Consider the following 123280-nt stretch of genomic DNA (forward strand, 5'->3'; position numbering starts at 1 on the left):
TCTATGAAGCACAAGGCCGTGTCATTTGGGGTTTGTGCCCCGAGCAGGCGCAGGCGAGCACTGGCTGACTCTTCCCGCACAGAGCTGACTTCCATCTGCGGCTGCAGAGGGGCGTGGCTGTGTGCGCCCGGCAAGAAGCCAGAGGGCCGAATTCAGCGAAACAGGGAGCGGGACACCAGGCTGGTGGAGCAGGAGAGGCTCCGGGAGAGCCCAGTACATCGGGGGGCATCCTGGACTCAGCGTGGGTGTGCCCATCCCATCATGCTTTGCTACTGGAAGAAAATGGGCCTTTGAACGAGGCAGAGTTTGTTCCATATCTGGTCCCTTGCCGGGAGATTAGGCTGCCTGATCTCTTGGTGCGCACACGGGGAGTCGCAAGGGGACTCAGTGCTGGCCGGTCAGTGCACCCAGGAGCGGGTCTGGGCCCCCGAAGACGCGCCTGCAGAAGCAGACGTGGCGGGGCTGGAGTGCGCACTGCTGCGGTGCGGTGCGAGTCCCCTGCCCTGCGCTGCGCTGCGCTGCGGGGACTGTGTGTGGTGCCGGGGCTGGAGTGCGCACTGCTGCGGGGCGGGGCGGTGCGAGTCCCCTGCCCTGCGCTGCGCTGCGCTGCGGGGACTGTGTGTGGTGCCGGGGCTGGAGTGCGCACTGCTGCGGGGCGGGGCGGTGCGAGTCCCCTGCCCTGCGCTGCGCTGCGGGGACTGTGTGTGGTGGCGGGGCTGGAGTGCGCACTGCTGCGGGGCGGGGCGGTGCGAGCCCCCTGCCCTGCGCTGCGCTGCGGGGACTGTGTGTGGTGCCGGGGCTGGAGTGCGCGCTGCTGCGGGGCGGTGCGAGCCCCCTGCCCTGCGCTGCGCTGCGGGGACTGTGTGTGGTGCCGGGGCTGGAGTGCGCGCTGCTGCGGGGCGGTGCGAGCCCCCTGCCCTGCGCTGCGCTGCGGGGCCTGTGTGTGGTGCCGGGGCTGGAGTGCGCGCTGCTGCGGGGCGGTGCGGTGCGAGCCCCCTGCCCTGCGCTGCGCTGCGGGGCCTGTGTGTGGTGCCGGGGCTGGAGTGCGCACTGCTGCGGTGCGGTGCGGTGCGAGCCCCCTGCCCTGCGCTGCGCTGCGGGGACTGTGTGTGGTGGCGGGGCTGGAGTGCGCACTGCTGCGGTGCGGTGCGGGGCGAGCCCCCTGCCCTGCGCTGCGCTGCGGGGACTGTGTGTGGTGGCGGGGCTGGAGTGCGCACTGCTGCGGGGCGGGGCGAGTCCCCTGCCCTGCGCTGCGCTGCGGGGACTGTGTGTGGTGGCGGGGCTGGAGTGCGCACTGCTGCGGTGCGGTGCGGGGCGAGCCCCCTGCCCTGCGCTGCGCTGCGGGGACTGTGTGTGGTGGCGGGGCTGGAGTGCGCACTGCTGCGGGGCGGTGCGAGCCCCCTGCCCTGCGCTGCGCTGCGGGGACTGTGTGTGGTGGCGGGGCTGGAGTGCGCACTGCTGCGGTGCGGTGCGAGTCCCCTGCCCTGCGCTGCGCTGCGGGGACTGTGTGTGGTGGCGGGGCTGGAGTGCGCACTGCTGCGGTGCGGTGCGAGTCCCCTGCCCTGCGCTGCGCTGCGGGGACTGTGTGTGGTGCCGGGGCTGGAGCGCGCACTGCTGCGGTGCGGGGCGGTGCGAGCCCCCTGCCCTGCGCTGCGCTGCGGGGACTGTGTGTGGTGGCGGGGCTGGAGTGCGCACTGCTGCGGGGCGGGGCGGTGCGAGTCCCCTGCCCTGCGCTGCGGGGACTGTGTGTGGTGGCGGGGCTGGAGTGCGCACTGCTGCGGTGCGGGGCGAGCCCCCTGCCCTGCGCTGCGCTGCGGGGACTGTGTGTGGTGGCGGGGCTGGAGTGCGCACTGCTGCGGTGCGGTGCGAGTCCCCTGCCCTGCGCTGCGCTGCGGGGACTGTGTGTGGTGGCGGGGCTGGAGCGCGCACTGCTGCGGTGCGGGGCGGGGCGAGCCCCCTGCCCTGCGCTGCGCTGCGGGGACTGTGTGTGGTGGCGGGGCTGGAGTGCGCGCTGCTGCGGTGCGGTGCGGGGCGAGCCCCCTGCCCTGCGCTGCGCTGCGGGGACTGTGTGTGGTGGCGGGGCTGGAGCGCGCACTGCTGCGGGGCGGTGCGAGCCCCCTGCCCTGCGCTGCGCTGCGGGGACTGTGTGTGGTGGCGGGGCTGGAGTGCGCACTGCTGCGGTGCGGTGCGGGGCGAGTCCCCTGCCCTGCGCTGCGCTGCGGGGACTGTGTGTGGTGCCGGGGCTGGAGCGCGCACTGCTGCGGTGCGGGGCGGTGCGAGCCCCCTGCCCTGCGCTGCGCTGCGGGGACTGTGTGTGGTGCCGGGGCTGGAGTGCGCACTGCTGCGGGGCGGTGCGAGCCCCCTGCCCTGCGCTGCGCTGCGGGGACTGTGTGTGGTGGCGGGGCTGGAGTGCGCACTGCTGCGGGGCGGGGCGAGCCCCCTGCCCTGCGCTGCGCTGCGGGGACTGTGTGTGGTGCCGGGGACTGGCTTTCCGGAGAGGCCCAGGCCGGCCCGGCCTTAGGGCGAGATGCAAGCAGCGACAGTCAGATCACGGCTGGGCTGGGCAGCAGGACGGGGGGGCGCCCGGCTCGGGGAGAAGGGACTCGAGCCCGGCCCCTCGTTCCCGGGTGGGCGCACGCGCTGCTCCTGGCCCGGAGCCAACAGCCCGGGGGGAGGGGGAAGGGGGCGGGGCCCGGCCTCACCACGCCCCGCAGGCAGCGCCGCGAGCCGGAGCCCGAGGGGCGGGTCCCGCGGTGGCTCCCGCCCAGCGCAGCAGTGACCCCGCCCAGCGAGCGCCCGTCCGTACCGCATGCCGGAGGAAGGACTGGGGCAGACGCGCACGCGCCGAGTGCTCGCAATGGGCCTGGCGCTGGCCACGCGCAGGGGGCCGGACTGCCTGGAGCCCCTGGCACCTGCCCCCCCCTCACCTCCCACACCCTGTAGGGGCCCGGCCTGGGGGCGGGGCTACGAGCGCGCGGCCGGTTACTCGGCCTGGGGGCGGGGCTCGGAGCGCGCGGCAGGGGGCTCGGTCTGGGGGCGGGGCTCGGAGCGCGCGGCCGGTTACTCAGTCTGGGGGCGGGGCTCGGAGCGCGCGGCAGGGGGCTCGGCCTGGGGGCGGGGCGCGGGTGGCGGTTGGCGGTTGGCGCCTAGCGCTGAGCACCGCCCTGAGGTGAGGAGGGTTGAGGCGCCGCCCGACACGGCGCTGGGAGGGGCCCGGAGCCCGCGCGGCTCGGGCCGGGGGTGGCGCAGGGCTGGCTGCCGAGGCCCCGGGGAGCGCGGCCCGCCTGGGGACAGCCCGCCCCCACAGCCTCCCGGGGCCTGTCGACAGGCGGGCGCGCTGCGTGTGGCTCGAGCTGCGCGGGGGGCTGTCGCTTAGGAGTCAGAGCCCTGGACACTTACCCAGCCTGCTCTTCGGTGTCTCCACAGCCGGCCCCCCAGGGGCAGTGTATCCCGGTGTTTGGCCCCCCCCCCCAGGGGCAGTGTATCCCGGTGTTTGGCCCCCCCCAGGGGCAGTGTATCCCGGTGTTTGGCCCCCCCCCCAGGGGCAGTGTATCCCGGTGTTTGGCCCCCCCCAGGGGCAGTGTATCCCGGTGTTTGGCCCCCCAGGGGCAGTGTATCCCGGTGTTTGGCCCCCCAGGGGCAGTGTATCCCGGTGTTTGGCCCCCCCCCCAGGGGCAGTGTATCCCGGTGTTTGGCCCCCCCCCCAGGGGCAGTGTATCCCGGTGTTTGGCCCCCCAGGGGCAGTGTATCCCGGTGTTTGGCCCCCCCCAGGGGCAGTGTATCCCGGTGTTTGGCCCCCCAGGGGCAGTGTATCCCGGTGTTTGGCCCCCCCCCCAGGGGCAGTGTATCCCGGTGTTTGGCCCCCCCCTGGGGCAGTGTATCCCGGTGTTTGGCCCCCCCCTGGGGCAGTGTATCCCGGTGTTTGGCCCCCCCAGGGGCAGTGTATCCCGGTGTTTGGCGCCCCCCAGGGGCAGTGTATCCCGGTGTTTGGCCCCCCCCAGGGGCAGTGTATCCCGGTGTTTGGCCCCCCCTGGGGCAGTGTATCCCGGTGTTTGGCCCCCCCAGGGGCAGTGTATCCCGGTGTTTGGCGCCCCCCAGGGGCAGTGTATCCTGGTGTTTGGCCCCCCCCCCCAGGGGCAGTGTATCCGGGTGTTTGGCCCCCCCCAGGGGCAGGGTATCCCGGTGTTTGGCGCCCCCCAGGGGCAGTGTATCCCGGTGTTTGGCCCCCCCCCAGGGGCAGTGTATCCCGGTGTTTGGCCCCCCCCCTGGGGCAGTGTATCCCGGTGTTTGGCCCCCCCCCCCAGGGGCAGTGTATCCCGGTGTTTGCCCCCCCCCCCAGGGGCAGTGTATCCCGGTGTTTGCCCCCCCCCCCGGGGCAGTGTATCCCGGTGTTTGGCCCCCCCCCCCAGGGGCAGTGTATCCCGGTGTTTGGCCCCCCCCCCCAGGGGCAGTGTATCCCGGTGTTTGGCCCCCCCCCCCAGGGGCAGTGTATCCCGGTGTTTGGCCCCCCCCCCAGGGGCAGTGTATCCCGGTGTTTGGCCCCCCCCCCAGGGGCAGTGTATCCCGGTGTTTGGCCCCCCCCTGGGGCAGTGTATCCCGGTGTTTGGCCCCCCCCCCCAGGGGCAGTGTATCCCGGTGTTTGGCCCCCCCCCCCAGGGGCAGTGTATCCCGGTGTTTGGCCCCCCCCCAGGGGCAGTGTATCCCGGTGTTTGGCCCCCCCCCCCCAGGGGCAGTGTATCCCGGTGTTTGGCCCCCCCCAGGGGCAGTGTATCCCGGTGTTTGGCCTCCCCAGGGGCAGTGTATCCCGGTGTTTGGGCCCCCCCCCCAGGGGCAGTGTATCCGGGTGATTGGCCCCCCCCAGGGGCAGTGTATCCCGGTGTTTGGCCCCCCCCAGGAGCAGTGTATCCGGGTGTTTGGCCCCCCCAGGGGCAGTGTATCCCGGTGTTTGGCCCCCCCCAGGGGCAGTGTATCCCGGTGTTTGGCCTCCCCAGGGGCAGTGTATCCGGGTGTTTGGCCCCCCCAGGGGCAGTGTATCCCGGTGTTTGGCCCCCCCCAGGGGCAGTGTATCCCGGTGTTTGGCCCCCCCCCCAGGGGCAGTGTATCCGGGTGTTTGGCCCCCCCCCAGGGGCAGTGTATCCCGGTGTTTGGCCCCCCCCCCAGGGGCAGTGTATCCCGGTGTTTGGCCCCCCCCCCCAGGGGCAGTGTATCCAGCTGAGGCCTAACCAGCGCAGAGCAGAGCGGCAGAAGGACTCCTCCTGTCTTGCTCACCTCACGCCTGTTCATGCAGCTCAGAATCCTGTTTGCTTTCTTTGCAACAGCATCACACTGCTGACTCATATTCAACTTGAGTTCCACTATGACCCCTAGATCCCTTTCTACCATACTCCTTCCTAGTGAGTCACTTCCCATTCTGTATGTGTGAGACTGATTGTTCCTTCCTAAGTGGAGCACTTTACATTTGTCTTTATTAAACTTAATCCTGTTTATCTCAGACCATTTCTCCAATTTGTCCAGGTCATTTTGAATCATGACCCTATCCTCCAGAGCAGTCACAACCCCTCCCAGCTTAGTATCATCTGCAAACTTTATAAGCGTACTTTCTATGCCAATATCTAAATCGTTGATGAAGATATTGAACAGAGCTAGTTTCAAAAACCGACCCCTGCGGAACCCCACTTGTTAAAGCTTTCCAGCAGGATTGTGAACTGTTAATAACTACTCTCTGGCTACGTCTAGACTGGCATGATTTTCCGGAAATGCTTTGAACAGAAAAGTTTTCTGTTTAAAGCATTTTCGGAACAGAGCGTCTAGATTGGCATGGACGCTTTTCCGCAAAAGCACTTTTTGCGGAAAAGCATCCATGCCAATCTAGACGCGCTTTTCCGCAAAAAATCCCCGATCACCATTTTCGCGATTGGGGCTTTTTTGTGGAAAACAAAGCTGAGCTGTCTACACTGGCCCTTTTGCGCAAAAGGACTTTTGCCCGAATGGGAGCAGCATAGTATTTCCGCAAAAACACTGACAATCTTACATGAGATCGTCAGTGCTTTTGCGGAAATTCAAGCGGCCAGTGTAGACAGCTGGCAAGTTTTTCCGGAAAAGTGGCTGATTTTCCGGAAAAACTGGCCAGTCTAGAGACAGCCTCTGAGTACGGTTATCCAGCCAGTTATGCACTCACCTTATAATAGCCCCATCTAAGTTGTATTTGCCTAGTTTATTGATAAGAATATCATGCGAGACTGAATCAAACACTTTACTAAAGTCTAGGTATACCACATCCACCACTTCTCCTTTATCCACAAGACTCGTTATCTTATCAAAGAAAGCTATCAGATTGGTTTGACATGATTTATTCTTTACAAATCCATGCTGGCTGTTCCCTATTACCTTGCCACTTTACAAGTATTTACAGAAGATTTCCTTAATTACTTGCTCCATTATCTTCCCTGGCACAGAAGTTAAACTAACTGATCTGTAGTTTCTTGGGTTATTCTTATTTCCTTTTTTATAAATGGGCACTATATTTGCCCTTTTCCAGTCTTCTAGAATCTCTCCTGTCTCCTATGATTTTCCAAAGATGATAGCTAGAGGCTCAGATACCTCCTCTATCAGCTCCTTGAGTATTCTAGGATTCATTTAATCAGGCTCTGGGGACTTGCAGGCATCTAACTTTTCTAGGAGATTTTTAACTTGTTTTTTAACATGGACCCAGGCAGCTGCTGGAGTAGATCTTGATGGAGGAGAAACCAACAGGAGAAAGGATTTTTGATATATAAAGTATGTATGTGAGTGACAGAGAGCCAATGCAGGGGTTCATCTGACCCTGAAATATACCAAGGTCTTTTATTGCCTTAACATTGATAAAAGCTCTTTCCAGATTACAATATTGGTAACCACAGGAATTCAAAAATAATGAGTCAGGTCCTTAATTAAAATAATAAATAACGATATTAACTTAAAAATCATGAGTTTTTAAATGATATTCCCTAAGCTCATCGTTTACTTTCTGTTTTGGAACCTTATAGGGTGCCCATAAGTTACATTTCAAAGTTTCCTTTGCAAACAAGAGGCCTAGAAATTTGGGTGGGTGAGTCATGCCAACAATAAGAGGGCTATAAACAAACAATTGAACAAAGGCTTGGTATTGTCATATTTTAATAAACTCATGCTTTTTTTAACATCTGACACCTTAGATTTAAGAACACATCTGTGCAGCCATTCAATTCAAATGAATAATCTAAATCTGAGTAATACAGTTATATATAGCTGTGTTTTAACTGATAAGAATGTTCATCCTTTGTTGATATGCATATGTATACAATTCCCATAGACTCCCCAGTGATTTTCATTTCTTGATGAGTTTATTCCTAGGCTCTCTCTGGCAGTTTCTCTGCCTTTTTAGCTCATTAAGTTATTCCCAAAGGACTGCATAATCAGTATTTTCTTAATGCATATTGTGATGGAGTGTGTACTCCACACTGGCCATGAATGAGTTCACATAGGCCTGAGAGTCCACTTAGTGTAATTATTATGCTATGTGGATGCAACTGGAGGATGGACCAGACTTAAGTAAACATCAATCCCAGCTGGAGAATGAGGTGCTTGGGTGCTATAAACAGGAAGTGCAGATGAAAGGAGCAGAGGGAAGCTTGAGTGGCACTTGAATTATACTGGAGATGGACTATGTAATGGAGAATACTGACATCAGACTAGAAAATGGTAAACTTGCCGCTGAAGGTCGCAGATTAGGAAAAATAGTAGATAAACATGCAAGAGTTAGAAGAAGAAACAGGCAGAAAACAGAAATGAGGAAAAGTACAATCAAGTTGTTGTAATTTTGAATTCAACTGTCTTCAACACCAGTTGAAGTGTGTGGATGTAAACAATCTGAAAGTGGCAGAGTGGATTTTCACAAGTGCTGGAGCTATAGAAAGAGCAAGAATGCTGAGAGGAGACCTGTTCATTGAATGTAAAAGCAAGGAATGAGCGGGGAAACAAAGATTACAATGTCAGAAGAAGTGAAAAAAAGCTATTAACTGCGTAAGCTGTTCCTGGAGATAAGAGGAAATTATATGTGAGGTGCCAATTAAAATGTCTGAGGCTGAAGTAAAGCAAAGCATAAGGATAAAAAAACTGTATCTTAAGCAGCTGATTAGCAAGAATAGGGAAAGAAAATTATGAACAACTGTGCTAGTTGCATTTAAAGGAAAAACTCTTTCAGCTAGGCTGTTTGGTTTTGTCAAGAAATCTTGCATGGCGCTAGAGATGCGGTGTAGCAAATACATGTAAAGGGAAAATTAAGATAACGTGCAAAGTTGGTTCAGGAGGGGAAGGAATACAGCTGATTGTCTAGTAAGAGCAGAGACAGAAGCACAAAACTATATGAGAAATAGAGTGATAGTAGCTGCCTAGATATTGTGAAAGCTTGGTATGTTATGGAGAGCGAGCTTATTATATAAAATAGAAACAAGCTTAAAAGGAAGAACAAAAAGACTTTGCAAGTAAAAGAATTATGTAGGCCACAGTAGGGAAAGCCTACTTTAGCATAAATACATTCTCAAATGGAACCCCGGGGGAATGTCATCTGTTATAGCATAATGGCTAACTATCACTGAAAAGGATAAGTGCAAGAATAGCTATTTCCTTGCTTACAGATGACTCTGCCATCTGAGCTAAAAACAGAAACCAGAACATAGCTGAGATGAAAATTAATGAAGCATATAGGGAAATGTGGATTTTCAAATGTTCTGTACTTAAGGAATGATATTCACATAGTAAGCAGTCAATGTGTATAGCAAGTAGGTGTAGATTCCTGACATTTGCTAGCAAGGTAACATGGAAGAATCACGTTGCTTTCATCTTTATACTTATTTTCAGTATTTCTTAAAATATTCTGGTGCAGATAAAAAAGCAATGGTAATAATTATTAGAGCATTAATAAAACCAGTCATTGAATATAGATGCCAAGCATTTAATTCAGTATCAAAAACAAATCTGGTGCTAATGGGATATGTTACCTAGACAGCAGCTAGAAAGTGATAGGGCAAATCACAACATTTCCAGTAAGTTCTTGGAATGTATTGAAGACAATTCTTTGGTCCAGAAAGTGGAGAACCTAACCAAGATGCAGCTATTTTTGACTTGATTGTGACTAACAGGGAGGAATTGGTAGCAAATCTCAAGGTGCAAAGCACTTTGGGTGAACATGATTATGAAATTATAAATTTCACTATTGTAAAGAAAGAAAGGCGTGAGAGCAGTAAAATAAAGATAATGGACTTTAAAAAGCCGATTTTAACAAACTCAGAGAACCGGTGGATAAGTTCCAAAGGGAAGAAAATCTTAAGAGAAAAAGGAGTTTCAGGAGAGCTAGCTGTCTTTCCAGGACACAGTATTAAAGGCACAACTACAAACTGTCCCAATGCAAAGGCAAGGCTATTTTTCCTATAAGAGGCCCGTGTGGCTCCATCAGGAACTCTTGAATGAGCTAAAAATAAAAAAGGAGTCCTATAGAAAATGGACAAATAGCCGAGGAGGCTATTTTATTTTATCCCTAATAGCATAAGCATATAGGGATAAAATCAGAAAGTCTAAGGCACAGAATGAATTACTCTAACTAGGGACATACATAGCAAAAAGAAGAGGTTCGTTATATACATTGGGGCTGTGTCTACACTGCACCCCTTTTCCGGAAAAGGGATGCAGATGAGACAAGTTGGAATTGCAAATGAAGCGGGGGATTTAAATATCTCCCGCTTCATTTGTATAAACATGGCTGCCGCTTTTTTCCGGCTCGGGACTTTGCCGGAGAAAAGCACCAGTCTAGACGGGATCTTTCGGAAAATAAACCCTTTTCCGAAAGATCCCTTATTCCTCTTAAAATCCTTTGGGATGGCACTGGGTACAGGAGTCTGGAAAATTTGAGAACAGCTGTTTTAAGGGTTATTACAAACAGTAGGGTGTATGGGCAGTGGTTGAACCTTGGGCTGGGGGAAACAAGCCCTCAGCTCCGTCCCTGTGCCTGAGGTCCCACCATCCTGCAGGAGCCAGGCACCCCCCTACCACAGGGGCAGGACTCCAGCCCTCCTTCCACGTAAGCTTCCCCAGCTTAGTAGCATGGGGAGAACAGTCAGTGGGCATCCCTAGCCTTCACTGCCCCAAAGCATGGGGCATGTAGGCATCCCCAATCGCCTGTCCTGAACACAGCCTCAGCATGGCAGATGCCCGGGGCAGCCCGGGAGTCTCACTGAAGCATGGGATGGAGTGTGCATGAGTCCAGCCTGACAATTTAGGAAGGCAATGCCTTCCCCAGCCTCTTATACCCACCACCCATGGTAGGGTGGTCAGTTCTCCATGTCCATGGAAGGTAGAACAAAAAGTGATGGGCTTATTTACAGCAAGAGAGATTTAGGTTAAATATTAAGGAAAACTTTCCAACTATAAGGATACTTAAGTACTAGAACAGGCTTCCATGGGAGGTAGTGGAATCTCCGTGACTGGACATTTTTAAGAACAGATTGGATAAACACCTGCTAGAGATGGTCTAGATTTATATTGTCTTGCAACAGTGCAGGGAACTGGACTTGATGACTTTCTGAGGTCTCTTCCAGTCCTAGGGTATGTCTACACAACAAAGTTACATCGGGATACTTCTGGTATCCCGAAATAGCTACCCCACGTCTTTTGAATGCGTCCATTATTTTGAAATATAGCAGATGCACTATTTCGCCATCCCTGTAAACCTCATTCTACGAGGAGTAAGGGATGGCTCAAAATAGCTCTTTATTTCAGAATTTGGCACTTTGTAGACAGCTCCAAATGACAAAATAAGCTATTTTGACACAGATTCAAAATAAGCTACGCAAATTGCATATCTTATTTCAAGTTTCAGGTGCTGTGTAAATGCACCTCTACAGTTCAGTGTTTCTATGAAATTAGCATATACAACCATGCAAGATGCATTATAGAAAGAAAATCACGACGCAAATATAAATGTTGAACCACATAATGCAATTAAAAGGAAAGCTAAATGTAAAAAATTGCAGAAAAATTGATGTATCTGTGATAAATGGAGTGAACGTTGCCAAATATTTACAGACTAGTCTCAAGATGAGAACCTGGAGAGGGGGACAGCTTTCTGTATTCCATCACTTGGAATAAAGAAATCCACTAGAGTATCACATCTTGTAGTTTTTATGATAGTTGAACTAGCAGAGATAATGTTGGTGTTATACTAGATACAAGATGTGTTAACTATATTCATTATCATCTTATCATTCACTATCAAGGTACTGGCAATCAAAAATGAGAATTCAGATTGTCTAAATGTTATACTTAATGAAATATTGTTATTAATAACAGAATTGGCACAGATGGGCGTAATCCTTGAAATAGCATAGATCTCCGTGCATATTAGGATAGCAGGAAACAAGATGGTGGACAAATTAGCAAGACATTTTGAGAGAAAAATGACATTTAAATCCTTCTAAATACATAGGAGTTTGAAAACCTTATTAAAATCAACTGAAAGCCAAGAAGCAGGAAGTACGTACAACAGAAACAAGGGGGAAAGCGATTCCATGAAGTATGCCTTGAAACTGAAAATGCTCACACCTGTGGGAACATGCTGGAGAGAGTAAGGTAGCTTTACTTGAAATGCTGACTAGATACTTTCTCTTAAACAGTAACTTGGTCAAAGAAACAGTTGGTTACTTTCTCTGGTGGGAATGTAAAGAGTGTAACACCAATAGGGAAATTTGTATGACAAACTCAAGACACCTAAAAGTGACGGTATTTACCCAGTAAAATATCTAGAAAAAGTATCTAAAAAATGAGAGTGCATTAAGAAAGCAACAATAGTTGAAAAATATTGAGCATAGAGATAGACAGTAAGTATAAATCATGAAATCCAATAGCTGGCGGATAGAGACTCTCATTCCAAGTCTGCTGTGCCATAAAATACCAGAAGAAGGGGAAAAGGGAAGGGGGAGTGACGGAGAAATTTTATAGTTAATCTCTGGGAAGGGGAGTAGAGAGCAGTGACACAGGAGTGTCAAGGAGCAGAACCAGAGAAGAGAAGGTGGGAAGAGTCCTCTCTCTGGGAAACAGCTGAAAAAAAGGATGAAAGGAAGGAAAGACTAGACAGTCTTCTCCAGGAGCAAGCTGAAAGTCTGATTGAGATGGAGGATGGGGGGGAGGGTTAGGGTTGCCAGATGGTTTCTACCAAAATACCGGACACACTTGACATTACATCACAATCTACATTACATCTTATTTAGAAAATACCGGACAGTTCTATTTTCTCATTTATATTTTCTCAATTTGTTTCCCAAACAGAAAGCTCAAATACTGGACTGTCCAGTTCAAAACCGGACACCAGGCAACCGTAGGGAGGCTTGATGAGCTGGACCTGCTGTAAACCCCACAGTAAGCCCCTGGATTGAGGGATTGATTGAAACAAGGAGCCACAACTGTGGGGTGACTGCTTGCTGGGCCCAGTTGGGCCAAGGTTTAATTTGCGTATCTATATATTTTTGTTGGACTTTGGTAAGGACTCTGTCTCCCTTGAAGTGGCTGGTGATGTAGAGCGGTCTATCTGGAAGGCTGTGACATTCCTATAGTTGAAGTAGACCAAAAGAAGATAGGGGAAACTGAGGGAAAAGTGGCTGCAGTGCCACAGCCAGGAGTAGAGGTGTTGTGGCAACTTTACCACAATATTCTTAACAAGATTTTAGAATGATATTGTGCCTTCTAGGGATGTTGGCAATATTCTTCTCTTTCCCATTGGAAGCATGGTAAAAGAGAGATGTAGAAGAGAATGCTAGGTTGAGTGATTTTGCTTTAATTGACCTTGCAAATTAATCAAACATGCGCCAGAATTTTGGCATTCACTGTAATGAGGCATGATCTAGTAAAGTGATGCAAATAATGTAGAATTCAATACTACTCCTAGTACATTTTTGTAACTAATATAGTCATTCATGAATGCCAGAGGAGAAATTATAGTCTTTTTCAATCCATGTAATCTACAAGTGCAAAGCCGATTTTAAATTGGGTAGCTGAAAACCTAGCTTTATTATTCCTGTAAATTCCATGAGAAGGTCAATGTCTCGAGTAAAACCGAACAGATAATTTGTAGTAGCAATTTATTCAATGAAACTGTCCTATTGTTTTATTTGTGAATTGCATGCAGCCAGCTCTTCAAATGTATTTGTTATTTAAAATTATTCTCTGAATATTCTGTAAACTGTAAGCAGCTTTTCCCCCCAGATACTCCATGTCTGAGATGGAGATTAGTTTTGATTGGACATCGAATCAGGTGTCTGTTAGAGTGCTGGCTGAAATTTTTCTTTCAGAACATTTTTTCAGTGCAAAATAACTTTCTGACAATGAAAATTGCAGTGAGAAAAAATACTTTATAATTTTGGTTTTGTCAAAAAAGCAATACACTTGGGCTGCTGGAAAACAAAGCAATTTAGGACTTGGGGATTTCAATTAAAATGTACCAGTATAGAAGAAAACAATATTTTGCTTTTGTGAAACTTTTGAGGAGGGGGAACATTTCCTAATCAGTGCAACCTTTTTAAAAACTAAAACAAGCATTCTGTAAATATTCTTTTAATAAACTAATAGAAGATCACATTCAGTAATCTACTGTCTGTTTGAGAGAGTTTGTCGTTTGTCTGTCTGTTCAAGAACTCTTCCTAAACGGTAAGAGCTAGGACCACCAAATTCAGCATAGAGTTCTCTTGCGTATGAAAGAACTAAGTGTGTGCCAGCTGTGCAATCTTCCCTTTTGTATTCACTTTTTGTGAACATTCTAAGGAATGAGTCACTAGCTGGAATGCTCAAAAATATGCTCTAAAATGCTCAGGTTTTGAAAATATTAAGAACTAGAAGATTTACCCAACGATGCTCAGGTCCTTAACTCAATTAATTTTGTTGTAAATAAAATGAAAATGGAAAATGAAAATAAAATTAAAATGTACATGCAATGTCCCTATACGAATATGGAAGGAGGGAGTTTCAGCCTGCCTCAAAGGCAATTAAAAAGGAATAGAGAATAAGACAGAGAATATCTTATTGCCTCTATATGAATCCATGGTACGCCCACATCTTGAATACTGCATACAGATGTGGTCACCTCATCTCAAAAAGGATATCTTGGCATTGGAAAAAGTTCAGAAAAGGATAACAGAAATGATTAGGGGTTTAGAATGGCTGCCATATGAGGAAAGATTAATAAAACTGGGACTTTTTAGCTTAGAAAAGAGGAAACTAAGGGAGAGAATATGCTAGAGATCTATACAGTCACTACCGATGTGGAGAAAGTAGATAAGGAAAAACTATGTACTTGCTCCCATAACACAAGAACTAGGGGTCACCAAATAAAATTAATAGGTAGCAGGTTTAAAACAATAAAAGGAAGCTTTTCTTCACGCAGCACTGTCAACCTGTGGAACTCCTTGCCAGAGGATGCTGTGAAGACCAGGACTTTAACAGGGTTCAAAAAGAACCAGATAAATTCATAGCAGATAGGCCCATCAGTGGCTATTAGCCAGGATGGGCTGGAATGGTATCTCTAGCTTCTGTTTGTCAGACATTGGAAATGGGTGATAGGAGAGGTATCACTTGATGATTCCCTGTTCTGTTCATTCCCTATGGGACTTCTGGCATTGGCCATTGTCAGAAGACAGCACACTGGGCTAGATGAACTTTTGGTCTGACCCAGTAGCGTCATTCTTACATCTTTCTATTCTTGTCATAACTTAAAGCAAAGTAAGGGTTTGGTTGTGTTAGGAAAATGTGATGTGGCTAGAATGGGATTCCTTCTCATAAACCCATACAGAAAAGAGACAGAATCACCAGGCATGTAGAAGGTGCTGGCTGGGTGCATCCCCCATCCAGGAGTGCCCTAACCTGGAGCCTCCCACCCCTCCCGGGTGCCTTTGAGGCAGGCTGAAACTCCCCCCTCCATATTCGTATGGGAACATTGCATGTATATTTTAATTTTATTTTCATTTTCCATTTTCATTTTATTTACAACAAAATTAATTGAGTTAAGGACCTGAGCATCATTGGGTAAATCTTCTAGTTCTTAATATTTTCAAAACCTGAGAATTTTTAGAGCACATTTTTGAGCATTCTAGCTAGTGACTCATTCCTTAGAATGTTCACAAAAAGTGAATACAAAAGGGAAGATTGCACAGCTTACACACACTTAGTTCTTTCATTTGGGCAGATAGATATATTTATAGTTTGAAGTAGCTAACTAGCTTGGTAATTTGTGCAATTCAAATGCACCTGCCAGTTATATTTACTCCTGTATGTATTGGACTTTACAAATGTAGGTGGTGTTAGTGGCAAAGTCTTTATACATAACATTCCTCGGATCTCAAAAACTTGTGTTTTAATCCAAATGAAAGGTGCCTGTATATTATAAATTCAGCTGTCATGCACACTGGTAAAAACACAGCTGTCTGATAGCCTGGATATAAATTAATAGTCAGGAAATTGCATTTTGAAAATGTACTGTCTCTTTAAAGTCTCTCTCTCTCTCTCTCTCTCTCTCTCTCTCACACACACACACACACACACACACACACACACACACACACACACACACACACACACACACACACACCCCATGTTAAGACTTCCCCCCCCCCCCCATGTTAAGATCTCTACTGCCTGATGTAAATACAATATATAACGTGGGATTCTTACACAAGGAGAAGGAGAAAAATAATGCCTTCCCTATGCAGCCTGCACTGGTTCTCCAGTGAGTGCTAGAGCTGCATCATGGTTCTGGGGTTAATTAAAAATAAAATAGGGCCACACTATCTCAAATATTGCCTGGCTCATAGTAACCAACACAAACAGAAAGCACATGACATTTAGCAAAGCTAGATACAGATTCAGTGCAGCAGCCCCAGGCAGAGTCCTCTGAGAAGACCCCCTAACCAGAGCATTTCCCAGGTGAGCAGAAGACCCAAAATAACAGCCCATAAGTAATCCAGAGGCAAGATGAAGAACTAGTTTTGTGCCAGGAATTTGGCTTGTGATAATACTGAGTAGTATGGAAAACGAGCAGCATGGTCTTTGGATCTTCTTGGTTCTCTGCAGTGCATTCATATTGTAGTGACAGAAGTGTTGATAGATTCTGTGGCTTTTGAAGTGTTTATAAATATTTGAAGAAAAAGTGATGTAGTCCAAATGGCAGGAGAGGAAGATTATTTGTGGTGTTCTGAATTAGGGATGTAAACAGATAACTGGTTCACCGGTTATCTGGTAAGCATCACCCTTACTGCTTAACGTATCCAGGAGCAGACCTGTGAAGGTCAAGAGCTGGCTACCCGGGGAGGGGTGTGTGTGTGACTGGGAGCTGTTCCACCAGGGTTGAAGCTATTTCCACTGGGATTCCATTTAATTAGGATTTTAATCCCTATTCTGAATACAGTGGTGGGAACAGGTAGACAGACAGGAGGAGGGGGAAGGCAGGAGAGGAACAAAGCATTGACAAGCATAGCCAGGGGATTGAACTAAATACCTATTTTTAAAGATGTTGCAGAGAGAATTGACAGGATTTGGTGATGTGATATAGATGCGAGAGGAGAGCAGAGAGCTGACTGAGATGTAGGTTGCAAGCCTGGATAACCATGAGGGTGGTTACCTACAGTGGTGAATATTGTGAGAAGGGGAGTTAAAATAAATTCATGTAAGATAAAGCTCAATAAAATGATGGTTCATATTGGGATTAGAATGGATTGGAAAATAGGGTTTCTTCACCTTCACTTCCAGAGGTGACAAGTTTGGCTGCTTAGCGCAATGCGCTTGTTATCTGCACAGGACTCAGTACTGCATGTAACTGGTGTGGGGCCTTTTGACATACGGAAGTCATCTGCAGAGAGGCTCGGTTTGAAATACAGTAAAACTCCAGTGGTCCGGCATCCAATGGTCCAGCACTCCTGATGGTCCAGCACTATCTGGACCCAGAAGTGCTCCGGGCAGCTGGACAATTGGAGCTGCTCTGCCCCCAGCTTCCCCAATTCAGCTGCTGCTGCTGAAACTGACCAGCGGCTGACTCCGGAAAGCCTGGGGCAGAGCAGCTGGGGTGCTGCCAGGTTGGTCCTGCAGCACCGAGGGGCACATCCCCCCCCCACTCCATCCCAGACCCCTCATAGCCCCTCCTTCCTATAGTCTGGGATATCTGATAATCCGGCACCCCCTGGGTCCTAAAGGTGCCGGATTATCGGAAGTTTACTGTACTCCTGTGACGTAGTGGGGGTACTTGCTGGGCTGTGGTGACCCCTGCTGTCTGGAGCAAGACCCAGCAGGGAAAGCCTCACTATGCAAAGGTAATGCCAAACTTGTTGAACCAGTGGCCAGACACCCCCCATGGAGAGGAACAAAGGGAGGTGGAATGCTGCCCTGGCTGGGGGGCAGGGCTGGAAGAGGGTTAATTAGTGCCTGGCTGGAAGGCAGGGAATAAGGAGCTGGGGAGGGGGCTGGGACTCCCCTATCTCAAGGGGGGGCACTGAGGCCTCTTAGCCCCAGTTCCTGTAACCAGATTACATCTGTGCTGCGCTGTGCTGGAGGAGCAATAAACCACCCTCAATTCCACTGGCTGGTGCAGTCTGTTTGTGCCATTCCAGGGTGCAGGAGACGGGGAACCCCCAACGCGCCGTCACAACTCCTATGGCTTGTTAGCTTCCAGGAAAATCTGAGGGCTTCTTAGCTTACACAGTGCTCCATGTATGGCAAAAAGCAAGTAAGCTGAGGTTCCCAGAACCCCTTCTGAAGCTGCAGCTCTACAATCAGAATTCTGCTTTGAACCATTCTTTAACATAACCAACAAGTTGGTTGAGTTTGAAAGTTTTACATCAGGTGAATATAAACTTTGCTTCAGGGAGAACGTATGTTCACCCACAGCAGTTAGCCCTGGCACCTAATTGCTTAAGCCCTGGAATGTCTGTCATTACAAATTAAGCACTGCTGGATACTTTTATTGCATGCGAGCAGAGTAAAGCCTGAACAAATAAAATATGTATTTGGGGCCCTTGGAGAGCCTGTTTTTACAATGCTGAAAGCAATTAGGAGCCAAGACAGCTCGGAGAAAGAACTTGGACAAATACATGAATGATAATTGAGAATCATTTAAGAATATTTTACTAGAGGCCCAAACATCTACAGGCAAGAAAGGCTCTGATGGTTTTAAAACACTGTCTTAGAAGGAAGGTTTTACTGTAATACTTTAATGCCAAAACTGAAAAAACAAGGAATGGTGTAACAGCACCTGTAATGCCAGTGTGACAGAGATATAGCTGTTAGAATGTGTGTTCTCTGGATACAGCAAACATGTGCAGGTTAGGGGAACAAAGCTAACTGATGACAATCCTAATGTATTCTCCTTCATTTTAACAGATAAGGATAAAAATGAATTTTAATGTCTGGACTATCAAAGAAATGTTCAGTACTCCCATAGCCACAAGGTAAGTGGTTTTGGTTTTGTTGTTATGTTTATAAATGTTCAAGTAATCAGGATAGTCTACTGGCAGTATTTAGCTAATGTACTGAGTAGCTGCTCCCATTAATTTGCAGTAAAAGTAATTTAAACTGCGGTTTGCAGAACTAAGTCAAATACATTGGAAACATTGTCTGCTGACTTCTTAATGTTCCTGATGTGTTTATTCCAGAGGGCATTAGCAGGTCTCCAGTTAAGGAGTTGATATGACTGCTGTCTAGTATGATGCATCTGTATAACTTACATTTCAGCTACTGAATTTGAGGGTATATGAAAAGCAAAGTCTAAAATAGCTGTGCATACAGTAGCACTGATCTGATACTGTGTTTTAATTTTACTTGAGAAAAGATTAAAACACATCCTATGTTTTACTGCCAAATAAAATTATTAGAGGCTTTGTGTGTGTGTGTATGTTATCTGTGATTTCCTCTCTATTATTTACACTATGGAGCCTCTTAAATACAAAGGCCCCTGTAATTAATGAAGACTAAGAAAAAGCCTACGTATAAAGGACATGAAACCTACTGCACATCACTAAGATTAATGTCACAGCACTAAAATACCCTTGGAATTTCTAAAATGTATAACTGACAATTTTAACACAAAAAGTGTTACATCCAACACAGATTTGACAGATGAAGAGGAATTGATCATAGAACTGATGATGGGTGATCACTCGTTGCTGAGTATGATCATCTTCCATGGGAATTATGGACCCTCAGGTGGCTGATAAGGTCGATCCTTGAACTAAGGATGTTAAATTGCAGTTAATTGATCAGTTGAGTAGTCTATGGAATTTCCATCGACTACTTGACTAGTCGATAGGCACTTCTGCATTCCTCTTTTGAAATGTACAAGAGTCCCTACTGGGGCTCTTGTATACATTTCAAAGGAGGAATGCAAAACTCCGCATCCAGCCAGGGTCAGCGAGAAGTCCCACTGACTCCAGGCTCCGTGCAGGTGCCTGCTTTGAAATGTACAAGAGTCCCTCACTGACCCTGCTCCATGCTGCGTTGCCACTTTGAAATGTACAAGAGTCCCTGCTGGAGACTCTTATACATTTCAAAGCTGGCACCTGTGTGCAACCCGTGTGGGCTCTTGTGCATTACAAAGCCATGGAGCCCGGGGTCAGTTGGGGAGTCAGCTGACCTTGGGTTCTGGAGAAATGTTGCGCGGAACCCGAGACCCTAGACTCCACAGCGCTGCCCCTTTGAAACACCGAGGCAGCGTTTCAAAGGGGCTGCACTGCACTGCTGAGCCATGGATCAGCTGTTCAGCGGCTGCCCCTTTGAAACGTTGCCTTGGGGTTTCAAAGCAGCAGCACCACCACAGAGCTGATCCCCAGCTAGACTGTGTGGTGCTGCGACTTTGAAGTACCCTTTTCTCCCCCACTTTGCTGCCTCTATCTTATAGAGGCAGCAAGGGAGGGGGGGAATCGACTAGTCGACAGACTTATCTGATAAGCAAATGCTTATCAGATAGTTGACTAGTCTTTAATATCCTTACCTTGAACCACAAGTTCTATTACAGTGAGGATGGATGTTTCCAGGTACAGCAGGAGGCTGTTGGCCATGACTAGAAACCAGTCTTCCTTTCCTCCTGTGCCTCTTCTCCACCTCAGCAAGTTCAAAATGCAGGGAGCTGTCACTTAGGACTGGTCTCCATTTTGAGCAATCCTGGGCGAGTGTCTTCCAAGTTTCAGCGTCAACATTGCACTTCTTTAAGTTATCCTTTAGCAAGTCCTTAGAACCCTTCTGTTGTCCTTGCACATTATGGTATCCTTCTTTCAGCTGAGAAAACGGGAGCTGTTTTGGGAGGCAATGGTCTGGCATCTGAACAACATGACCAGTCCAGAGAAGTTGCTGATGGATGATTATTGTCTCAGTACTGGTGCTCTTTGCCTCTTCCAGAACACTCATGCTAGTGTGCCTATCTTTCCATTTGATTTTCAAGATCTTGCAGATGCAGCTTTGGTGATGCCTCTCAAGGACTTTCAAGTGATGTCTGTAGGTTCTTTTTTGAGTGGTCCCAGTAGGTGCTCCACTTTAGGTGTTGGGCCCCATCCCAGCGCCGCAGTCCAGAGATTTTGAACAGCCGGAGTCAGCTGGATCGCCCATGTGCATTGCGAACTTGCCACATTCGCACCTTTTGTCTTGTGTGCAATCCAGCTCCCGCCAATTCCTCTTCAACCGCCTCGGATCGCAGACGGAGCTTCCCTCATCTCTGCTTCTCGCTTCCTCAGAAAACTAAAATAGTTGTTAGATAATGTTAGGATTGTTGTTCTGTTTAGTTAGTAGTGGTAGTCATAGTCTACTTCTAGTTTAAAAAAAATTTATTCGTTATATATTATTCATAGTTATCATTAAACAGTTTTTAAAAAAATAGAGAGAAGACAAGAGAAAAGAATGCCGGGGTCACCCGGATTAAAAAATGCAATCTCTGTTGAGACGCAATGCTGGCCTCAGATGGGCATTCATCTTGTATCAGGTGCCTGGGTAGAGCCATGTCCCTCAAAAGTGCACTCATTGCACTAAACTTACAGCCAGAGCGCGGCGCGATAGGGAGATGCGCCTGCATATGCTTTTGTTTGACAAGGCGCTTCAACCTGCAGAGGCAGTGTCTCCCTTGCCACCTCCTCAGAAGTGGAGGGCGTCCTCCCCTGGGGCAGCCCCCATGTGGAAGAAAACAGTGTCTCTGTCACATTCACTGCCGCCGACCCCAAGTAGCAAGATAAGCTCAGGAGCCAAACCTGGCACCTCCAGCTCCCGTTCAGGAGCATTTTCTAAACAGAAAAAGATGGTGGACGTGGAACCACTGGCACTGGGCACTATATCGGTGTCAAGCATGATGGCACCAGAGACTGCAGTATCTCTGCGCAAGCTGCCGGCTCTGAGATCGTCTGCACCAGCAACCTTGGCACCAAAGCCTCACACAGTACTGAGACCTTCCGATCCAGCAGCCCTGGCACTGATGCTGTCTGCACCGACACCCCCGGCACCTAAGCTGTCCACACTGCAAACACCAGCACTGGAGCCGAATTAGTTGGTGCTGCAGCCTGACCCAGCACCTACAATTGTACATAGGAAGGCTTTGGCCAAATTGAACAAACCCAGAAGCTTTACCTTGATGTCACCTTCTCCAACATTTTCCCTGGCCTCCAGCACCAAGGTCACCAGAGCCGCAGCGCTACTATATGCACCGCAAGCGGTATGGACAGAGTGAGCGAGGCAGGTCACCATATAGATCAGCACCATACACGGAGTACTGCCATCACTCTAGACAAGTATCGGTGTCTCCTTCCCATTCTTCAAGGAGTTCACGGTACTATTCTCAGTCACCGGAATATGACAGACATTATAGTTGCTCCTACAAGCACTCTCCACCACATCGATATTATTAGTATCACAGGGACCATATGGCTCACTATCGCCATTCTAGGAGAGCCTCTCCCTGTTATTGCAGAGCATCCAGTCAGGCTTCAGTCCCATGTTCTGACAGAGATGAGCAGATAGCCTCCCTACCAACATCAAATTCTCCTCCTCAGCCACAACAACAATCAGAGCCTGAAGAAGGTCAGTTGTCAGATGTGGAGGAGCAACATCCTGACCAGTCACTAGAGGACAGATCATCTTCCTCACCTGATGAAGCTGTCATACCAGGGGATATTTCTGCACCGGATGACATCAAACAGTTTCAGAACCTCTTCAAGAGGGTGGCTTTAACACAGGAGGTCCAGTTGGTAGAAGTTCAGGAAAAGAGGAACCGTTTCCTGAAAAATCTCCAGCGCACACAGAAAGCCAGAGTGGCTCTTCCAATTGATGAGGCTATCATGGAAGCAGCAGAAGATCTGGCAAATGCCAACATCTAAACCCCCAACAAACAAAAGGGTGGACAAAAAGTATTTTGTTCCATCAATGGGCTTGGACTTTCTCTTTAATGATTCTCAGACAAGTCACTGGTGGTAGACGCGATACATCATAGAGCAAAGACACCCCCTCCCCAGTACAGAGCGACTGCTTTGGACAAGGACAATAAGAGGCTTGACCTCTTTGGAAGGAAGGCCTATTCTTCAGCAACTCTGTTATTGAGAATTGCAAATTGTGCGGCGTTGTTATCAAACCATCATTTCGACAACTATTCGAAATTAACCTCATTGATGGACCACCTTCTGGACACAAAGAAACCGATACTGAAGGCAATAGTCTAAAAGGGCTATGCGTCAGCTTGAACAGGGCTCCAGATGTGGCAGACACGTCTGCTCAAGCGGTAGCCACTGCCATAGCTATGAGGAGATCCTCATGGTTATATTCCACAGAAGTCCCCAAGGAATTACACACCAAAGTGGAGGACCTCTCGTTTGACAAACTCAAGGGCTGTTCCTGCGCAAAAACTTGCAGAGCATCTACACTGCACGCGCATTCTTGTTCAAGTAAATTTACAGTAAAGCATTGGAAAACAGGGTTTCTTGTGCAAGAGTTTTTCCTCTCCCCACAAGGAATAAGCCCTCTTGTGCAAGAGCTCTTCCACAAGAAGGCAGTGTAGACAAGCAACAGGGGTTTCTTGCGCAAGAAAGCCCTTTGGCTAAAATGGCTAGCAGAGCTTTCTTGCACAAGAGAGCGTCCACACTGCCATGGATGCTCTTGCGCAAAATCACATCTCTTCCACAAAAGCACATGGCAGCGAGAATGCACTCTTGTGGAAGACCTTTTGCACAAGAACTCTTGCACAAAACAGTTCTTGTGCAAGAAGCCTGCAGTGTAGATGTAGCCAAGCTGTTTGCTGAAAAAACTGATGACATTCTCCACTCCGGAAAAGACACACGTACTACCCTCAGAACCTTGGGTATGTACACCCTTTCATACCACAGAAGGTGGTATCAACTGTTCCAAAGATGGCATGATACCTACCGCTACAGACAGCAGCAACAGTGGGGGCTTGACCAATCCCGGGCCAGACAGCACCTGCAGAGAAGGAGAACCCAGAACAATCTAGCGCCTGCTGCGTCTGCAAACAAGCAGCAAGTTTGACTTCATTGTTGAGGGCTCCGAACTGCTCTCCACAGTCACCGAGAAACATCACTCTTTCATTATTGTCTCAGGCCATTCTCTCATCAATGGGCCGTGATTACTTCTGACCGTTGGGTTTTAGAGATCATCTCCTCTGGACTCGCCATCCTTTTCATGTCCATGCCCCCCACAACCTCACCCACCCTGTTCCTCTTCAGGAACCCCTCTCACGAGCCTCTCCTCAAACAAGAGCTCAGTCAGCTTCTATCTATTGGAGCAGTAGAGAGAATACCAAGTGAGTTTCGAGGAAGAGGGTTTTATTCCTGTTATTTCCTCACACAGAAAAAGATGGGGGATGGAGATCCATACTCAACCTTCGGAAGCTAAATCAATACTTAAGGAAGCAGCATTTCAGGATGGTGACCCTTGCTTCTATAATTCCATCATTGGACAGTGGAGATTGGTTCACAGCCCTCGACCTCCAAGATGCCTATTTTCATATTACAATCCATCTGGCTCACAGGCATTTTCTCAGATTTATAGTAGGGAAGGAGCATTTCCAGTATTGGGTGCTACCCTTCGGTCTGTTGGTGGCCCCCAGAGTGTTTTCAAAGACTTTGGCAGTGGTAGCAGCACATTTGTGATGGCAGGGAGTCATAATTTTTCCTTATTTAGATGACTGCCTAACAAAAGGACGTTCCCATGTGGAAGCTCAACACATGACAGAGCAGGCAAGACAAACCTGCCACGCACTAGGCCTAATGATAAACGAGCAGAAGTTCACAACTACCCTGTTGCAAACTCTGGATTTCATAGGCACATACATCAATTCAGTGTCAACATGCACATATTTGCCAACATAAAGGTTCCAGGCGATTCAGGATCTCATAACCATATTCGATACCAGCCCTACCGTTATGGTACTTATCTGTCTCCAGTTAATGGGACACATGGCTTCCACGACCTATATGGTACATCATGCCAGGTTACATCTTCGTTGCCTTCAACACTGGCTGGCATCAGTATACATCCCCACGAAGCATCAGATCAACACCCTGGTTTTTCCTACTCCCAGGGTGCGAGCTTCCCTCCACTGGTGGACCAATCCATGCAGCCTTTTGGCTGGAGTTCCCTTCCACCAACCTCCCCCCCACCATCCACCTCACTACAGATGCATCTTTGATCGGTTGGGGGACACATCTCAGCGACATGCGTGTGCAGGGCAAGTGGACATGAGCGGAAGCATCCCTCCACATCAACTTGTTAGAGTTCAGAGCAATTTTCAATGCCTGTAAACATATTCAACAGCATATCCATGGCAAGACTGTGAGCATACTTACTGACAACATCGCCACCATGTACTATGTCAATTGCCAAGGCGGAGCACGCTCTCTGTCTCTTTGTACAGAAGCTGTCTATCTTTGGAATTGGTGCACTCAAAATAACATAACCTTAATAGCATCATACTTACCTGGCACGAACAACCTCACAGCAGACTCCCTCAGCAGATATTTCACGCCCGACAACGAGTGGGAGATTTGTACAGATGCATTGCACCATATATTCCGCCATTGGGGGTTCCCATATATAGATCTATTCGCCATGAGTGAGAATGCATCCGCTTTTGCTCCAGAGCAGGTATAGGTTGGAGATCCTCCGGCATTGGGGAGGCCCCCTTCTTTACGCATTTCCTTCAATTGTCCTTATTCCAAGGGTGTTGACAAAAATCAGGATGGACGAAGCCACAGTGATTCTTTTAGCCCCTGCCTGGGCGAGGCAGTTGTGGTTCCCATTCCTGCACAGAATGCCTCTCTGAAACAAATATACCTTACCAAATCTGCCAGACCTGTTGACGCAGGACCAAGGGCGGCTCATCCACCTGCAGCCACGCACCCTGCATCTGACTTCTTGGCTCATAACTGGTTCAGTCCATCTGAACAGGCTTGTTCAGACCACGTGAAGAACGTCCTCCTGCACAGCAGGAGAGGCACCACTCGCACGGCCTACTAGTTTAAGTGGTGCAGGTTCAAGTCATGGTGTTCTATTAATGGACTCACCCCGGGGACTGCATCTATCCAGTACATACTTGACTATATTTTATTCCTCAGCCATGGGGGTCTTTCCATTCCATCCCTCAAAGTTCATTTTGCTGCAGTTAGCGCTTTCCTTCACTCTGTGGATGGTACATCGGTGTTCTCGCACCCAACTACAAGAAGGTTCCTTAAGGGCTTTACTAACTCAAACCTACCACGTAAGACCCCACCACCAACGTGGAATCATAGAACCATAGAACTGGAAGAGACCTCAGAAGGTCATCAAGTCCAGCCCCCTGCTCTAGGCAGGACCAATTCCAACTAAATCAACCCGACAAGGGCTTTGTCAAGCCGAGACTTAAATACCTCTAGGGATGGAGACTCCACTACTTCCGTAGGTAACCCATTCCAGTGCTTCACCACCCGCCTAGTGAAATAGTTTTTCCTAATATCCAACCTGGACCTCTCCCACCACAACTTGAGACCATTGCTCCTTGTTCTGCCATCTGTCACTACTGAGAATAGTCTTTCTCCATCCTCTTTGGAACCTCCCTTCAGGAAGTTGAAGGCTGCTATCAAATTCCCCCTCACTCTTCGCTTCTGCAGACTAAACAGACCCAAGTCCCTCAGCCTCTCCTCATAAGTCATATGCTCCAGCCCCCTAATCATTTTGGTTGCCCTCCGCTGGACCCTCTCCAATGCGTCCACATCCTTTTTGTAGTGGGGAGCCCAGAACTGGACACAATACTCCAGACGTGGCCTCACCAAAGCCGAATAAAGGGGAATAATGACATCTCTGGCTCTGCTGGCAATGCTTCTCTTAATGCAACCTAATATGCCATTAGCCTTCTTGACTACAAGGGCACACTGTTGACTTATATCCAGCTTCTCATCCACGGTAACCCCCAGGTCCTTTTCTGCAGAACTACTACTTAACTGGTTGGTCCCCAGCTTGTAACTATGCTTGGGATTCTTCCGTCCCAAGTGCAGGACTCTATACTTGTCCTTGGTGAATCTCATCAGATTTCTTGTGGCCCAATCCTCCAATTTGTCTAAGTCACTCTGGACCCTATCTCTGCCCTAAAGCGTATCTACCTCTCCCCCTAGCTTAGTGTCATCCGCAAACTTGCTGAAGGTGCAATCCATCCCCTCATCCAGGTAATTAATAAAGATATTGAACAAAACCGGTCCTAGAACTGAACCTTGGGGCACTCCACTAGAAACCAACCGCCATCCTGACATCGAGCTGTTGATCACTACCCGCTGGGCCCGGCCTTCTAGCCATCTTTCTATCCATCTTACCATCCATTTATCCAATCCACATTCCCTTAACTTGCTGGCAAGAATATTGTGGAAGACCGTATCAAAAGCCTTGCTAAAGTCAAGGTATATAACATCCACTGACTATCCCATGTCCACCGAGCCAGTTACCCCATCATAGAAGCTAATCAGATTGGTCAGGCACGACTTGCCCTTTGTGAATCCATGCTGACTATTCCTAATCACTTTCCTCTCATCCAAGTGCCTCAAAATGGATTCCTTAAGGATCCCTTCCATGATTTTTCCAGGAACCGAGGTAAGACTGACAGGCCTATAGTTCTCTGGATCGTCCTTCTTTCCTTTTTTGAAGATGGGCACTACATTTGCTTTTTTCCAATCATCCGGGATTTCTCCCGATCTCCACGATTTTTCAAAGATAATAGCCAAAGGCTCCTCAAGGACATTTGCCAACTCCCTCAGTACCCTCGTATGCATTAAGTCTGGACCCATGGATTTGTGTACGTTTAGCTTTTCTAAATAGTTCCTAACCTGGTCTTTACCCACCATGGGCTGTCCATCTTCATCCCATCTTGCATCACCAGGAGCCGACCTTGTCCGTGAATAGAGAGGCAAAGAAAGCATTGAGTACGTCAGCTTTCCCCACATCATCTGTCACTAGGTTACCTCCTTCATCCATTAGGGGCCGCACACCCTCTCTGATCACCTTCTTCTTGTTAACATGCCTATAGAAACCTTTCTTGTTATCCTTTACATCCTTAGCCAGTCGCAATTCCATTTGCGCTTTCGCCTTCCTGATAACCGCCCGGCATTCTTGAGCTATACATTTAAACTCCTCTCTGGTCATTTGTCCAAGTTTCCACTTTTTGTAAGCTTCCTTTTTGTGCTTAAATTCACCAAGGATTTCCCCTGTAAGCCAATCCAGTCTCCTACCATGTTTGTCTCTCTTGCTACGCGTCAGGATGGTTTCTTTCTGTGCCTTCAATAAGGCTTCTTTAAAATACTGCCAGCTGTCCTGGACTCCTTTCCCCTTCATGTTAGCATCCCAGGGGATTCTGCTCATCAGATCTCTGAGGGAATCAAAATCTGCTTTTTTGAAGTCCAAGGTGTGTATTTTACTACTCTCTTTTCTTCCTTTGGTCAGGATCCTGAAATCTACCATCTCATGATCACTGCTTCCCAGGTTGTCACCCACCTCCACTTCCCCTATTAGTTCCTCCTGTTTGTGAGCAGAAGGTCAAGCTGCGCATGGCCCCTAGTCAGATCCTTCAGCACTTGTGTCTAGAAGTTATCCCCAACATTCTCCAAAAACTTCCTGGATTGCCTGTGTACTGCCGTATTGGTTTCCCAACAGATGTCAGGGTGTTTAAAGTCCCCCATGAGAACCAGGGCATAGAACTTAGAAGTAGTTTTCGATACCCTTATCCAGCCTCCATTTGAACCTCTGGCCACCACGTCCCTTTAGTTGCTGACACTCAAAGTTGTTTTTCTCTTCGCTATTACCTCCACCCAGAGAGTAAGTGAAATTGTGGGACTGATGTCAACACCACCATTCACCGTTTTTACCAAGGATCAAGTCATACAGGCCTCATTCTGCCTTTATTCCGAAAGTATGTTCCGCATTCCACCTTAATGAGCCAGTTGTATTCTCTTGGTTCTACCCAGTTCTCCATGCTTCATCATGGGAAGCCCGATTACACAGGTTGGATGTTCGATGTGCGCTCGCTCGCCTTTTATATAGATAGAACCAAAGGCTGGAGGAAAACAAACTGTTTATTGCTTTCTATAGTGGACCGCACTAAGGGGGAAGCGCTGTCCTCCCAACGTGTGGCACAAGTTCATAACAATCTGTATTACCACATGTTACTCGATCTGCAACAAGCCTCTTCCAGTACATCCTAGGGCTCATTTTATAAGGGCCGTAGCCATGACTATGGCTTTTCTTAGGGGAGTCCCTCTACAAGACATACGTCAAGTGGCCACGTGGTCTTCCAATGCCACTTTCATGAGACACTATGCAATTTTACATGAATCAACAAAGAACTCCTTGGTGGCTACAGCAGTACTGTCAGCTGCACATCAACCCTGATTACGGAGTGCGTACTTGAATTTGTATGACTGCTGCTCTGCAGTCACCTACAGTGGAGCACCCACGGGGACCACTCGAAGAAGAAGAAGTTATTCACCTTCATGCAGTAACGATGGTTCTTTGAGATGTGTCCCCGTGGGTGCTCCACTACCCGCCTGCCTCCCCTCTCCGTAATCTGCTCTTTCTAGTTCTTTTTCTAGATGGAGTGGTCAAGAGGAACTGGTAGGAGCCTAATCGCTCGTGAAACAAAAGGTGCGAATGCGGTGAGATAGCAAAACACGCATTTGCGATCCGGCTGACTATGGCTGTTCAAAATCTCTGGACTGCGGCGCTGAGACAGGGCCCGACACCTTCAGTGGAGCATCCATGGGGACACATCTCGAAGAACCATCATTATTGCACCAAGGTGAGTAACTTCTTTTTGTCCTGGTTTCAGACCTGTACAATAGCATTGGGACAATGACAGCTTGACAGACGAGAAGCTTGGTGTCTGTTTGAATGTCATGATCTTCAAAAAACCTGTGCATAAATGAGCAAAGGCTGCACTGGCACAGCTCAGATGATGATGGATTTCTACATCAATATCTTCCTTGGATGAAAGATAACTTCCAAGGCAGAGAAAATTATTGACATTCTCCAGTGCTTCTCCATTGATTTTATAGATGGGGCTCATGGTACCTCATTTGGAGAGGGTAATGGAGCACTTTAGTTTTCTCGATGTTGAAGGTGAGACCAAGACGTGTAGCAGACACATTCAAGATACCTGAAGATCTCAGAGTGGGCAAAAACTGCATTGTCATCAGCTGACTGAAGTTCCACGCTAGATGTGGTGGAAATCTTACTCTTAGCTTTCAGCCTGCTAAGCCTAAATAGCTTTCCATCTATTCTGTAGATGAGTTCAGTGCCAGCTGGGAGCTTTCCAGCAATTAGATTGAAAATGACAGCAATAAAGACCACAAACATGGTTGGGAGTGAGGGAGGCATAATGGAGCGGTTGACAAAGGCTTCCATTGTTGACCGCGGAGCATTCAGACTGCCCCGCTGTGCCGCCAAACAGCTGATCAGCACAGCGTGGTGGCCATTTTGATGTAAATGAAGTGGCGATTATTTAAATTACCGCTTCATTTTTCTATGTCTAGTAAACTCATCTACATGGCTCCGTCGACAGAGCCATGTAGTCTAGACATACCCTAACTGATCAGAGCGATATACAGCTATCATTGCTCGTGAATTGAATCGATATTGCTGCCTTATCCGAAACTAGAAGAGCTGCTGAAGGACAGGTGAGGGAGGAGACAGGAGGATACACCTACTTCTGGAAGGGAAAAACTTTAGATGAACCTCGATTGTATGGAGTGGCGTTGAGAGGGTGCCCTATCTCAGGAGGTCCCTTGGGTCTAATCCCCCATTAGCAGGGCTCGACAAATTCTGGAAAACCCTACTTGCCAGACAAAAAAGGGACTCGCCACCCTCCCCCCCAAAAAGTGTTTTTTATAGCATAAATTCCTAATAAGAAGAACAGTAATTACTAATAAGTTATTAATAAATATCACCCAAGTTATCAATAAATATCTTGTAAACCTCTACCTTTTCCCTCTGCTGCCCTGTCTCCTCCCCTTGCTCCATCAGCTCCCCGGTGCCTGCTGCCCCCCAACCCCTCGCACTTCCCTGCTGTCCTGACTCCTGCCCTTCTCACTGTCCTCAGCCTTCCTGAGTCCTGTTCTCCTCCACCAGCCCTTCTCTCCCCCCTGTGCCCACTCCTCCAGTAGCCCTACTCTGATCTGATCCTCATCCCCTCGCCTAACACCTCTCTCCACTGGTGCTGGTCCCTCTCCTGAAGGTGTCTGCCCTTCTGCTTCACCCCCAGAATCCCCTGGCACCTGCACCCTCCTGGTGCCTCCCCCTTCCCTCACTGCCCCTCCCCCCTTTGCTCTCTTTTTCCCTGATACCCACCCCCTCACCACCCTCTGCCCCCGTTCCCCTCATACTCCTGTGCCCTCACACATGACTTGCTCCATCTCTGCCTTCCGCATGCCTACCCCTTCTTTCTAGCCTTCTCCCAGCACCTCCCCCTCTAGCCCCCAATGCCATTACTCTCTCCTCTCCCAGCATCACCCTGTCTCCCCTCCCACTGATACCTCCCCTCCTGCCCTTTACCTCGTTGTCTGCACTTGGCCCCCGGCATTTGTCTCTCCTGCACCCCTGTCCCTTGGTGCCTTCCCCTTTCTTCTTCTCCTGACCTCCTCCCCTCCCCTCTCCTCCGCTCCTCTCCTCACAAGCCCCTTCCCCATATTTTTCCCCTTCCCTACCCACAGTCCAGTCCAGCCCAGCCCAGCCCCTTCCCCTCCCTCAGGGCTAGCTCTAGGTTTTTTGCTGTCCCAAGCAAAACTTTTTTGCCACCCCCCCCCCTTTTTGTTGTCTTTTACACATGTTTGCATTTTGCAATGGGGTTTTTTCTGTTTGTTTTCATTTTTGTCCTGGCATTTTAGCCCTAGAAATAGCAAATAGCATTTTCATTTGTTTTTTTCCATAAAGGCAAAGGCGCTTCAAGTGAACTCCCCCTTTCACTCCCTGCTGGGTCATAGCAGCCTTTTCCCTGCCCTGTCCAGCCCCTCCCTATGGACAAGCACCCCTCACTCCCGACCCACAGGGGAAACAGGGTGCAGGGACAGCACAGAGCCAGAGCGGTGCAGGGATCAGTGGAGGGGGAGGGGGGAATGGGAGGCACAGAGCCAGAGGGACGCGGGGTGCGGTGGAGGCACAGGGAATGGGACGCGGGAAACGGGAGGAGCAGAGGGATCGGGGTCTAGGGGCAGTGCAGGGAACGGGCAGCACAGAGCTGGGGGCAGGGATCGGAGGGGAGCAGGGTGCAAGGGCGGCGCAGAGCCAGAGAGTCGCAGGGAAGAGGGAGAACAGGAGGTCCGGGGTACAGGGGAGCAGAGTGCAGGGGAGCAGGGGTGGCGTGGGGAATGGGTGGCGCGGAGACAAAGCAGCACGGGGCGGGTGCAGTCAACCGAGTGGTTGGCCGGGAGCGGTCTCTCACCGGTGAGGGGGTTGGGGCCATGGCAGCACTGGAGCCAGAGGGGCAGGGCCTGGCTGCGCTGCAGCCAGCTCCCGGGGCCACGCAGCTGGAGCCGAGCTGCTGCAGCCCTTTAGAATCAGCGGGACCATGTCACGCCAGCATCCTGGCTTCTGCCGCCATCCCGCCTCTGGCCCCGCCTCCTCGTGCTGGAGCTGCACACAGGCAGCCTGGCACTGAGAATCACTGTGCTTCCTCCTTCCCGGTGGCGCTCCACTCCTCTGCCTGGCCAGCGGATCAGATGGGGCCCTGCCAGCCGTAGTGCGGGCTTTGGCGAGCCTGTCACAACCGCCCACTGGGCCAGTCCGCCCCTGCATGCACCAGCTGATAAAATCTACTCGCCGCGGGCGAGTGCATTTGTCAAGCCCTACCCATTAGGGTGGGACTTGGTCCTCCCGCGAGCCTGTCCACCAGGCCCCACGTTCAGCTCCACCTATGTCTCTGATCCCTTACTCCTGGTAGATCGGTTTTGGGCTCAGGTCCACGCGCCATATCCCTCTCGGCAGGGTAACACGGCCTAGTGGTCAGCATATATCAGCAAGTCCCCTTTGCTAGGGATAATACGGTCCAGGGGCCTAGTCCATAGGCAAGTCCCCTTAACTAGGGATAATACGGCCCAGGGGCCTAGTCCATAGGCAAGTCCCCTTAACTAGGGATAATACGGCCCAGGGGCCTAGTCCATAGGCAAGTCCCCTTAACTAGGGGTAATCCACAGGCAAGTCCCCTTAACTAGGGATAATACGGCCCAGGGGCCTAATCCACAGGCAAGTCCCCTTAACTAGGGGTAATACGGCCCATGGGTCTAGTCTATAGGAAAGTCCCTTTTGCTAGGGGTAATACGGCCCAGGGGCCTAATCCACAGGCAAGTCCCCTTAACTAGGGGTAATACGGCCCATGGGTCTAGTCTATAGGAAAGTCCCTTTTGCTAGGGGTAATACGGCCCAGGGGCCTAGTCCACAGGCAAGTCCCCTTAACTAGGGATAATACGGCCCAGAGGCCTGGCCCAGAAGCCTATAAGAAAACTTCCCTCCACACAGGCTAGCTACGGGGGAGGTAGGAGGACCTGGGTCCTCCTGTTCCATTGGGTCCCAGCCCAGGGCCCTGTTGGCGGTGGCATGATCCAATGCCTGCCCAGTGGGGAATCCTGCCACAATACGCTGAGCTCCTGGAGAGCAATTCCCCACCCTGGGCTACTTCCTACCGTTCCAGGTCTGTGGCTCTTCCCCATCGTGTTCTGCTGGGGTTGTGGCTCCTAGGGTCGCCTCTCTTACCCTGGCGGTGGCTGTGGGCTCTGGCTAGGGTGGTAATCGGTGGTCAGCTGTGGCCAGGGCTGCCGCCACTGGTGTTGGTGCTGTGGCGGCAGGGCTTGGTTCTGTCAAGAGTTCTTTCCTTTTCCATAGTCCACCCAGGCTGGGCTGCGTTGGAGGCTTTTATTCTGTCTTTACTGGGAGCATGTCCAGCAGAGCTGTGGGGGTGGGGCTCTTTCAGCCAGCTGGGCAAAAGCAACTCTCTCAGCTTCGGAGCATCGTTGATACTCCCCATCACAAGTAGGCTTTGCTCTTAAGAACAAGCTGGCAAGGTGCCTCTCGTAGCTGCCAGTTGGCATCAATGAGCGGCTTATGACACTCCGATTGAGGCTCACCAAAAACCAACCGGTGACTATTGTGAGCACCTGTGTGCCGCAATGGACACCGATGAGGATGTAAAGGAAGATTTCTACTCTCAGATGGAAACCATTTTATCAGAAACCCCTAAGGAAGATCAGATCATTCTTTTGGGGGATTTCAGTACACGCCTTGGACAAGACTCAGACCTGTGGAAAGGAACAATCAAGAAAGAAGGAGTTGGCAAAAGCAGCTCAGATGGAATCCTGCTCCTGACCGAGTGTGCTGAACATGAACTTAGCATCACGGAGAACCTTTTTCGACAAAAGAACAAGTTCAAAACATCTTGGAGACACCCATGTTCCAAGCACTGGCATCATCTCAGCTAGGTTCTAGTTCATGCTCAAGATTGCAGTGACGTATTTCTCATGAGAGCAGTGACAAGTGCTGATGACTGCTGGACTGATCATCGCCTCAGTCAATCCACAACAAACATTAAGATGGCCCCCAATGGAGGCTGCAGAAGAAGCAGGTCAGCCACAAGCTGAAGGTTCAAGATCTGAAAGACCCCAGTAAGTGTGACCACTTCCAAATATGTCTTAGAAGAAAAGTTTCCATCAGAGTTTCTGGAAGAAATTGAGGCACACTGGAGCCAGCTGAAAGTGGCAATCATCAATCCCTGTGGGGAAACCACTGGCTACCCCCACCAGACAGCATCAGGACTGATTTGATGAGGACAATGTTGAAATCAAGCAGCTCGTCGATGAGAAGAGAATGGCATTTAGCGCTTGGCGGAATTTATAGAAATTGCAGTGCAAAGAGAGAAGCCCATGGTAAGGTGAAGGTAGAAGTCCAATGTAAAACCAAGAACTCAAGAACAAATGGTGGACTGAGAAAGTGCAAGAACTCCAACATTCTGTGAATACCCATAATACATGTGGTTTCTTTAGTGCTATTAAGGCTGTTTATGGGCCAGCTTGTCTTGGCATGAACTCCCTTCACTCAAAGGATGGAACCGCATTTTTGAAGGAAAATGAAGCCATTAATTTTCACTGGAGAGAACATTTTGAAGATCTTTGTAATCGTAATTCCTTGGTTGCAGATGAAGTTCTTGAGCAAATCCCCCCAACGACCTTCTAGGGATGAGCTTGGAGACCCTCCCGATTTGTATGAGGTGTACAGTGCCATCAAGCAGATGAAGAACAACAAGGCAGCAGGTCCCGATGGGATCCCCACTGAAATCTTGACAGTGGACCAGAGTTAATTTGGCAGCTCAGCCTGCTTATCCTTAAAATCTGGAGAAAGGAGGAGATCCCCAGTGAAACGAGGGATACCTTGATTGTTTAACAAAGGGGATAAAGCGGACTGGAAACTATCGTGGGATCTCTCTCTTTGCAGTTGCAGGCAAAGTTCTGGCCCGGGTCCTTGCAACCTGTCTTCTTCCACTATCAGAAGAAATTTTACCAGAGTCACAGAGTAGCTTCACAGAACAATTCCATCTAGTGCAGTGTTTCCCAATTTTATTTGGCCGAGGAACCCTTTTCAGCTTTTCAGAATTTCAAGGAACCCCTAAGCTTATCAAGCAAAAAAAAGGTGGGGGGTGGGGGAGGAGAGAAGGACCCACCAATTCATGAAAATCACATTCCTTCCCCAAGCCCCCCCCCATATCCCTTCTGTGAGGCCTCATCCACTCTGTTCCCCTCCTCTCCATCACTTGCTATCCCCAGCCCTTATACCTGTCTCAACCTAGTAAGAGTGAGGTGTGGAGTGGGAATGAGGGATTTGGGTGTGGGAAAGGGGTGAGAAGTACAAGCTCTGGGAGGGAATTTGGATGCAGGAGAAGAGGCTGTTGACTCAGGGAGGGGGCTCTAGGCTGGGGAGTGGTGGGTTCAGGTGGAAGGTTGGGGTGCTGAGCAAGCCAGAGCTTGTGGATGTGAGGGTGCAGGAGTTTGGGCTGGATATGTGAGAGACTCAGGGCAAGAAGGTTGTGAGTATGATGGGCTCAGGACACAGATTTGTGATGTGTGGATGGTGGAGGAATGTTGTGGCAGAAGACTGAGGATGTGGGGATGCAGGAGTGTGGGGATGTAAGAGACTCAGGTCGGAGGGTCCAGTGTATGATAGGCTCAGATTTGGGATCAGGTGGTGCAGGAGTGTTATGATGCTGCAGTGAAATAGGGGTTTGGTCCCAATTGGGGGCTTGTTGGCCTGGCTTCATTTTAAAATAAAATATTATGTCAGACTCAAAAGGTTTTAGCATTGTCTTTATATATGAGAGGGGTGAGGAACCTGTTTTGAGTCAAAGGTCACTGACCCACAGAAAAGTCAGTTGGGGCCACACAAGTGAGATGCAAACCAAAAAAAAAGCTCCTCCCAAAACCCCCAAGCCTCACTAATTTGGTCCCAAATGTGCTGGTGGGGGTAGGGGACAGAGTGCTAGCTGGGGCTGGGGAGAGGGTGCTGCTGGGTGGAAGGATGCTGGCTCAGGTGGCAGGGTGCTGGGGCAAGGTGCTGGGACAGGCAGGTGGCAGACTGCTGGGGTCAGGGACATGGTCCTGCTGGGCACTAAGGTGACTGGCAGGGTGCTGGGACAAGGAACAGGGTGCTAGCGTGGATGGCAGGGTGCTGGGGCCAGGGCCAGGGTGGTGCTGAGTCCTGGGGTGTGAGGCAAGGTGCTGGGGCCAGAGCAGTGCTAGGGTGGATGGCAGGGCTGCCAAGAAGCAGGATAGGGATGGGGTGCAGGATCTGGGAGGGAGCTGGGGGGCGGAAGGGGACAAGGTCTGGGTGGTAGGGTGCAGAAGCAGGTTGGATGTAGGGTGTCTGGCTACAAGGGAGGGTGCGAGGAGGGGACTTGGGTAGGAGTTGGACCTCCCTGATCTGGCACCCTCTAGACCTGACTGGTCCCAGATGAGGAATTTTTGGACCAGGGGAGGACATTTCAGGGCTCCTGGTTTTCCCCCCCCTTCCCCACTAGGCTTCTTTGCACCTCTATCCCCTGCAAACGAACTAAGCTGCCCACCCCTGCTGGTTCCCTGCACTTCCCCCAAAACCATCCCCCGCAATCCAAGGGAGTGCAGCACCAGTTCCCTGCAGCCCCTCCCAGCCCAGCTGAGCTACCCCTTTGTTCTGTATGCCCTCCTACATCCACCTCAGCCCAGCTGAGCCCTGCACTGGTTCCCTGCATGCTTCCCCCACAGCACAGCTGAGCCCAGTTTCCCTGCACCTCCTCCAGGCCCCACAAAACTGCTGAGCCAAGAGCCAATTCCCTGTCCCTCCCTCCCCTAGAGTCTAGCCCTGGTTCCCGGCACCTCCCTCCTCCTGCAGTCAAACTGAGCTCTGAGCTCCCCCTCCCCACACACACACACCCCAGCCCTGCCTTCCTTCCTCCCCTTGGCTGTGTCTACACTGGCACGATCTTGCGCCAAAGCGGACAGTCTTGCGCAAAAATTTGCTGCCTGTTTACATTGGCCGTGTGTTCTTGTGCAAGTACACTAACGTTCTCATGTATGAAATCAGGGCGGCTTCCACAAGAACTATGATGCTCCCACTCAGGAGTAAGCCCTTTTGAGCAACTATTCTTGCGCAAGAGGCCAGTGTAGATAGGCAACATGAATTTCTTGAGCAAGAAAGCCCGATGGCTAAAATGGCCATCGGCACTTTCTTGGGCAAGAGAGTGTCCACACTGCCATAGATGCTCTTGTGCAAAAGCACAGTTCGCACATGGAAGAGTGGATGTGTTCTTGCACAAGAACACTTGCACAAGATGTTCTTGTGCAAGAAACAACCAGTGTAGACATAGCCTAAGAGTTTCCTCACATGAGCAAAATGAATTTTGTGTTGTGCACCAGTATTGAGTTCATGTGGCTTGTTTGGATGTGCAACCCAAGTTATTAATAAATATTTTTAAACCTCTACCTTTTCCCTCTGCTGCCATGTCAGCTCCCCTGGGGCCTGCTGCCCCCCCACTCCTCACCCTCCTCTGCTGTCCTGATGCCTGCTCTTCTCCCTGTCCTCAGCCCTCCTGCAACCTGCCCCCCTCCACCAGCCCTTCTCTCCTCCCTGTGCCCACTTCTCCAGTAGCCCCACTCTGATCATGTGAGCTACCCCTCCTCATCCCCTCTTCTAGCACCTCCCTCTGCAAACCTGCCCTGCCTCTCTCCTCTGATGGTGGTCCCTCCACTGCAGGTGTCTGCCCTTCTGCTTCACCCCCAGAATCCCTTGGCACCTGCACCTTCTCTTACCCCTGCACCCTCCTGGTGCCTCCACCTTCCCCTGCCCCCTTTGCTCCATTTTTCCCTGATGCCCACCCCTCACCACCCTCTGCCCCCATTCCCCTCATGCCCCTGTGCCCTCTCACATGACTTGCTCCATCCCAGCCTTCCTCATGCCCACCCTTTCTTTCAAGCCTTCTCCCAGCACCTCCCCTCACTCCTCTAGCCCCCAATGTCCTTACCTTCTCCCCTCCCAGCATCACCCTGTCCCGCCTCCCACTGACACCTCTCCCCTCCTGCCCTTTTCCTCATTGTCTGTGCTTGGCCCCCTGCCATTTGTCTCTCCTCCACCCCTGTCCCTTTGGTGCCTTCCCCTTCGCCTCCTCACAGGCACCTTCCTCTCCCAGTCCTTCCCCTTTCCCTCTGCACAAGGCCCTTCCCTTCCCTCCCTCTCTCTTTCCCTCTCCCTCTACCGTACCTTCTGCCTTCCACTTTGTGGGACTGGAGTCTGTGCTCTGTCCCCAGACTCTGAACCCGCAACTCAGCCATGCGGCGCATCACAGCGCCCAGCAAGTTTAAAATCCCGGGCTGTGATGTTATGTCACGTCCGGGCGTCTCCCCACACACTGGTTTGAGCGTGCTGTGCAGGGCAGCAGCAGCCAGTGAGGGGGAGCTCAGGGAAGGTTGCACACGGCAGGGACGGGAATGGGGGAGAGACGCTCTGGGACCGGGGTGGGAGGACGCACTCCTGCTCCAGCTCCAAATATTGCTGGAGTGTGGGCACCACGAGCCCACACAACTCGCCGCCCATGCCTCTGCTGGCTAGCCGTCTCTCTCTCTCTCTCTCTTTTTCAGAGGGGGCGGGGGAGCGCCGGCTCCTCGCGGAACCCCTCGTTTTGCTCTGCGGAACCCCAGGGTTCCGCAGAGCACCAATTGGAAAACACTGATCTAGTGATTTATGATGAATCATAGAATTATAGAATCCTAGGACTGGAAGGAACCTCGAGAGGTCATCGAGTCCAGCCCACTGCCCTCATGGCAGGACCAAATACTGTCTAGACCATCCCTGATAGACATTTATCTAACCTACTCTTAAATATCTCCAGAGATGGAGATTCCACATCCTCCCTGGGCAATTTATCCCAGTGTTTGACCACCCTGACAGTTAGGAAGTTTTTCCTAATGTCCAACCTAAATCTCCCTTGCTGCAGTTTAAGCCCATTGCTGCTTGTTCTATTCTCAAAGGCCAAGATGAACAAGTTTTCTCCCTCCTCTTTGACACCCTTTTAGATATCTGAAAACTGCTATCATGTCCCCCCTCAATCTTCTCTTTTCTAAACTAAACAAACCCAATTCTTTCAGCCTTCCTTCATAGGTCATGTTCTCTAGACCTTTAACCATTCTTGTTGCTCTTCTCTGGACCCTCTCCAATTTCTCCACATCTTTCTTGAAACGAGGTGCCCAGAACTGGACACAAAACTCCAACTGAGGCCTAACCAGCGCAGAGTAGAGTGGAAGAATGACTTCTCGTGTCTTGCTCACAACACACCTGTTAATGCATCCCAGAATCATGTTTGCTTTTTTTGCAACAGCATCACACTGCTGACTCATATTCAGCTTCTGGTTCACTATAATCCCTAGATCCCTTTCTGCAGTACAGCTTCCTAGACAGTTGCTTCCCATTCTGTATGTGTGAAACTGATTGTTCCTTCCTAAGTGGAGCATTTTGCATTTGTCTTTATTAAACTTCATCCTGTTTACCTCAGACCATTCGTTCAATTTGTCCAGGTCATTTTGAATTATGACCCTATCCTCCAGAGCAGTCACAACCCCTCCCAGAGCAGTCGCAACCCCTCCCATGAAAATGATTATGACTTGTTATCAGTGCTTAATTTTTGGCACCTCTAGGCTTGGCAGTTCATAGCCCTGGCACCTCTGAGCTTGCTTCGTAAGTAATGAAAGTAAAAAAAATTATTGAGCCATTGCACCTGCTTGTTTGAGTCTTGGAACCTTTTTCATTCCTGATAAAACAGTGCGTGATATCTTTATTTTATGCAAGCAGAGTAAATCAAAGATGTACTTGGTGCTCTTGAAGAGCCAGTTTTACAAAACTGAAAGCAATTATAAGCCAGGGCAACTGAGAAAGAGAACGTAGACAGAAAAATGTGAATGATAATTGGAAACCATTTCAGACTATTTTACTAGATGTCTAAATATTCAAAGTCAAGGAGGGCTATGTGGGTTTAAAAAATATGACGAAGTGGGATTTTATTCATCTTATGATGTTGCATGTGAGTTCTGTTGTCCTATAGTAATCGTGTGTCCGTGCCTCAGTTTCCCAGAGCACTGCACCAGTACCTAGATGGTGATCGGAATTTCAGGTATGACTCCCACTGAGGGAGGCTGCCCCAAGCACATGTATGGAATTGCTGATGCCTTGAGCCCATGAAGGGGTGCGACCAGGTGATATTTTTTGCCTGGGAAGCAGAACAAAGGATGGAGGAGGGGCTGGCTGGGGTTGGGATCAGGCTGCGGGAAATGGGTCAGTCTGGCTGGCTTGGGGTATCGGGACGGGGGTCAGGAGCCTTGGCTCTGGGGCCCCCCTCTTCCCAAGATGGATTGTACTGCTTGGTCCTGGTTAGTGCTATCAAGTCTGTTCTATGCTGTGTCCTTGGGGACTAATAAACCTTCTGGCCAAGAGTCACATGTGGCTGCGGATGGGGGTGCAGGGCCTGGCGACTCCCCACTCCTCGGTGACATTGGGTACATTCATATAAAAACCCAACTTGGCTTAGAGGGAAAGTGAAAACAGCTCGTGTGCGCACAGAAGTGGAAGACAAGGGACGTTGGTAGAATGGGAAGCTCTGAATTGTGTCCTTTTGCTTCCCTTCTCAACTTCTCTCTTGAAGCAACTCGTCCACAGAAACTCAAACCCTTTCTGTGACATCCACCCATCTGGTTTTGTGTTTTCCAACCTTTCCCCTCTGTTTCTAATGATAGACGCACATATAGGAGCTGCTCCAGGGCTGGAGCACTCATGGGAAAAAATGAATGGATTCTTTGTACCCTCCAGCAGCCAAGCTCCTCTCCTCCTCCCCCGATACCTCCTGCTCACCCATGGCCCTGCCAGTTATACTCCCTCTCTCTCCCAGCGCCTCCCACAGGTAGCGGAGCAGCTGTTCCGGGGTGTGCAGGGAGTGCTGGGATGAAGGAGAAGGAGGGGAAAGGGAAGGGCCATGCGTAAGGGAGGGGGTGGAATAGAGTGTGAAGCTAGAACCTGTGACCGTAACACCCAGTTTCCTATATCTTCTGCCAATCTCCTTTTACATGCCCCGATCATCCAAGCCAGTATTCCCTCACCTTTTCTGTAATTGGTGCCACTCTAATACTTCCCTTCATTCTTTTGTTCCCAACATGCTTATAGCTCTAAGCATGAGTCTTAGCACGAGCAGGAATAGGATCTGCTCCTGTCTCTTCCTTGGTGCCCAGTATTCAAAGCATGCAGAATTGTAATCCTATTTATCTTGAGGTTGATAGGAGAATGCCTGTTGCGGATCACACCACTCACTTCTCTCCATCCTGTTCCATCTGTAGCTGAGTCCTTTAGTTCACCAGTGTCCTGCTGTGTTGCTCCTAGGTGCTGAACTGCTGTACTTTTGGTAGTGCCTGGCCCCCCAGGCTCAGTCTCTTTGCCTTCCTGCATGGTGTGATTTGAATCTGTGGTTTGATTTGATTGATTACATGCCATTTCTTTCAAGTATCCATATTCTTTCACTTCCTCTTTGCTGTCCCCGTGAGCACTGTGGCAGCTGCGAAAGCATGCACCAGGCTGTCACTCCTTGTATGTTTTCTGTAACAACCAATAGTTGGGTAGCATTTTACAGACTAACAAAGCCTGTAGATTAGTAATAGAGATGTAGCCGTGTTAGTCTGGTCTTGCTGAAAGAAAAGACAGGACTATGCAGCACTTTAAAGACTAACAAGATGGTTTATTAGGTGATGAGATTTCGTGGGCCAGACCCACTTCCTCAGATCAAATTGTGGAAGAAAATTGGCACAACCATATATACCAAAGAGATACAATCAAAAAAAGTGAACACATAAAAAATAGACAAATCAGATTTTAGAACAGAGGTTTGCGTTCATACATGCTTTGGGGTTGGGTCATCACATCAGCTGGGCAAAATACGTCTGCCATATCATAAGCACACCGCATACCCACAGAGTTACACATCGAACCTTCAGGAGAATACAGTCTCTCTTGTTCTTTTAGTCTCTTAAGCTGGAGGTCAAGTCTAGCATTTTCCTCCTTGGCTAGGGCCATCTTCTTTGCATGCTCTACCTCTTCTCTCCGCTGTCTCTCAGCATATTCTGCCTTTTTCTCCTCAAGTTTCCAATCCATCTCCTTCTGTCTCTTAGCAATTTCTTCATCTGCCTTCTGCCTTCTTTCAGCAGCTTCCTTGGCTCGCTTCTGATCCCTTTCATCCACATCTCTGGTTAGTAACAACACTACCAGATCTAGTTTAGAGGCCCTTTTCCTAAAGGCAATGCCTCTCCCCAAGCACAAATCCTTCAGAGCACTTTTGCTCAGACTCTCATATAATTCCGGGATCATCACAGCGGCTCTTTAATCAACCAAACTCTCAACACCAAAAATCAAATTTAGACAGCGTGGGGTCCTGATCCCAAAGCTCAATTGACCAAGATCTGTGGATCCTGCCGACTGCGCCACTGTGATGGACCGGGCCATGTCTGGGCACAGCTGAGGGCGTCCGCTCAGGGCGAATTGCTCAAATCCGGGGCTCCTTACAGCCCCCCCAGACTGGTGACCTCTCCAAATAGGCCACAAACCAGTCCCACAGAGCGCTTCAGCAGCCTGCCTGAAGCCTCCCGAGCAAAACCCCTCCGACACCCCAGCAATATCCGTGCCCCAGATGGCCCCGGGCCTATACACAGGTGGGAGGTCCTAGCATCCAATCCCACCTACCCCGAACAAATCCTGTCCGGTTCCAAGAAACCAGCCACAGATCCCTGGTCAATTTACCCTCTTACCCACAAATCACGCTGGGCCAATCCTTTAGAATCTATATCTAAAGGTTTATTATTACAAGAAAGAAAAGCATGAGAGTAAGGTTATTAAAGTACAGTACGTTACATGCACCGAATCTCCCAGTTCTCGATGCAGGCTCTAGCAGAGATGTTGCAGCTGCTGGTTTAAAAGTTCTTATTGCACATCCTACGATCAGGATGGGTTCACAGGTCTTCCGGGCTCTTCAATCCCTGCAGTGCTGCCTCTGGGATGAAGTGCTGAGCTGAGAACAAAATGGCATCGACCACATGGCCTCTTTATACCCCCTCCCTGGCCTCTTCTGGTATGCAGCAGGTCACCTGGTCCTCAGCCTCTCTCTGCTGGCAGCTCTTGGGTCTCCGCCCTCCTGCTTTAGGTGTGTCTTTGGGCCATTGTTCCACAGGGCTTCACTACTCAGCCTGTCCATAGCAATGCTCAACCACATTCACAGAAATATTCCGCTTCCACACAGATTACAGATTCCTACCTACACACATAGACATTATACACTCACATAAATAGCGTACATAAGATCAACAAACAATAATCTCCCATTCAGTACCCCACATGGCTCCCCCCATACCAATTTCTGGGGCCAACACCCCCACCTAGGGGTGCAGCAGCGACCTGGCTGCTTCCTTCCAATTCAGCAACGTGACAGGGTGGTGGTTAATATCTATGAGATAATGATATTAGAGGTGATAATTGGGGAAGCTATCTTTGTAATGGATAAGATAATTAGCATCTTTGTTAAGGCCCATTTGTAAAGTGTCAAATTTAAGCATGAATGACAGTTCAGAGGCTTCTCTTTGAAGTCTTGTGTTAAAGTCTCTTTGAAGCAGGATGCAGGCAGTCAGGTCGTTGAGACAATGCCCAGTCTGGTTGAAATGGCAAGAAACTGTTTTTTCTTCGTGAAACTGTCTGATGCCTGTTTTGTGTGCATTGATTCTTTGGCGAAGTGTCTGAGAAGTTTGTCCATTATACATAGCAGACGGACACTGTTGGCACACGATGGCATAAATTATATTTCTGGATGAGCAGGAATATGTGTTCTTGATCTGGGATCAGAGGAGAGAGGTCTGTAAAATGTGGTGTTGGAGAGTTGTCTGGTTGCCTCCTGGTCATAGTCGGACTTATTCATAATGACCACAGCACCCCCTTTGTCAGCTGGTTTGATTATAATGTTCGGGTTGTTTTTGGGACTCTAGATAGCATAGTGTTCAGTGCGGCTGAGATTGTATGTCGCTTGTTGTCGTTTGTGAATAATGTCAGTCTGTGCATTGTTGTGGAAGCTTTGTATATAGAAATCCAGATTGTAATTCCACCCGTCAGGGGGAGTCCATATAGAATTATTTTTCTTTTGCTGTTGATAGGGGGGATCTGGTTGGTTAGATTGATGTTCATTGGTAGTTTGGAAATATTCTCGTAGGTGGAGGCGGCGAAAGAAAGCCTCAAGGTCACCACAAAATTGAATCCAGTTCGTGGGGGACAGGACTTAGAATAACGTTTCCTCAGATCCCGTCCCCTTTTGCCCCTTCTCTACTTACGCTACATCTATGACATCTTTATGATCTGGACCCATGGCCAAGAAACACTGGATGCATTCCACAGAGACTTTAACAACCTACACCCCACCATCGATCTCAGCCTGGACCATTCTACACGAGAGATCCATTTCCTGGACACCACAGTACAAATCACCAATGGTAAATTAGATAGCACTCTCTACAGAAAACCAGTGACTTATACAGTTACCTACATGCCTCCAGCTCCCATCCAGAACACACCATACGATCCATCGTCTATAGCCAAGCCCTTCAATACAACCGCATCTGCTCTAATCCCACTGACAGAGACCAGAAACTTCAGGGTCTCTACCAAGCATTTATAAACCTCAATTGCCCACCCGGAGAAATAAAAAAACAAATTGAAAGAGCCAGACAAATACCCAGAAACCATCTACTTCAAGACAGACCCAAGAAAACCAACAATAGAACACCACTTGTCATCACCTATAGCCCCCAACTTAAACCCATCCAACACATTATCAATAAACTACAACCTATACTGGAACAGGATACTACACTCCGAAAGGCTCTGGGAGACAGACCCATAATCTCCTATAGACAACCACCTAACCTCAGGATGATTCTTACTGATGTAAGGAGGGGCTGAATTGCTGCTTGCTATCAGCCAGCTAAAAGGAGGGGTGGGTGTGCCCACTACAGTTGTTTAGCTCTGCAAGGTAATTAACTGTTAACTGTTGACATGTAAATACTGCTCAGGAGAGAATCCGAGGTGTGGCTATGTAAAAATCCCATTCAGCCAGGGCTGATGGAAGGTCAGTGTTGGAATGGAATGTGGAGAATTGTATATAATTTGGGACTGTTGTGGGGGTAACTAATCATGCTACCCCTAAATGTGGGAACTCTAAAACCTGCCACCAGTGCTTGCAGGAGAGACACCACCATCATGGTAAGAAGTCTCGGAAGAACAAGCTTCCCCCCTTCCAGAGTTGAGTGAATGGAGCTGCAGGAAAGGGTTAAAGGGCTTGAGTCAGCCTGCTTCACACCTGCCAGGTGTGAGCTATAAGACTGGCCCAGCCTGCACCTTTTCCCCCTTTGTTTTAAGGACAGACCTAAAGCAGATTCCCTGAGGAGTCTTTTCTTTTGCTAGTCCAGTGAAAGCTGGATTCATTTGGCAGTCCAGCTGGTGGCTAAAGAGTTGAAATCACTGAGAGCTGAAATCACTGGTTTGGCTGAGAGCCAGACTTATTGCAGCCAGTGAAGTGGTGGTGACCAGCAGTGTGGCGTGGCGTGGCGTGGAGCGGCGGCAGGCAAGAAGCGGCCATCAGCAGCGTGATGTGGAGCAGCGGCAGGCAAGGAGCAGCCATCAGCGGCGTGGTGTGTAGCGGCGGCAGGCGAGGAGTGGCGACCAGTGGTGGCAGCAGACGAGGAGCGGCGGCAGGTGCCCAGCGGAGCGTCCAGAGGCGTGGGATGAGACAGCTGGTGGAGCGTGGCGGAGTTTCATATAAGGTGCCCCCTATCTATCGCCCCACCCCCATTTCTACCCAGGTTGGGAGGTGAAACCCTGCGGGTGTACTTTGGGACTCTGGGTGGCACAGACCAGGGACAGAGACTTTTGGGGTATCGGACTCTTTGGACTTTGGGCGATTCTTGGCTGGGGTAGGGGCTTGGCTCATGTTTGGGTTATGAACTCTATTTGTGGTGTTTTCCCCAAGATAATGCCGTATGAATTCTCTCTCTGTTTCATTAAATGTTTCTTTCTCACACTCAGACTCAGTGCTTGCGAGTGGGGAAGCATTGCCTCTCAGAGGGGCCCAGGGGTGCGTGAATTTCCCAGATTACTGGGTGGGGGCTCGAGCCGGTTCTTTGTGAGATTGACTCCAAGATATTGAACCCAGCCCTGGTTACTGCCAGGCCTACCCGGCAGAAGGATTACACCAACAACCACAGGACATACCACACTAATACCAACCCTGGAATTTTCCCTTGCAACAAACCCCATTGCCAGCTTTGTCCACATATTTACTCTGCTGACACCATCATTGGACTTAACCATTTCAGTTATAAGATCAAGAACACATATTCCTGCACATCCAGAAATATAATTTATGCCGTTGTGTGCCAGCAGTGTCCATCTGCTATGTATATTGGGCAAACTTCTCAGACACTTCGCCGAAAAATCAACGCACACAAAACAGGCATCAGACAGTTTCACAAAGAAAAAACAGTTACTTATCATTTCAACCAGACTGGGCATTGTCTCAACGACCTGACTACCTGCATCCTGCTTCAAAGAGACTTTAACACAAGACTTCAAAGAGAAGCCTCTGAACTGTCAATCATGCTTAAATATGACATTTTACGAATGGGCCTTAACAAAGATGCTAATTATCTTATCCATTACAAAGATAGCTTCCCCAATTATCACCCCTAATACCATTATCTCATAGACATTAACCACCCCCCCCTCTGTTCTAAAATCTGATTTGTCTATTTTTTATGTGTTCACTTTTTTTGATTGTATCCCTTTGGTATATGTGGTCATGCCAATTTTCTTCCACCATTTGATCTGAGGAAGTGGGTCTGGCCCATGAAAGCTCATCACCTAATAAATCATCTTGTTAGTCTTTAAAGTGCTGCATAGTCCTGTCTTTTGTTTCAGCAAAACCTGTAGATGGTATCATGAGCTTTCGTGGGCACAACATACTTCTTCAGATGACAAATATAGAGGAAGAGGCACAGAGGTTGAATTATAAAGCAGAAAAAGAGGGGAGAGAGAGAGGAGAAAAGAAAAACTGTCAATCAAAGTGTCCATGCTAAATGAGGCGAATAGAGTGGGCTGTAAGTGCCCGATACATAGATTTTTATGTCATTTGGGTGTTGAATATAACTGCCCATCCAATTCATGTCTTTGTTCAGGCAGTGTGAGATAGTATCAGATTTGCGTATGAAGGACTGTTCCCCAAAGTGTGTCTCTCTGAAATTGTTTTGGAAGAGGACAGCCACCTTTAGAGTGCCTGGGCAAGTTACAGTGTTCCCCAACAGGTTTCTGTGTGTTGCCTTTTCAGATAGCTGATTTATGCCCATTAATCCTTTGTTATAGACTATGTCTGCACTGCAGAGTATCCCAGAAAAACTCTGCTGCATCAAGGGAATGTGCCTGCTCTTCCGAAATGTTTTTCAGAAGAGCAGACGTGCTTTTTTGGCATCCCTGTAAATCCTTTTTTACAAGGAAGAAGGGATGTTCTGAAAGGATTTTTTTTCTGACATTTGGCCCAGCGTAGGTGGGCCAAATGTCAGAAAAGCCTATTCCGAAAAAAGAAGCGGAAAATGCTACACAAATTGCGGTTTGCAATTTGCGTAGCTTTTTCCAGAAGTACAGTGCAGCGTAGACATAGCCATAGAGATGGTCCAGTTTGGCCAATAACCATGGCAAACTGGACATGTAAAAAGTGCCAGCAGTGCCCCTCTGCCATATATATTGGCCATGTATATTCAACACCCAAACGACATCAAAAGCCAAGCATCAGGCATCTACAGCCCACTCTATTAGCCTCATTTAGCATGGACACTTTAATTGACAGGTTTTCTTTTTTCCTCCCCTTTTTTCTGTGCTTCCTTTTCTCTTAACCGTTGGTACTAATGTACTCTTTTTCCAGGTAGCGGGCTTGTTCTCAGTCCTGCTGATAAAATTAAACAGTTGGGTCAGCATATTCATGCCCCAGGCACTTCCAGTATGATGGCTAGTATGCCATCAAAGCCAAGAGTGTCCTTATTTTTCACGTTGCTCGATGCTTCTACTTTTAGAACTTTCAGAACTGTTGCCATTAGACTCTGGTTTTATTTTATCATACAGCATGGTTCTCTTGGATTCCTTTCATTCATAATTCTTTCAAAGCACTCTTCATCTTTCCTTAATCTGGATCTTATTAATTTACATATTTCCACATTAATCTTTAATGCCTTTGGCAAAATCAATGTTATTAGTTCTTCTCATCAAGGACCTTTGCTAGTCTATTTATTTATTTATCTTTCTTCATTTCAAGACAGTCACAAAAGCCTTCCATACCTTTAGCCTGGGCTTAAGTGACTACCAGTTCTAGTTTATTGGCTTTGTTTATAGTCCTGAAAATCCTGCTGCTGAACTATTGCTTGCCAAAGTTTGAAACACTTTTTCTTTTTCTTCACAGCCTGTTGTACTTCCTAATTTCACCACCTGATCTGACTGGGGGAAAAAGTCTCCATTTTATTCATGTGTTTACAAAGCAGGCTCATTGCATATTCTTGAATTTTGTTTGCGATATGATTCTGTCATTGATTTGTAACTTCTCTTAACCCTTCTGAAGAATTTTTCTTCAATGCTTCTGTTGCAAACTCCTAACTTCATTAAGCTTGGTTTTCTGTACTGCTTTGGACTGCTTTCTTCCTATGTACAAAACATATTCATAGTCAAGAACCAGCATTCTGTGTTGAAATGCATAGCTTTCTGCTGGGATGTCCTTTCAGTTTTTGATGTTCTTCAGCTCAGTTTGGTTTATCAGGAAGTAATCTGTCTGCATCCTTACCCTGCCACTCTTCTACTTAGTCAGCTGTTTTCTTTATAGTGACAAAAATATTCTTCTTAAACTCTTGTACTCTGCATGGAGCATAGGTCATCTACAAGTCTCCTCCACTTCACTCTGTCTTGAGACAAAACTTCTAGCTGACTCCAGGAGTACCCCAGTTGTTGTCCTTCATTTCAGTCAATCTTCTCCACGTTGTTCGAGGTCGTCTTCTTTTTCGTTTTTCTTGCGAGTTTCATGTGAGAGCTTGACAGACTATGCTGGATAATGGATTTCTGAGAGTGTGGCCTAGCCATCCCCACTTTCTTCTCTTGATTTGAACATCAAGTGGTTCTTGTCCTGCTCTATTCCAAAGCTCCTCATTTGTGACAAAGTCATGCCATTTGATGTGAAGGATGTACCTCAGGCATTTGTTTATGAACAGCTGCATTCAAGACTCTTCGTCCCATATGGAGTTCACATAATATCTGCGAAGACGAAACTGCGAATCTTCAACACAAATGTGAAAAGTGTGCTCTTGTATGGATGCGAAACCTGGCATACTAAAAAATCTTTCAGTCACAAGCTACAGACATTCATAAACAGAAAAATGTATTAACTGCCACCAAATCATGTCTGGGTATCCTGGAAGATAGCTGTCCTTCCCTGTCCCCATGTCCATACCCATGGCTGCCATGGTACTGTTACCCGGGGTTCTTTCAACCCAAAACTCTCGGTAACTTTTACTCTCTGCAAGGTGGTGTCAGGAAATAATTCAGGGGAGATATGGTCGTCTGGCCGATAGATGGATGGCACAAACAGGACAACACAAGAGTGCTTCTTCATCGAGTTGTGTCCCCGAGGGTGCTCCACTCGAGGTGCTGGGCTCATCCCGGCGCTGCAAACAGAGAAACTTTCTTAGCAGTAGCCCTGCTGGCCCGCACATGCGCTCCTGCTGTCTCGCACCATTCAAGCTGTTACAGTTGAGCGCGGGCCAGCTCGTCAGTTTCCTTTCAACCATCTGTGGCCACAGACGGACCTAGGACGTGCTCCCTCTCCGGCCTGAGGAGAAAAAGGGATTTTTACTTTAGAGACTTTAATTGCCACTTGGCAGTTTGTAGTTAGTGTAGTTGTTAATAGTTAGTCTAGTTAGTTTTCAAAATCTTTGTTTTCCCATCCTAATCTTATAGTTTGTGTTCAGTAGCCTTAACAAAAAAAAAAGCTGTTTTCTTGTTATTTGCAACTTGCAAAGACCATGCCAGGCTTCAAGAAATGTTCAGTGTCAGGATGCCATGCCCGCATCCGACGGGCACTCACGCTGTGTTAAATGTCTGGGGGATGGGTACATCCCGATGAAATGCTCGCATTGTATGAAACTGACAGCACGCGCCAGGCGCAATCATGAAATGCAACTGAGAGTAATTTTATATAATAAAGCCCTCCAGACTGATGCGAGCGAGCCGTCCTCCAGTTGCCTCCGGGACTCATGTAGCTCGTTCACCCACAAAGGAGCTCCACCACAGCAAAGGAGCGTGGGGGACAAATCGGGCACCTCTGGCTTCATAAGCAATTTCAAGAGCTCTTTACGAGGGTTGCTCAATCTCAGGGCATTCAAACTACGGACGTGCAGCAAAAGCAACACTCCTTGCTAAAGAACTTACAGTCTTCACAAAAATCGAAACTGGCTTTCCCCTTTGATGAGGCTATCCTGGAGATCGCCAATGATATATGGCAGACTCCAGCTGCTTCCTTACCGACTAACAAGAGGTTGGATAAGAAATATTTTATAAACCAAAAGGGTATGGACTTTTTGTTCACGCACTCCTATCCCAATTTCCTCGTCATGGACGCTGCACAATAGAGATCCAAGATGGCTCAAACTAAAAATACTGCAAGTGACAAAGAGGCTAAGTGCCTGGACATTTTAGGCAGAAAAGTATATTCGTCTGCCACTTCAGTTCTCCGAATGTGTAACTACGCGGCTCCCCTCGCGAATCATGATTTTGACAATTATTCAAAATTAGTCCTTCTTCTAGAACACCTACCAGACTCTAAGCATCAAATCTTAAGGGCAGTAATACAGGAGGGCTACGCAATGGCTAAAACAGCACTGCAGATTGCCCTGGACACAGCTGATGCAGCAGCTAGAGCTACAGCTACTGCTGTAGTCATGAGTCGTGCATCCTGGTTACACCAAACAGCTGCCCCGAAAGAGCTGTTGAACAAGGTAGAAGACTTACCCTTTGATCGTCAGTCACTCTTTGCCCAATCCACTGATCAGGTGTTCCACTCAGGCAAAGACTGCCGTACGACACTGGGATATATACGCCTCCGTATAAGCATAAGAGGTATACGCCCTATAACAAACAGAGACCCTTCTCTTACGCCAAACCATATGATCAGCAGAGGCCAAGACAACGCCAACAGAAACGAAGACAACAGCCTAGCAAGGCATCCAGCCACCAGCAGGGGTGGCAGCAAGTTTGATGGGTCAATCGAGGGTCTGCACATTACCCTTTTGTCGGGAGCTTCAAACAATCATCTGCTGAGGCCTTATCAACATCGCTGGTCTCTGATTTCCACCGACCGATGGGTCAACGACATAGTTGTTTCAGGATATGCCATTCCTTTCAACTCAAACCCTCCCCATTCCCCACCCTCCCCATCCCTTTTCAGGGACCCCTCTCACAAGATTCTTCTACAGCAAGAGGTGTCTCGACTACTTACTATAGGAGCAGTGGAGAGGGTACCCATTCAGTTCCGGGGTAGAGGTTTCTATTCTCGGTACTTCCTCACCCAGAAGAAGTCAGGGGGTTGGAGGCCTATCTTGGACCTACGTCGACTCAATCGTCACCTGCGGAAACAGAAATTCAAGATGGTCACATTAGCCTCTATCATTCCGGCTCTCGACAAAGGGGATTGGTTCGCGTCCCTTGACTTGCAGGACGCCTATTTCCATATAGCAATTCATCCAGCCCACAGGCGATTCCTTCATTTTGTAGTGGGTTCAGATCATTACCAATACCGAGTGTTACCCCTCGGTCTGTCAGCAGCGCCACGAGTGTTTTCCAAAACTCTAGCGGTGGTAGCTGCTTACCTTCGATGCCTCAATATCACGATCTTCCCGTATCTCGATGATTGCCTATTGAAGGCCCCTACTTGCGAAGAGGCTACATGGGCAGTGACCACCACCACGACGGTGTTTGAGGCACTGAGCCTCATAATCAACTTCGGCAAATCGTCCCTGACACTGAGTCAGGACTTGGAATTGATCAGCGTGAGGCTCGATGCACTGAGTGCAAGAGAATACTTACCCACAGCAAGGTTCAAGTTCATTCGGGATTTGGTTCAGACTGTGTCAATTGCTCCCAGATCCCGCATACTTATGTGCCTACAGTTGCTCGGACATATGGCAGCCATCACATATGTGGTATCACATGCAAGACTTCACCTGCGCAGCCTCCTGCATTGGCTTTTCACTGTTTACACACCGGGGGTACACAGCACTGGCAAAACAGTATCTATTCCCAGACACGTCAGTACTTCACTAACATGGTGGGACAATCCCAAAAATTTGCTATCAGGGGTCCCCTTCCACGGACAAAGGCCCTCAGTGCAGATCACAATGGATGCTTCCTTGATTGGTTGGGAGGCCCATTTACAAGAACATCGAGTTTAGGGGCTCTGGATGCCACAGGAATCCCTTCAGCACATAAATTTCCTCGAGTTGTGAGCTGTATCCAACGCATGCAGGCACTTCCTCCACAGGATCTGAGGTCTTGCAGTCCACATTCTCACCAACAATATATGCACACTATAGTATATCAACAGGCAAGATGGTGTGCGTTCACGCCTCCTTTGCGTGGAGGCTATACGGCTGTGGAACTGGGCAATCCGTCACCATATAACCCTTACCGCATCGTACCTTCCCAGCAAGGACAATATCATTGCCGATGCCCTCAGCAGACACTTCCTTCCTCAGCACGAGTGGGAGTTACACAACGAAGTTGTTCGCGATCTTTTCCATCTCGGGGGGTTCCCGAGTATAGACCTCTTTGCCACTCGTCACAACAAAAAGTGTCATCGTTATTGTTCGCGAGCGGGTGTCGGCATGAATTCCTTGGGAAATGCTTTCCTACTCGATTGGGGTCGTCACCAGCTACTCTATGCGTTTCCTCCTCTTCCTCTCATTCTGAGGGCGCTGGAGAAGATAGCGATGGAGGGCGCGACAGTGATTTTCATAGCACCTTTTTGGCCCCGACAGACTTGGCTGATGTAATTGTCGAGAATGTTGGGTGCTCGATCACGACAACTGCTGATATGGTTCGACTTGCTGTCTCAACAGTACGGTACGATGGTGCATCCGGACATCGACCGCATGCACCTCATGGCGTGGCTCCTAACTGGCTCCAACCACCAGAAATGACCTGCTCTCGGGCAGTAAAACATGTACTGATAAACAGCAGATGCCATACCACTCGCAAAACCTACCTCTACAAATGGCATGGATTCCAAACGTGGTGTCTGGAGAGGAACTTTGACCCTCTCTCTTTGCTGGTGCAGCAAGCTTTGGATTACATCCTCCACCTAATGACAGAGAGGTTAGCAAATGCTTCGCTGAAAGTTCACTTGGCAGCAATCTCGGCCTTCCGTCCTCCCATCGACGGTCACTCGCTGTTCGCTCACCCGTTAGTTAAAAGATTCCTAAAGGGACTCGGGAATCTGTACCCGACCTACACAATTCCACCGGAGCCGTGAGACTTAGCCCTGATACTGGACACACTAACTTGTCCTCCCTTTGAGCCGTTAGCAACTTGTGAGTTGCACATGCTCATGATGAAAGTGTCATTCCTCCTGGCAATCACTTCAGCACGTCGAGTTAGTGAATTGGCAGCTCTTTCGGTCGACCCACCGTACACATTATTTTCTGAACGGGGGTACTGCTTCGTGTTCATCCCCCCTTCTTTCCAAAGGTAATCTCTCCCTTTCATATAAACGAGCCCATAAGCCTGCCAGCATTCTATCCAAAACCTCATTCTTTGCCAGAAGACTCGCGTTTACATACTCTCAATGTCAGACGGGCACTGGCCTTCGATCTGGATAGAATACGCGCTTTCAGGAAGTCTCGGCGTCTTTTTGTAGCTACGGCAGAGCGTTCGAAAGGCCAACAGCTCTCCACACAACGTATTTCCAACTTGATCACCTCTTGCATCACACATTGTTACGCCCTACGGCATGAACCTTTACCGGGATGGCCTCGCGCTCATTCCACCAGAGGCATGGCTGCATCCACTGCTTACCTTAGAGGGGTGCTCTTGCAGGACATATGCCGTGCACCAACTTGGTCATCTGCTCTTACCTTTACCAGGCACTATGCCCTTGCAAAAATATTGAAGAACGATTCAGCGGTGGCGCAAGCAGTCCTGGCCACAGCGCAGAGACCATAAGTCTGAAGCACACCAATAGCATTGGACCACTCCTGTGTACTCACCTCGAATGGAGCACCCTCAGGGACACTACTCGACGAAGAGAGAGTTACTTACCCTGTGCAGTAATGTCTGTTCTTCGAGCTGTGTCCCCCCGTGGGTGCTCCATCACCCACCCTCCTCCCTGCTTCAGAGCTTCTGTTTTATTTTTCACACGCTTCCGGTTGGGAGGAAACTGACAAGCTGGCCCGCACTCAGCTGTAACGGCTCGAACAGTGTGAGACAGCAGGAGCGCATGCACGGGCCAGCAGGGCTACTGCTATGGAAGTTTCTCCGTTTGTGGCGCCAGGACAAGCCCAGCACCTCGAGTGGAGCACCCACGGGGACACACATCTCGGAGAACAGACGTTACTGCACAGGGTGAGTAACTCTTTCACTTAAAGCTAAACTTTACTTAGTCTCAAGCACTTACACACGTCCGCAACAGGTTAGTAAAACACCTTCACTCTCGATAATTACCGAAGTTGAGTGTGACTTGAGTGACACCGGGCAGGCTTCCGTCTGCCGGTGGAGACGAAGATGCGTCCAGATGCGAAGAGTCCTCAAGGAGTCCCTCCAAGTGTTCCCCAAAATTGTCCCCCTAACTCAAACTTTCCTTCCCTATTTATCCATTAGGATTACAATAACATGTCACTCAAAAATGTGTTAGGCAAGCACTTTTTAAAGGTTAGGCAAGAGGTTTTCTTCTGATCATCACTTTCACCAGATGCATTTTTTCTTTTTTAGAGACTCCATGCTCGGGGGCCCTGACAGATATATGTCTTAGGGCATTTAGACAAACTTCCTGTTTTTCTTAATGTATAGCTCAGCGATTTCACTAGAGATTTGGGCCTCTGGAAGGTGCCCTCTCTGTCGCACCCAAACTCCCTTTTTTTTCCCCTGACTGTGGTCATGCGGAAGTTGCAGTCGAGGTCTAATTTGGGCCTGTTAGCTTGGTTACTAAAGAGTAAGCAGTAGTGGTTCAGGCACATTACTGGATTTGCCGAAATCTCCCCATACAGTACCTTTTGAGGCATTTACCATCTCCTCGGGTCAATATGAAGACTGGCTCCAATTATGACTTACTTTCTTTCGCTCTCTCTCGCACACATTCTGTACAACAGTGTCCATTCATCCCAGAAATCCTCTTTTTCTTGTTCATCACATCCCACTTGAGAGTCTGCACATATAACATTTAGGGGGTCATTTTCGCCAAAATTGCAGCTCCCTGGCAAAGGGCTTCTGTTGGCACTTCACTGGCAATGTTTCCCCATCCAACAGCTGCCTCAGAGATTCTCCTTAAAGGGGTAACCCCACTGTAAAACCAAGGAAAGGAGCTGTGGAAAAGTCTGTCTGTCCAGGTACGTGTATTTTGGCATCTGTGTCCACAGTGTGAGGCTGAATGAGGTTTTCTGGAGAATGTATGGGGTGATGGAATTCAGGACAATTGCAAAGAGTTATTGTTTGTCAACTTTTAACAGGAAACTGTGGTCTGTAAGCCCCTGACTGGTGATAGTCCTCAGGGTGTGCTTATTGACCAACAGTGCAAGACTGGGTGGTTGGTAGAGCAAGTGACATTGTGAGCAGCTGTTTCTCAAGTGGTCTGCAGAATGGAAGTGTTGGAGAGCTGTACAATACAGCGTTGTTATGCATGCTAAGCGCCTTTTACCATAGACTCTGCTTCCAATTTTATTCTTGCAGCATCCTTTATGAGGCAGAGAAATAATGTTACTTCCATTTTATAGATGAACCACAACCAAGGCTCATAGAGGCTAAATGACTCGTCCAGGGTCACAGAGGAAGTCTGTGGCAGAGAAGGAAATTGAACTTGGGTTTCTCTAATCTCATGCAAGTGCACTAACCACAGGATCTTCCTTCCTTCCTTTCTGTAACACAGTGTTTGATGGTTAACTGACTTACGGTATGCTCTAAAATGGTTTGCTGTTTCATTACTTAGTCATGATTTTTGCTTGAGGTTCATTCCCTTTCTGCTCTGCATTATTTCAGGACTAATAAATCATCCAGTCGGAGCAGTGCTCCTAGTGATTACTCCAGCCTCAGTGACTCTCAGTTCCTCTTTGGTTCCCAGTTCTGTCCAGAGAACTCTCAGTCAGCACCAGTGCCCCTGGAACTCAGTGTGCAGGCAAGACAACAGAAAAGCTCCCAGCAGAACTCTCAGGATGTGAGTTTGACTCTTGTGCTACCTGTGGGGAAGTATTAGCAATCCAAATCCATCCTGAAGGCTGCCAGCTCTGCAGGGGAGGGCGCAGTTCCCCCAAAGTGTTTGCATGTCGCTGTACATGTGCATTCCCCTTTTGGTGTGAACTCACACAGTTGCCCGACATTGTTCCCTCAGTGGTAGTTGTCAGGGCAGCTTGAGCATCCTTTGCTGCCATTCACCAGTGGGACCAGTAGAAAGGATTCTGCTGACCCCAGGCCTCCCCAGTTCCTCGCTGCCATGCATGGTGGTCCCTGGAATGGCTTGCGTTGCTTTGCAAGTGCTCTCAGCAGACTGGGTACTCAGGTGTTGTGGTGTGAATCGTTGGGCTCAGTAAGAACATAAGAATGGTCGCATGGGTCAGACCAGTGCCCTTTCTTCCAACAGAGGTCCATCCCAGATGCTTCAACGAGAATGAACCAAACAGGGCAATTAACAAGTGATTCATCCCCTGCCACCCAGTCCCAGCATCCGGAAGACGCTGAGACTGTTATTACAGGCATGGGTGTTCCAGTATAGTTACTCAGGCGTTAGCCCACTCGAGGATTTCAGTGGATTCCTAGTGCCAAGTGGCCCTGCATTTCCTGCACTAAGGCTATGCCCAGGAGTGACCCCCCCACTCAAGCTGCTTAAAGTGCAGTGGGGAAGCTCATCTAGGGGAGCATTGCCACATTTGCAGGGACATAGAAAGATTATGAAACCAGGCTAAACTTCCCACTCATAGAGAACGAGAACATCAGAACGGCCAGGCTGGGTCAGACCACGGTCCATCCAGCCCAGTGTCCTGCCTGCCCACAATGACCACTGCCAGGTGCCCCTGAGGAAGTGATCAGAACAGGGAATCATCCAGTGATCCCTCCCCTATAGCCTAGTCCCAGCTTCTGGCAAAAGCAGGACTTGAACCCCAGCTTGTACTGCTGTCAGGTTTGCAACAGCCTCATACCGCCAGTGACAGGATCTGAGCAGGGTGGTGAAACTGCTCCAAACCCTCCAGCTGCAGGCGTGCACCTCCAGCCTGAGTCCACCACCACTCACCGTGCAGCGCCTTGGAAGAGGCACAAGAAGCAGACTGCGAGAGGGGAAGAGCCCCAGCACCCAGGTCTGCTAGGCCTGGGTATCATAAGGCGTAGCACACCTCTGCTTTGGCACCATTGACAGTGGAACCTAGACTGGTGCCATTGAGTCTGGAGCACGAAAGGAGTCCCTTCCGGGTCTGCAGCACTGTACCATACTGACCCTGCTGGAGCCAGCCAGAAATCGCCAAACCCTGTGGGCGCTGGTGTGTCTGGCAGCCGAGTCAGCACTAGAAGTGCTGCCAGATGTGAGAGGACTCGCTGAGCCAGCCTCACGTACCACTGCTGGCTTGCCCTTTGGTGCTGCGATGCTCACTAATCTCATGCCTCCTCCTCCACCTGGGCACTGGGCATGAGAACCATGTGGAAACGCCCCTCTGTGGGCAGCAGGAAAGTCGTCTTCCTCCAAATCAGAAGTTAGGGCTGATGTCTCACATCATCCGAGACACTCACTGCTCCTCCTCAAGGCACTGCTTCCAACCACAGACCCCTCCCCAGGAGTGGCCAGGATGTCACTAGGGGCTATACCTGGCCATTAGCCTAATGGAATCTTTGGGGCTTTTCCCCAATTACATCTACGTTCCTATTTACAGGGCCATCCCTTGGCAGGTGCAGGGCTCAGAACATCCCCCTTTCCCCCTGCTGGGCTGGCTCAATCTTTGCTGCCAGGCCAAGCCCCCCAATAATTCCCCAGGCCACCCTGGGCCCATGAAGCTCCCTAGTGTGCAGGACCCAGGGCGGCCACTCCGAATCATCCACTGGCTTTGCCTGTTTGGTGGCCTGAGAAAGAAATGTGGCACCTCCCCACCATCCAGCCCTCCTTCCTGGCTCTTGCTGAGCAGGACCCTGCAGTTCCAGAACTGGAGGAAGAGCAATTCCAGCCAGTGCTGGCCTCCGCTTCCCCTGCCAAGGCAGTTTCAGAAGGAGGCATTTTGCAGTAAGGCTTGCTAGGAAGCAAAACCCTCCTCATGTTGCCTGATTGACAGTTTGACACAGCAGATCCTTCCAGATTGACCACCCCTCTCAATGGGGCCATTAAGGTCCTTGCTAAGGCACTATGGCAGACCCCTCGTCCCTTTCCCCCACTTCTAAAGGGGCAGAGTGCAGATGTTGTGTGCCCTGCTAGGGTGTGAGTTTCCATCCTAGCCACCCTGGTACCTGGTGGCTGCTGCCAATGAGAGTGAAAGATGGGGGCCTCAGAGCACAACCCCAAAATCAAAATTCTCCAAACAAAAGAACCCTGGGCCTATATGCTATCAAAGTTTCTTCCACTGTGGAGTTGCAACTCAGGCTCGGCAACCAGCTTTCCCTTTTGGGCAGATGTGGGAATCCAGGACAAAAGGCAGAGACCTGCTGCCAGAAGATGCTAGGCTGAAGTTCTTCCTGCCGGGCTAAGAGAAGATTGGTGGTGCAGGCATTGTGGCAAGTTGCTCTGAAAGCAGCTGGCTCAGCGGCCAGGTCCATGTGGAAGAGCTCCTGGATGCAATCCTCTGGGCTCCTGCAGAGGCCAGACCAAAGGCATGCCTGTTGCCTAAGGGATCGGCACTCTTTTTGGAGCAAACTGATGCTAAGCTCCATGGGTTATAGGACTCAAGGGTTCCAGGAAGCCCTTCAGACCTCCCCAGCCCCTCTGGTTTTCTGACCCGGTTTTCTGACCCAGCTATCTGACAAGAGCCACAGTGAAAGAAGAGTAGGGGTTGTAGACAAAAAGCACCTTCTCCTCTGGCTTTGCACCCAGGCCTGCCCCAACCCGGACATGCAGGGGCGCTAAGCAGGCATTCTGAGGGGCTGCCCAAGGACACCATGTCGGGTTCTAGGTCGCCAGACCCTATTTGTCCCATTCCCTCAGAGCCCGTTGAATGCTGGGCACTGTGGCAGTAGGAAACATGCCCCTCCTTCACATTGTTCCTCCCCAGTTCAGGATGTTCAATCTCCTCTTTCTCATGGGAGCCCTAGGAGAGGTTCTACAGAATGTAAGGGGGAAGAGCGTTTACATTCATTATTTGCTAATCCAAACGCCAAGGGAGGTCTTAGATCTATTTTAGACTTGCATTAGCTCAACAATTATCTCAGAAAGAGAGTTGTGCCTGGTTGCCCTGGCATCCATGAATTCCACACTAGATCCTGGAAACTGCTACCCGCCCTCAGTTGAAGAAATTTCATGTGTCAGTGTACTAAGACACAGAACGTTTCTGAGGTTCGTATGAAGCACTTACATTCTTAGCTCATCCAGTCTGCAGCTCCCCGGGTGTGGCTGTGGCTGTGGTAGCAGCATTCCCAGTAAGATCTAGGAGGGTAGCTCTGCCCTCCACTGGAGGACTGGTTAGTCCAGGGTTCTCCAGAGCTCTGGTTATATCCAGCACTCAACTCATCCAGTCAGCCCTCACAGCCCTGGGCCTATTGATAAGCATGGACAAGCCCTGAACAGAGGATAGCTTGTGGGGCTGCATTCCTTCCAGAGGCCGCATCCCAGTCTAGTCTGACACCCAGATTCATCCTATCACAGCACCTCACAGCTTATGAAACTTCTGGAGTACATGGAGTTGGGCTCACATGTGGTACAAAACACTACGCTCCAGGCAGGGCTGGCTTCAGCTTACTTGCCACGTCGCCATCTGGACACTGGCATGTTATCTTTGCAGGTTCTAATTTCATTGAATTGGTGAGCAGACCGGGCGGGCATTCCCTTCCTTCACCCTCAGCCTTCAACGGCTCTGGTCTCAGATACATCATTTCTAGGGGTGGAAGCTCACTCGGGGCCCCTCTGAACTCAGGGCCTGTTGTCCTTGAGGGACATGGACAGGAGCAAGCCCTTTCGGCGGTCCACCAGCTGTTCATGGCTGCTGCACACAGAATAAAAACTCTTCCAGTCTCCTTGCAAATAATTTCACCTTGAATAACACCCTGTATCCACGTTTAGCAGAGGAATGCCTGCATGCGCATGACAGACAAGCTGACTGCTTACTCCACAAGATTGCAAGCACCTCAGTGGTGTTCCTGGCTCAGATCCCAATCTAGGACATTTGCAAAGCAGCAAGCTGGCTTCCCATTATGCCACCCAATTTTCTAGAGATGATGCCAAATTTGGTCCAAGTGTACTAAGGTCTATCCCCATGAACTCCAATCTTTCTCAGTAGGGTAGCTGAGTTAGTCTGTATCTGCAAACACCATGAGTCCTGTGGCACCTTAAACACTGAGAGTATGTCTACACTGCCACCCTAGTTCAAACTGGGGTGGCTAATGTAGTCATTCGAACTTGCAAATGAAGTCCGGGATTAAAATATCCCAGGCTTTATTTGCATGTTCTCAGGCGCCGCCATTTTTAAATGCCCAGTAGTTTGAACTCCCTGGCCACGGCTACACGTGGCACAGGCTAGGTAGTTCGAACTAAAGACCCTAATTCGGATTACCATTACTCCTCCTACAATGAGGAGTAACGGTAGTTCGAATTAGGAGCTTTAATTTGAACTACCTAGCTCGTGCCAAGTGTAGCCGTGGGCAGGGAGTTCGAACTACCGGGCATTTAAAAATGGTGGCTCCTGGGAACATGCAAATAAAGCCCGGGATATTTTAATCTCAGGCTTCATTTGCAAGTTCGAATGACTACATTAGCCACCCTAGTTCGAACTAGGATGGCTAGTTTAGACATACCCTAACAGATGTATTAGGGCATAACCTTGCGTGTATAAAACCCATTTAATCACTAATGTAATATACGCCATCAAGTGCCAGCAGTGCCCTTCTGCCATGTATATTGGCCAAACCAGAGAGTCTCCATGCCAAAGGATAACTGGACACAAATCAGACATCAGGAATGGTAACACACAGAAATCTGTAAGGAAACATTTAACCTGGCAGTTTGGAGGTGGGCTGCAAGTGTGGTGTAGATTACTTTGGATTTTGCAGGTGATTGAAGTGCTAGCTAAGTGTCCGCTTCCCGGAGACTCGACCATGATGTTCCTTGGAGGATCCCTTCGGATCTGCAGCGGGCTTTACTTTGGGCTATTCTTGGATATTCAGCTATGGATTTGAAGGTAGCCGTCCTTCTCCAAAAGAATTTCAAAATCCAATTACAAAGGGAGACAGCAGAACTGGAATCAGTTTGCAAATTCAACACTTTCAGTTTAGGACTGAACAAGGATCTCAACTGGTTATTGCATTATGAAGGCCATTTCCCCTCTCTGAATATTCACATCTCCACACCACATGCTGTGAATGAGTCACTTCTACCCTGACTTAATTAGCTTAATTAACACAAGCAACTTCTCCCTTATGTATCTCCCTGCCTCTGTCACTTCCACTCCAATTCATCTGATCGGGTGGGTTTTATCCAGGTAAGCTTATACCCTAATAAATCTGTTTGTCTCTAAGGTGCCAGAGGACTGCTTGTTGTTTGTCCCATTCCTCTGTTGCTACTGCTTGGGAATCATCAAGAGTGAAATGTACCTGCACAGTCACTCAGAGAAAGGACAATTACTAGCCTTTCGTAGCTATTGTTCTGTGTGGTGTGATACATGTGTCTGTTCCATGACCTGCCGTCCTACCCTTCCATGGTGGAGTTTTCCAGAATCAAGGACCTGAGGGGGCTTAGGTTTGGATAGGCCCTTTACACTGGTATGACCAGCAGCCGGGGGGTCTCAAGTTTTCCTGACGGGTAGCACTGGGGGCAAATTGTCTGGTGGGTGTGTACACACCAAGTGTGGAACGGACTTTGCTGCACTTCCTCAGACCTGCTGAGGAACAAACCCAGACAATGAGGGGGCTGAGGGAGTATTGCTTTTGGGGTTGTTTATTGGTACAGATTCTTAAGAGTAAGGTCTCTCTCACTCACACGCACACACGCACACACACTCATACTCATGCTGGCAGTTTGGAGGCGGGCTGCAAGTGCGGTGTAGATTACTTTGGATTTCGCAGGTGGCTGAAGTGCTGGCCAAGTGTCCGCTTCCCGGAGACTCGACCATGATGTTCCTTGGAGGATCCCTTCGGATCTGCAGTGGGCTTTACTTTGGGCCAGTCCCAGGTTTCTGCTGTAATGTTACATCTTGTCAGAGAGAGAGAGATTGATTTTCTGGCTGCTTCTCAGTTAATTTATCTGCTTGCAGGGTCTTTACATTAAATGGCCAGCACTTTGAGAGGCTTACCAAATTGATCACACCTTCGGATCCTTACCCCTTCCTGCTTCTCCATGTGGGAACTAACGATACGGCCAAGAATGACCTTGAGCGGGTTACTGCAGATTATGTAGTGCTGGAAAGAAAGATCCAAGAATTCGGAGTGCAAGTAGTGTTCTTGTCCATCCTCCCTGTTGAAGGGAAAGGACTGGGCAGGGATCGTCGAATTGAGGAAATAAATGCGTGGTTGCGCAGGTGGTGTCGCAGAGAGGACTTTGGCTTCTTTGACCATGGGACTCTGTTCCGGGCACAAGGATTGTTAGGAAGAGATGGGATCCACCTAACGAAGAGAGGAAGGAGCATCTTCGCGGGCAGGCTTGCAAACCTAATGAGGAAGGCTTTAAACTAGGTTTGTCGGGGGACGGTAATCAAAACCCTGAGGGGAGTGGGAGAGTCGGATACCCAGGAAGAAATGCAAAGAGGAACAAGCAACAAAGGAAGACCCCTGATTCGAATGGACAAGATAGGGCGATCAACTGGTTATCTGAGGTGTTTGTACACTAATGCTAGAAGCCTGGGCAACAAACAAGAAGAACTGGAGGCCCTGTCCCAGTCCAAGAAATATGATTTAATTGGGATAACAGACTTGGTGGGATGACTCTCATGACTGGAGTGCTGTCATGGTTAGGATGTCAGGATGGTATAAGCTGTTCAGGAAGAACAGGCAGGGGAGAAAAGGAGGAGGAAATGCACTATATGTTAGAGAGCACTATGATTGCTCTGAACTCCAGTATAAAGAGGGAGAAAAACCTGTTGAGAATCTATGGGTTAAGTTTAAAGGAGCAAACAACAGCAGTGATGTTGTGGTTGGTGTCTGCTACAGGCCACCAAATCAGGTGGATGAGTTAGATGAGGCTTTCTTTGGACAACTAAGAGAAGCTTCCCCATCGCAGGCCCTGGTTCTCGTAGGGGACTTTAATCACCTTGACATCTGTTGGGAAACCAATACGGCAGTACACAGGCAATCCACGAAGTTTTTGGAGAATGTTGGGGATAACTTCTTGGTACAAGTGCTGAAGGATCTGACATGGGGCTGTGCGCAGCTTGACCTTCTGCTCACAAACAGGGAGGAACTAGTAGGGGAAGTAGAGGTGGGTGACAACCTGGGAAGCAGTGATCATGAGATGGTAGATTTCAGGATCCTGACCAAAGGAAGAAAAGAGAGTAGTAAAATACATACCTTGGACTTCAGAAAAGCAGATTTTGACTCCCTCAGAGATCTGATGGGCAGAATCCCCTGGAATGCTAATATGAAAGGGAAAGGAGTCCAGGACAGCTGGCAGTATTTTATAGAAGCCTTATTGAAGGCACAGAGAGAAACCATCCTGATGCATAGCAAGAGAGGCAAACACAGTAGGAGACCAGATTGGCTTACAGGGGAAATCCTTGGTGAATTTAAGCACAAAAAGGAAGCTTACAAAAAGTGGAAACTTGGACAAATGACCAGGGAGGGGTTTAAAGGTATAGCTTGAGAATGCCGGGGGGTTATCAGGAAGGCGAAAGCGCAAATGGAATTGCGACTGGCAAAGGATGTGAAGGATAACAAAAAAGGTTTCTACAGGCATGTTAACAAGAAGAAGGTGATCAGAGAGGGTGTGCGGCCCCTACTGGATGAAGGAGGTAACCTAATGACTGATGATGTGGGGATAGCTGAAGTACTCAATGCTTTCTTTGCCTCTCTATTCACGGACAAGGTGGGCTCCCGGACTAATGCGCTAAGTGACGCAAGATGGGATGAAGATGGACAGCCCTTGGTGGGTAAAGAACAGGTTAGGAACTATTTAGAAAAGCTAAATGTACACAAATCCATGGGTCCGGACTTAATGCATTCGAGGGTACTGAGGGAGTTGGCAAATGTCATTGAGGAGTCTTTGGCCATTATCTTTGAAGAGTCGTGGAGGTTGGGAGAAATCCCGAATGATTGGAAAAAGGCAAATGTAGTGCCCATCTTCAAAAAAGGGAAGAAGGACAATCCAGCGAACTATAGGCCTGTCAGTCTTACCTAAGTTCCTGGAAAAATCATGGAAGGGATCCTTAAGGAATCCATTTTGAGGCACTTGGAAGAGAGGAATGTGATTAGGAATAGTCAGCATGGATTCGCAAAGGGAAAGTTGTGCCCGACCAATCTGATTAGATTCTATGATGAGGTTACTGGCTCTCTGGATCTGGGAAAGTCAGTGGATGTGATATACCTTGACTTTAGCAAGGCTTTTGATACAGTCTCCCATAATATTCTTGCCAGCAAGTTAAGGGAATGTGGATTGGATAAATGGATAGAAAGATGGCTAGAAGGCTGGGCCCAGCGGGTAGTGATCAACGGCTCGATGTCAGGATGGTGGTCAGTTTCTAGCAGAGTGCCCCAAAGGTTCGGTTCTAGTTTAGTTCAGTATGTTCAGTATGTTTATTAATGACCTGGATGAGGGGATGGATTGCACCCTCAGCAAGTTTGTGGATGACACTAAGCTGGGGGAGAGATAGATACACTTGAGGGCAGAGATAGAGTCCAGAGTGACTTAGACAAATTGGAGGATTGGGCCACAAGAAATCTGATGAGGTTCAACAAGGACAAGTGCAGAGTCCTGTACTTGGGACGGAAGAATCCCAAGCGCTGTTACAGGCTGGGGACCAACCAGCTAAGTAGTAGTTCTGCAGAAAAGGTCCTGGGGGTTACAGTGGATGAGAAGCTGGATATGAGTCAACTGTGTGGCCTTGTAGCCAAGATGGCTAATGGCATATTAGGTTGCATTAAGAGGAACATTACCAGCAGATGCAGAGATGTCATTATTCCCCTTTATTCGGCTCTGGTGAGGCTGCATCTGGAGTATTGTGTCCAGTTCTGGGCCCCCCACTATAAAAAGGATGTGGATGCATTGGGGAGGGTCCAGCATTGGGCAACCAAAATGATTAGGGGGCTGGAGCATATGACCTATGAGGAGAGGCTGAGGGAGTTGGGTCTGTTTAGTCTGCAGAAGCGAAGAGTGAAGGGGGATTTGAGAGGAGCCTTCAACTTCCTGAAGGGAGGTGCCAAAGAGGATGGAGAAAGACTGTTCTCAGTAGTTACAGATGGCAGAACAAGGAGCAATGGTCTCAAGTTGTGGTGGGAAAGGTCCAGGTTGGATATTAGGAAAAACTATTTCACTAGGAGGGTAGTGAAGTACTGGAATGGGTTATCTAGGGAAGTAGTGGAGTCTCCATCCCTAGAGGTGTTTAAGTCTCGGCTTGACAAAGCCCTGGCCAGGTTGATTTAGTTGGGATTGGTCCTGCCTAGAGCAGGGGGCTGGACTTGATGACCTTCTGAGGTCTCTTCCAGCTCTATGGTTCTATGATTCTATGAAATGGTTACAGATCCTAAACTGCCTTTCTATTGGGTGTTTCTCATTCACACTTCACACACGTTCCATAATAGACCTATGCATATTCATAAGCAATATGGTTTCTAGGCAAAGTTGGGCCTCATGGCTTTGAGTAACAAGAACAAGTAGAAAGAGCTTAACATAAATTGTAACTAAGAGAGCCAGAGTCAGGGAAAAGGGAAAAGCAGAGGAGTATGTCCCATCAGCTAGACACCAGTGTAGTGGAGGGACGGAGGGAGGTTGTGTCCGTCTGGTTACAGACTTGTGCAACATGTCTTGAAGAACAACAATGAAAAAAGGGAAGTGACCAGTGTGTCTCCCTACAACACAAACAATGAAATAACAAGGAGGAGATGTGCAGAAAGTTGGGAAGTTGGTTTAGAATGAATAGAGATATGAGACAAGGAGATCCGGTATCGCCGAGTATCTTCACACACCTAGAGAGAGTGATGGACAAGATCAAGGACGAGGTGGAAGGGTATCGGTGCACGGGATGAGAATCAACAACTTGAGGTTTGCAGATGATATAGTTATCATCAAGGAAGATGAAGAGAAGCTAGCAAGAATGGTGCAGGTACTAAATGAGGAAGGAAAGTGGTATGGAGTGATTATGAATATTGATAAAACGAAGACAATGGTATTTGGAGATAAGGAAATAGGAAGAAAGATCAGTGTAGATGGGATTGAACTAGAGAACATAGAGAAGTTCACTTATTTGGGGAGCAACGTGACGTATGATATAGACTAAGAAGGAAATAGCGACTAGAATAGTGAAAGCAAGAGTGAGTTTGAAGGCGATGGATAAGATCTGGAAAAGTAAAGCGATTAGCTTAGGAACGAAGCTGAGCATCTTGAAAACGTGTATTTAGCAGCATGTTGTACAGATGAGAGACATGGGTGATAACGAAAGATTCGAAGAGAAGGATATTGGCGTTCAAGAGGAGTTGTTATAGAAAGATCTTGAGACTAGGATGAATGCAGAAGGTCACCAACGAGGAATTATATAGGAAGATACAGCCAAAAGAGAACCTACAGCAGAAGGTTATACAACGGAAGGTACAGCTATTCGGGCATATCTGCAGAATGAACAACGAGCGAAAAGTTAAGACCCTGGTATTCGGCAAAATGGATGGTGCAAATAGGAGAGGCAGACCCCACAGAGAATGGGGAGATGATCTAGTATATTGGTGTGGAGCTAGTCTACAGAAACTAAGGCACTCCGCACTGGACAGGGAAAGATGAAGGAAATAGTGAGGGAGGCATTGGACACCAACGGGCATTGAGCCCATGGTTGTTGTTGATGATGATGATTATGAGAGCACTCAGGAAAATGTTAGCTGCTGGTGAAAGAGAGATGCTTTTTATGTAGTAGGAAGAAATATATTTTTATCTCTAGCTGAAAGCTGTGGGCAGCAGGCAGCATCTTTGCCTAGCAGTTGGAGCCTACGCTTGCATTTACACCCAGTAGTTCACCTCTGGTGGCAGTCTTGCCTAGTGGCAGCTCCACCTAATGAGTACAGTTCTCAGTGGCAGCCTGCCAGGGGTCCAGTTCATGGGTAGCAGCTCTGCCTAACAAATGCACTTCTTGCTGGGCCAGTGAAACCAGCTCCCTCCCACTCCACTGGGTTCTAGTTCAGAGTAAGGATGTTAAATCTCGGTTAATTTACTAATTGAGTAGTCGATGGAATTTCCATCAACTACTCGACTAGTTGATAGGCACTTCTGCATTCCTCTTTGAAATGTACAAGAGTCCCCGCAGGGCCTACTGTACATTTCAAAGGAGGAATGCAGAACTCCACGTACAGCCTGGGGCTAGCAGGAAGTCCCGCTGACTCTCGGTTGCACGCGGATGCCAGCTTTGAAATGTACAAGAGTCCCCAGCGGGGCCCTTGTGCATTTCAAAGCAGAAGCACCTTCATGGAGTCTAGGGTCAATGGGGGACTCAGAGTCCCCCACTAACCCCAGGCTCCTTGCTGCGCTGCCGCTTAAAATGTCACACGGCGCCTAGAATCAGCTGGGAACAGCTGATCCCAGGCTCTGCGCGGCATTTCCTCGGAACCTGGGATCAGCTGACTCGGGGCTCCACGCGGCACTGTTGTTCAAAGGGGCAGCACCGCACAGCTGATCCCAGGCTCAGCTGTGCGACACTGCCCCTTTGAAATGCTGCCACGGTGTTTCAATGCGGTAGTATCGCACGGAGCCCCCATATGGGCTCCATGCGGCGCTGCTGCTTTGAAAAATCCCCTCTTCTTCTTCAAGTAGTGTCCTCTGTGGATGCCCCACTCTGGGTGGAATGGAGCACCCACGGGGACAGACATCTTGAAGAACCACCATTACTGCACAAGGTAACTCTTTCTTCTCCCCCCTTTACTCTCTCTATCTGATAGAGGCAGCAAGAGGGGCGGAATCGACTAGTCAGGTCGACTATCTGATAAGCATTTGCTTGTCGGATAGTTGACTAGTCCTTAACATCCTTAGTCCAGAGCCGTGGAAGGCTTGTTCAGCTTAACTCACCCCACAGTGTCTTGTTTCAGCCTGAGGTCAACTTCCCTTGGTCACTTCCTTCCTTCCTCTGCATCCCAGCCAGCCACCAGCCATCTCTGGGAAGCACTTTCTTCTGGGCTTCCTTCCCCAGTCCCCGGCTCTGGTGCAGCAGCTCCAGAGTATTCCCAGTGACTACAATCATATGCAGGTATTCCAAGCATGAATGCAACCAGTTACTCCTTCTGTGGATAATGTTTCTGTTCAGGAGGCTTCCTGGAAGAGAAAGGGATTCACGAAGGCTGAGGTGTCCAGTGTACTTATTTACTTCCATAGACTGAAAATGCATTTACTCCGGTGCTGTCCATTGTATTATAGCAGACACGTCATTGATTTTCAGAGTGAGCAAGCCTTCATACTCGTCTAGACACATCTCACTTGCTTTTCTAATAGAGTATCATCTGCACTAGTATCCACACTCAAATAGCACTTCCACTTCGGACATGCCTGAGGGTCAAAATAAAGATTTGTCAGTAGACATAGGCGAAGAGGCCCTTTCTGACCCCTCTTCACTTTGCTAAAGGTCTCCCTTCATGGACTGCAGTAGCTTTTCCAACATGGAAGAGGCAGTTTACTCTCAGGAGGAAAGAGGACTGTGTGGGGTGATTTGCATTCATATTAAATTAAAATGTAAGGGACAGTTGATTTTACTTTGCTCAGCACAGTGGCTGAAAAGTTTGGAGGAGGAGAGGGAGGCTTTTGCAGTTTCAGTATTAAACATTAACATTCCTGTTTTCAGACGCATATTGAAGCCTATGAAAACTGGCTTATAACACGTGATGTTGGACCCTTATGGCGATGTTTACTTGCCAACAAAACATTAGTTAGTAGGAAACTTGGCATTGGCTATTTAAGTTAAAGAATTTGCAGCAGTGCATCTCACCATGCAAACTTTACCTCTTTCCCTGCTTTCCCCCTGGACTTGCTGTGCTTTCAGCATCGTTTCAAGCACAGCATATTGGGTTTTTTTGGCTGTATCTGGGGTATTTAGCAATGGCAACCAGTACAGCGCACTACACAGAACGATGTGGGGGAGCCCTTCTTTTTAAACTGTGCTATCTAAGTACAGTTGCTCCTGGTTCAGTCTGATGGGAATACAGCCAGCCTTCCTTCCCTTCTCAGGGATGTCGATGTAGCTACTTCAGATGAACCAAATCTCATGAAATTCTTAATCTGTCTGTTCAATGCAACTTGTCACACCTGTTCACTGTGGCCTTCAGTACTGAGAGTGCCCCACACTCCTCAGAGAACCTGGGGCATGAATGTTTTGTCTATTGAATGTTCTGAGTGTTTTGTACCTTAAATATTGTCATGTTTTTCTTTTTCCCTAACAGAGCGAGCCCAGTATTTTTACCAAATACTATACAAAACCACAGTTGTTTGGTGGCGATGAAAGGGAAAAAGGTTCATTTAATTTTGGTGTTGGAAAGCTCAAGAATATCTTGGAGCAGTTTGAAGTGAATAAGAAAACCATAAAGGAGAAATATGACAGGTATGCATGAATCCATTGCCAATGCCAACTGTGCTGACGGTTGGCCTTCTCAGAGCAAAAAGAAGTAACATGACCAAGCTGCAGAGTCCTACAGGAAAAGTGTCATGCTTGTAGATGCTTTCTGAATGAAAGAATTCACAGTATGGGTGCGTCTAGACTACAGGTTTTTGTCAACAGAATTTTTGTCGACAGATACTGTTGACAAAGCTTCTGTCGACAAAGAGCGTCTAGACTACATCCAGTTCTGTCGACAAAGCAAGCCACTTTGTCGACACAACAGTGTAGATGCAAAGGACAGTGTAGGTGCATAATGTCTTCTGTCGACAGAACTCTGTCAACAAAAGGCGTTATTCCTCGTAGAATGAGGTTTACAGCCGTCGACAAAACTGCCAAGTTCTGTTGACATTATGTCGACAGAACTCAGCGGCAGTGTATTCGCAGGTATAGTTTTGTCGACAAAAGTGGACTTTTGTCGACAAAATCCTGTAGTCTAGACACACCCTATGAGAGAGGGTTACACATAAGGAAGCCGGGTCAGACTGAACTCTCCCCGGGGAGGGGGGAGACTTCAGGAACAAACAGTAGTTACACGAACACACCTACTTTGCCTAGGTATGTAACGGACAGGAGTTGTGTAGTATTGAGTGATCGGTTGTGGCTGGTGTTGGGTTACAAATAGTTTTAGAATCACATTTGGTAGAGGGGGGAGACTGCTTCACCTAGACACATGTCCACAATGCAGTGCTGGAGAAGCCTCTAGGCTCTCGCTGGATGCAGAGCTGGAAGTCCTAGTGCCACAGGTGAATGCACAAGCCTCACTGCTCTGAGAGCTAGAACTCTGAGAGCTGGCGAGGACCCTGGAGGATGCCATCTGCTGCCTGCACATAAAAACCTGAAATGGAAGCCAGACCAGGGCAAGGCCTTCACGGTAATGTGCAAATGGGACGCCAACAGCCACTTCCTTTCACCCAGTTTGCTGAGTGGAGTACAGCCGCTGGGCCTGGCTCAACTGTGTTCTGCTGAACAGAGCCGTCGGCCACAGGAGTTGAGACAAGCAATGCAGGAAGTGCAGCTATGCCAACAAGGCACTGCCTCACATCTTGAGTAGCTGCAAGCCCCTCTCCAGAGCCTGGCAGCTGCCACACAACACCATCCAAGATCGCCTGGTCAGTCATCCCACCACATTGGTGGAAGGTTGCTGTGAACTCCACCATCTCCAGAGTGGACTGCCAACGGCAATTGGACATGGTTATTACCAACAGGCAGTGGAAGAAGATCATCATTTATGGTGGCCATCATGGTGCCTTCCAAGAACAGAACCCTGGCTTTCCGCAACACCCGAGCTCGAAAGCTGTGAATATACGCCTCTCTGGTCAACATCTAGGCTACATCTACACTGCAGGCTTCTTGCACAAGAACTTTTTGCGCAACTCTTGTGCAAGAAAAAAGTTCTTGTGCAAGAGCACATCCACACTGCCATGTACACAAGAGATGTGCTGTTCTGCAAGAACGTCCATGGCAGTGTGGATGCTCTCTTGCACAAGAAAGCTCTGATGGCCATTTTAGCCATAGGGGTTTATTGCGCAAGAAACCCTTGTTGCCCATTGTTGGGGGGCTCGTCCCCCAGCGTCCAGTCTGCGACGGGCAAGGTTCTCCCTCTTTCCCATACGCCGGGGTCTCAGTCAGCGGCTAGCCCCGGTTGTGAGTCTAACACGCTAGCCTCTGCAGCTGCTGTGCCTTTGGCGCTCAGGCGTGGTCTTCCAGCAGCGGGAGGGAGCAGGGGGGCCTGGGCCCGCCCTCACTCACGGGCCCCAGCTCAGGGCCCTAAGAGCAGGTCCCACCACACCTGCTCAGCTGGCAGGGGAGTCTTTTCCCGAAACCCTCCAGCTCACAGGGCTCAATTCCAGCCCCTGCCCTGGACTTCTTCCTACTCTCGACCCTCCGCTTCCTTCCTCCTCCTTCCTCCTGCTGCAGCTACAGGTACCAGTGAAGGGGGAGACAAGAAGTGGTCCAGGGGGTAGCACGGGCTGAGAGCAGCCCTAGGCCAGCAAGTTGCGGGCTGGAGCCCCTGCTGAGCCAGAAGCTGCTGCACTGCTGCAATCAGGGCCCCTGGGCCGGGGCGCAGTGGAGTGGGTGGGCCTGCGCCCCCCCCTGCCACCCACTAACTGGATGGCAGTCTCCCCCTTGCCACCGCTGCAGGTGCACTACCTGCCCAGCTCCTGAACTAGGAGCTTCTACAAACCTGTGTGTTTGTTTGCAGCCACGCCTTGCGTCAGGGCCTGGCCGCCATTTGCTGCCCCGCCCTGAGTTTGGGTGGGCTTTGCTTATTGTGTTGGTTGTCCCGCCCTGCTCCAGGGCTAGGGCTTACTCACTCTGTCTGGTTTGCGGCCACGCCTTGCACTAGGGCCTGGCTGCCATTGTTAATTAGCCACCCCGCCCTGTACCAAGGGCCTGGGCTCAGCTTACTGTGTTTTGCCGCCCCGCCCTGCTTGAGGGGCCAGGCTTCCACCCTGTACTCCGCTGCCCTGCCCTGCCCGAGGGCCAGGGCTTCCGTAGGGTGTTTTTGCTACCCGGCCAGGATCCAGACCGGACCTTTCAAAGGGCCAGGACTAGGACTGTTGTCCTGCCCATAACTGAGTTAAGAGACTTGAATATATGGAGAATTTCTTCCCCAGTGGCCCGGGCCTGAAGCTAGGTCAGGCCCCTGAACTATTGTCTTTCACCCCGACCTGAAATAAGGCCGGAAATAGACTCATAGACTTGGACTATTTTAAGGCACGGTAGGGCCATAGGGCGGACTAGCCACCCATTGTACCAGGGGCGGAGGAACCGCCTCCCAAAGGCCTGCCGACCTACAACTAACCGTCCCCCGGAAGGGGGGAAAAGCTCAGGCTGTTGTGGACATTGCCGGAGGGCAGTGTCCTGAAAGGGATCCGGCCACCTGCCAGCAGTGCTAATTCCCCAACTCCACGGCAGGTGGCACTGTGGTGAGCGGGAAGCCGCTACAGCATGGTTGTATGCGATCAGACCTTCAGCCTTCCATACTGCTGGAGCAACGCTCCTCCCATATCACCGCCACTGCTGTTACGCAGAGAGAGAACTAGACAACAAAAGGAAGCCTATAAAGATTCTGTCTAATCTGTCTTAGGGTTTAATATGGTAGGTGTTTTCAAACTCTGGGCTGTGGCTTGCCACTTGCTGGCAGTGAGATACTTTGTTTACCTGCTCCTCCACAGGTACGGACGATCGCAGCTCCCGTTGGCCATGGAGCGCCATTCCTAGCCAGCGGGAGCTGCAGTCGCCCATACCTGCAGAAGTGCAGGTAAACAAAGTGTCTCACAGCTAGCTAGCAGCTTGCCCTTACAAGCTACAAGCCAGAGTTTGAAAACCCCTGTAGTGTGGCGCCTATCAGTTTCGTACCTTAGTTGAGCTCCTGGCTGAATCTCTCTGGGGAGGGGGAAGTTGGTATTTCAAGAGGAAATCTCACTCTAAGAATTAGACAGTTACAATAGCAATATCACTATCACCATTGTAAAGTAAATGAATCAAGTTGTATCCCCACCTGTTTGACTATTGCAAGGACCCTCCTCTTTTCCTAGCAATTGTGACGGACCGGGCCAGGTCTGGGCACAGCTGAGGACGTCCGCTCAGGGCGAATTGCTCGAATTTGGGGCTCCTTACAGCCCCCAGTCTGGAGACCTTCCCAAACAGGCCACACACCAGTCCCACGGAGTGCTTCAGCTGCCTGCCTGAAGCCTCACTAGCAAAACCTCTCCGACACCCCAGTAGTATCCATGCCCCAGATGGCCTCGGGCCTCATAGACCGGTGGGGGGGTCTTAGAACCCAATCTCACCTACCCCAAACAAGTTCTGTCCGGTTCCAAGAAACCAGCCACAGTTCCCAGGTCAATTTACCCTCTGGACCTTACCCACAAATCACGCTGAGCCAATCCTTTAGAATCTAACATCTAAAGGTTTATTACTAAAGGAAAGAAAAGCATGAGAGTGAGGTTGCTAAAGTATCATACATTACATGCATCGAATCTCCCAGTTCTCAATGCAGGCTTTAGCAGAGATATTATAACTGCTGGCTTAAAAGTCCTTGGTGCACATCCTATGCCAGGATGGGTCCACAGTTCTTCCTGGCTCGTGAATCCCTGCAAGGCCGCATCTGGGGTCAGGAACAGATCTGGAGACAAAGATGGAGTTGACCACATGGCATATTTATACCTCCTTCCTGGTCTCTTCTTGGCTGCAGCAGGTCACCTGGCCCGTGGCCTGTCCCTGTATCCGCTGTTGGTAGCCCTTAGGTATCCGTCCCCATTCTTGAGGTGTGTCCTTGGCCTATAGAGGGCTATTGTTCCAGAGCTTTGCTCATTAGCATGTCCATGGGCAAACATTCTTGGCCCATTACTCAACCCCATACAGAGAAACTTCCAGTCTCCATACAGAGTACCTATTCATAACTCCACACACAGACATTGCACAGATATATGAAGAGCATATACAGAATCAGTAGAAAGTAGCTTTTGTTTGACACCTCACATGGCCCCCTTTGTACCAACTTTTGGGGCAAACACCCCCCCACGGGTGCAGCAGTGATATGGCTGCTCCCCTCAAAATCCAGTAACGTGACAGCAAAAGACATGGTTCAGTGCCCCAACTTACCCACAAGTTAATAGACTCTGCTTCCCCTCCCCTTTGGGGTGCTGCAGTTTGAGACATGGTTACATGGTCAATCCAAAACAACCTGAATTCTCAGAAATAGGAGACTAGTTAGCTCGTTGCTTCATGGTCTTTGTATTTTGGCCTTGATGTGTTAATCATGAAAAGAATATGAATTCTGATTGGTTGGCACTAATCAAAGAGTTAGATTAATTTACAGAAAACACGTTCAGTTGTTCAGGTGAAAGGCCTTTGCTATCCTCTGTTAACGTCTTCCTGACACTGGCTTTGTCTGCAATGAAGATTTTCTGAAATGTTCCTGTTGTTGCTTTAGCACTGTCACTGCTCTAGTGTAGATCATCTGCAGGGATTTGACCCTCATCTTATGTAGTCCTGTTCTGGGCAGACAGCCTATTGATAAAAATGCTAATGGCTAGTCTACAGTTCTTCCCTCTGTTGCTAGCACCAATTCCAAAGCAAGAGAGGGAGGATTTTAACAAACCCTTGTCCTAGAAGCTTCAGGGGGTAGCCGAGTTAGTCTGTACAGGATACATTTAAAAACTAACCAATGGTCTGATAGCACTTTAGAGACTAAAAAACATGTAGATGGGATCATGAGCTTTCGTGGGCACAGCCCACTTCTTCAAATGACTGGAGTTTACCTTGCCCTAGAGAAAGCTAATGAGGTTTTTCTAATGAAAGTAAGCTGGTTTTGAGGGTAAAGGACTGCATCATGCCTTGCAGTGTTTCAAGTCACACACTCCCCCTTAGCTTTCTTGTTTCTAATTGCTTCAGTAACTTGCATACCTATTTTATGCTTTCTGTGTTTCCATTTTAGTGAAGTTTTAAGCACCTTTGTTTCCAGTGTCAAAGAAAGCATTCAGGGGGTAAGTACATCCATATTCCAAGTGGTAGTCTTTGTCTGCAATTGAATTGATGGTTCTTTTTCCCTAGGGCAGGGGTGGGGAACCTAAGGCCGGGGGGCCAGATACAGCCTCCAGCTTGCTTGGATCTAGACACCGAGGCTTGGGGCTCCCCCCAGCACTGGGGAGCCTGCGCTGGCACTCTACCCCCCCCCCCCACCATTGCCCCATGGGACTAGAGCACATAAAATATACTAGCCTGGGCCCCCTAGGTTCTAGTGTGCGAGGGAATGTGGGAAGTGTCTTTCTGCTTCTCAGTCAGGGGCCATGTCAGCGAGGGTTTGGGTTTTCTTGTTTTGCTTCTCACTTGTATGCAGCCACCGACTGATTTTTCTGGGAGTCATTGACCCCCAACCCAGAAAAGTTTCCACACTCCCACCCTAGGGCACAAGCATCGCTCCTGCAATGCTCCTGGGTTCAGATCAGTTGGTTGGAGTTATCCCTTATGATTCTCTTGGGCTTTGCCTACACTTAACAGTTTGAGGTGCATCTGCGACAGCACTGTGAACAGAAAGTGTGGCCATGGCACCCGCTGGGAAAGCGTTCCCCAGCACTTTGTGTAAAGCACCTCCGCAAGGGGGAGCTAACAGTGCCGGGAGTGCAGCTCTCTGCACTGGAGCCTGGTTCCCACTGGTGCTTTACAGCGCCGTGTGGGGGGAGGCCTCTTGGTTCATGCCCCTGAGCCAGAAAGTGCCAGTACAGACTTGGCCTTGCAGGGAAGGGTATTGGAGGCCAAGCAGAGATCCCAAGAGACAATCGGAGTATTCTGAAAAGCCTTTTGGGAAGCTGGAAGTTTTATTTCTCCGTCAAGTGGTATCTCTGTGGGTGTGCCACTCAGGTCTCAATGCATCCTCGTGCTGCTGATCGGATATCTTTGCCTAGCAGTGCCCCTCGCGCCATGCTTGTGCACTCGCCATCTCGTGCTGTTGTTGTGTGTTAGGTGCACGCGCAGTGCGAGCCTCCCTCAGTTCCTTTTCTACCGTCCTCGGCTGAAGACAGTCACAGCAGCGTTCTCCTTTCTGACGGAAAACAAACAAATAGCACCGTTTAGAAATAGCAGATGTTTAATCAGTTCATAAGAGTTTTCAACGAATCCTTCAGTTAAAAAAAAGAAAAGAAAAAACGCTGCGGGGGCTTCTTTTCCTTTCTCAACATGCTTCCTTTTTAATAAATAAATAAATAAATAAATGGGCTCTCCCGGCTTTAAGAACTGCTACTAATGCCAGGATTCAGTGCCAGTTTTGGATGGACACGCGTCCTGTGTGAAATGTCTGGGCGACAGTCACGCAGCAGAGAAGTGCAGCATTATTTAAACATGACAGCCAGGGCTAGAGAAGACCATGAAACACGGCTGAAGAACCTCCTAGGGGAGAAATCCCTCCAACCATCAGGGGATAAGTCCCAGGAGACATGGGGGGGCAACAGAAGCTCAATAACAGGGCTGTCTCATCGCTCCATAGAGGCTCACAACTGTCATTAGCTTCTCTGGCACGATTGCTGCCTGCGCTGCCCTGAGCCTCCCGTTCCTCGGTGCTGTCAGTCTTTGGCACCATGGAGAATTGTAAATCTACATCAGCCAGGAGAGCTGAGTCAGAACCTAAGCGCTCAGCACCTACCAGTGCCACTAATCCACCAATGCCGACAAAGCTGCACATGCCACCACTGCTGGCTCCCACGGACGCCCCAGCACTGCCTGAACAAGCCGCTCCCAGTGTGACGACGCGTTGGGGTTCCCCCGCCTCCTGCACCCCCAGAATGGCACGAACAGACTCCACCAGCCAGTAGAATAGAGGTGGTTTATTGCTTCTCCAGCATACAGCACAGCACAGATGTCATCAGGTTACAGGGCAGGCCTAGGATGCCTCAGCCCCCCTTGATATGGGGGAGGGGGCCTCGGCTTCTAAACCCCCCAGCCTGTTGCTGAGGCTGCTTCCTCCATGCTCCCAGACAGAAACTAACTAACTCTCCTCCAGCCCTGCCCCCCGGCCAGGGCAGCATCCACCTTCCTTTGTTCCTCCCCATGGGGGGTAGCTGGTCGGGCAGGTTGAGAGATCCCTTTGCATAATGACTCATCCCTTGTCCTTCTGGGCTGTGGTACCGGCGGCAGCCAGTGGGGGTTACCACAGACCCATAGAAACCAGAAAGTTCCCCCCCACCCACTACATCACACCCAGGCAGTCGGAACCCAACTTATTAATTACAGAATTACGAGAAGACATAACTTAGTTTGCAGGGTAGACATTGTTTAATCACAAGAGGTGGGGTGAAATGAAGCACACAGAACTTATAAGCAGATTATACATCATATTTACATTCTTATACCAATACTAAAACGCTCCATTTTGGTTACACATTGTCACAGGTGGATCTGTGTATATGTTGTCCACCTCCTAGCATTCACTTACCTACTCCCTCCCTCCCTGAAAGCAATGGCAAACAGCCATTTAGTGCCCTTTTCCCCCTGACTATCCACGCAGACACCATAGCGCAATAAGCATGGACATCACGCGGCTGCACCCTGTTGTGGCAAACATTGCAAACACCTCACACTTTGTGCTGCAGTTTCTCCAGCGCCTCGCCAGGAGTTGCCTGTGTGGGGAAGAATGTGAGGAGGCCATGTGCATGTAGACATGTAAGAATCCGTTGAATGGAGCAATCGGCGTACACTGGCGGCAGGTGACTATGTTGACATATTGAGAAAAACACAGATGGTGGGACCACATAATGCCGCAATTACAGGATGATCAGCAGTGGCTGCAAAACTCTTGCATGCATAAGGCCACTTCCATTGAACTTTGTGAATTGCTTTCTCCTGTCCTGGAGTGCAGCAATCCCAGGATGAGACCTGCTCTGGCAGTGGAGAAGCAAGTGGCACTAGCTCTATGGAAGCTTGCAATGCCAGACAGCTACTGGTCAGCTGGGAATCAACTCAGAGTGGATAAATCTACAGTGGGGGCTGCTGTGCTTCATGTAGCCAGGGAAATGTTGCAAGCACTGGGGGAAAGGTGCATGATGCACACATCCTTAGGAACTCCAGTCTCTTCAGAAAGCTGCAAGATGGAACTTTCTTCCCAGATTGGAAAATGACCTTTGGTGATGTTGAAATGCCAAGAGTTGTCCTGGGAGGCCCAGCCTGCCCCTTGCTCCTGTGGCTCATGAATTTCACATAGGCAGGCCAGAGAGCAGGGAGTAAACTGCAGGCTGAGCGAGTGCAGCATGGTGATAGAATGTGCCTGTGGCTGTTTGAAAGCTGGCACAGTTTCCTGACTAGGTTAGACCTCAGTGAAAGCAATATTCCCATTGTTGCCGCTTGCTGTGTGCTACATAAGAGCTGTGAAAGCAAGTGGAACAGTTGCTGGCAGGGAGGGGGGCTGAGGCAGATTGCCTGGTGGCCAACTGCGAGCAGCCAGACACCAGGGCACTAAAAACAGTACACTGAGGTGCACTGCACACGGGAGGCTTTGACCAGACCGTGATGTGTCAGTTGTGTGTGGCTCATTACCAAGCTGCCTCCAGCTGTTCGTGTACTCCCCTGCGAAACAACACCCACTCCCCATCACAGTTGGCACAATGAACAAAGAACCTCTTCTGAAAGCATGCATTTGTATGTAGCGACACAGAGCCCAGTATCACTGCATGGAAAGGAATTGCAGGCATAAACAAGGGTCTGAAAATGGGGAGGGGCGCAGGGCAGGGAGCACAAGGATGTGGCTTATTACAGTCCCCTGTGTAGCAGTCAGAGCTGTAGGAATGGCATCCCACACTGTCCTCCATGAGCCATGCCTTGGAGCTGAGTGAAAAGCTTCCCCTGCCTTCTCCCCACCTCTCCTCTCCCTGCATTCTAGGCCATCTGGGAGAGGGGGCTTTCTCGGTGGCTGTGAGGAGGACTGGGTGCACAGCGTGCTTGCAGACTGGAGCCCTCATTTGCTACTTTCACCTGGAGGGGTGGGCTACAGGAGGGGTACAAATGTCAGCACAGGGTCTCCCCCTCCCGCACAGCATGGGATAATCCCTTCAAGCCCACTGCAAACAGGTCAGCACACCTGAGCTCATCATTTGTTGAGGATGAGCAAGCAGACGTGGATGGCCTCAGTGCTGTGACAGCTAGAGCAGGGAATTTGCCAGACCAGAAAAGGTCAATGCTGGCCCCTCTGCTCCTGGTCTCTAGCCCCTGAGGCTCCAGGGGAGCCAGGGTTTGGCTTAGTGGGGCTCCCCTGCATTCTGTTGGCTGCCTGACCATGGCTCCCCTGCTGCCAGTCCCTGGGGTGTCAGGGCTCCAGTGTCAGCCCTGGGGCACTGGGCCTCCACTCCCCCATCCTGCCAAGTTTCACTCTTCCCTGGTCCCACAACACTCCAGGCCCCCGCCTGCCAGTTTTTCCTAGTCAGAGCTCCAGACCTGGAGCACCCACTGGGTCACTGACGATGCCAGAGCAGGGGTGTTGACAGACTAGAGAGTCCAAATTAGGAAGGTTCGACCTGTACAAAACTTCCCCCATTTCACCCCCATCAGTCACTATGTGCAGAATCAGTCTTCTCCGAATCAGAGAGCATGGCAGGGATCGTCACAAAGATGCTGCATGTGGCCCTTAGACCTGGACCTCTGCTGCTCAGCTTTGGGCTGCAGTGATGACAGATCACTCTCTGCTGGCTTGGTGTGGTGAGGTGCCCTTCCGTGGCGGGCGGAATAAGGCAGCCTCCCCAGAACCCTCCTGCGAAGGATTGCAGAGTGCCTCAGCAAGAACTTTGTAGAGTGTGGAGGGCAGACTCCCCCTCCAGCTCCAAGCACACAAACAACCCTTGTCCACAGAGCCACCGCTGAGTCGCTGAATTGTTCAGGGCGGACCAAATGTTAAACTGAGCTACACTAACCACTCTAGCTACTAAGTGCACACTCACTAGCAGTGCCCTCCTTGCCATCAGGCTTGGGCTACAGTCATTCCTGGGGGGTTGGCTCAGTTAGGAAAGGTCCTGGCTGTGGGTGAGACAGGATCTGCTGTTCGCCTGCTGAGCATCCTCCTCCCCCCCTTCAACACGGACAGTGTCCTCCTCACTGTTGCCTGATGGCTAGCCTGGGAGGTGCTCACGCACAGGACAGGTCAGGTCAAGTCCCTGCCTAGAATCCTTGTTTGGGGATGCTGGTCCCTGCCTAGAATCCTATGCAGTGGTGTGTCTGTGGCTCTGACCCAGGGAGACCGCTTCCTTTGTCTTGCCTGCACTCTTCTGCTGGTCCCACGGCACTGCTGGCTGTCCCTGCTGTATCCTTTTCCCACCATGCCTGTGCAATCAGTGTTTCCTCTGCCTGCACAGATACCTCTCCGCCCCCCAGCAGTTAGCTCCAGGATCTCCTGCATGCTCCGTGCTGGAGCTCCTTTGCAACCCTGGGCGTTCACGGTCAGGTGAGCTGCTGGGCCCCTTGTGTTGGCCGCCCAGGAAGTGAATTTCAGAATTTCCAAGGGCTTTTCCTGTGCACCTGGGGCAGAGGAGTTGAAAGTGCTGGCCAGAGCAAGCACATTGGGGCACTGTGGGCCACCTCCCAGAGGTCAGGTCAAGCACTTCAAATTGCACAGTGCTGTGTCTCCACGACCCCAAGTTCAACCCCAGAAGGTTGAATTTAGCACTGCTCCTCTCTTCCGGGGGGGAACAGCAGTCGATTTTAAAACCCCTTCCGGTCAGTGGAAGGAGCTTGTGTCATGGCTCACAGGTCATGCCCATGCTTGGCCCATCTGTCCCCAGGCAGGACTCCCCCTCCTGTGTGGCAGCCCCTTCTCGGGGAGCACACTCCTCTTGAGCGGCAGTGAGATGGCCCTTTCTCAGGGAGTCCACTCCAGGGAAGCAACCCTCTTTTAGGGTGCCCACCCTCATCTGGGGGGGGTCCTCCCCTCCGCCTCCAGGACAGCACCTCTCAGGGCCTTTAGCTGCCTTCCTCTGCTGTGAGCCCCCTCGGGGGGTCCACTCCCTCTGGCCTTCACTCCCAGAAGGATATCAGCCAGCACCAAACAGGAGGGTCTGTTGAGCTTTGAACACAGCAAAGAATCCCTCAGGCCAGTTGGCCTGGGCCCTCAGCCCCACGTCAGTCTCCCCTGCAGCTGGCTGAGCTCTGCAAGCCCCAAAAACAGCCCCCAGGCTCCCAGCAGAGCCTCCAATAGCCCCAGCAACAGCCCTTCCCGTGTCCATTGTCTTCTCCCCAGGAAACAGGGTCGCCTGAGTCTCTCCCTTCTCCATCTCCTCACCTCCGTCCAATGTTCTCCCCTTGCTGGGATCAGCTGGGCCGCTTGCCAGGGTTCCTCTCTGCAGCCCATTGTCTGTCCTCTGGCCAGATCCAGCCGTGTCCTCTGAGCAGGGCCGGGGTCACCAGGGTCCCAGACATCACAGCTCCAATTCTGGGCTGTTCTCTGAAACAACAAACTCCCCCCCCCCCCCTTTGTCACATTAAACCAGTAACATCCGGGCACTGAGTGTTCCCCTGCATGCAGCACCTCCCTTTGAGCCCCCAAAACTCCCCACTTCCTCACAGCTTGTTGGTGCAGACACATTAATTATCAAATCAGCCGAATGCGGCTAACTTCGACCCAGTCTCGTAGTGTAGAGCAGGCCTGTTGCTGACTCCATGGCAAGGCTGCTAGAATGATACAGGAGACTGTTCACATTTCATACTCCATTGTGGCACTAGATGGCCTCCTGAAGTCTCTTCCCACCCCAGTCTGTGATTCTGCCCTCCGTTTGGAGTCCTGGTCCTGCTTTTGACAGCCTGCTCTGTGGTGGGCACACAGAGCTGTGAGCCACTGCTGGCAGGGTAACACCAGCTCGTTCTCCATATCTGTTCTTCCGCACGTCCTGCACTTTTCAGAGTGCCCCTTTTCCTTAACACTCGACTAATATTGACATTAACACGTTTCCATGGTAACCTGCGGTGAGAACAGAATTTTCTGTGATGTTATAATCAGACGTCTTGCAGTCCAGACAGGCGCATTCCCATAATGTTTCCTCTTGGCACACCCTTCACAGCAGTCTTGTGGTTTTATTAACATAGGGTCACTCACAGGCCGGCCACTCTTCTCAAAGCCTGATGCCTAGTTTGGCTACATTGAAATCTTACAGGTCCTGTAACCTTGCATTACAGCCTCACTGCTGCTAAATACTTGTGAGTCTTGTACTCCTTTGTAATCCTGTAATTTAAATGTAGTGAGCATCCATTGATTACATATGAAATGAGTGTACCATGAGAACAGAAAATACAGTTAGAGATAACATGAATTAGTCCAAAATAAAGAGGTATGCAATATTCCAGTGCATTAATTTTAGTTTTAGTTTAGTACAATGTTTACTTTGTTGAACTAGAATATTTTAAAGTATAAGTGGATATTATTTTTGAGGCCTTTGTTTTCAGTTTTCACACTTTATTGCAAATACTGGAAGGCAAGTGAATAGATGACAGACCATGAATTTTCTTATTTGTCTTGGTTTTTGCAGATGCAAACATGCTTGGACAGGTTTGAAGAAACTTTGGATTCAAGAAACAAATCCATTTTAGATGGCTTGGAAGATATTTCTAAGTCCTGTAAGCACTTGATATATTTCTGTTAATCATAGACTCATAGTATCCCAGGGTGGGCAGAGACCTCAAGAGGTCATTGAGTCCAGCTCCCTGCCCAAAGCAGGACCAACCCCAACTCAATCATCTCAGCCAGAGCTTTGTCAAGCCGGGACTTCAAAACCTCTAGGGATGGAGATTCCATCCCCACCCTCCCCTGCCAGGGAACCCATCCAAGTGCTTCCCCACCCGCCTAGGGAAATAGTTTTTCCTAAGACCCAACCTAGACTTTCCCCAGAGGAGATTGCCTGGATCCGGCTCCCAAGGCTTGGGGCTCCCCCCCAGCATTGGGAAGCCTGTGCTGGTGCTCTAGCCTCCCCCCACTGCCCTCCACGGGGCTGAAGCACAAGAAATCTACTAGTCTGGGCCCCCCAAGGTTCTGGTGTATGAGGGGAATGTGGGGAGTGTCTTTCCCCTTCTCAGTCGGGGGCCACAGAATCATAGAATACTAGGACTGGAAGGGACCTCGAGAGGACATTGAGTCCAGTCCCCTGTCCTCACGGAAAGACCAAATACTGTCTAGACCATCCCTGGTAGACATTTATCTAACCTACTCTTAAATATCTCCAGAGATGGGGATTCCACAACCACCCTGGGCAATTTATTCCAGTGTTTGATTACCCTGACAGTTAGGAACTTTTTCCTAATGTCCAACCTAAACCTCCCTTGCTGCAGTTTAAGCCCATTGCTTCTTGTTCTATGGTCAAAGGCCAAGATGACACCCTGTAAACTAGTCTGTCACTGAGAGTCAACAACAGTGAGTCAACAACACGGCCGATGGCCCTTTATTGCGCTTGCTTGCGCCTTCACCCGAGCTGGATCCGTCGGTCAGCGGAGTAGGGGGGTTTGGGCCTGCCCTCTCTCCAAACCCCGGCCCAGGGCCCTAAAGGCAGGGACCCACAGTCCCTCCCTAGCGGATGGGGGAAATGCCCCAAAACACACCCGCTCACAGGCTCCACGACCCTGCCCTGGGCTGCTTCCTACTCCACCAGGCCTCCCGGCCCGCCTCTCCCACGTTATCCCGTCTCACCTCTCCTTTCTCCTCCCTTCCTGCTGCTCCGTTCACCTCCTCCCCTCTCGCCGTGCCGGCCCCAGGTTTAAATCCCCCGCCGGCTCCGCTCCCCCTGTCCGTCACTTCCTCTGCGACGCCCCCCAGCCTCCCTTCCCCCGTGACCTCATCAGCCCGCGCCTCCCTGCCCCCTCCCTCCTGGGCCTTGTCTGTCGGCGCTCTTTGCCTCCCGGCGCTCCCCGCACCGGGTCCTGGTGCGTCCGCGCAGCCCGACGTGTTGGGCCTGTCCGGGCTCCCCGCCCCCCGGTGTGCCCGCCCGGCGTCCCCCCGAGCTTCCTGAGTGCGGGGCGGGAGCGCCCCGTCACACACCCTTTTAGATATCTGAAAACTGATATCATATCCCCCCTCAATCTTCTCTCTTCTATACTAAACAAACCCAATTCTTTCAGCCTTCCTTCATAGTTCATGTTCTTTAGACCTTTAGCCATTCTTGTTGCTCTTCTCTGGACCCTCTCCAATTTCTCCACATCTTTCTTGAAATGAAGTGCCCAGAACTGGACACAAAACTCCAACTGAGGCCTAACCAGCGCAGAGTAGAGTGGAAGAATGACTTCTCGTGTCTTGCTCACAACACACCTGTTAATGCATCCCAGAATCATGTTTGCTTTTTTTGCAACAGCATCACACTGCTGACTCATATTCAGCTTCTGGTTCACTATAATCCCTAGATCCCTTTCTGCAGTACAGCTTCCTAGACAGTTGCTTCCCATTCTGTATGTGTGAAACTGATTGTTCCTTCCTAAATGGAGCACTTTGCATTTGTCTTTATTAAACTTCATCCTGTTTACCACAGACCATTTCTCCAGGTTGTCCAAATCATTTTGAATTTTGACCCTATTCTCCAGAGCAGTCGCAAGCCCTCCTAGCTTGGTATCATCTACAAACTTAATAAGCGTACTTTCTATGCCAATATCTAAATCGTTGATCAAGATATTGAACAGAGCTGGTCCCAAAACAGACCCCTGCACAACCCTACTTGTTATACCTTTCCAGCAGGATTGTGAACTTGTTAATAACTACTCTCTGAGTACGGTTATCCAGCCAGTTATGCACCCACCTTACAGTAGCCCCATCTAAGTTGTATTTGCCTAGTTTATTGATAAGAATATCATGCGAGACCATATCAAACGCCTTACTAAAGTCTTGGTATACCACATCTACTGCTTCTCCCTTATCCACAAGACTCATTATTCTATCAAAGAAAGCTATCAGATTGGTTTGACATGATTTGTTCTTTACAAATCCATGCTGGCTGTTCCCTATCACCTTGCCACTTTCCAAGTGCTTGCAGATAATTTCCTTAATTACTTGCTCCATTATCTTCCCTGGTACAGAAGTTAAACTAACTGGTCTGTAGTTTCTTGGGTTGCTCTTATTTCCCTTTTTAAAAATGGGCACTATATTTGCCCTTTTCCAGTCTTCTAGAATCTCTCCTGTCTCCCGTGATTTTCCAAAGATGATAGTTAGAGGCTTAGATACCTCCTCCATCAGCTCCTTGAGTATTCTAGGATGCATTTCATCAGGCCCTGGTGACTTGCAGGCATCGAACTTTTCTAGGTGATTTTTAACTTGTTCTTTTTCTATTTTATCTTCTAAACCTACCCCCTTCCCACTAGCATTCACTATGTTAGGCATTCCTACAGACTTATTGGAGAAGACTGAAACAAAGAAGTGATTAAACATCTCTGCCATTTCCAAGTTTCCTGTTACAGTATCTCCCTCCTCACTGACCAGTGGGCCTACCCTGTCCTTGGACTTCCTCTTGCTTCTAATGTATTTATTATAAGTCTTCTTGTTTCCCTTTATTCCCGTAGCCAGTTTGAGCTCATTTTGTGCCTTTGCCTTTCTAATCTTGCCCCTGCATTCCTGTGTTGTTTGCCTATATTCATCTTTTGTAATTTGTCCTAGTTTCCATTTTTTATATGACTCCTTTTTAATTTTTAGATCTTGCAAGATTTCGTGGTTAAGCCAAGGCGGTCTTTTGCCAGACTTTCTATCTTTCCAACGCAGCGGAATAGCTTGCTTTTGGGCCCTTAATAATGTACCTTTGAAAAACTGCCAACTCTCCTCAGTTGTTTTTCCCCTTAGTCTTGATTCCCATGGGACCTTACCTATCAGCTCTCTGAGCTTACCAAAATCCACCTTCCTGAAATCCATTGTCTCTATTTTGCTGTTCTCCCTTCTACCCTTCCTTAGAATTGTGAACTCTATGATTTCATAATCACTTTTACCCAAGCTGCCTTCCACTTCCAAATTCTCAACCAGTTCCTCCCTATTTTTTAGGATCAAATCTAGAACAGCTCCCCCCCGGTAGCTTTTTCAACCTTCTGAAATAAGAAATTGTCTCCAATGCAGTCCTAGAACTTATTGGATAGTCTGTGCCCCACTGTGTTATTTTCCCAACATATATCTGGATAGTTGAAGTCCCCCATCACCACCAAATCTTGAGCTTTGGATGATATTGTTAGTTGTTTAAAAAAAGCCTCATCCACTTCTTCCACCTGGGTAGGTGGCCTGTAGTAGACTCCTAGCATGACATCACCCTTGTTTTTAACCCCTTTTAGCGTTACCTAGAGACTCTCAATGCTTCCATCTCCTATGTCCATATCCACCTCACTCCAAGTGGGTTCATTTTTAATATATAAGGCAACACCTCCTCCCTTTTTTCCCTGTCTATCCTTCCTGAGCAAGCTGTATCCTTCTACACAAACATTCCAATCATGTGTATTATCCCACCAAGTTTCTGTGATGCCAACAATGTCATAATTGTACTTATTTATTAGCACTTCCAGTTCTTCCTGCTTATTACCCATACTTCTTGCATTTGTATATAGGCATCTAAGATACTGATTTGACCTTGCCTCCCAGTGTTGCCCTCACCCTCCTTTCTCTCTGCCATTATAGCCCATGGTCCCTTCCATTTCTGACCCATCTCCCAGGTCTCCATGTTCTCCACTTACCCATGGGCTTTGCTCACCTGTCCTCGTCAAACTTAGTTTAAAGCCCTCCTCACTAGGTTAGCCAGTCTGTTAGGGGTGGTGGTTGTTTGTTTTTTTGGTTTTTTTGCTGCTTACTTGTGTGCGGCCGCCAACTGTTTTTTTCTGTGAGTCAGCAGCCCCCGACCCAAAAACGGTTCCCACCCCTGCTCTTGTGGAACAGGCGAGACAGGTCCCTATTAATTTGCTAGGTGTTTCTAAGAGTCAGCAAATAGCTGTTGTTTTGTGAAGGGTGGGGAGAGACATTTCAAATCACCAGAGTGTGTCTTTATTTTAGACATTATTGGGACCGTTAAGAATGTAAGATGTGCTATTATGAGTTGGATAAAACCTTTTTATGGATTGAGATAAAAACTCATTCTTCATTTCAGTGGTAAAAGAAACTTCAGGGGCCAAATCTAAACAAGGGCAAAACAGCCTGCCCAAAAACAAGTAGGGGGGAGAGATAGCTCAGTGGTTTGAGCATTGGCCTGCTAAACCCAGGCTTGTGAGTTCAGTCCTTGTGGAGGCCATTTAGGGATTTGGGGCAAAAATTCGTCAGGGATGGTACTTGGTCCTGCTGTGAAGGCAGGGGGCTGGACTCGATGACCTTTCAAGGTCCCTTCCAGTTCTAGGAGATAGGCAATCTCCATTAATTTAAGAATTTAATTTAAGAGTACCGAGGGCCCGAGGGTTCTCCTCAGCTTTGGGAGTCCAGGGGTACGAGGGAAAGGAGCACACACAAACTGAAAACTGACAAGAACAGAGAGAGCGAGATGAGGCAAACAGCAAGAAGGTTGCCCTGCACTAGCATGTGAGCATAGGGTGTGACCAGGAAAGCAGATAAAGAGGCGTTTGGGGGCCTGAGGCTATCGGTAAGCGAAGAAACTCCTGCTTTTGTTGCTTGGTTCTGCCTGTGTTTACAGAAGGAGGACTTGGTAGGTTCTTTGTAAATCAATGAGACAATACTAGGGAGCATCCATCTCTACTTCCAACTGGAACATTCCCAGGACCCCCACATCTGGCTAGAAGCTCAAGTAAAAAAGAGCCAACACTATATTTGAAACATTGTATTTACCTTTTTCACACAATCCCTAAGAGCCTGTCCAAACTAACCCCTTACTCATGACTGCCCAGCTGCCCTGTATCTTCCCTCACCTCCTCACAGTCATTAAACCCATGTTTGAGTGAAATCAGAAGCCCACTTAAAATGCTGGAGCAGTAGATTTGCAAAGCGACTGGAGAAAACTGGCACTTACATAACACAGTGTGCTGCAGCGTGTGGGCTTCGGAATGGGAAGCATCAACCCCCCCCTCCCAATTCTTTTTGTATTTCTTGGTGGCAGAAAGGGTCTGCTGATCGCTGATGGTTACAAAACACTGCCGCTTGGCTGGTACCACAATGCCGGGTAATTACGTTCCCACCATGTCAATAGCTACGCTGGTGGTTTGGAAAGACAGGCATGTGAGCAAGGCCAGGCAGCCTGTCTGTAGCAGTGGTGGGCAGCCTGCCTTCTGGGTTATCCGCTGGCAGGCCACCATTCAGGGGACCTTGAACATCTGCAGGCATGGCCCCTGCGGTTCTCCGTTCCTGGCCAGTGAGACCTGAGGGAAGCGGCAGCCAGCAGGTCACCCTGGTTTGTGGTACAATGGTGGACCTTGACTGCCTACCTTGTGTGTGACAGAAAGCTGTTGCTATATGCCCAGCGCGCCCTGCCAAGCCCGCTCTGGGCAGCACAGAGCCGTCCCCATTGGAGCAGCCTCCGCAAACAGGCAGAGCACTCAGGAGGGCACTCCAGTGGCAGTTTCAAACTGGCTGAGGTTAGTTGCAGCTCTCGGTGCAGCCACTGATGCCCTGGGTAGACCAGCTGTACACACCGACTGCTGGGATCCCATCTTCACAACCTGGGCCGACAAGCTGCGGGTCCGACTTCTGCACAAAGACATTGCTGGAGCACTGAGAGCAGCTCACCCCTCCCCTACCCCCCCCCCCCAGCATCATGGTGCATGCGGGAGGGCGGCTGGGCCAGTCCAGAAACGTGGCTAAAATCCTCTGGAAGCTGTCTACCCCGCAGCTAATCAGCTCAGCCTTGGAGAGCCAGCTGTGGGGAGAGTGGGCCTGGGGGCTGCAGAGGCAGTTGGGATTCTCTGAACGAGGCTGAGTGCAAGATGTGCACCAAGGGAAGGTGCTGGTTGTGGAAGGGGTTTCCAAGGTGCTGGGAGCGCATGAGTACGCAGACTTGCATCTGACGAAGTGGGTCTTTGCCCACGAAAGCTTATGCTCCTACACTTCAGTTAGTCTATAAGGTGCCACAGGACTCCTCGTCGAGACTGCATAGGGTATATTATGCGGACCACAGAGGCCAGTTTATGGATTCCGATATGGGCTGCACTGGAAAAGTTCGTACCACCTGGGTCTGGAGTCTGTATTTGTGCACAGGCTGGGGCTTGATTCCCACTAACGGATTGTCATAAATGGAGATAACACCCACATGCTCCCTTCTGCCTGGGGTAAGTGTGTCCTGGCCGCACGTGGCCTAGGACGCTCAGAGGTTGCAGGTGGCTGAGGGTGTGCTTGGCTGGCACGCTTTGCACACGCTTGGGTGCCTGGGCCTTCAACGTTGGCCACATTCTTGTGGCCTGTGTGTCTCGTAAGTACTGTGATGCTGAAGGTGAGCCATTTGCTCTTGCATGGCGCAATGGCAGTCACCAAGCGCGAACTGGTGAAGTTGAGCAGAAAGTGCTTCCGTCACGGCTGGGGCAGGGTGTTTCTGGTAGCATAAGTCATGATGCACTTGCATGGGCCAGCGGAAGAGGGAGACCAGAACTTTTAGGAAGGTGCTTGTACAATCGTGATAGTAAGTGAGGGATTGTCATATGCAGGGAAATGGGGAGGGGGGGGGATTGTCAGGAACCGTACTTAGTTATGATTGATATCATGGCTTTATTCCATACCTAGGAGTGATGAATGACATGGCACCTTATGAAACTGGGGCAAAGGAAGAGTGCCAGGAATTGTGAATCTACAGTAGGGCTTGATGCAGGGAAATGTATTGAGAAATAGTGTTTACATGCAGCTTCCCAGTTGTCCCTTGTCCTGGAATAATAGGCTCAGCGGACAGGAAGGGACCTCAACAGTCATTTAGTCCAGTCCCCTGTACTCCTGGCAGGAATAAATACAATCAGACCATCCCTGACAGAGGTTTGCCTCACCTGCTTTTACATATCTCCAGTGCTGGAGATTACATAAGAACATAAGAACGGCCGTACTGGGTCAGACCAAAGGTCCATCTAGCCCAGTATCCTGTCTGCCGACAGTGGCCAGCACCAGGTGCCCCAGAGAGGGTGGACCGAAGACAATGATCAAGCGATTTGTCTCCTGCCATCCCTCTCCAGCCTCTGACAAACAGAGGCCAAGGACACCATTTTATCCCCTGGCTAATAGCCTGTTATGGACCTAACCTCCATGAAATTATCTAGCTTCTCTTTAAACTCTATTATAGTCCTAGCCTTCACAGCCTCCTCTGGCAAGCAGTTCCACAGGTTGACTACACGCTGTGTGAAGAACTTTATTTTATTAGTTTTAAACCTGCTACCCATTAATTTCATTTGGTGGAGTCCCATCCCGTTCCCCCCCCCCATCCCGTCATTCTGCAATCCCGTCCCCCCCCCCCCCCCCGGCAATGTATCCCAGTGTTTGACCACCCTGACAGGCAGGAAGCTTTTCTTGATGTCCAACCTAAACCTCCCTTGCTGCAATGTAAGCCCATTGCTTCTTGGCCTGTCCTCTGAGATTAAAACACTATTCTCCCTCCTGCTTGTAACAATCTTTTAATGTACTTGAAAATTGCTCTCATGGCCGCTTCCTACTAAACAAACCCAGTTTGTTTCTGTCTTCCCTCCTAGCACATGTTTTCTAGACCTTTAATCATTTGTGTTGCTCTTCTCTGGACTTTCTCCAAATCTTTCCTGAAACGTGGTGCCCAGAACTGGAGTCAATACTGCAGCCTAATCAGCACAGAGTAAAGTGAAATGATTACTTCTTGTGCCTTGCTCACAGCACTCCTGATAACACATTTAGCCTGGATCCTCTAGAACATCTAGTTTCCTTCCTGCAGGACTCCTTCCTATGCAGTCGCTTGCCATGCTGTGTGCGTGTGACTGTGTGCCCCTCCCTACGGGGAGCACTTTGCATTAGCCCTCACTGAATAGTATGCTGTTACTTGAGACCTTTTCTCAGGTTGTCCAGATCAAACTAGATTTTAATCCTGTCCTCCCAAGTATTTTCAGCTCCTCCCAGCTTGGCAAGGGCCTCCCCACCATAGAAAACCGTCCTTGGTTTTCTTCTTGCTTCGAAGCTTGTTTTGTTCTTGTTACACTCCAGCGAATTCAGTCTCACTTTCCCTACCTGTGCTATGTGAACTGCACGCTGCCTGGCTACTGCGGCGCTGGCGATTCCACTGCTGAGCACGCGCGCCCTTGGGAAGTGCGCTGCCCAACCGCTGCCAGGCAGAGCAGCCACCACACACGACTGCCAGCAAGGACCTGGACCAGCACCTTTCACAAGAACAAAGTGCAGGAAGAGGGCAGCCGTGGAACCAGTTCTGAACAATCAACTTCCTGCTGTTGCATGTCTCCTGCCAGGTCCGTATGCAGGCCTTGTAAATGTGGACCGCCAGGGTGTGACTGCACCCCCCCATGGTTTCCCAAGTAAGTGGGAAAATCAGCTCCAGCCTTCCCCCGGCTGGCCGGAGCATGGGGAGGTGTGTGTGGGGAAGGCAGCGTGCCGCTCCTGCCTTTCCCTGGCCAGCAGGACTATGCGGGGGCGGGAGACTCAGGCAACATGCCACTCCTGCCTTCTCCTGGCTGGCCGGAACATGGGGGGCATGTAAGAGGTTCAGTCCTGGGCGCAAGCGCCCCTTGGTGGCTTAAGGGGCCTTGCAGTATTTAACTCGCTTGTCTGCAGGAAAGTCAAAGTCCACTCCTTGGCCGAGGTTCAGACCTCTTCTTTTACCACCACCACCCCCACTCGGGTGTGGTTTGCAAGGGGGGGGGAACTAGCCCCATCCACTCCTCTGGGTCCCAGCCCAGGGACCCTATATGTAGCAGCTACCTGCCAAGTTTCAAGGTTAGTAATTGTGATCACATACCTGGGCCACTTCCCCAGGATGCCGTTTTCATCCAGCCCGTCTCTAGGGCCTTGTCGTTGAATTCCCCTTGTCCAGGGTTCCACAGAGTTGCCACTGACTAGCCTTTAGCTGCAGGGTCTAGCTCCGCTCAGTTCTGAGGGCCCAGCTCCCACATGGAGCTGTCCAAGGTTCTGGTGTTCCCCAGTCAGCCCGCCCAGAGGTCTGCCTGGGTTCAGCTCCAGGACAGAACTGACTAGCCCTAGCTAGCAGGTCCTTATATAGCAGCCTGCCGTACCTTGATTGGCTGCAGTGAAGGCTGCCCCTCTACCCTACTCAGAGGACCTCTCCACTGCTCAAGCTGCTGGCCAGGGTGCTGAAAGTCCTCCAGCAGGGAGGTCGGGCTTTGTCCGCCCCATCACAGGGAAGTTCAGGCAGCACGCCACTTCTGCCTTCCCCCAGGCAGCTGGAGCACGGGGAGGACTCAGGTAGCACACTGCTCCTGCCTTCCCCCGGCCGTCTGGAACACACTTACTGGGGGACCCTGGGGAGGTGCTTTTGCACCCTGCACACAGGCCTGCCTGGCCCCCACTCTCCTTTCCCTTCCTCCCCATTCAGCTGCTGGGGTTGGGGTGGCAAGCACAAGCCACTGCGATTTAAATGCCATGATTGAACAGCGGCAGGGAGCTCCCAGCCATCACTTCCATGGCAATGGCCAGGAGTCTGGCCCCTTGTATGTGGCCCGGACCTCTCGGCCATTGCCCCCCTGGTTGGCAGCCCCGAGACCAGCGCAATACTACAGAATACCTCCCTGCAGCTGGGCCTGTCTGGGCAGTGCGCGACCCCGGCTGCACTGCGCACACTGCTTTGGCACTCACAGACTGCATTCACCTCCCCCTCCACCTGCTGTCTCTGTGGCATGGCACACTACAAGGGTCCTACTTTACACACCCACACATCTCTGTGCATGTTTCGGGCACTGGGCCTCTTGCCGGCGACTTATCACTTCAACCCCAGTGAAAGTTCACTGTATTTGTCAGTTTATGGCTGACCTGGAACAACGCTTCCTCAGCTCTCATCCACTTAAACCCCTTCTCTACCTACGCTACATCGATGACATCTTCATCATCTGGACCCATGGGAAGGAGACTCAACAGCTTCCACCCCACCATCAACCTCAGCATGGACCAGTCTACACAGGAGGTCCATTTCCTGGACACCACAGTACAAATAAGTGACAGTCACATAAACACCACCCTATAACGAAAGCCTACCGACCACTATGCTTACCTGCATGCCTCCAGCTTCCATCCCGGACACACCGCACGATCCATTGTTTACAGCCAAGCACTGAGGTACAACCGCATATGCTCCAACCCCTCAGACAGAGACCTACACCTACAAGATCTTCAACAAGCATTCTGTAAACTACGATACCCACACGAGGAAGTGAGGAGACAGATTAACAGAGCCAGACGTGTACCCAGAAGCCTCCTTCTACAGGACAAGCCCAAGAAAGAAACCAGCAGAACACCACTGGCCATCACCCACAGTCCTCAGCTAAAACCTCTCCAACGCATCATTAGTGATCTACAACCCATCCTGGACAATGATCCCTCGCTTTCACAGGCCTTTGGAGGCAGGCCAATCCTCGCCCACAGACAACCCACCAACCTGAAGCATATTCTCACCAGCAACTATACACCGCACCATCATAACTCTAACTCAGGAACCAATCCATGCAACGAACCTCAGTGCCAACTCTGCCCACATGTATACACTAGCAACACCATCACAGGACCTAACCAGATCAGCCATACCGTCACTGGCTCATTCACCTGCACATCTACTAACGTAATATACGCCATCATGTGCCAGCAATGCCCCACTGCTGTATACATCGGCCAAACTGGACAGTCCCTACGTAAAAGAATCAATGGACACAAATCAGATATTAGGAATGGCAACATACAAAAACCTGTAGGGGAACGCTTCAATCTCCCTGGACACACAATTGCAGATCTAAAGGTAGCCATCCTGCAGCAAAAAAACTTCAGGACCAGACTTCAAAGAGAAACTGCTGAGCTCCAGTTCATCTTCAAGTTTGACACAATCAACTCAGGATTAAACAAAGATTGTGAATGGCTAGCTAACTACAAAAGCAGCTTCTCCTCTCTTGGTATTCACACCTCCAGATCAGCTACTAGAAGTGGGCCTCATCCTCCCTGATTGGATCCACCTCGTCATCTCTAGCCTGTTCTGGCCTGCATATTTATACCTGTCTCTGGAAATTTCCACTATATGCATCTGATGAAGTGGGTCTTTGCCCACGAAAGCTTATGCTCCAACACTTCAGTTAGTCTATAAGGTGCCACAGGACTCCTCGCCACTTTTACAGATTCAGACTAACACAGCTACCCTTCTGATACTGTTATTTGTCAAGACTCCAAGGCCACCTTTTTTGGGTTATTTGGGGCAAGGTATACCCTGGGGGTCCAACTCCGGCTGCCAAGTCCAGCAATAGCAAGCACCGCCCTGCCGAGAAGCCCATGGAAGGGGAGATTGGCAAAGACATAGCAGGAAAAGCAGAGAAGGTCATCGCCCGAGGGAGATGGAGCAGTGGTCTTCAGATCCCTCCTCAGCAGCAGCGCCAAAGACTTGGCTGTTCTTGTTCAAGTCTGGACAGTGCTGGTCATCCAGTCCTTTACTTCGTGACAGTGCCTGCGCCTCCCGCTCTGGAATCGCAGTCACATTGGGGCCAGCGTGTACCTGTGGGCAGCCCCAGAGAGCGAGCTGAGCTCAACGCGTGTCGCTGGGTCCGTAAACCAGGATGGAGTAGGGCAGTCTGTGTGCCCCCTCAAGCCAGGCATTAATTGCAGGCCCAATCTAGAGTGAAAAACCTGGGAGTTGGCCTAGATAGAATCATAGAATACTAGGACTGTAAGGGACCTTGAGAAGTCATCGAGTCCAGTCCCCTGCCCTCATGGCAGGACCCAATACTGTCTAGACCATCCCTGATAGACATTTCTCTAACCTACTCTTAAATATTTCCAGAGATGGAGATTCCACAACCTCCCTAGGCAACTTATTCCAGTGTTTAACCAAATGTCTGCTTGTGAGAAGCTCATCTGCACTCTCAATGTCGGCTTCAGGCACAGGCTGTTTGTTTGCCCAGTCGCTCTGTGGGGTGGGGAAAGTATTTCCTCTTAGCAGCTGCTCTCCTGCTCTGATATGACACTGCACTACCCAGCAAGGAAGGCAGGGACAGTCTTGGTGAAGAGTAGTGTCCTGGGGGAGTGTGGAAGTCCCCTGAGAGCGAGCGAGACCCCTTAAGACTCCTTAGAGAAGTCATTGTTTCAGCTGTGAGAAGTCAGCCTCCGCGATTGACTCCAGCAGAGGGGTTATCAAGAGAAAGGGGGTCCCAGTGCACAGGAGAGATATATAACGTGCTTCCTGTGATAGCCTGCCACGTGCCACACCGCAAGCTGCTCACAGAGTGGAGGGCAATACAGAGTGCACAGTGTTTGCATTACTCACCCCAGCGTCCCCATCACCACCCAGCGCTGCCTTCTCACTGCCTCCCCCAAGGCTCCTGAGCTGGATTGCAGCTGTGTCATGGGTCAGCTCTGCTGCATGTGTGAGCGTGGCAATCCCGCAAGCAGCAGCAGCACCTGGCCTGCATAGCCGGTGTCTCTGAAGAAAAGGGCCCTGCCACTGACCCGAATTCAAATGCTGCTGGGCTGGCATTGCACGGTCCAATGCCTTAACCACCCAGAACCTGGCCTGCATAGTCGGTGTCTCTGAAGAAAAGGGCCCTGCCACTGACCCGAATTCAAATGCTGCTGGGCTGGCATTGCACGGTCCAATGCCTTAACCACCCAGAACCTCAGAGCGGCCAGGCTGGCTCAGACCAGTGGTCCATCTAGCCCAGCATCCTGTCCTCCGACAACAGCCAGTGCCAGGGGCCTCTGCAAAGCACTTGTGGGCAGTGGAATACCTCTCCAAGCATATTGCTGTTTGCTGCCTCCCTCAGTGAGAGTTCCCATTTCCATCTAGCTATTCTGCAGTGCTCAGGGAAACTGAGGCACACACATGGGGTTCTTCAGGACAGAAGAAACCACATGCGGCACAACAAAGCCAACACTTTGTCACACCAACCACTTCAGTGTTGTTATAGACACACAGCTTGCTACTGGAATTGACATCATATGAAGAGAGACTAAATGATCTGGGTTCCCTTAGAAGAGAGATGAATAACACGAAACATAAAAAAGTACATCAAATAATGGCTGCTCTAATGGTCTAGAGAAAGTAGATCAGGAACTTCTGTTCTTCAGGTCTAATAACATAAGAGCAATTCAAGTCAACCAATTTAAAAGATGGAAGATCCAAAACTGATCAAAGGAATTACTTTTCCATGCAACAGTAATTACACTGTGGAACTCATTGCCACAGGAAGTTGTTGCCCAGAGATTTCAGGTCAGACTCCTTCTCACATACCGATATGTCCTAGTTCACCATCTATGGTGAAAATGTAAGATTCCCCTGAACTCCCATCTTGAGCATCAGCATTACACTGCCTTGCATCTCTGGCTCTGGCTCTGGCCGGATGTGAGCAGTCATCCCTCAGCAGACTGATGTTTTAAGTCAATGGCAGGCAGAGCCACACCCAGCGAGACTTGTACGTGTCTGGTGAGGGGGAAATCTCGCTCCCCTGGGGTACAGAGCCCCCAGAAGGGTCCGAGGCTGGAGGTCAAATCAGTGAGGCAGGAAAGAAACCTAGAAGAGAAAACTTTATGATGCATGCATGCAGGCTGTCACTTCCAAGAGTGAAGCAGCCCTGACACACAGATTCAGGGAATCTTTATACAGTATGCTTAGACAGTTCAGTTGTGGATTGTTCTTCTTTAACATATCAAAGTCTCAGCAGAAGTACTCTGAGACTTCTGTTCACCCCAGGAGTGCTAGAAGTAAGTTTTTACAGTACACAAAGCCACATGAGAACTTGAGTGGAGAAGTCTACAAGGCAAACTGTGACAAAGATAAGAGTTTACATGATAATTTGTGACAGACTAGGAGTATCCATGAATTTGAGATAGTCATTTGTAAGGGTCTTTGATTAGAGTTAATTTGATTCTCTCTGTTACAGGAAGAGAGGCCTGGAAAACTTTTTAACCCTTACAGCAGTTTTCTTTAGAGAGTTTTGATTTTTGCACAGTCCCCCCTTTAGACACAATTGGAGTTATTGGATTTTCCCCACAATTCCCCCCTTTAATACTCCTATTGGAGTATTACTCAAAGTTATTCTAGACATTCTTAGGTATTTTTCTTTTGCTGGGATGAATTCTTATCTTAGAGGGAGGTTTTCTTTATCAGTTGGGTAAATGATCCACTGCCCATTCACCCCCAGATCTTTACCAGTGCCAATATTGCTTTTAAAACATAAGGGAAACATAAGGGAAGCATTCCCTGATGGATGTAATGCTTGAGTAAGGGGAATCTCTGAGGCAATTAGATTTTTATGCCAAATCTGCCTGTTCCCCCCCATGACTATGTACTTTTGGCACAGTGTTATCATTCTGGGCATTTACCCACTCCCGATCTCCTGTAGAGTACTGACTACCAGTAAATCTGAATTTTAGGGGTCTGGTCCACAGGGAGGCAGGAGTTGGGATAAACTGTAATGGTAAAAGGCCTTCAGAGCCTATTATAAGCTGTTCACATATCCAACAGTCACTTGTATTGGTGAGGGACACAACCTTTTGCAGGGCTTCCCAAAAAGGGTGGGGAAAGTTATATACTAAGGCTATTCTGACTACTAAAAGAAGGAAAACAATCCTCATCCTAGTATAGTATCTTAAATTTCTAAAGTAGAAAGGATAATAATAATAATAATATAGTAATTATCTAGCAACTAGCAAAGCAGTCTTTTAACTAAACTTAATCAGTTAGTATTGTTTGGCTTGCCTCTGCAGGCACTCTTCGAGATTTCGTAGTCTCTTAGTTCACTCAATACTGGAATGGATTCCCCTTTGTGAGAGCTACAGGGCGCCAGGCTCACCTGTAGGTCTTTGCTGGTACAGTCCTACCTCTCAGGTTGTACCTCGAAGCTCCTGGTGGAGGCCGGTTTGGTAACAGTCTGGTTTGAGAGTTTGCCGCCTCGGTCCGCTGAACCTCGTCCTCAGGTGATTCCTCCGGGGAGGGGTCCTGGGTGACGGGGTCAATCAGCTCTGTGGGATCTGCAGTTCGGCGTACATGACTTGCGTGGATCCACGAGGGGCCCTCCTTCACCTTTACTGCTGTGTGGGTGATGAGCAGCAATTGGAACGGTCCTTCCCACCGGGCTGTCAGGGAATTCTTTCTGCGATGTTCCTTCACGAACACGTAGTCGCCTGGTTGGATGTTGTGGCACGGTACATCAGTAGGTACTGGGAGGGCTTCCTTTACCCGCAGGTGCAAGCTCTCCTAACTGCATTTTATGTCTAGGTTTCTTCTTTCTGTGTGGCTGCTAGCCTGTGGGCCTCCTGCAACATTAAACTGCTTACAAATCAAACATGAATTAGATATTCTTGAGAGCTTCTAGGTGCACGCCTGGGGCGTACCATTGTTTTGGGATTTGTGAGGCCACCCCCCTTTTGCTCATGTGTGTCATTTGATGAGACACCTGAGCAAGCTGCCATGTGAGAGATTTTTGGGGCGACTGGGCAGCCATCAGGTGCACCCATTATCCCAGCTGGGGATAAGGAGCAGCCTGCTTTCTCCCAAAGGTTTCTCTCTTCAGGTTGAGCAGCTTGCTGTAGTTCTATCAGGTCCTGCAAAGAAACAGGGAGGGAAAGAGAGACCAGAATCTGAAAGGGAGCCAGAGGTCCATGTGCTGCCGCATGTCTGGCTGCTGCATCAGCATTCCCATTACCCAGAGAAACAGGATCAGTGGCACCTGTGTGGGCCGGGCAATGGGTAATAGAGAGGGATGTGGGTAGCTGAATAGCATCAAGGAGTTGGGAGATAAGGGGACCATGAGAGATAGCAGAGCCAGAAGAGGTAAGGAAACCTTGTTGTTTCCAAATTTGTCCTGTGGCATGACAGACAGAGAAAGCATACTTTGGGTCAGTATAAATGGCAGCAGACTGTCCGGAAGCTAAAAGGCAAGCACGAATTAAAGCGATGAGCTCAGCAGCCTGAGCTGATTTTGATTCCTGGAAGAGAAAAGAACCTCTAAAACATTATTATCTGAGACCACTGCATATCCAGCCTTTAGTTTACCAACTGAATTTCTTTTACATGAGCCATCAGTATACAATACAAGATCTGCATTTTCCAGCAGTTGATCAGACAAATTTTTGGGGAGGTTTTACACAGTGCTCAAGCAATTCTTCACAGTTATGGGTATGTGCTTTACCATTAGAGGGTAAAGGAGAAAAAGTAGCTGGGTTAAGTACATTACATCTTTGAATTACCACATTTGGGAAAGAGAGGATAACATTCTCATACAGGGTTTGTCTCTGAACAGATAGGTGCTGGGTGCAGTGTCGCTGTAAGAGAGCAGAGACAGCATTAGGGACCTGTAAGATAATGCTGTGGCCTAATGTGACAGGTTGGGCCTTTTTAAAGTAATTCAGCAGCAGCTGCAACTGCCCTCAGACAAAGTGGGAACCCACGGGCTACTGAGTCCAGTGTTGCAGAAAAATAAGCTACTGGACGAGGTGTGGGCCCAAGGAGCTGACAGAGAACTCCAGCTGCAATTCCATCCTGTTTATGACAAAACAGAGTAAAAGGCTTGCTATATTTAGGTAAGCCTAGAACAGGTGGCTGTGAGAGAAGAGTTTTAAGGGAAAGGAAAGCAGATTCACATTCTGGGGACCAGGTCACTGGGTCAGGAGCTAAGATTAAGAATAGAATAGTAAGGGGTTTGGTGAGTTCAGAAAAGTTAGGAATCCATTGTCTGCAATATCTTGCAGTACCCAGAAATTTGTGTACCTGACTTTGGTGAAAGGGTGAGGAATGGAAAAACCATGTGAGATTCGCTCAGGTGTTAACTGGCGGCCATCTCCTGAAAGTAAATGTCCTTAAGTACTGAACTCTTTGTTTTACAAACTGCAATTTGGCTTTGGAAGCCTTGTGACCCTTATTAGCAAGACACTTTAACACATATGAGGTATCAGTTTTACATCTTTCCTTAGTTTTACTAGCAATTAGCACATCATCAACATACTGAACTAACACAGAACTGCAGGGAAGAGAGAGAGAATTAAGGTCAGTTTTTTAAAAACCTGAGAAAACAAAGTAGGGCTTTTACAATAACTTTACAAAAACATGTCCAGGTTAATTGATGACCCTGAAAGGAAAAGGCAAAGAGAAATTGGGAATTCTTATGCACTGGAATAGAAAAATAGGCAGAACATAAATCTATTACAGAAAACCAGGTTAGGTACTACTGGAAATCTAGGGATTACAAACTTATTAATGACTCTTAGGTCTTCTACAAATCTATAGATTTGCTTTTTCACAGGTAGTATAGGTGTATTACATGGTGAAGTTGTATAAACAAGTATCCCTTGTTTAAGGAGGGAAGAGATTACAGGCTTAATGCCCTCTTGTGCCTCCCTATCCAATAGATACAGGGCTACCCTTGGGAAAGGCTTGTTGTGTCTGTATGTTATTTGCACTGGTGTTGCAGAGGCTAGCAACCCCACTTCATTCACATGGGCTGCCCACAATGTCTCTGGGACATCTGAGAGGTCCAGGAGGGGTGTATGTCCTGAGGTCTCATCAGATTCCTCTGAGAGTAGTAATGCCATCAAATTTGGAGCCTGATAGGGGGGAAGGTCAACAAAGATCCCTTCCTCTCTACAGAGAAGGTTTGCACCCAATTTACACAACAAGTCAGGTCCCATAAGGTTTACAAGAGAAAAGGGAGATAACAGGAAAGAATGTTCAGCTGACAAGGGTCCAAAGCGGGTGGGGGTGCAGATGGCACATCTGGGGAATCAAGCTGTTTCTTTAGAGTAGCCAATTCTTGCTGCAGCTTTTCAATAGAATCTTTTTTGCTAGCCATAATGCTCTGATTTTTTTTTTTACTGCCACATCCTCCCAGAGACACCAATATTCCATCTGGTTAGGATGTTTTTCCTCGAGGAAAACTCTAAGATAAGCAAGCTTTTGTAAGTCAAAGCTCTAGTTGCCATTTATTCTGGGAATTCCCCTGAGTATAGCCATTCCAAATGCTCAATAATTCCTTAAGTCTCCTTAGTTTTAAACCTGCAGGCAATACCTAGCTGACTGATCATCTGAGACAAGGGAGTCCCAGGCTGTGAGAAACCTTTTCTCTCAGTAGGAGACAGACTTGAGGGAGCAATCTTATCCATGTTAGCACTGTCTTGTCCAAGGACAGCACAGGAGCCCAACAGTACTACCCTCTCCAAGGATAGCACAGGCGTCCAGCAACACTACCCTCTCCAAGGATAGTGTGGGAGTCCACACAAACTGTCAGCTTCACTCACACTCCTTATGTGCCGGGGGAAACCGCCCTTGCTTTCAGCAGCTGTGCAGTGACACTGACAGCACTGGTGCGGCTGCGGTCCCACTCCGGACTTCACTCACTCAAAACCATGTGCTTGGACTCGCCACCAATCAGTCAGCAACAACAACAACAACAACAAAATCCAACCCCTATTTGGCTATACCCAGTGTTTTCGTTTTAAGTTTCCCTCAAGCCTCTTGACAAAAAATTTTAAGTAAAAGATGACTCTTACCGCCAGCCGGTCCAGCTGGTGACGAGAACAGGGAGGCGGACTGGGGGATTTTAAATGGATCCCTTACCCTCCAGATGCGCGCTGTAGTCCGTTCCCATTCCCCGTCATCAGCCTTTCCAACTGGAGTTCCAAGCCATCCCACTTCTGACACCAAATTGAGGGGGAAATCTCGCTCCCCTGGGGTACAGAGCCCCCAGAAGGGTCCGAGGCTGGAGGTCAAATCAGTGAGGCAGGAAAGAAACCTAGAAGAGAAAACTTTATGATGCATGCATGCAGGCTGTCACTTCCAAGAGTGAAGCAGCACTGACACACAGATTCAGGGAATCTTTATACAGTATGCTTAGACAGTTCAGTTGTGGATTGTTCTTCTTTAACATATCAAAGTCTCAGCAGAAGTACTCTGAGACTTCTGTTCACCCCAGGAGTGCTAGAAGTAAGTTTTTACAGTACACAAAGCCACATGAGAACTTGAGTGGAGAAGTCTACAAGGCAAACTGTGACAAAGATAAGAGTTTACATGATAATTTGTGACAGACTAGGAGTATCCATGAATTTGAGATAGTCATTTGTAAGGGTCTTTGATTAGAGTTAATTTGATTCTCTCTGTTACAGGAAGAGAGGCCTGGAAAACTTTTTAACCCTTACAGCAGTTTTCTTTAGAGAGTTTTGATTTTTGCACAGTCCCCCCTTTAGACACAATTGGAGTTATTGGATTTTCCCCACACTGGCATGGCGTGGGAAGCAGCAGAGCATGGGTCGCTGGGTAATATCTCTAATGTGTTGGAAAGTGGGGCCTCCATCTGCTCTGGTTACAGAGCTTTCCTTGCTCAGGCTGCAGACGCACGTGGGAAAGACTGATCTGCTCTAAGCTGGCTACCAAGAGTTCACTGCAGATGAGTCGATAATACAGCTTAGAACGGAACGGAGCTGGGCACTCTTTGCCTGGCTGTCTATATCCCTGGGTGCTTTAACTGGCGCCCTGTGTCAGACAGACGCTGTGAGCATAGCTTAGCAGGGTTTAAAGGCGCTCTGAGGGTAATGGAGACATAAGAGAGGGTAAAAATAAAGTTTTGGAGATACAAGTCTTTGTGCTACATGATAGAGGCCAGACACTAACTGAGAAGTGAGGAAGAAACATTCCCTATGGCCCTCTATTAAATAGCTGTCTGTTACAGGGTTTCCTGAATTGTCCTCAGAACCAGGTCATAGGGGCTGGGAAGCTGCTGCACCACACACTTGAAGGGGTTCCTGTTACAAACAGGGTTGCAGTTTGGTTCAGTACTTCTCAGCATGCCCACTGTAAAAGTGGCTCCAGCAACCCTGTGAAGAAGGTGGGCCTCCTGAGCACCAGCAGGTGGGAGATTGGACAGACAGACCCCTGGGCTGCCCTGGATGTTTGTCTAGCCTGTAGGTTTTGTATGTTGCTTAACTACGCCTGACTGGATTTAACTGGTGTGGTGCCAGAAGAAGGGGAGAAACGATGCCCCTACTTTATACAGAGTACCGAATTACCGCTGCCACCTCAGCCCACCTCTGGCACTCCAGTAACAGACCTCTGGTGGCAGTAGACTGTTTGAGACCAGCGAGCTCAGGAGCTATTCTGGGAAGGCTTTTCAAAGCATTCAGATAGGGCATGAAAAGAAGGAAGGCAGGGAAAGATGAGCAGCAGAGAGAGGCAGGCCTCCTGCTATGTGCCGCCTTGGAGCTCTGCTACATCTAGAAGCAAGTGCCTGAAAGAAGTCTGCATCTTTCTCCGTTTCAGCCCAGGGCTTGGGGCAGAAGAGCTGTTTAGTTTGGAATTCGTTGGAGCTCTGAGAAGCTTTTCTTTAGCCCTTCTCCTGCCCATTTTGTCTCCCTGCAACTTTTCCCTGATGGCTCAGAAGGCAGGCACCCTTGGAACGGCTTTCTCAGGCCATATGCTCTGTATCCCCGAGGAGACTTTAGGGAGCTCTGAGGCCTGGCCCGTAAATCAAACACCTCCTCTGCAATGTGACACAAAGTGCACGTTAGCCAGCTAGACGCACAGCACTTGCACACAACCCTCAGGTCTCAAAAGCGGCAAGCCCAAGGTGATTGTGTGGCCTGCTAGCTCGAAGAGGATAGGGCTTTTCGGCTGCACGCCTAGGTTGCTTTGGCATGTATTAGGTATTAGCAAAACTGGTGACAATTATTGTGGGTGGGGGAGGCTGCTGTGTTCCCTGGCGTGGTGTCCCAGAAGATGCCAGCTGGCCAGTCCTACAACTGTTAAACCCCGGGGAAGAACCAAGCACTGATGCCTTGATTTCCCTGTTAGTGCATGGGGCTGCTCAGGCCCACTACGGAGCAGTGCTGAGTGCACTCGCCGACAGAAGCCACGTGGAGCAGAGATCCCTGGAGGTGGAAAGGAGACTTACAGCTGTGAGTTCAGACATTGCTCCCTTGCGCTGATCTGCGTCCTGAATCTCCCCGGGTGCTTCACAAGTAGGAACTGGCAGCTTACAAGTTACCCTTGTTGCAGAGGGAGCTATTGAAATGCTAACTAGGCTAACGCTGCCCTCTAGTCAGAGTGCCTTGGGCTGCCGCGAGGGGTCCCAGGGTTGGTCATGCTCTTTGGTTCACTAGGCTAGCAGGTGCCACTCGTAGGCGGAAGCACAACGTGCCCTCATCCTGGTGGGGGCCCCATTGGCCCATGCTGGAGAGAAAGCAGTGCCCGAGAAGGGCCTTGTTCTTCGAGTGATGTCCCCAAGGTGCTCCACTGCTGGTATCGGGCTCATCCCAGTGCCACGGATCAGAGACTTTCAGAGCAGTGTCCAGTTGGGCTGCACGAGCAGTGAGCGGCATTCCCGCCTTTGAAGTTAGCGGACGCAGCCTGATTCCCCTCGGTTCTTTCTTTGCCGCCCTCAGCTATGGACAGAGCTCCCACCCTCTCCTCAGCGCGCTATACAAAACTAAGATGAGCTGTTTATTTAGATAGATAGTGTAGACTTACCCATTAATTCTGTTCCTCTTAATACAGTTTACATTTAAAAACAGACTGTTTTTTCTCCTTCAGATTGTTTATAGCTTAGTTAGCTTAACAGTGTACTGCCACGCACCAGCAAGCTGTGGCGAACTACAAACCAAACAAAACAAAACTCCCAATACGGAGACACAGACAGCTCTCTACTCATAACTATGGTCACAAGCGGCATAGTCCGCCACTGGGAGAGATGCCGGGCTCTCCTAAAGCCAAAAGATGTGAGAAATGCCGGAACTCTATGCCAGCCACTGATGGCCACAGCAAATGCATGCGTTCTTTGGGGGACACGCATGTACAGCAACACCGTGTCCATTGTCGCAGGCTGTCAGCAAACACTCACAAGGAAAGAGAGTTCACAGCCCGCATGCTGTCCACTGACAAAGCCCTAGCCTCCCTCCCCCCCTCCTCGCATAGTTCTGAAAGGGGCAATAAGGGCTCGGGCGCAACATCCCCTCAGGGAACCTCACAAGCCCTTCATCTCAGAAAGCGTGCTCAAATACCAAGCCCTCACCAGCCTGCTCCTTCCCGTCACAAACGCGTAAGGGGGGTGAACCGGGCACCTTAGGCATAGGAAGATCTCGAGCCTCCTCACTAACAGGCTCCAAAGCGTGCTCTAAACAGGCTGCGAAACCAGCTCCCCAGCCACCAAAATGGGCACCTGCTAAGGGCCCTGGTTTAACAGAGGCACCACCAGAACCTGTGATGCCACCAGAACAGGCGATATTCCCAGTGCAGTGCGAGCCCCCAGCACTGTTTTCACCTTGGCCACCAAGAAATGACAGGGCTAGTTCTCACTGCCCTTCCATGCCTTGCACTAACCCCAGACCTCCCAGGGTATCAGCTGCACCCAGGCCTCCACCGCAGGCACTGGCAGACTCAGCAGCGAGGCACAAATCATCAACCCACCACCATTTCCCAATGCCCAAAACACAAGCTCTACCACTAAATGACAGGAGAACTAGGACCAGATCTCCAGCCGAGTCCTCGGCCCGACACCACTCGCGCTCCCCATTACCAATGAGAGGCTCTCCACCCTCACCTGCTCTATCACCTCCCAGGCTATGTCTACACTGCAAATCTTTTTCTGATTTACTGTCAAAAGAGGCTTTCTCAACATTTGGCATGTTGTGGGAAAAGTCCTCTTTCGACACATCCCTTCTTCCTTCTAAAACAAGGTTTACAGGGATGGCGAAAAAGCGTGTCTGCTTTTTCAATTTTTTTCCCAAAAAAGTGGATGTGTTCTTTCGACACAGCATTGCTTTTCCGGGGTACCATCCTCACAAACAGGGAGGAACTAGTAGGGGAAGTAGAGGTGGGTGGCAACCTGGGAAGCAGTGATCATGAGATGGTAGATTTCAGGGTCCTGACCAAAGGAAGAAAGGACAGTAGCAAAATACACACCTTGGACTTCAGAAAAACAGACTTTGACTCCCCCCAAGAACTGATGGGCAGGATCCCCTGGGATGCTAACATGAAGGGGAAAGGAGTCCAGGAGAGCTGGCAGTATTTTAAAGAAGCCTTATTAAAGGCACAGGAAAACACTATCCCAATGCGCAGTAAGAAAAGCAAATATAGTAGGCAACCAGATTGGCTTACTGGGGAAATCCTTGGTGAGCTTACATTCAAAAAGGAAGCTTATAAGAAGTGGAAACTTGGCCAGATGACTAGGGAGGAGTATAAATAAATTGCTCAAGAATGCAGGGGAGTTATCAGGAAGGTGAAAGCACAATTAGAATTGCAGCTAGCAAGGGATGTGAAGGGTAACAAGAAAGGTTTCTACAGGCATGTTAGCAATAAGAGGGTGATCAGAGAGGGTGTGGGGATGTTACTGGATGAGGGAGGTAACCTAGTGACAGATGATGTGGGAAAAGCTGAAGTACTCAATGCTTTCTTTGCCTCTGTCTTCACAGACAAGTTCAGCTCCCAGACTGCTGCACTAGGCAATGTAGTATGGGAAGGAGGTGGGCAGCCCTCAGTGGAGAAAGAACAGGTTAGGAACTATTTAGAAAAGAGTAGACAGATGTACACAAATCCATGGGTCCGGATTTAGTGCATCCGAGGGTACTGAGGGAGTAGGCAAATATAATTGCGGAGCCTTTGGCCATTATCTTTGAAAACTCATGGAGATTGGGAGAGATCCCAGATGATTGGAAAAAGGCAAGTGTAGTGCCCATCTTTAAAAAAGGGAAGAAGAACAATTCAGGGAACTACAGACCAGTCAGCCTTACCTCAGTCCCCGGAAAAATCATGGAGGGGGATCCTCAAGGAATCCATTTTGAAGCACTTGGAAGAGGGGAAAGTGATCCAGAATAGTCAACATGGATTCACCAAGGGCAAGTCATGCCTGACAAATCTGATTAGCTTCTATGATGAGGTAACTGGCTCTGTGGATATGGGAAAGTCAATGGATGTGATATGCCTTGACTTTAGCAAAGCTTTTGATACGGTCTCCCACAATATTCTTGCCAGTAAGTTAAGGAAGTATAGACTGGATAAATGGACTGTGAGGTGGATAGAAAGCTGGTTAGATTGTTGGGCCCAACAGGTAGTGATCAACGGCTCAATGTCTGGTTGGCGGTCAGTTTCAAGTGGAGTGCCCCAAGGATCGGTTCTAGTGCCAGTTTTGTTCAACATCTTTATTAATGACTGGGATGAGGGGATGGATTGCACCCTGAGCAAGTTTACGGATGACATTTGCAAGGAGAGGTATATACATTGGAGGACAGGGATAGGGTCCAGGGTCCTAGACAGATTAGAGGATTGGGCCAAAAGAAATCTTATGAGGTTCAACATGGACAAGTGCAGGGTCCTGCACTTGGAATGGAAGAATCCTAAGCATTGTTACAGGCTGGGGACCAACTGGCTCAGTAGCAGTTCTGCAGAAAAGGACCTGGGGATTACAGTGGATGAGAAGCTAGATATGAATCAATAATGTGCCCTTGTAGCCTGCTAATGGCATATTGGGGAGCATTAGGAGGAGCATTGCCAGCAGATCTAGAGAAGTGATTATTCCCCTTTATTTGGCACAGGTGAGGCCACATCTGGAGTATTGCGTCCAGTTCTGGAACCCCCTCTCCCCACTATAGAAAGGATGTGGATGCATTGGAGAGGGTCCAGCAGAGGGCAAGCAAAATGATTAGGGGGCTGGAGCATTTGACCTGTGAGGAGAGGCCGAGGGATTTGGGCTTGTTTAGTCTGCAGAAGAGAGGAGCGAGGGGGGATTTGATAGCAGCCTTCAACTTCCTGAAGGAAGGTTCCAAAGAGGATGGAAAGAGGCTATTGTCAATAGGTATGGATGGCAGAACAAGGAGTAATGGTCTCAAGTTACAGTGGGGGAGGTCTAGGTTGGATATTAGGACAAACTATTTCCCTATGCGGGTGGGGAAGCACTGGAATGGGTTCCCTAGGGAGGAGGTAGAGTCTCCATTCCTGGAGGTTTTTAAGTCCCGGCTTGACAAAGCCCTGACTGGGATGATTTAGTTGGGTTGGTCCTGCTTTGGGCAGGGGACTGGACTCAATGACCTCTTGAGGTCTCTTGCAGCCCTAGGATTCTATGATTCTATGAAAAGCGCTGCAATCTAGACATAGCCTCAGTGCCTACCACAGGGATACAAGGAGTATGTTCTCCTCATAGCACTCCTCCCCAGACAGAGCATATGCATCATATGGGGCATACAGGCTATTGCATTATCAATATCCCCCGTGGCACCCTGATTGGTAGTATTATTCCTAGCTTAATAGCCGATGGTCCCCCTGTTGTTATGGGGCACCACGACACACCTCCACTGCACCTCCTACAGCTTTATACACTCAGATCCATCGCATTCCCCCTCTGAGGGCACAGATTTTGAGGAAGGATGCATTGAGGATGGTCCAACAATCAGACATGCCACCAAACGATAACTCCTCCTCCGCTCCTGATGGAACAGTTATTCCAAATGACCCAACACCTACTGATGACTTAAAACAATTCCAGGACTTATTCAAAAGTGGCTGAAAGTCAGAAGGTCGTGTTAGCAGAAGGTGCAGGAAAAACACCACAGGCTTTTAAAGAACCTTCAGCCCTCTACAAAATCCAAACTGAATGTGTTTAGGAGGAAAATGTACTCTCCAACCCTTCAACTTTGCATAGCTAACTACACAGCCCTACTCACTAATCATGACTTCAATAACTATGCAAAACTAACAGAGCTCATGCAATATCTCACAGATGACGAGACCTATTCTCAAAGCCATCATTAAAGAGGGATATACTAAATTCCATACAGTTCTACAAATGGCCCTCGACACTGAGGCAAGAGCTACAGCAGTGTCCGTAGCAATGAGATGTTCATCTTGGCTGCAAGCAGCAGGAGTTCCTAAGGATCTCTAGGCCAAGGTAGAGGACTTACCATATGATAAGGCCAAACTGTTCACTGCAAAGACAGACGAAGCCTTGCATTTCAGCAAAGTCTCATGCGCTACCTTACGCACATTGGGGATGTATACCACCCCTACTGAAGGTAGCAATACACACCCTCCCAAAGACACAGGGATACAACCTTTGGCAGGCAGCAGCAGTATCGCTCATTTGAACAAAACTACTTCTGACTGCAAAACCAACACAGAAGAGCCCCAAACACCCGCTCTTCCATGACTCAGGTCCCTAGATAGCATGTTTGAGAATTTGGTTGAGGGTCTGCCCAACCTCCCCTCCACACCAGTGCCAAGCGAGTCTAACATCTTCCACTACCACTTGCATCCTTTTTACAACCAATGGGCAGCAATCACCACAGATCGGTGGGTTCTAGAAATCATCAGCTGTGGATATTCTATCCCTTTCATAGTGATCCGCGCAATCTCCCCACTCTCTCCCTCCCTCTTCAGGGACCCCTCTCACAAAATATAGCTCTGCCAAGAAGTTCAACACCTTCTCAATGTAGGAGCCGTAGAACGAGTCCCCAAACAATATGAAGGGAGAGGTTTTTACTCAAACTACTTTCTCACCGAAAAGAGAACAGGGGGTTGGAGGCCTATCTTAGACCTCCGTCAATTAAACAAATCCTTTGCAAGCAGCATTTCAAAATGGTTACACTCACCACGATCATTCCAGCCCTGGAACCCTCAACCTCCAAGATGCATATTTCCACATCATGATACATCCTGTGCACAGATGTTTCCTACGCTTCACAGTAGCCTCAGACCATTTTCAGGACAGAGCCCTTCCGTTCAGACTCTCCTGTGCCCCCAGAGTCTTCTCTAAGATCATGGCGGTTGCAGCACCGCATCTGAGATGGAAAGGCATCACAGTATTCCCTTATTTGAACGATTGCCTCATCCCAGGTCCCTCCCAACAAACTATGAGGGACACGATCAGATTCACAAAGGCCTTCCTTCAGTCTCTAGGCTTCATTATCAACGACCAGAAGTCCACACCACACCCCACACAATCCCTAGAGTTGATAGGGGCTCGCATAGATTCCACAACAGCACATGCCTATCTGCCCAAACACTGAACTGACAATATAAGAAGCCTGGTCACAATCATAACCACTAGCCCAATCGTCCCCATCCTAACTTGTTTCAAACTCATGGGGCATATGGCAGCCACCACATATGTTGTCCTACATGCCAGACTGCGCTTTCAGTGTTTCCAACACTGGATTTCCTCAATCTATACACCAACCAGCCACTACATCCACAGACATGTTTCGCCTCCTCCGAAAGTCCTTACCTACTTACAGTGGTAGACCAGGCAAAGAACCTCTGCAGTGGGGTGCCCTTCCACCGAGATCAACCATCCGAACAAATCACTATGGACACCTCACTGATAGGTTGGGGTGCACACTTCCAACAATAATATGCGTAAGGAAAGTGGTCCAAAGACAAATCCAGACTCCACATCAACCTGCTCGAGCTTCGAGCAGTTCACAATGCCTGGAAGTACTTCCTTCCACACATTCAGGGATCTTCAGTGCGTATCCTCACCAACAATATGACCACAGTGTTCTACATCAACTGCCAATTGATGGGGTGGGATGGAAGATCCCCTTCGCTATGTGCAGAGGCAATCCAGCTCTGGAACTGGTGTATCCGCCACAACATAACCATCACGGCGGCATACTTACCTGGGGACAAGAATACCATGGCCGATGCCCTCAGTCGCCACTTTCTCACAGAACGCGAATGGGAACTGCACGGTCAGATCACCCATGATCTATTCCAACGCTGGGATCGACAGAAGATAGACCTCTGCAACCAGCCAAAATTCCAAATGCCCCCAATACTCTTTGAGAGCAGACATAGGACACAGCTCCTTGGGAGACACAATGCTCCTCCCATGGAATACTCACCTGATATATGCCTTTCCTCCTATCCCTTTCATCCCCAGAGTTCTCTGGAAGATAGACAGACAGGGCCCATGTGATTCTAATAGCCCCAGTGTGGTGTTGACAGACATGGTTCTCATGTGTTTATCAACTGTGTCTGCGACCTCCCTGCCTGCTTCCAACCCACCCGGACCTCCTCTCCCAGAACAAGAGCACGATACTTCATCCCCAGCTGCAAACACTGCACCTGACGGCATGGTACCTATCTGGTTCTCGGAAGTGGAGCGACAGTGCTCGCAACAAGTAAGAACTGTCCTACTCCATTGCTGGAGACAAGCAACACACAAGACTTACCTGCACAAATGGCAATGGTGCACCCAGAAGGGAGTCCAGCCATCTATAGCTCCGCTCCATTTGGTCCTGGAATACATCATGCACCTGAAACAACATTTATCCCTCTCATCACTCCAAGCTCACCTGGCCATGATCACAGCCTTCCACCACCCCTCCATTGATGGATTGTCTATATTTACCTACCCCATTCTTTAAAAGATTTTGGAAGGACCTACAGAACCTTCACCCACCACGTAAACTCCTACCTCCCACATGGGACCTAGGACTGGTCCTCTACTCACTCACAAAGCCACCCTTTGAGCTAATGGCAACTTCATCACTTACCTTCCTCACCACGAAAACTTTGTTCCTCCTGGCAATCATGTCTGCAAGGAGGGCTAGCGATCCTGCAACTCTCACAGCCTTGCCTCCATACATGACCTCTCACAAGCATAAAGTTATTCTACGGCTCCACCCCTCCTTCTTACCCAAAGTTGGTTCCAAATTCTATATCAATGAACCGATTGTCCTTCTTACCTTCGACCCAAAACCACCCTGCTCCAGGGAAGAAGCCATATTGCACACTCTAGATGTGAGAAGAGCCATTGCCTTCTATCTAGCAGAACTCAGCCCTTTTGACTATCCTAGAGATTGCTGGTATCCCTAGCCGAAAGGTCCAAGGGAAAACCACTTTCTTCCCAGCGCATATCAGAACTGATAACACCTTGCATTACCACCTGCTGCTCACTCCAGAATACAGTAGTACTGACAACTCCAAAGGCCCATTCCACCAGAGTGACGATGACATCAACTGCCTTCCTTGGGAGTCCCACTCCACGAAATATGTTGAGCAGCCAGATGGTCATCCAGTCATACCTTAATGAAGCACTACGCAATTCCACCATGCTTGACAACATACTGCAGTAGCCATTGTGGCCCTTTCCGCAGCCTGTAACAATTAGCCAAAGCCCACCATCAGCTCAGTGGGCACTGCTACACAGTCACCGAGAGTGGAACACCCACGGGGACATCACTAGAAGGAGAAAGAGAAGTTACTCTGTGCAGTAACGATTGTTCTTTGAGATGTGTGTCCCCATGGGTGCTCCACGACCCGCCCTTCTCCCCGCTTCTTCGGCATTAGTAATCTGCCAGGAGAGCGTCAAAGAGGAAATGGGGGAATCAGGCAGTGCGTGCTAACTTCAAAGGCAGGAACACCGCTCGCTGTTCGCACAGCCTGCCTGAACACTGTTCTGAAAGTCTCCGATCCGTGGCGCCGGGACGAGCCCAATACCAGCAGTGGAACACCCCCAGGGACATCACCATTGGTACTGCACAGAGTGAATAACTCTCTTTCCTGACAGGCTGGAGCCTGCTGATGCAGTATGTCCCTGATAAAGAGGGGTGGGGATGTTTCTCATGGAAAGTTAGTGCTGCACCGTCAGTGAGAGGGGAAGAGAATTGTAGGAAGCCAACTCTGACTGGTCAGAAAGGTGCAGACTGACATTTCAGACTTGGGCTGTCTAGTTGGAGCAGGATTCCCAGAGGGCCCCTCAGTATATGTGTGGGGCAGGCAATTAGCCACAGGAAGAAGTGGCATGTTGTCTTCATGAGGCTAGGGACCCCCCAAAGAAATGTTATCACTGGCTCAACACTGAAATATCCAGGCTTCTGGTCCAGGGGTTGATGTGAAAGTGATGTGGGCCACCTAAGATGGGTTTGGGGGGTTGAATGTTACTGCTGGAGTTTCCAGTGGCCTAATACTTCTACTCTGCTAACTACTTTCCCCAGAAAGACATGGAGCTGTCAGATGTGAAATCCAATTTACAGTCACTGAAGGAGAGTCTGGAACTGCTCACGTCTCAGCAGAATAAGCAGCATCAGAATCTGTGTGAACAGTTAAATCACCTGCCATTGCCCAGCATCTTAGAGGAACTGCAGACATTGATTTCTGCTTCCCGATTCCCCAGGTGCAGGAAGGATAACGCATCCCAGACCTCTCCAGACACACTGCAGGGCCACTGTGTACTCGGTCCAGAGGAAACATGCTGTCAGTGCCATCCAGCCAGGAGGCTCCAGAGAACAGGTTGGTTTCAGACTCAGCTGCACACCATGCCGATGGCAAACAGCCGTGGCGAATCCCCTAGGAAGACTCACACAGCTACAGGTGACACACACAGAGGTGCTTTGAACACAGCTGCTGGAAGCGGGGCAAATCTCACTACTGTAGCTTTGCGAGGCAAAGAAAATGTAATGACACAAGAGCTGGAGTCTGCATTAGCAAAACAACCCTCTGCTAACAGCCCGGCACCTGCCTGCTGCTCCAACCCTGGCATGTCTGGGGGTAGTCACGGGAGCCATTGGCTGCGCCCACAAGAAATACCTCCCACCACACCACTGAGGAAGGCAGTCAGGAAAGACTCTAAGCGAGTCAAGCCTATGACTCCTTCACCACAAAATCAGAGCCAACTTTGCCACCCTCCAGCACAAAGCCGCAAAGCCTTTGCCACAGACAACAAGACACATATCACAGTTGTAGGAAACATGCCACAAAAAGAAAAGTTCAAAAACCCCTGCCGGAGTAAAATACCGGCAAGGAAAAGAATGTACATTACCAAGAGAAAAGGAGACCTTCCCAAGTGTCCTGACAGGGGTCCGAAGAAGAAGATGACCAGCAGGCGGATGGAGTTGGAGGATTCTCGACAAAATGACTCTCCCCCAATTACAGTTACAGTTACACCCTATTCAGAGAACTCCATCCTGGGGTCTTCAGTTCCCAAGCAACAGAAGCTAAGTAGGGTCCCACCCAGGCAGAAAGAAAGCACCTTGCCCATGCTTCACTCCCGTGAGAACAGGCGAGGGCCTGCAGCCGAGAGAAGAGGGATCCCGGGACACCAGAGGAGACTGGATATTTGCAATACCCAACGTACTCTCTCTTTCTGGGAGGGCTCACCCTGGGAGAGTGACCTGAATGGTGAAAACCACATGACCTGGTTCAGTGTCCCAAGCCCCATGGCTTCAGACAAGGCAGGTCTTTCTGCTGCCCCGGCCCAGCACACGACTCCATTTTGCTCCTTAGTTTTTGATAGTGATTATTCCGATTGACGTTTTCCATTTACCTTCCCAAAGCACAGCACACGTGTGGCTAGTTTGGTCTCCATTTTTCTGTTTGATCTCTCGAGTTCTGTCACTCGTTACCCATTGCCCCTTGGAGCCCTGTCGGGAGGGATATGTCCTCCCCATCCTTCTGGCAGCCCATCTGGCAATAGAGCTAAGCTGTCCTTGGCAAGCTGTCTGCATTGCGAATGGGAATATGCCGCCGTATTCTGTCCAGACCCGAGGTCTGGGGCAAGGATTCCCACCTGCTCTTTATTATTTGCATGTTTTTGTGTTTCCCGGCTCTTAGCAGCAATGCCACTGGTTTCCAGTTGTTCTCATCTTTGCTTAGCAGAAGGGGCTCTGTGATTTTCACTAGTGAGAACACAGTTAGCAGGCAGCGGGGCAGAGACACTGCCGTGTCTATTGTTACTATGTGTAGAAATGGAGTCTGGTTTAAACATTTCAAGGCCTGTAATGCAGTGGCTGGGGCTGGGGCCTTTAATTCCAGTTTTTCACTCTTTCTTTATAGAGGGGTTCAGATGGCTGAGGGCCCAAATCCTGGTCCCACTGAAATGAATAGGAATTCTTAGGGTGGACTTGACACAGATAAGCTTAGCCTCAAGCCCTTTGCCTTGTTCTGGGTAAATGTACCATTTGTATGAAAAATAGAACCCTAATCTCACTGTGTTTACCAGTCAGAGCATTTCCTCTCCTTTCCGGAGCTTGCTCTGCTCTTATTCCGGTCTCCTGTGTCCTCGTCGGCACCTCGCAGCTCATCGAGAACATCACCTTTCGTCTCTCTAGGCGGGTGTCAGGGCCTCACAGAACAGCCTAGCACAGTGGAACTCAGCGCACAAGATACCAAGAAGGACCCTTGGTTCTGCCTCTTTCCTTTGAAAAGGCTGAAGTATTTGGATGAGCAGTGATCTCCAGTTCAGGGGGACCATGGGGATCCCTAGCTCTGACCTCCTGTGTAGCACAGGCCACAGAATGGCACCCAGAGAGCCCTGCATCAGGCCCTGAGCTTGAGAGAGCTAGAGCAGTGGGTCTAGAAAGACAGCCAGCCTCCAGTGGAGGGTGTGGTAACTGCACTCTGACAGGGAAAACTTGGGTGTTTAGGAAAGGGGTCTGCTGGCGTGAATCCAAACGGCCTCATTCTGCCATTCCAAAATAAAACTCTTGCTGGATTCTCATGGTTATCTCCTTGCAGTGATTTCAGGGGCGAGGCTCTGGGGCTTGAATGTATGGAGGGCAGCAGGTGCTGGTTAGCTGGCTTGTCTCCTGCAGATGGTGTACTTGGCATAATTAGTCTGATGCAGCTAACAAGGAGGAGTAACAACCTGTATAAGTCTGTAATATCGGTCTGGGAGCAGCCTCTGAGGCCCCGCGTGTCACAGGTGACGGGGCCCAGAGAGTAAGCAAGTCTCCAGGAGGGTGAGCAGCAGTGGTGGGAAGGCATACCTCGCGCTCAGCGCACGCAGGCTCTGGGAAGGGCTCCACCTTGCTACACCAGCTCAGTCTTTCCTGGGGCATCAGCTGCCCCACCAGTCCGGGGCTCAGGCCTATGGTCAGGCTGAGCCAACAATAAACACACCAAGCCCTCACACAGGGCTGGCGACAGCAGTCCAGGGGCTCAAGTCTATGATGGGCTGAGCCAACTGTCACTAGGCCCAGGCCCTGGTTCAGGGTGGGGCAGCAAACAAACAGCTGAGTCTCCTAGCTCTGGCAGAGAGCCGACCAGCCCAGATGGTTGGCCTGGAACAGCAGAGCGGGGAGACTTCCACCCTTGGGCCCTAACTGGCAGCTCCGTCAGCTCCTGGGTCCACAGGGATCCTCCCCGCAATACGCTCACCAGTCACAGGCTGCTAGTCAACCAGACTGCGGTCGGCTATTCCTGGGCTACATCCACATTCCCAGCCCCCCAGGCATCCCTGACTCCACGGCAGAATTGGCAGTTCTTCCAGGTCATAGTCTATCTGCAGGCCCAGAGGTGCTGGCCAGTCCTCAGTCTCTTTAGGTCCACATTCGCCTCCCAGGTGGGAAGTGCAGTGCAGGCATTTGACTGGGCTCCTGAGCCAGCCTTTTATACTACTAGCCCCGCCTCCTGACTTCTGGTCAGCTGATCGGATGGGGCCAGGCTCCACCCACCAGAGCTCTGGGAGGGGCTTCTCCCACTCCAGATCAGTGGGCAGCCACTCTGTCCCACTACACACTCCCCCCTAAAGTCAGCTCTTGATTTCCAGGGCAGTCCCCTTGATCCGCTCCCCGGCGGGACAGATAGCCCGCATCGGTATTCTCCATCCCCTGCTGGTGTTGGCTGAGGAGTGCACACTGCTGCAGCAAGAGGTGCCGCCTCGCTATTGGGTACTGGTGCCTTTCATCGTATGCAACCATCATATGCAATCGTATTCAGCGGTGTATGGTCCACTGTTCAAATGAAAGAACCCCCCAAGAAGGTAGCACAGGACCTCAGTTGCCAACTTGATGGCCAGGGCTTCCTTTTCAATGCGGGGAAAGAGCTTCCAGCTGATCTAGAGGATAGAGTGTTCCTGTAGGAGAGCACAGCCCCTAGCTCGACCTCCAAAGATCTGCCTGAGCTGGGAACAGGCGTTCGAAATCTGGGCAGAACAGGACGGCTCCCTGCACACGCTGTTCTTGAGGGTCTGGAATCCCTTCCCGCACTCCGCTGGCCATTGTGCATGCTGCGGGCTGTCGGCGGTTCAGAGGCCATGGACAAAGCGGTGGTCGTTTCCATCTAGACCCAGCAGTTGCCACACTTTCCACTTTGTGGCAGACATGGATTAACTCTGGACAGCTGGGGCCTTTCCTATGAGGGGCACACCAGGCCAGTCCCAAGCAGTACCCCAGGTACGTAGTCTCACACTTCTTCAGGCTGGCTGTGAGACCTACATCCCAGAGGGTCCGAAGGGCGGCCACCACTTGGAGTAGGTGTTCTTCCCGGTGCTGGCGACAAATGGCGAATCATTGAGGTAGGGCAGGGGCATAGTCCGTATGGTGACTCAGGAGGCGATCCATCATGCGCTGGACGGTGGCGGGGCCCTATAGAGGCCAAAGGGCATCTGGACAAAATGAATAACCCAGATGGAGTAGTGAACATCATCTTTTCCCAAGAATCCGGATCCAAGGGGATTTGCCAATAACTCTCTGTCAGATCAAGGGTTGTAATTTAGTCTGCGGTCCCTCAGCGATCCAGGAGTCCCTGGGTCCAGGGCATTGGATAGGTGTCAACTTTGGAGATGGTGTTTACTTTCCTGAAGTCTGTGCAGTATTGGATGCTCCCGTTGGACTTCAGAACAAGTACCACTTTTTGAGCACCCAGTGACTCCAAGCTCCAGTGTCACTTGGACCTCCTTTTCCACTACTTCCCTCATGCATCGCGGGAGGGGGCGATTCATTCCCAGGGCTGCTTGGCCGGGATGGTTTGGATTGTAAGCATAGTCCGGCCAGGAAGCACTCGGAAGGTCATCTGGAAGGCCTCCAGCAGAAACAAGCTCAACATCTGCTGGAGGCCAGGTGCCCAGCCAGACCCGCTCCTGCAGCGCTGCTCCCCCGGATCCTGCCTCGCCTCCCGCGCCGCTGCAGGGGTGGGTCTGGTAGGCACCTGGCTTTCCGTGCTGAGGTAATGGGCCACCCGGGCTCTGCAGTGCTCGCTGGCATGGGGTCTGGCCCCCGCTGCCATGACTCTGCTGCTGGATTTCCATGGTGATGCCTATGGCTGGGCTGCTGCTCTGGGGGCTCAGAGCGCCTGCACAGACGAGAACAAACCGGGAACCCTGGGCAGCCTTGCCAGGCTTGGGAAGGGAAGCAGAGGTCACAGCCCGGCCCTGGCTCCACACAGCCTAGAAATGAAGAGTCCAAGCCCGGGAGCGCCCTTCATCGCTCTGAGCCTTGGCCTGGGGCGACCCAGAGCCCCAGGACAGGACAGGGCAGCCCTGCCCCCGCTGCCTGGGGCTGACGGGCTGGGAAGCCCTGGCTGGACCCCAGAGCACCGCATGGGCTGCACCTTGTGAGAGCAGGAGGACTCTGGCCCCCAGCCCCGGGCCCCACGGTGAGCTGCTGCAGACATGGGCTGAGCTCTGTCCAAGGGTGGGGCCCAGGGCCTAGCGGCTGATCACTAAGCAGCGTGTGGACATCATGTCCGACCCCAGAGGGCTCAGCTCAGCTGGTTCCAGGGCTCCCGGCAGCCTGGCGCAGTGCACATGGTGTCTCTGGGCATCGGTCTGCACGTCCCCCAGACAGTGCTCGGCCGGCTCTAGCCAGGGCCAATTCCACCTCCTTCTGCGGCCCACATGGCTCTTCCTAGCACCCATGGAGCGAGGCACACTGCCCACCTTTCCCAGGCAAGCGAGGAGACGTAGGAAGGCTGTGCCCAGTCCACGCTCCGGCATGGGACTGGTCCCTTCAGGACATGCTGCAGGCAGGCTCAGTGAGCTTGATGCATGTGGTGCTGGGTGCATGCAGTGCTCGGTGTGCATGGTCCTTGGTGCGCGTGGTCCTTAGTGTGTATGGTCCATGGTGCGCATGATCCACGGTGCGCGTGGTCCTTAGTGTGCATGGTCCACGGTGTACACGGTGCTCAGTGTGTGCGGTGTTTGGTGCGCATGGTCCGTGGTGTGCATGGTCCTCAGTGTGCACGGTCCTTGGTGCGTGTGGTCCTCGGTGCACATGGTCCGTGGTGCGCGCAGTCCTCAGTGTGTGCGGTCCTTAGTTTGTGTGGTCATCGGTGCGCACAGTGCTTGGTATGCGCGATGCACATGGTCCTTGGTGTGTGTGGTCCTCGGTGTGCAAGGTGCTCGGTGCGTGCGGTGCTTGGTGTGCATAGTCCTCGGTGTGTCTGGTCCTTGGTGCGTGTGGTCCTCGGTGCGTGCAGTGCTCGGTGTGCAAGGTCCTCGGTGCGCGCAGTGCTCAGTGCACATGGTCCTCAGGGCATGTAGTCCTCGGTGCGCGCGGTGCTTGGTGCATGCACAGTGCACGTGGTGCTCGATGTGCATGGTCCTCGGTGCGCGCGGTGCTTGGTGCATGCACACTGCACGTGGTGCTCGATGTGCATGGCCCTCGGTGCGCGCGGCGCTTGGTGCATGCACAGTGCACGTGGTGCTCGATGTGCATGGCCCTCGGTGCGCGTGGCGCTTGGTGCATGCACAGTGCACGTGGTGCTTGATGTGCATGGCCCTCGGTGCGCGCGGCGCTTGGTGCATGCACACTGCACGTGGTGCTCGATGTGCATGGCCCTCGGTGCGCGCGGCGCTTGGTGCATGCACACTGCACGTGGTGCTCGATGTGCATGGCCCTCGGTGCGCGCGGCGCTTGGTGCATGCACACTGCACGTGGTGCTCGATGTGCATGGCCCTCGGTGCGCGCGGCGCTTGGTGCATGCACACTGCACGTGGTGCTCGATGTGCATGGCCCTCGGTGCGCGCGGCGCTTGGTGCATGCACACTGCACGTGGTGCTCGATGTGCATGGCCCTCGGTGCGCGCGGCGCTTGGTGCATGCACACTGCACGTGGTGCTCGATGTGCATGGCCCTCGGTGCGCGCGGCGCTTGGAGCATGCACAGTGCACGTGGTGCTCGATGTGCATGGTCCTCGGTGCGCGCGGCGCTTGGTGCATGCACAGTGCACGTGGTGCTCGATGTGCATGGCCCTCGGTGCGCGCGGTGCTTGGTGCATGCACAGTGCACGTGGTGCTCGATGTGCATGGTCCTCGGTGCACGCGGTGCTCAGTGTGGCCAGCTCCCGTGTGCACTGGGATTTCGGGCTTGTCTGGCCCCTCCAGAGATGGGCCCAGCTGCACTGGAGACGCTGAGAGCAGCCCTGTGCGGGGAGTTCTGTGATCAAGGCCCCAACCCCACGAGCTTTTGCATTTGCTCCCCACACGTGCTCTGCCTGCGCCCCTGCCACCCCCTGCACGGAGCAGGCAGGGAGACCAGACAGAGGCTGGGGGAGGTGAAATCCTGCATTGGAGCAGCCTGGGGGCGGGGGAGACAAGCTGCTGAGCTGCTCGTCCCATCTGTGAAATCCCCTTTGGGCAGGTCCCCTGCTGCATGAGGCTGCCCAATGCCCAGGGCAGAGCTGCTCCCTCAGCCTGGTCCCCGCCCTCAGTGGGAGGCCAGGGAAGCTCTTGGCATCTGCGTCTCCAGGCAGCGTTTCCATGGCGTTTGCGCACTGCAGTGGCAGAGGCCCCATGGGTCGCCCTGGCTGCAGCAGGTCACAGGCGGCTTCGCATAGGCACCTAATGCATGTTTCGGGGGCCTCAGGGCATCGCCCAGTAACTCCCTCCCATCGTCTGTCAGCGTCGCGTTGAGACTAAGGGTGTTAAGAACTAGTCAGCTGTCCGACAAGCAAATGCTGATCGGATAGTCAAGTCAGCTAGTCGATTCCCTCCCCCTAGCTGCCTCTATCTGATATACCAGCAAGGGGGGGGAGAGCGGGTGCTTCAAAGCGGCAGCGCTGCACAGGGCCTGGGATCAGCTGGGGACTACCTAGCTGACCCCGGACTCCCTGTGGCATTTCCACAGAAACTGGAGTCAGCTGGGGAGTCCTCAACTGATCCCAGGCTCCATGCGGCTGCCACTTTGAAATGCCGAGCGGAGCCTGGGATCAGCTGGGGAGTCCCTGTGCTCCGCGAGGCATTTGCCTGGAGTCAGCAGGACTTCCCATCAGCCTGCGCTGCATGCAGAGTTCCAATTTTGAAATGCACAAGAGCACAAGCGGGGGCTCTTGTACATTTCAAAGGAGCAATGCGGAAATTTCATCGACCGCTCCATTATTAAATTCCTCGTTTGTTAATATCCTTAATTGAGACAACTTGGCACTCGCACTGGGTCCCTTGGCCAGCACCTGTCTCTGGTTTTCCTGAGTGTCTCGGCAACTCAGCCAGGCTGAGCCAGCGTCTTGGGATGGAGGCATCTGGCACCATGTCCCCCGCCAGCAGCAAACCCGCAGGCGGAGGTGGCGGCTGCTGGGGCTGGATGGCTGAGAGCCACCGCCTCACACTTCCAGCTGGGGCAGAGCACCTGGGCTATAACTGCTCGAACACAGCACCAGGAACAGACTCCAGGGCACCTGCTGCCCAGACACACACACCCCCCTCCATGTGCAAGCTCCAGGCAGGTGCTGTGTCTGTCGGCCTGGGCTGGGCCCCACAGGATCTCGACAAACTTTCTCCTCCCCGCCACGCTGGGCAGAGCTCTGGATAGGCTGTGGCAGTGCGCACAGGCACGGCTCAACGCTGTCTGGACCGGCGTGGACTGCTGGGCTGGAGTGTGGCTGGATGGGCCCTTAGGCTCGGCTGGAACCCAACTTTTCACACCATTCCCCATGGAGGCCCAGAGGTGGGCTCTGGTCCAAGCCCAAACATTGACCAGGAATTGTATAGCCCTGTGGGGTCCTGTGGGCCTTTCATCGCAGGTACACGTAAGAACAGGGGCCCCAGCGTGCAGAACACAGGCTCCTTCAGACAGCCTCGTTCTCCAGGCCATTGGCTCTCACGGGTGCTGCTCAACGGGGGCGCCAGTACAAGGGTTAAATGCTGTTCCCAACGACCCCCTGCTCAGCATGTCACACCCAGCTGCCCCCAGCCTCTTTCTCAGGGCTTGTACAGCACCTTCCCCAAGGGACCTGGTACCTGTGCATTTAAATCTCATTTGGGACCTGTTCTCGGGGCCACGGTTTGGATCATTCAGGCTTGGCAGCACTGGGTGTGCAGGGAGCTGGCCACAGCCCCACACCGCTGGGAAGCTGCAGGGGGCTATGGGAGGGGGGGTTGTGGTGCCTGGAGTCTTGCACACAGTGGGCTGGCGTTGACCTGCATGGCGTGGGGCAAAGGCATGTGCACAGCAGGCTGGCATGATCGCACACTGGGGGGAAAGCATGCGCACAGCGGGCTGGCGTGGTCTTGTGAGGGAAAGCATGCGAACAGCGGGCTGGCGTGGTCTCGTGAGGGAAAGCATGCGCACAGCGGGCTGGCGTGGTCTTGTGAGGGAAAGCACGCGAACAGCGGGCTGGCGTGGTCTCGTGAGGGAAAGCATGCGCACAGCGGGCTGGCGTGGTCTCGTGAGGGAAAGCATGCGCACAGCGGGCTGGCGTGGTCTTGTGAGGGAAAGCACGCGCACAGCGGGCTGGCGTGGTCTCGTGAGGGAAAGCATGC

At 50.1% G+C, this 123280-nt stretch overlaps 1 protein-coding gene across 6 annotated transcripts; it reads left to right on the forward strand.

Moving 5' to 3' along the window:
* Positions 1 to 267: 267 nt before the first annotated feature.
* Positions 268 to 116303, forward strand: IHO1 (interactor of HORMAD1 1). 6 transcript variants are annotated; one of them, XM_089781307.1, is made up of 10 exons: positions 3082 to 3169; positions 11498 to 11640; positions 12337 to 12426; positions 18424 to 18491; positions 56431 to 56605; positions 70117 to 70274; positions 75778 to 75826; positions 83333 to 83420; positions 104669 to 104772; positions 113803 to 116303. In XM_089781307.1, exons 4-10 carry the CDS (start codon positions 18436 to 18438, stop codon positions 115114 to 115116), a joined length of 1944 nt encoding a protein of 647 aa, XP_089637433.1. In that variant the 5' UTR covers positions 3082 to 3169; positions 11498 to 11640; positions 12337 to 12426; positions 18424 to 18435; the 3' UTR covers positions 115117 to 116303. The 6 variants fall into 6 exon arrangements, with proteins under 6 accessions (XP_089637435.1, XP_089637433.1, XP_089637432.1 ...); XM_089781308.1 differs by lacking the exon at positions 3082 to 3169 and having other exon boundaries at positions 5883 to 11640; XM_089781309.1 differs by lacking the exons at positions 3082 to 3169; positions 11498 to 11640; positions 12337 to 12426 and adding an exon at positions 268 to 397.
* Positions 116304 to 123280: the final 6977 nt, after the last annotated feature.

This window comes from Pelodiscus sinensis, chromosome 11 (genome assembly GCF_052426305.1).
Source record: "Pelodiscus sinensis isolate ZL-2025 chromosome 11, ASM5242630v1, whole genome shotgun sequence".
Classification (NCBI taxonomy): domain Eukaryota; kingdom Metazoa; phylum Chordata; order Testudines; family Trionychidae; genus Pelodiscus; species Pelodiscus sinensis.

Excerpts from the sequence above, each read along its gene's own strand:
- IHO1 (XM_089781309.1), top strand. The coding sequence starts at position 18,436 with ATGAATTTTAATGTCTGGACTATCAAAGAAATGTTCAGTACTCCCATA. Across the intron at positions 18,492-56,430 it reads AGTACTCCCATAGCCACAAG|GACTAATAAATCATCCAGTC; the intron begins GTAAGTGGTTTT and ends GCATTATTTCAG. Across the intron at positions 83,421-104,668 it reads GGAAGATATTTCTAAGTCCT|TGCATGGGGCTGCTCAGGCC; the intron begins GTAAGCACTTGA and ends TTTCCCTGTTAG.